This window comes from Nelumbo nucifera, chromosome 4 (genome assembly GCF_055504915.1).
Source record: "Nelumbo nucifera cultivar China Antique chromosome 4, China Antique-T2T, whole genome shotgun sequence".
In the NCBI taxonomy this organism is placed as follows: domain Eukaryota; kingdom Viridiplantae; phylum Streptophyta; class Magnoliopsida; order Proteales; family Nelumbonaceae; genus Nelumbo; species Nelumbo nucifera.
Window position 1 is genome coordinate 57,245,929 of NC_142652.1, and position 125,986 is coordinate 57,371,914.

The window sequence follows — 125,986 nt, forward strand, 5'->3', positions numbered from 1 at the left end:
ATTTCTTGCACCAAACCACAACATTATTCATGATGTTTCTCCCTTTGACAAAAGCGCCATGCTCAAGAGATATCAGACTAGGCAATATGCCAAAAAGTCTACCTGTGATTACTTTTGCAAAAATGTTTGCATTTTGGAATTAAAGTAATGAAGGAAGAGGTGTAGCGAATCGATAGATTGCCTTCATTTATAAAATACTTCACCACTTCCACAATATCCTTCCCCACAATCACCAACAAGAGAGATAAAGAAATGACTAGTACAACCATCCGGGCAATAGGCACTATCTTTATCTATAGACAAAACTGCTTCCTTTACTTCTTCAGTTGTAGGGTCAACCTCTAACATAGCATTTTGTTCTACTGTTACTAGGCTAGGAATTACATTTAGAAGGGAATCAATAGATAACCCTTCCTCTATCAAGATGAAAGCAAAGTAATCCACATCTTTCTACTTCAATTGTACTGGACTTGTAACCCAATTTCTTGTGCCATCTTTTAAATTTTCAATTTGGTTTTTGCTTCTATTCAATTTAATTTCAGTGTAAAAAAAACTTCAAATTATACTAACCACCTCACACGATATTTTTGTCCCCATAATGTGTAAATCCCTATAGTGGCTGAATTTGAAATCGGCCTCCTATTGAAGATGGCGCAATAGTATGTGTAAATCCCAATAATGCAATTTCAATAAAACTCGAACTCCAAACTTCTTGGATCGATGCAATTGTGTGAATCTTGATGTGGCTGATGTTTTTCTCCAAAAATTCAGATAGGAACTAAAGAGAAGCAACCCCTATAGTGGCTGGTTCAAACTAGGGTTTTGGGGTGTAATGGAAGAGAAAAAGAGTGCAAGTGAGTGGGGAGAAATTGGACGACTTGCCCCCTCCCTCTCATCCCTTATATAAAGAACTCTCTTAATCCCATTAGGAGTTGATACAAATCATATTTGGATCAAGACTTATCCTTAACTAGATAATCATTATTTTCTTAATAAAATGGGTGATCCCCATTTTTTATCCAGGTCACATTAAAACAACTTAATTGTCATGTGATCACTTAATTAATCTTATTAGTTAGGGGCCTAAGGCCCATTTTCTTTAATGGTTCACGTCTCAAGGCATTTCATGGATACTTTAGGCCTAAATATTATATGGTTTGGGACCCACAAATGCCTCACATAAGTCCACAAGGGTTCAACCCCACCCTTGGAAAAGGGCAGACTGAATTCACCCAATCAGCTTGGGCCCAACATTTAAACATAAATTTTCCTAGGATTTAGCCACCCTTTGAAGATCTAAGGATAATAAACTTATGTAATATGAAGCCCATCAAGTAATCAACCTTGTAATGGTCTCTGGCCCTTAACATCTCAGTTCATAATCATCGAAACATTACTCATAGGGAAGGATTGTGGCATTAAAACCTTTTGCAAATATTTTTAATAAAATAATAATATAACATATAAATACATTTTGCAAACTAGATTTCAAATAGAATTGAAATCCACAACATGTAGTTTAAGTTTCCATCAGCGACTGTAAACCATAATATTCACTCCATTTAACAAAGGGGTCGATTCTATCTCTATGATCACCTACTTAAGTAATTTTTTTAAACTGCTCTATCATACCTAGTTATTTGACCCTTAATGGATCTTACCGGTTGGCATATCAAATGTTATTTAGTCCAAGACCTATTATAGTATCATAGTTAAGTCTAGGACTCAATGTAACTTTCTAATTTTGCCCATCTGTCTCCAAAGTCTAGGACATAACTATAAATTAGTCTATGTTCAATGTTTCCTCCAAACACCCATTGACTATGTTTGGGGTCTAACCCTAGCAATTGATACTAGTTGCTCCACCAATTTAGCAACACATCAATGTCCAATTAAAGGAATGACTCACAGAAACATATCAATTTGAGCATAAAACAATAATGTACTTATGTTATTTATTCATAGATATTTATGTACATCAATTTTATTGGACCTAAGGCATACACTATCTACCAACTCACAAGTTGGTAAATTTTCTAATTTTGTGGTTTGTTCTATGTTTATGTGGCCAAGTCGGTATTGCCACAAGCATGTGGGATTAATGGTTTCTCATGTTCTTTTCATAAGGATGTCTTCTAGAGTAGTCTCAATCACAATTGTTTCTAGAGAAGGGTTGAGTACAGAGAGACCATTCTCTCTCAAGTTCTCCATAGGCAAGGAACTTGTTATTCAATTTAATTACAATCTTATTACTAAATAAAATGAAATAACCATCCTTACATAACTTAGAAACTAAAATCAAATTTCTCCTAAGTTGTAAAACATAAAGACAATCCTTAAGGATAATAATCCCTTCTTTAAAAACTAAATCTATAGATCCTATGGCAACAATTGCAACAATTGCAACAATTGCATATGTACCCATGTAAAGCATGATCTCATCATTACTCAGCCTTTTAACCCTTGTAAAGTATTACATGTGTGAATAAAAGCCCTAGGGGCAATACAGTAGGAGGTAGAAGTGACCAACATGTTAGTCTCTATGACTTGAGTTTCGAAATTACCCACTTTTTTCTTCTTAAATGATTCCAGATACTCATGATCTTCTTTTAAATCCTGATCTAATTATAAAAGTAACACTCATCTGATGACTTGTGATTGTTTTACTTCTTTGGCTTGCCTACCCTCTTCTGAGGCCTCTTCTTTCCCTTACGTTTCTTCTTGCCAGATTTGCCTCCTTCAACAAGCATGGCTATTAGCTCGTTCTTTCTAATTAGTTCCCTGGCGCACTGCAGCATAATATTGAGCTCTTGCAAGCTAGCTTTTAGCTTGTTCATGTTATAGTTGAGGGCAAATTGATTGAAAGATGTGAATAGAGAGTTCAGGATGGCATCAACTTTTGTTTCATTATCTAACTTGGAGTGAAGAGCCTCCAGTTCATTTATGAACCCTTTTATCTTCATGACATGGTCATGAACCAACTAGTTCCTACTAATCCTAGTGGTCATCAACTATATAATGACATTTTGATAAGAAAAATGATTTTACTCCTCGTACATGGCCTTAAGACTATTGAATTGAAGATTTCTTTGCAAGATGTTATATTATCAAGTTGTCTCTGTATAGCATTATATAATAAGGCGATGATGTAATAGTGGGCAAGGAAATTTTTCTCTTCCCATTCCTGATATTCCTTGCTTTTTACTTTAAAAGCTCTTACACCATGAGGTTCCAATGCTTTTTGGTTGGCAATTTTATTCAGTTTATTGGACATGAGCATTAGATCAAGGTTGTGTATCCAGTCTCCATAGTTGGGTCCTTTCAGCTTATTATCATCTAATAATTTAGTGAATGGAATGTGGTGTTTACATTTCTAATAAATAGAATGAATGAGTAGTGAAAGATGATTATCCAATGATCATTTTATACAAAAAATTACATCCATTAGAGTGGTGAAAAATCAATTTTTTGTGCAAACCCTAACACTGAAATCTCATAAGAGAAAATTCTATATTTTCTTTTTTTGGATCAAAAGGGTTTTAGATCATGAAAGATCCAATCTTCTAGAACAAGATTATCTGCATTACCCAATTTTGAAGTCTATAAAAACAGAATTCAATGTGGTGTTTACACCCAAGCCAATTCCTCCTCAAATCACTACAATAAGTTGAAAATGGTGCAACATTGATTTTGCAATCTTAGATTCTTTCTCCAAAAGTTACAACAGCAAAGGTCTAAACTTTCTTACTATTTTGGGAAATATTTTAACCCAAAACAAACCTAAAAGAATGTTGGAAATAGTAGATAAAAGGGCTGGTCAAATGAGGTTCAAAACACTAGTTAAAACTTCTCACAAAGGTAGGGCAGAATTCAGAAAGTAATGAGAGAATAGGATGCATCCAACATGTTCCAATCTATTTATAGACTTGGGAGGGCTACATGAGTCCTCTCCTAATCTAATTACAAGTCCTAACTCATTTAGGATAATATTAGAAAGAGTCTAATGCTCCGAAATCAACCATTAGATTGAAATCCATCAAATTAGTCTAACTAGTTAAATCCTAGTCTTTAGTAAGACTTCTCTAGTACATATTTTGATTAGGACTCTAATGTGAGAGTTACAATTATCCATTAACACTCTAACAGTTCTAGAAAATTTTTTATCCAATTAAGAAATTATAGCTTATATGGTGTGGGACCCACAACTCTATGGGAGAGCCAATATGTTACATGCATTTTGCAAGTTAATGGGGCCAACCACTTAAATTTGTATTAGCCTCAGGCTAATTCGATCCATACTAAAATGGACATAAGTAATCAGGGTCATAAAGTGTTTAAACATTTAACTAGAGACCTTACCATCCTAAAGGCCCAAGTCCATTGGTTCAACCCATTATATGATAATCAAGTCAATGCAACTCAATTAATCACTTGCATTTAATATCTTTGCTAAAAATATTTGACACCACATTAAGGGAAGGGCTTTTCCTTATGACATGGTGGCCAACATCCAACACCACTTGGATCCTTCATTGAGGATTCAACTAATCCTACTATCAATAGATTCAAGAGTCCAAAGAGGAAGTTGTAAAAAGTATTGTTTATGTCTTGAAATGCCATCCTTAAACGCCCCAATATACCCAGATATTTGACCCTGGAAGGATTTCACTTGTTGGTATATCAAAGACAGGCAAGTTCCAATAATCAATCCAATATCAATGTTAAGTCTAGGATTTAAGAGAAAAACCAAGTTGTACCACCTATTATAAAGTCCAAGAACATGTTGGGTTTGGTCTAATTCAATATTTCTTATAAACACTTACCTTCACACCTTAGATCACAACCAGAGTAGCTAAGGCCCCCTGTTTCACAAACTTGGGCAATGTGAGAATGACATACCTTATTAGGATAGATTTCCTCAAGTGTATCCACTGGTTGTGAATATTTAAGCCCATAATAAATTAATCATGTGGTCTCATACACAATACTAATATAAACCAAGGGTAATTTAGTAGAACAATCCAAATGACACATGAAATGAATGTTCCTTTATTCATAATAAATTATGTACAATATATTAATTGGATTTGCACACTATCTAACAAGTAGTTAGCCCATGACCTTTATTGTTTTATGTTTTTAACAATAGAATGGATTTTTATCTACGTTCTATTTCCATTTGTACATTTTTAAGACTTCCCTCAACCTCAGGGATAGAGGCATTGTACATCATAGACATTGTTTCAGTTGAATAACCCTATCACTTCTTGTAAAGGATCACAAATCCATTTATGTCTCATGAATTCCTCTTTTGGCCTCTATTAGACAAGGTTCATATACATTTAGGTTAAACCTTTCTAATTGGTAAGTGTTGACTAGTTATGTGAGGAACCCTAAGGTACTGTGAGAAAGTCTTCCATTTTATGATAAGTCCTCCTACTAGTTTATGATGCCCCTATCACCACAAGAAACAACCCAATTGATTATCTCAGTGAAACAGGTAGCCCAATTTTATGGTGCATCATTGCCCATCGTTTCGGTCTGTTTTCATGCCAATGAGGGAGGACCTATAGAGATATCATTCTATGATAATCCCTATCATTAAAAACTTATATTATTTATGAGAGTACAATATTAATAGTCCCTAGGTCAATTTAAGCCATATCAAAGTGGCTCCTACTAAAATTCATAAAGTCAAGTTTTAATGGGTCCAAATGGGCTAGGCTTTCTATGGAGTTCCCCTCTTTGGAGAGGAAACAAGAGAAGGGCCCATAATGTGGAAGATCAATCAGTGATATACGAGACATCTTGACATTGATGTTCATTCAGCCATGATGGACATAGAGAGCCACATAAAGTCATGACATGGGTCAATGACTTATGGCCCATGTATGAATCACATTCACATAGCACATATCAGCACATGTACTTGATAAAAAACAACTTAAAACTTGTAAAGCCAAAGCTCATTTAGATTAACATATTATTAGCCCATTATAGAACCTATTTATCCAATAAAATTTGACTTGGTATATGAGCCCAACTGCAAAAAGCAATTTGGCCCATGTAGCAATCAATGTTGAAATGGGCTTCTCTTGCTTTAATCTAACTCAACTAGATTTTGCAAGCATGGGCCGAATTGGTCTATGTAATAACCCATCAAACCCTTGGCCTAGGTCTGAAAATGATCACTTAATCAATGATCTAAGGGGCTGTTAACAGTCCCAAGAGAATCCCAAGTTTGGCACATAATGGTTGGACCAAAACTAGGGCAAATCAGCCTAGGGTTTGGTGTCCAAAACATTATCCAATTTCAAGAATATATGATCGGAATGTATTTGGCTATTATTCACAATCAATTTGAAGATACAATCAATGGTCAAAATTAAAAAAAAAAAAAGAACACTAGGGTTAGGAGTGTGATGGTCTAAATCCAATGTGGACAAAACAACAAAAAATACATAGGCTACTCCTATGCTTATCAAACTTGTCTCTCTCCATGCATCGCCATCTCTACTTGTTTATCCAATGTAAACTAACTAAAAAAACCCTAATTTTCTAGTGCTTACATAAAAAAACCTAATACAATCCATCTAACAAAAATAAAAAGATTAATTACAAATTATATGAACACAAAATCGCATGGTGTGCATCAATTTTGCACCCAAAAAAGAATTTCATTTCCATCACACTCCAACCCATAATTTCAAGATTCAACAACAGGATCATTCCAAATAATAGTATGAAACGTAAAGGTTATATTTCAGATCATTGGCCCAACTAAGAACCAAATTCTCAGTTCACATGCTAATTAGGTCAAATTGGCTAGACTAATTTATACCGATTTTATCTTTGTTTCAAATTTGATTAATTTCAGTCCAAAAATTGAACCTAGTGCTCTTATACAACTACTGGTTAGGTTATAAATCAAATATAACATGGTTGAACCAGATTAGGTGGCTGGCCAAATTATAAAAAAAAAAAAAAAAAAATTACCTAACCTAGGAACCAATTTTTCAGTAATTTAAAATTTGAATTTTCAAATGAAACTTGCACTAAACTGGACCAGATTTCAAACCCAAATTAAATGCTGGCCATACCTGATACAGAGTCCAAAAAAGCACTCCCAGAGTGGTAGTTCATGCCTAATATTAGACCTAGGTCGGCCTCCTGCTGAAGATGGTGTAGTAGTATGTGTAAAGTTGATTCAAAAAATGCAAGTTCAGCATAACTTGAACTCCAACCTCCTTGGATCGATGCATATGTGTGGACCTTGATGTGAGTGATGATTTTCTCCAAAAACTTAGCTAGGAACTAAAGAGAATCTGCCTCTATAGTGGCAGGATCGAACTAGGGTTTTAGGGTGCAAGAGAAGAGAAAGAGTGCAAGAGAGTGGGGAGAAATTAGATGATTTGCCCCTCACTCTCATCCCTTATATAAAGCACTCTCCTAATCCTATTAGGAGCTTATTCAAATCATATTTGGAACATGACTTATCCTTAATTATATAAGCATTATCTTCTTAAAAGAATGGGTGTTCCATACCCATTTTCAATCCAAGTCACATAACATGTGATCACTTAGCTAATCTTTTTAGTTATTGGGCCTAAGGCCCATTTCCTTTAATGGTTCACATTCCAAAGCATTTCATGGAAACTTTAGGCCTAAATATTGTATGGAATGAGACCGACAAAGGTCACACAATTATGTACAAGGATTCGGCCCCACCCCTAAAAAGGGGTAGACCAAATTCATGTTAAATAGTGTACGCCCTTAGCTCCAATCAGAATTATGTACATTATGACATTTAATGAATAAAGTACATATTTGATTCGTGTTACTATGGAGTGTTTCTGTGTAATACCCTTAAACTGGACACATATGAGACTCGTGTTAGTTTAGAATCTTCACAGTCGTTGGATAGATCTGGGGAGATTTATCCTACCAAGGTTGACACTGATCTGCCGCCAAGTTGGTTGGGGTGGCTTGTCTCAGCTGCCAGGGTGAGACCTGAGGTACATGCAGTGTGGGTTTTCATGAAACCCTGAAGCGGACCAGAATTCCAGTATTGCCCTAGACCTTGGAGATAGATGGGCAAAACCGGAATGTTACACCTGACCCCTAGACTCGATTATGATATTGCACTATGTGTCAGATTGGGCTGTCTTTGATATGCCAATCAGTGAGATCCTTAGAGGGGGTCAAAACCTGGGTATGTTGGGACAGTCCGAGAATTCATCTGAGTGGGTGATCATAGTGACAGGATCAACCCCTTTTTCGAACAAAGTGAATGATCAAGGATGCACTCTCTTTAATGGAAACCTAAACTGCCAGCAGTTGATTTCAATCGTTGAAATTTCTTTTGCAAAATATATTTATATAGAGATATACATATATATATATATTATGGTTTCAAAATATTTGCAAAATGTTTTAATTCTCAGGATCCATGTGAGTAGAGAGTGCAACACTGTACCTTGCAGCCCAGGGAGAGGACCTCTCTTGTCGGGCAGTGTTTGATCATTATGGGCTGAGAGGTTAAGTGTAAGACCATTGAGGGTAATACCTGATGGGCTAATCTTGTATCTGCCCACAGTCCTTAGGTTTTTATAAGGTGGCTTGACCCAGGGAATGTTGGGCCCATTTAGTGTAAATGTTGGGCCCATTAAGAGCCCATGATGATGGACTCAGGGGTTCACTGTCTCCTACAGTGAATTCGGCCAGGCCTTGTAGCAGAGGTTGGGCTATACCCATGTGGCTGATGTGTAGATCAATGTTTGGGTCCCACGCCATACAAGGATATCCAATTGGGAAGCAGTTTGGAGGGTAAGTGAGCAGATGGACTTAATGGGCCTAAAGCCCAATTCGAAGTAGCTTAATGAGATAAATTAAAAAGGGGCTATTCTAGGATTTAGATCAACAGATAGAATAAGGGATTATCCCTATCCACTCATAGAGTCCAGACCCAAATAAAGATTTGGATCAGGAAACTCCTTATTAGATTAGGATGGTTGATCTTTATCTGCAGGTAAGATAAGGGATTATCCGTATCTCTTAAAGAGAGTCCAGATTCAAATACAAGATTTGGAATAGGAAACTCCTAATGGGATTAGGAGAATCTCTCTTTAAGGATATAAATAAGAGAGCAGGGCGAACCCTCAGGAGACAATAAAAACCAATATGACTGCTGAATTCAGAGAGAGACAACACAATTAGACTATACTGTCTCCTTCTCTCCTGCTCTTGCCACCATACCAGTTCGATCTCCACCTGTGGGAGCAATCAAGAAGTGTTCTTGGTATTACCTTTTGGCAGAAAAGGTAATCAGAAGTTGCGCTCACTAGCCCTCCATCAGATTCTTGCTGAAGAATCAGATTCTTGTTGAAGAGCCATCCTGCTGATTCTGCTTCATCCTGCATTGTGTCATCTTTGGTGGAAGCAGTCTTTGGATCTTTCTTTGGGCGTGAACACCTTCATTGGAGGTTATTGTTACTTCGTATCAGGTATATCCCTCCACTCTCTTTTGGTTTTAGATCTGGTCTGGTTTGGGTTCAAGATTGATCATTGAAAATGCAGTTTTCTAAAATAAGGAATGTGATTCCCACATGGGAGAGAGAAATTTTTGAAATTTCGCCCAACCTTTCTACAAGGTTCGACCATCCATATGATGGATCTCTCATCATATGGACAATGTATGAGGAACAGAATCGTTCTACTCGTCAGAAGGTCTTGAAATAGTTCATGACCACGCAGATATCCAAGAAGCAGCAAGTTCATGACCATTGTCTTAAGATGATGGGATACATCAATGAACTTGAGGCTCTTGGATCCGGGCTTGATCATGTCACCAAGGTTGATGCCATCCTAAATTCTTTGCCTCCTTCCTTCAATCAGTTCATCATGAACTACAACATGAATAAGCTAAATGTTAGCATCTAGGAACTCAGCAATATGTTGCAGAGGGCCGAAGAACTGATAAAAAAGGATGAGCCCATTTCCATGCTTGTTGAAGCTGGCAAATCGGGCAAGAATAAGAGGAAGGCAAAGAAAAAGCCTCAAAAGAAAGCTACGAAGTCCAACAAGCAGAAGAAGGATAAGGCATCGGATGGTTGTCACTTCTACAAATAGGCCGACCACTAGAAGAGGAACTGTCCTCAATTTCTGGATACTAAGAAGAAAGGTAATTTCGAATCTTTTATCATAGAGACCAATTTGTTGGTAACTTCTGCTTCCTGGTGTATTGACTCCGGGGCTTTAACTCATGCGTGTAACTCATTGTAGGGGTTCAGGACAAGCAGAAGACTGAGTGACGGAGAGGTGACTCTTTACTTGGGGACTTCTGCAAGTGTTGCAGCTACAGATATAGGAATTGTAGAGTTAATTTTCAAAGAATGAATTATTGTACTGAAAAATTGTCTTTATGTACCCACTTTGAGAATAAATTTGATTTTTGTTTCAAAACTGTGTGCGGATAAATATTCTGTTCTCTTTAATAATATGATTACTATCAAAAGAAATAACAAATTCCTCACATATGGAGAATTTGAGAATGGTCTCTATGTTCTTCATCCTTCTCTGGAAACAAATATCACCAAAACTATGTCGGATGATATCCCCAAGAAAAGAACTAGTGATACATTCAATCCCACGTGCCTGTGGCATTACCGACTTGGTCATATCAAGAAAGATCGTATCACAAGGTTGGTAAAGGATGGTCCTTTAGATTTTCTAACCTTGCCTTCAGGGTAAGATGACAAAACGACCATTTAACGGTAAGCCTGAAAGATGTACAAGCACGCTTGACCTTATACATACTGATGTATGTGGTCCCATGAGTGTTATGACACGTAACCAACATGTTTATTTCATAACATTTACCGATGATTATTCACAGTATGGTTACATGTACCTAATGAGACACAAGTCTGAATCCTTTGAAAATTTCAGAGAGTTCAGACAAGAGGTCGAGAAGCAGTTAGTGAAAGAAATTAAGACCCTTTGATTGGATTGAGGTGGTGAGTATCTCTCTGACGAATTTAGGGACTACTTAAAGGACAATGGGATAGTATCACAACTAGCTCCTCCTGCTACACCACAGCTGTTGGTGTGTCTGAGAGGAGGAACCGGACTTTATTAGATATGGTCCAATCACTTCTCGTACAGTCAGAGTTACCCACATCATTTTGGGTTACGCATTAGAGACTGCAATATACGTGCTGAACCGGGTTCCAACCAAATCAGTCCCAAAAACTCCCTATGAGCTTTGGACCGGTAAGAAACCAAGTGTGAGACACTTGAAGATTTGGGGTTGCCCAGCACATGTTAAAAGAACGAGTGCGGACAAATTGGAATCCAAGACCAGTCGTTGCCTATTCATAGGCTACCCCAAAGGCTCTATGGGTTACTTATTCTATGACCCAAGAGAACAGAAGGTGTTCTATAGTCAAAATGCCCATTTCTTAGAAGATGATTACATCCTAAACAATCGTCGTCAAGAAGTTGTTCTTGATGAGAAGAGCTCAGGGGTAGTGGGAGATGTCCCACAAGCTCCAGTTAATGACCAACCTAAAAGATCTACCCGGGTTTCCAGGCCTCTAGTTCATTTCGGCTATGACCAAGAAAGTTACTTGGTGGAAGCTACGACCAGTGAGGAGGATCCCGTGACTTATACGGAAGCTATGTTGGACATAGATTCCTTGAAGTGAGTAGATGCCACGAGATCTGAGATGGACTCAATGGAAACCAATGGAATCTGGACTCTAGTAGATCCACCCCTTGGGGTAAAAGCAATTGGTTGCAAATGGATCTATAAGAGGAAGAAGGGCCCCGATGGTAAGGCTCAGACCTACAAGGCTCGTCTTGTGGCGAAAGGATACACTCATAAAGAAGGAATCGATTATGAGGAAACCTTTTCGCCGATGGCCATGCTTAAATCCATTAGGATCCTGCTAGCTGTAGTAACATATCATGGTTACGAGATTTGGAATAAGACTAGCCACCTTAGATAATTTTGAGATATCTTCTAACATCAAGTCAATACAATAGGTTGCACATGATGTCCAATATATGTGTTTTTTTATTTCCTTTTAACATTTTCCCACCTACTTTGTAAGCACTTCCATTGTCAATTATGATTTGGACAACATTTTCATGACCAATTTCATCAATAATTGAATTTATCAGTTTATATAAATATTGTGCTTTATGGCGCTCACTTGATGCATCAATAGATTTGTGAAATACTGTTTGTCCATTGCAATACATCATAAAATTTATGATGGACAATCTGGTTGGCCCTGTCCAACCATCACACATGATGGTAAGCCTATAAGTGTCAGCCTTCTTATAGAATGCCTTGAAATGGTATTGTAACTCAACCACTTCTTCATCTAAAAACTTTCCCATCACCTCATAAGCTGTAGGCCCCTTTAAACATTTTCCTACATTGGTCATTTCATCTATCATAACTTGATAATCTGGGGAGGTTGTTACATTTGTAGGAATGTGATTGTATAATAAAAACTTTGCAATTGCTCTTTTCATATTATGTCTAAAGCTTTTCTCATAACACTCCTTAAGTTTTTCTGTGTAGCATCCCTGTCTCTGTATAAATATCTATCCATCTCTTCAATATTAGGAGTGTCCCTACTTGAAGATTTTTTAAAGGGATTTAGCTTTGAAAATGCTCCATTCATACTTGGTGTATGAAATAATTTACTTTTACTCCTTGACAATGACGTTTGTGATGAACCACCACCCCCTTGATACTCTGAATCTACAAATACAGACCTACTTCTCTGAAATCGTTGTACTTACTCATCTTCCCACCATGTAGCTCGTGATGCATGTCTTCCCATGTTATGTGTTCTTTGCTCTGCATCATCATCATCATCATCATCATCATCATCATCATCATCATCATCAACGTTAAAATATTGAGGCCTTGATTCTATGTCCTCCTTTCCTTCATCATCATCATCTCTAGGCCCCAATGTTCTTCTAATCATTTTTTTCTCCTTTTCTTGTTGCTTTCTCAACATTTCTTGTTCTTTGAAGTGTTTCTGCATCGCCTTAGAAATTTCTTGTAGGTATTTAGGGAAATTAACAACATTAGGATATCATCTAGCTAAGTGATGTTTCAAACGGGTCACACCACCACCTTTCATAACTTGCCCACAAAATTTGCATTTTGCATGGAGTCGATTCCCATCAACCCTAGTGCCATATTTCCAACCAATATCTTCTTCTTCCTTTTTTATGAGTGCCATGTCGAAGGGTTAAATGGTCAAATTCTAAATCCCAACTCCCAAGTAGCAGTGTGTCACAGTCTCACAGATTCACAGTGTTACACTATCATAATGCATATGCACAAAAATTAATTAGAATTTAGAAGCAATAATTAATCATAAATCTAAGTATTTAACAAGTATTTAAATAAATTATATAATTGAAAAATAACAATCATTAATTATCAAATAACCAATTATCCATCATATATATGTATTTAATCACAAATATCCACCATGAATCACATAAACATTCAATTATTATATAAATTATCCAGTTTTAAATATTAATGTGTTAATAAACAAATGTTATCTAATCTAATTAAACAACTAACAACTATTGAATCAAATAATTATGTAAAATTTCCAATTATTTAATCAAACACTTTTCTATATCTTATTATCTTTTAAATAATTATTTTATCTTTATTATAATAATTATTTTGCATGTTTTATTCTAATTTCTAAAAATTAAACAAATATTTTTTTCTAAATGGCTTCATGGACATCTATTATTTTTATTCTTAAATTAATAATTATTTTGCATGTTTCATTCTAAAAACTAAATAATTATTTATTTTTATTCAAATAATTATTTTGCACATTTTATTCTAAAAATTAAATTAAAATTTGAAAAAATTAAATATATAATAGAAAAATTGAATGGATTTATGGACATAATAGATCAAGTAATTATTTTTCATGTTTCATTCTAAAACCTAAGTAATTATTTATTTTTTCAAATAATTATTTTTCATTTTTTATTCTAAAAATTAAATTAAAATTTGAAAAATTAAATATATAACAGAAAAATCGAATGGATTTATGGACATAATAGATCAAGTAATTATTTTGCATGTTTCATTCTAAAAACTGAGTAATTATTTATTTTTTTTCAAATAATTATTTTACATATTTTATTCTAAAAGTTAAATTAAAATATGAAAAATTGTATATGTAATAGAAAAATTGAATGGATTTATGCACATAATACATCAAATAATTATTTTTCATGTTTCATTCTAAAAACTAAATAATTATTTATTTTTATTCAAATAATTATTTTGCACATTTTATTCTAAAACTAAATTAAAATTTAAAAAATTAAATATATAACAGAAAATTTTAATGGATTTATGAACATAATCACATAATAGATCATCCATATATTTACTGTAATCTATAAATATTTATTATTAAAATTTAGATCATAGCAAAAAATTAGATAAATAAATAAATATTTATAATCTAAAAATAAAAAATAAAAAAAACAAACTAAATATCTCACATGATAGATCAATCTTATGGAATTATATATCATGTTAGATCAATCTTAGATCTACAACATACTCAAGTCTCAACATATAGGGTTAGATACTTAGATCACATAAAATTGAAGAAATTATATATTTATTTTTTATTCCGAAAATTAGAATAAAATTAAAAAAAAAATCAATTATTTAGAAAAAATTCAATTGATCTGTGGACATGGTAGATCATCCATAGATCTACAACATAGTCCATTTCTAGAGGTATATCACAAGAAAAAACTAAAATTTTTATTTTTTTCGGATTTTTTACTATTTTGGAATTTCTTGAAATGTTGACAAAGATCTACATATAGCATCAAAATACATGTGATTTTTTGCACAAAAATAGTAGATCAACACAAATACGTTTTCAAGCATCCAAGTTAAAAAAAAAAAAAAACACAAAAAGATTGGCTGAAACAGCAAAAAAAAAAAGATAAAACATACCTATTTTTGCAGTTTTTTTAACAACCTTGAAAAAGTTGTTGGATCTTGCAAACTTGTAGATTTTTTGGTGGATTTAGTAGATCTGAGTCTCTAACAATGGTATGAGCGTTTCTGGAGAGTTTGGGGAAGAAAGACGGCTTCTAAAATAGGTTTAGAAGCCCTCGTTCGAAGGAGTTTTTATTCGCTATTCGCGCACAGTAAAGTCATAGCGTATCGCCCGATACGGTGCCGAAATGGGCCGATACTGGCTGATACGGCCACGATACGACAAATAGATATGACACATATAATTTGGTACTATGTAACGTGCCGCATCTCTACCGGAACGATATGTATCGGCCGGTATGGGCCGATACATGACGAAATTTTGAACCTTGATAGTTAGTAATATATTTTTTAAGATTTATTTGAAATTTTACCATATTTATGCATATCTTGATTTTTTGTCTGTATACATATGTATCCAAAGCGTATCCCGATGTCTCTTAAAATTATTTCCAATACACCTTGTGTTTCCGATACTTTGAACCTCGATTAAAACTGATTTATTGAGTTGTGCTTGATTATAAAAAAGTTAGGATGGCTGCCCACTCAACAATTTCGAAAAAAAATGTATTAAAGACCGACGACGGGAAAAATGTGGATAAGGTGAAAATAGAGAGCTGGGCTAGTTAAACAATGGAATAAGATATTAGAAAGAGATAAGGAGGTTTGACTCCCAACAAAGAGAAAAATCAAGGGGAAGCTTGGTTGGTTGGAGTCTGGTTCAATGGAGAGAGAGAGAGAGAGAGAAATGGATATTCTAGGCCAAAATGTCACAACTAGCTTTCATTCAAGCAAGGTTCAAAGTATAAGAAACGCAAGGTGTATCGGAAAGACAATTTTAGGAGACATATCGGGATACGCTTTGGATATGTATGGATGCAGACGAAAAATCAAGATATGCATACATATGGTAAAAAATTCAAATAAATCTTAAAAAATATGACTAACTATATTTACAAATTTTATATGATTGTAAATAAATTATTTAAATGTAAAAAACCGTAATTTAATGATTTATATAAAGTGTGACATATCGTAACTGTTGAAAAAATGATGAAATAACTAAAATGTAAAAAAAGAAAAACTAAAATGTAAATGCCAATTTTCAAAAACCAATTTAATTAATCTTAATATTTATTAGTATATAAATTATAAATTTTAATAATTAATTCTAACATTTATTAATAAAAACTTGTCACTCATTAAGAAAAGTGAAAATTTACTTAAAAATTAAAAATACATATAATCATATCAAACAAATGTATGGTTCATTAGCAAACTTGTGGTTGTTAAAACTTAAAATCAAGTGACCAAGGTTCGAATCTTGTTATAGAAAAAATTTGAAGTTTTTACACTAAAAAAACGAAATTAATGATAAGGGATCATTAATTAAAGGAATTAATGAAAAAATTTGAATTAGACGCTAAAATTCAAATTTAAATTTAAATTTGCCTTGAAGTAATTGACTAATTAATGAAAGAAAAATTAGACTTAAATAAATGACATTAAGGAGAGACTTGGTATTAAATATGGATTAATGAATAATGATAGAGATTTGAACTGTATCAGGCCCGTATCGACCGATATAGGTCCAAAACAGGCTGATATAGTCTCGTATCAGCCGATACATACGATAAAAAACAAAACAAATAATTTACATACATTCCGCATATCAAATTCTTGTCGGAACGATACGTATCAGCCAATACGTACCATACGTTGCGATATTCTGAACCTTGCATTCAATGACGGGGTTTCTTATGATAAGATTCCAACAACTGGCTCTTTCAATGGAGATTTTCCGCCCAACTCTAATTCCTTATTTACAGCTATATGCCATTACAAGTTTTTCTCTTGTACTGAGAGCGGATATTCTAGGCCAAAATGTCGTTAATAATAAAATGCAGTAACCGACGTCAACATTTAAACGACAAAAAAATTAAGAGATATCTTAGCCCAATAACATAAACTGCAATTATACTATAAATATAAAAAGCCATCATGGAGGCTCCAACGTGCGAAGTGGTGATCAAACGTAGTTCCTTCTCCCCTCCAATCTAATCCCAACAGTGGTACAACCACAGGCCAAAAAGTGCAAAGTTTACAAAGTGCAATCACCTGCCCATAAATCATAAATTTACATTACTATTGGGTCTAAAATTTCATGTAACAGATAATTAGGACAAACACCCGTTTTAATCAAAAACTCAGTTTAGAAGACAACAAAATACTATAATGATACATTCTAAAGATAATAATTTACAAATCTCGTTGTCAAAAAGAAAAGAAAGATACTTTCATTGACGCCAAACACTCAAATTACTTAAGAAATATCCAAGACCCAATTGACATCTAGGTGTTGTTTAATAGTGCCGAATGGACCACTGGAACTTGATATTTGTGTCTTTCATAGCTTTGAGGTTGTTTGGTAGCAACTTCTAACGGACCCTCTTGAATCCACAAACACCTCATAAAATTTTGGCTGCTCTGCTACCTCTTAAAACAAACAGACATAATGGACAATTTTAAACCCCACAATGTACCTTTTTAACTTTTGATATCCTCATTTTAACTTTGTTCATAAAGCATAAATTTATCTTTTATCTTCTCTGTTGATCCTAAGTGTTTTGATGATTACTAGTAATTCAGAATATTAATGTTGTAAAAAGATACATACACGGCTTTCTCAGTTATCTAAAAAGAATTGATAACAAACTCGTTGAGATCATGATGATCTGAGACACAGAGGAGTAGCTTTATCTAGTGATGGACTAAACTCTCTCCAAATAAGAAGCTATCTACCAAGAAAACGTCAAGCACTAGAATTTTCGGCTTGTTTCATTTCTTTTATTGTAATCATTTGCAAGATGCACTACAATGGACTTAATTGAGACCTACCTTGGCATTACTAAAACCTTAGGAGCCAATGGTTTAGATTTAAAAGGTGACTAGGATCTCCCCAAATTTTACACTTAGCTTAATTTCCAAAATTCTAAGTGTTGATGCCGAAGAAATTGACTCCTAAACCATAGGAGTTGTCCACTTAAAGCTTCAAAGGTTGGACATAGTGGCCAACAACATATAATGAAGTAATCAACTACCTTTGACAATCGAATCTAATGTCACACTAGTCCAACTTATAATTGACTAATGAAAATGTAGTATTCAACTATGTATTGTTAGACAGTGTATATAACCTTAACTCCAATCAGATTGATGTACTTGATGACATTTATTGTAAATGAATAAAAGTACATAATTGATTCATGTGTTTTTTGTATGTTTCTGTGTAATACCCTTAAACTGGACACCTATGAGACTCATGTTACTTCAGAATCTTCACAGCCGTTGGATAGATTTGGGGAGATTTATCCTGTCAAGGCTAACACTGATGTGCCGCCAAGTTGGTTGGGGTGGCTTATCTCAACTGTCAATGTGAGACCTAAGGTGCATGTAGTGTGGGTTTTCTTGAAACCCTGAACCGAATCAAAATTCCAGTATTGCCCTGGACCTTGGAGATAGATGGGCAAAACTGGAATGTTACACCCGACTCCTAGACTCGATTATGAAATTGTACTAGGTGTCGGATTGGGCTATCTTTGATGTGCCGATCAGTGAGATCCTTAGAGGGGGTCAAAATCTGGGTATGTTGGGACAGTCCGAGAATTCATTTGAGTGGGTGATCATAGTGATAGGAGCAGCCCCTTTGTCGGACAAAGTGAATTGTCGGAGATGCACTTTCTCTGATGGAAACCTAAACTGCCGGTAATTGATTTTAATCGTTGAAATTTGTTTTTGCAAAATATATTTATACAGAGATATACATACATACATACATATATATATATATATATATATATATATATATATTTCAAAATGTTTGCAAAAGGTTTTAATTCCCGGGATTCATGTGAGTAGAGAGTGTAGCACTGTTCCTTGCAGCCGAGGGAAAGGTCCTCTCTTGTCCGGTAGTGTTTGATCATTATGGGCTGTGAGGTTAAATGTAAGACCATCGAGGGTAATACCTGATGGACTAATCTTGCATCTGCCCACAATCCTTGGATTTCCATAAGGTGGTTAGACCCAAGGACCATTTAGTGTAAATATTGGGCCCATTAAGAGCCCATAGTGATGTACTCAGGGGTTCATTGTCTCGTACAGTGAATTAGGCCAGGCCTTGTAACAAACGCTGGGCTGAACCCATGTGGCTGATGTGTAGATCAATGTTTGGGTCCCACGCCATACAAAGAGAGCCAACTGGGCAACAGGTTAAGAGGTTAAGTGAGCACATAAACTTAATGGGCCTAAAGCCCAATTCGAACTAGGCTTAAGTTAGTTAATTAAAAGGAGGCAAGATAGGATTTATAATCTGATTAGGATTAGCTGAAAGATAAGATAAGTCTTATCCATTCAAGAGTCTAGATCCAAATATCAGATTTGGATTAAGGAACTCTCTCCTAATTAGATTAGGAGGCTGATCCTGATAAGGCTATAAATAAAGGGGGCGAATTCCTCAGTTACACAACACAGCAATCTGCAGAGTTCTTCCTTGTTCTTGCCACCCCTATCCAGTTCGATCTCCACTTGTGGGAGTGATCAAGAATTGTTCTTGATATTGCTTCTTGGTAGAAGAAGCAATCTGAAGTCATGCTCACTAGCCCTCTATTCCATTCTTGCTGAAGAATTCGGTTCTTGCTGAAGAGCCATCCTGCTAATCCTGCTTCACTACACACAGTATCATCTTCAGTGGAAGCGAGTTTTGGTTTTCTCCTTAGACATGAACACCTTCATTGGGAGTTACTGCTACTTTGTATCAGGTATATCCCCCTCATTTTTGTTTTAGATCTGGTCCGGTTTTGGTTCAAAATTGATCCTTGAAAATGCAGTTTTCTAAATTGGGAATAGGATTCCCGGATGGGAGTAAAGAAATTTTTGAAATTTCACCTAACCTTTCTGTAGGGTTCGGCCATCCATATGATGGATCTCCCATCCCTTCAGTCTAACAATCGAGAACAAGATACATCGAATAGTAATCAACAAGTGAAAAAAGATTCTCTCCTACAAGTAGTAGTGAACTACTTGAAATACCTACTTCTGACAAGATTGAAAGGGTTGACTACTTCACAAAGAAGAATTTTGACCATTTAAAAATTCTTCGGCTCTTTCCACTTTTGGTAAGCCTTCAAAAATATTGGAAACAAGCTTTAAACATTTCTAAGAATAATGGAATCCCTTCCAAGTGGCTCTATAACAATCTGATCTCTCTAAGCTCAATTCTTGCTTTATATATATGAATTTAAACTGAAAATCTCAAATAAGTGCATTGAACTAAATTGTGAAAAGCGAAAAAAAGAGCAAAAGCAAGATAACAACTTTGTTTAAGGAGATTTTGAGCAAAAAGAGAACAATTGAAAATCCAAAAATCATTAATCTCTTTAGTGCATAGCCCATACTTATTATAATTGATCAACTAGTGGTTTCTAACTAATAGTTGGTGAATGCTCAATGATTGAACACTATAAAAGTTGGGATAGCACCTGTAAATCTATCCGGTTTAAGGTCTTGTTGACACCTAGGAAGCCAAACTGTTGTAAAGATCTTGTTGGCACCTAGGAAGTTTATGTTGAACAAACAATTACATTAGTATGTAGGCTGAACCAACTAGGGTTTATTGGCCGAATTTCAATTTTTTTCAATCTGAAACCAAAGAATCGGATTCCCTAAATTTGGAGAATCAAATTCTCCTAAGATCGATCTAGCCATGGATCGACAGAGCCATATTTGATTTCAAAATAATTTGTTGTACAAAATACGGAGACCACAGAGTGCAGCTCTTAGAATGGTGGTTCACATCCAAAATTCAAGCTCAAATCGTCCTCCCAACTAAAGATGGCGTAGTTGATGTGAGGTTGCTCTCGCAACAAGTTTTAGTCAATTTCCCTTTCCAACTTGCTTGGATATTTGTAGCTGTTAACCACTTAATTTTTTGATGTTTTGCTAAAGAAAACAGTACAAAAAATAAACAGAAAGCACGCTTCTTATGACTAGGTCGAACTAGGGTTTTGGGTAGCAAGAGAGTAGAAAGAAAGGTGCAAGATCTCTACCTCTTACTCTCATATATAGTCCCAATTCTAATGTAATTATGACTATCCAAATCTGATTTGGATAGGACTCTAATTACATTAGATATTAAGGAGATCCATACCCATATTCGACACATTACACATGGCAACTTAAGTTGTCATGTGACTAACTAACTAACTAGCTAATGGGTTAAGGTCCATTACTTAAGTGGTTTAATAACATAACTGTTGCCAAGGTTTTATTTCAACACATATAGGTGCAGCCCATACGAGAATACACATGGGCTGAATTCACTGAGTAAATCTAATAAATCCCTGAGCCAATTGAATTGGGCTCAATATGGGCCCAACACTTAAGTTTAAGTGATCCTTGGTTTCAACCCACCCTATATGAAACCCAAGGATAATGGATTAACATAAGATAAAGCCCATCAAGTTTCAACACTTTAATGGTCTTTTGCTCTTAAACTCTTAACCCAAAATGATCAAACATTGCTCACAATAAAGGACCTCTTCCTTGACTACTAAATACAATGTGACACCCTCTATTCAGATGGATGCTTAGATTAAAACCTTTTGCAAACCCTTTTCATAAAATAACATATTATAAATATAAATACATTTTACAAAAAAAAATCAGAAACAATTGAAATCTACTGTCAATAGTTTTAGGTTTCCATTAGAGAGAATGTTCACCCTGATATTCTTTCGATCTAACAAAGGGGTTAATCCTCCCACAATGATCACCCACTTTGATAGTATTCTGAGCTGCTCCAACATTCCCAGGTATTTGATCCCAAGACAATCTCACTAATTCGTATAACAAAACAAACTGGTCGAAAACATAGTACACTATCATTATCAAATACGGGGTCAAGTGCAACTTTTCAATTTTTGTCCATCTATCTCCAAGGTCAAGGGCATAACTAGAAATTAATTCATGTTCAATGTTTCTTACAAACACCCACTGATTGTACTCAAGGTTTAACCCCAAAACTAAAGCAAGTTGCTCCACCATTTTGATAGTACATCAATGTTAGATTTGTTAGGATAAAGCAATGTTTTAAAACGCAGAGACGTGATGCAAGGTGTTCCACTATCTAGAGGCGTGAGGTGTAATTCAAAACGTAATAGGCATAAGCCTCCTTAAGAGGAGGGGGTTTAGGAGGAAGGAGGAAGGAGGAAACGGAGGAAGGGGGATCTCATTTTTTTTTTATTTTTAATAAAAATCATTTATACTAAGAAGAATAAAGATGCATTGCACTAGTTGAAAGGGGGACGAGGGGTCTGGGGGGCTTAGCCAAAGGGGTCGACGGCTAACCACTTTCTTTCCCCTTATCTTTTCTTCCCTTCACTTTTTTTCTTTTCCTTTCCTTTCCTTTTTTCCTTTTTACTTTTTTCTCTTTTCTTTCAATCTTTTTATTTGAGGTGTGCATGAGGCATACGCCTCTAGCACGCCTCATGAAAAAAGCGCATGAGGTGTACGCCTATTGCACCTGAGTCGTACGCCTTAGAGGTGTCAACACATCTAACATACGCCTCAGGGCATTTTGGGAGCGTCGCACCTCTAGGCATACGCCTCCCATGCCTTTTAAAACATTGGGATAAACTCCTCAAGTTTTTCCAATGGCTAAGAACATTCTAAACCAACATAAGCCTCAGAAGTGTTAGTGCCTCTAACATACGCCTCAGGGCGTTTTGGGAGCGAAAACACTGGGATAAACTCCCCAAGTGTTTTCCAATGGTTAAGAACATTCCAAACCAACATAAACCTTATAAGTGTCCAGTTTGAGGGGTAATTAAGGTTTAAAATGTTAGTATCGATGCAAATACTAGTTGTCTAAATATAAGAAATATGTCAAAAATGTTAGAAATGTCGTATAAAAATATTGTAAAAATTATAGACATGGTGGAAACATTGTAAAATATGCAAAAGTATAGGATGATATAGTATGAAATGATAAAGGAAATATAAGTAAACCCTTTTAGATTATTATCTCATTCCAAATCATCAAATAAAGCAAAGAAACTAAGGTTATAGACAATACAATACATTCTTAAGTTGCCCGGTAAACCTTAAGATTTAGAGCTTCATGATAGAATGAGTTAAAAGCAAAACTTAAACTCATAGAAAATGTAAATGGTTGTAATAGATCAACCAAATAATCCATTACACAAAAAAAAACTAATATTTAACTTTATGTTTGAAATGAATATTGAGCAAGCGCAAAGTGGTAATCATGAAAGTTAGGCGGGCAATAACATTGTTACTCTACATATCTACAATGTTGTAACCAACTTATGTTTTAATATCATCTCTTGTACTCTACATGGTCCTAGTAGTTTTCACCGGGAATATGCTAATTATGACTATCCAAATCTGATTTGGTTAGGGCTCTAATTACTTTAGATATTAAGAAGATCCATACCCATATTGAACCCATTGCACCTGACAAAGTTGTCACATGACTAGTCAAACTAGCTAATGGGCTAAGGCTTGTTACTTAAGTCGCTCAATAACATAACTGTTGCAAGGCTTATTGGGCTTGAATAATGTATGGTGTGGGACCCATAATGGTCATATATCAGTCCATATAGGTTTCACCCATGCCAAAATACACATGAGTCGAATTCACTGAATAAACCCAGTGAACCCCTAGGCCAATCAAGTTGAGCTCAATCTGGGTCCAACACTTAAGTCTAAATGATCATTGGTTTCAACCACCCAATAAAACCCAAGGATAATGGATTAATATAAGATAAAACCCATCAAGTTTCAGCCCTTTAATGGTCTTTTGCTTTTAAACTCTCAACCCAAAATGATCAAACACTGTTCATAAGGAAGGACATCTTTTTCTTTTTTATTAGTACCAAAATCATAATTTATACCTTAAAGAAAGAGGAGCATACAAATCATTGGCAGCCTTAGTAACCTCCCAGAAAATACAGTAACAATTTTAATATTTTAATCTTACAACTGAGCTCAAAAACATTGTGCCCTATTTATCCCTTATTTTGCTAGTTGGTCAGCTAAACCATTTGCTGACCTCGGAGTCCATTGAATTATCAATTGCATGTCCCTTGAGAACATCCTGAATTTTTTTATTTCATTTCTGAAAAACCAAAGAGTCTTCTCATTCTATTTCGGCCAGCTTATTGCTATTTTGGAGTCACCTTCAACTACTAGCTTTCTCACCCCCATCTCCATAGCGTTTTGCATCCCATAGAACACTACATTCAGTTCTGTTGTTAGAGAATCACACAATCTAGTGGGGCATGAGTACATACCCACAATCACTCCATTTTCACTTCTTAAAAACCTTCCAATTCCAGACGAACCAGGATTCCCAAAGTTGCATCCATCAAAGTTTAATTTCAGGAAGCCCAACTCCAAGGGGTCCCAAAACTTTAGTGCCTTCTTGCCTGAACTTGAGGGTGCAATTGTTCTCCAATTCCTTATTATGTCATCAAAGGAGAAGGCTGAAAACAACTCCAGTGTCTTAACCTGGAAAGCCACTTTTTCCATAACTCAATTAAGGCTTCCTTGTTCCTTTCCTTTTCCTCAAAGATACGTTTATTTCTTTCCTCCCATAAAGTCTAGATCACTGCTACCCTTTTACACCTCCACATTAGTCTTCCCCTTCTTTTTGGCTAGCTAAAGTTAGAGAGATCAAACAACATGTCCAATCTGTCTGGAGTGTTCCACCTGCACCCAAAGAGAAAAACCAATCCCATATACCACAAGCAAACGAGAAGGAAATGAAAATGTGATGAGAAGATTCACACAAATACCAATTTGGGAAAGGCACCATCTAGGTCTCTTTCTCTGTAGTATGTTGCAAGTGTTAATTGCACCATGGAAGACCTCCCAACAAAAATCACTCACTTTGGGGGGAATCGGGTGACACCAAATCTCTTTGAATGGAAATGGCACAACTGATTGAGGAGGCAAGGACAACTTGAAGAAGAAGCACAGCTGAAAACCCCAAAAGAATGTAGAGTCCAAATTCTAGCATACTGTTTGTTTAGGTCAAGGAAAACCCCTTGATGAATGTGTAGTAGGTTTGAAACAAGGTCCAGTTCTAAGTCCCTCGCATTTCTGCAAAAGCCTAGGTTCCACCGAAACCCATTAACTGAAGGAGAAGGGAGCAAAAACTCAGAAATCAATTTGCACTTAAGAGAAGATAGGGCAAACAAAGAAGGAAATGAATCCTTCAAAGGGACTTCACCCACCCAAAGGTCTTCCCAGAAATTCATTTTGTTACCTGAATTAATATTAAGTTTGACATGATTGAGGAAAATTGGGAGACACTTCTAAATCGCTTTCCAAGGTGAAGAGCAAGAAGCCCTGCTAGAGGGTCCAGCGTTCCATCCATTCTCTGAGAGACCATGAATACTAGCAACCACTTTATGTCGTAACCTATTTGTTTCTAGGGGTGAGCATGGGTCGGTTCAGTTCAGTTTCAGGGCAGAACCTGGAACCTACCCTATAAGGGTTGGTTCCAGGTTTTTGGAACCAGAACCTACCCTGTGAAGGTCAATTCTGGCCTTGGTGGTTTCAGGGTCAGTTCCAAGGTCTACCCATGGAACCTATTCTTTCTTTACTCACCACCCCCCTTCAAAATGAAAAAAAAAAATAGAAGCATATTCTTTAAAACTTGATTTTCAATAAATATAATATATAGTTTGAGACATTATTTTTATTGAGTAAATTAATATGTAGATTACGGTTCAAAACTTATAATTTAAATTTAAATTATAAGTTTGGTTCTAAGGAAGGTTACACCAAGGTCAATTCCACCAAGGCCAACCAAGATCAATAATTCATTGGGTTGGTTCAACTAGGGGTGGTCATTAGCCGAGCTTCTCACAAGCTATTTGAGCTCGACTCGGTTTAAACCAAGCTTCAAGCCAAGCTCAAGCCTAATGAAGCTTGGCTCGTGAAGCTCACGAGCCTAGAAAATAATATATATAATACTTTTTTATGTATAATAGTAAATAATTTTTATACTTCTTAATAGCCAAGTATTCGGCTCGGCTCGAATCCACCCCTACTTGGAACCTACCTGAGTGGGGGCCAGTTCCAAGAATTTGGAACCAGACCCTACCTTGTAACAAATTGAGTAGGGTTGGTTCAAGGTCAGTTCGAGGTCGGTTCCATTCGGTTCCGAGTAGAACCTACAATTTGCTCACCCCCATTCGTTTCCCTCGGGAATCTCCACAACCACTTTCCTAAAAGAGCCTTACTCTTTTCTTTCAGCTTTTCTAAGCCCAATCCTCCACATTCCTTCCTTCTGCAAACTATTTCCCATATGATCAAATGGTCCTTTGCCTCACCTAGTTCCCACAAGAAACTACACATAATTTTCTCTAACTTTTTAACAATTGCTTGAGGCATACTAAACACCAATAGGTAGTAGACCAGAAGGTTAGCTAAGGTAGATTTGATCAAGGCTATCCTACTGCCCAATGATATGTATTTTCTCTTCCAAGTCGCAACTTCTTCTCAAATCTCTCCACTACCAGGTTTCCAAAAAGTCAAAGATCTAGGGTTTGCACCTAAAGGGAGTCCTAAATATTTTATAGGGCAATCACTTGACAAACACCTTAGTTCCCTTTCCCACACCTCAATCTCTTCCCACCCCATATTAACCCCAGCCACTACACTTTTATTAAGATTAATCTTTAAAGTTGTCAACTTCTCAAACAAGCTCACTAGCATTGTCAAATTCCTAGCCTCTTCTCAAACAAACTCACCACCACCTTATCTCTTCACACTCTCCACCCTCTTAATAGGCCCACTTCATCCGCTTTTGTAATAAATCTAACACCTCCACTACAATAGTGAATAGAAAAGGTGATAGTTGGTCCCCTTGTCCCACACCTCTCAAAGCACCAAAAAAGTCTTTGACCACCCTATTTACCAAGACTGAAAAGTGGCAAGATTTGAGGCATCCTCTGATCCACTTGCACCATCTAGCACCAAAGCTACATTTACTCAAAGCTTCAATCAAGAAACCTCGATCCACAAGATCGAAAGCTTTCTCTAGATCCAGTTTGCAAACAATACCTTTCTTCTCAGATTTCTTTCCTCTACACATTCATTTGCAATGAGCAATTGATCTCAATTTATGAGATAATTGATGGGAGGACCCAATGATTTAAAAGGCGTGCCTAAGGCACACCTAGGCACACAGGCAAGGTGCATTTTAGGGAACCCCCTATTTGCTAATATTGTTCATTCATTCGTCCTAATAAAATAACTTCTTAAAAGGCCATTAAAATTATAAAATCATTATTTTTATGTGAAAATTAAGAATTTAAGACCCTAACATGGACTTGTTCGGGCTTGCCTCGAGGGACGTGATACAAAGGTGACTCGTAGAATCAAGAATGCAATATGTTTTACATCACATTAACTACTTGAAGTAATGCAATTGAGGATAAAAAGAGTGTGAGTTTCACATGCTTGAAAATGCTTTATATGTTGATATTATTTTTAAATTTTCATTTGAATATGCTTTACATGTTATGTTTATGTATTTTAATTTTAGATAATAGGTTTTTTAAAAAAATTATTTTAAAATTTAAGTTCATATTTTTATTAATACTATAATATTTTTATCTTTTTTTTTGCATTTTTTGCACTTTTTGTATTTTTTGACATTTTTTAGCCTTTTTTGTATTTTTGTGCCTTGCTTCAAAAAGGTGTGCCTCGCCTTGCACCTTGCACCTCAAGCGCAAATTGACCCTTGCGCTTTTAAAACACTAGGAGGACCTTTTTTAGGCGGATGGAAAGAACCTTGGTTATGACAGGCTCCAAATTTCTTAGGGATCAAAGCAATAAAAGTAGCATTAACACCCCTTGTTGATGATCCCTCTACTCAATGTGCTTTCTAATGATAGTCATGTCATACCCTCTAAGGTCCACCTCCTCAACATTGACCTTCTATAGATTGATTTAAAATGATCCACAACACTTTTGCAATATCATCTTGTTGTGTGATGGATCCACCTTCCCATTCCAGCATGGAGATAAAATTTTTCCTTCTGCTTCCATGACATCTCTCTCATAAATGTAGCTTCGAATTCTTTTTTCAAATTTACCATCTCCTCTTTCTCTCCCATGCCCATTTGTCCTTCCTCTTCTTTTCTATCAATTTCTTCAATCCAGTTGATCAATCTAGATTCTCTCTTTGATCCTCCCAAACTGATTGGAATTTCATTCCTTAATTTTTTTTTCTTTCAAATTCTTAATCTTTCTATGAATCCTAGCCCCTTCTCATCTAGCCTCGGAGGTGTCTTCCCACCAGTTTCTAATCTTTTGCACAAAGCCTGGAACTGTAAGCCACATAGTTTCAAATAGAAAGGGCTTTGGCCCACCCCCATTACCTCGATCAAGACAAATTGGCAAGTGATCTAATGTGAATCTAGGTAATATATCCTACCTCCTGATAAATTGCCCCGATGCTTCTCCCAATCTTGTGACACTAAGGTTGTGTTTTGTTTGAAGGAAAAAGTAGGAAAAGGAAGGGAAAGGTAGGGAAACCTTTACAAACCTTGTATAGGTTTCCCTACCTCTTCCTTCAAACCAAACATAGCCTAAGAATCTATCTAATTTAGATAGAATGGGACTTTCCTAACAATTGGTCCATGTGAATCTATTCTGTCCTGTCATAACTTCCTTCAATTCCAAGGCTTCTATAAGGCAGTTATCCTCATGCTGGTGGTCACCCTTTGTCGTGGGTTATTTGATTCATTTATGTCTAATCACATTGAAAATTTGAAACCACCTCCTACACACCACAGTCCTTCCCACATTCATTCCTTTCCTTGTAAGAACTCAACCCATAAACATTTGTTATAACCGAAGTAAAATTATCACTCACATTTCTTGGCTTGACTAACATCTAGAATCTACCTATTAGCTCATCTAAGCACTGCACTAACTCCTCACTCCAAAGTGTAATTATCCCCCCAAAAGCTCACCATGATAGAGCCTAAGCCCACCCAATAACCCTGCCTCCCCAAATACTCCTCATCCATCTCCTATCAAATTCCTACACTTTTGACTCTTGCAACAATACCACCTCCAGCTTTTCTCTTCCAATCACTTAATTATCCTTCTTTTATTCGCATTACCCAATCCCCTAATATCAGTATTTTAAAAACGCAAGGCACAAAAAAGGCATAGGGGTCAATTTGCGCTTGAGGCACAAGGTAAAAGGCGAGGCACGCGCCTTTTTAAGCAAGGCACAAATTTTAAAAATGTTAAAAAAAAAATTATTAAACATAATATTAATAAAAATATAAACTTAAATTTTAAAATAAATGTTTTAAAAAACCTATTATCTAAAATTAAAATACATAAACATAACATGTAAATCATGTTCAAATGAGAATTTAAAAATAAAATCAAACATATAAAACATTTTCAAGCATATAAAACCCACAATCTCTTTTCTTTTTCTCTATTACATTATTTCACGTAGATAATGTGACATATTACATTCCTGATTCTACGAGCCGCCTTTGTGCCACGCCCCTCAAGGCAAGCCCAAACAAGTCCATGTTAGGGTCTTAAATCTTAGTTCTCACACAAAAAAAAATAATGATTTTATGGTTTTAATAGCTTTTTAAGAAGATATTTTATTAGGATAAACGAATGAACAACATTACCATATTAATAAAAAGCAATTAAAACTAATAAAATATCTGCAATAACACCCCTATGGTAATGTTGTTCATTCATTCTAATAAAATATCTTCTTAAAAAGCAATTAAAACTATAAAATCATTAATTTTTGTGTGAGAACTAAGAATTTAAGACCCTAACATGGACTTGTTTGGGCTTGCCTTGAGGGGTGTGGCATGGGGGTCCGAGGGCTCCACCCCAAGCCCAGCCGCTAGACTCAAAAAAAGCAAAAAAGTGTCAAATTTTCAAAAGGCGTGCACTTGAGCTGAGGCACAAGACACACCAGGCATGCACCTTTTGAAAGGGCTACGCCTAAGACCTGGGCGAGGTGCCTACCCTAAAATGCACCTCGCATGTGCGCCTAGGTGCGCTTGAAGCGTGCCTTTTAAACCACTATCTAATAGTCCAGCTCAAAACCTTCACCTTCACCCTAAATCACTAGACGCCCTCTATATTGTCCTTCCTATTAACTACCTTTCCTCCTTTCACTCTTCTCTCCCATCTCCATGCCCTTCCCTTTGTTGCCTTTGAGTTTTCTCACCTCACTCCTCTTCCTTTTTCCTCTTATTTTACTAGATTCAGAAACCTCAACACTCACTTGCTACTTTAACCGACCTTATTTTGTTTCCTCTCCTTTTTCTACAACTTTCCCTTCCATGGTCTCTCCTTCCTTCCACACCTTTTCCCCCGGTCCCTCTAACTCTCCCTCACCTTTACTCCCAACTCCTCTTTCAATGGCATTCTCTTCAATCAAAGGCTCATTCAAAGGCTGGTGGGATTTTGTGACATCTACAAAGGCAATAGAGTAACCATTAGTAACCAAATCAGAATTCACAGTAGTACAATGAAGAACTAGGTTTATAATAGGAGGGCTCAAAGGAAAATCCTTGTCAACATCCCTAGACCCCACAATAGTAGATGTTTTGAGTTGGGCTTCTACTAGTGCAGTATAGAGAAATTGAATTGGTGATGGAGCCTTGGTACTTCTGTGTTCATCCTCGAGTTACTCTCCCCATTCGACATGCTCAGACCCTATATTTGTCGCTAGGTCCGGTCGATTTCTCCCGTTTCTGAGTTCATGTTATCCTCTTGACTAAACCTGAACACCTCAGTGTTTACTATTCAACTGGTTGTGCCTGCCTCAATCGTCTAAACAAAGGTTAAAAAATTGTTCCAGAAGAAAGTTCTCCATCTCCAACAATGCATTGTACTCCTATTCATTCACATTTCCAATGTTGTTGGAAGGGGTCAAAACTCAAATAATCTTCTTCTGAACTACTTTAATCCATATCATTGTCATCTTTCCACCCCTTTTTCTTCCTAGAAAACCTTGGGTTTGGATGCTCTATCAAAGTGGTAAGTTTGGAGATCCACCTTAGTTCGACCCCTTTCTTGTCTTTGGCCAAAGCTTTTGAGGTTGGAGACGAAGATAGACAAGAACTGTGGTTTGTCATCAACTCACCCCACAAGAACCTTGGCTGAGACTGCCCCCAGTTTGTCCTACCAGTTCGCTCTACCCAACTGGTTGAATCTAGGGACAACCTATCCACATCTTCTTAAGTGGGCCCCGCACACCCAATGACTCCTCCCAGCTTTACAGCTATAGCTTCCCTATATGAGTAAAACCCCACCTTAAACGAGGCATTATTTGAAAAAAATCCTCTTTCTAGGATGTTGCCCGCTTTATCCTTTGGTGTCAACTCACCCTTCATTGCCACACTCTCCACTTGTTTGCTTACATGTCCACACTCCCATTTCCTTTCTCCCTCACATGTCACCAGTAGTCAAACAAGACTACAATGTATTTTAAATATTTGATGAGAAAATTAAAACAATGATAGAAGAGAAGGAGATAAGAGAAGAGAAGAAGAGGAGGAGGATTCAAAGATTGGTTTTAGAAAAGAAGTGAGAAAGCTAGCTATTGCCACCCCTCTACTAGTATTTATATTCATATCCAAATAAATGCAAAAGGGCTAAATTACCCTATTGCTTACATGGCAAAAAAGAATAAAACAAATCAGTAATATAAGTCTAAAATCACTACTAACAAACTGAAACAACTAACATAAGTACTAACTGTGTACGGACACAGTGGGATCCACATCACTGTTCTCTAAACTCCCCCTCAAGTTGGGAATAGATATTTGTCATTCCCAACTTGCATAGGTCTGCCTCTAACTTCTTCCTTGGAGCAGACTTCTTGAGATGAAACCCTCTCTCTAACAAAATATCGGTCTACTTCAATAAGCTTAGTTCTGTCCACTTGAATAATGGAGATCGAGGTGCTGGCCAAATGGCTCAAGCTAATATTCCCAAATATTCTCAAGATCCTTTGCAAGGAATCGGTGGTCCAATGACTAGGGCAAGGACAAAGAGGATGAAAGAGGCTTTACAAGGCTTAATCATGGAAGTGCATGACAAAGAGACTGTTCTAGAAGTTTCCAAAACTTCACCAGGGATAATCACCTATCTTTATGTGCAAGACGATGTGCAAGGCTTAGATCTTGAAGAACAAAGTTTGGAATCCATGACATAAGACCAAGGCGCATGGACATGATAAGAAAAGGCCCAATTCGCATGCTAAGATGTATTGATGGGCTTGTTTTTGTCTTGTTGGGCTTGTTTTTATCTTGTTTTGTTTACTTTGACTTTTCTATGCTTAGTTGTCATTAATTATAGTCTTTTAGAAGGATTCCTATTTCAAGGCAGATTTGTTTTCCTAAATTAAAGGGATCCTCATTAGTTAGGAGTTTCTTTATAAGATAATGATGTTTACATGCCTATATAAAGGCTACAACTATGTAAAACGAAAATCATCAATAATATAGAGGTATTTTCAGCAAGTTTAGCTTTGCCTTCTTGTGTTCTTGGTAGAATACAATATCTTGACTTATCAAGGGAGTGATCAACCTTTGTGGCATCTTCAAGATTGGATTCTTTAAGGACTTAGTTTCCTTATGGTTCTAATCTGATCAACTATAACTTGTTTTCTAGCTTCTGGGTGCACATAACAACTTGATTCAAGAGTTCCTAGAGCTGGTCGTCTAGTGGGTTCTTATCATTCTTCCTTGGAACAGACTTCTTGAGATGAAACACTCTCTCTAACAAAATATCGGTCTACTTCAATATGCTTAGTTCTGTCATGCTGTACCGGATTATGGGTTATATTAATAGCAGCCCGATTATCACAGTACAGCATTAAGGGCTTCTCATAAGCGACACCCAAGTCTTCAAATAGTGATTTCAACTATAGGATTTCAGCCACACCATTTTCCATGGACCTATATTCAGCTTCAGCACTGGAACGAGAAACAACACTTTGTTTCTTACTCCTCCAAGAGACAATGTTACCTCCTACAAAAGCACAATATTCAGAGGTAGACCTTCTATCATCAACAATCCTAGCCCAATCAGCATCTGTGTAACCTCTATTTTCATGTGATCATTATTCTTGAATAGTATTCCTCTACATAGGCACCTCTTCAAATATGCTAATATCCTCTCAACTACAAGTAGGTGAGTGGTTCTAGGAGTGTGCATATACTGACTGACAACACTAACTGCATAATTGATGTCTGGTCGTGCGAGACAAAGATAGAAGAGTTTTCCAACCAAACATTGGAACATAGCTTTATCTTCAAGAGGCTCTCCACCCACTGCATTGATCTTGTGATTCTGTTCAATAGGTGTGTTTGCAGGCTTAACACCCAACTTTCCAGTTTCTTCCAACAAGTCAAAAACATACTTTCTTTGAGAAATAAAAATCCCATGCTTAGACCTAACTATTTCAATACCCAAGAAGTATCATAGCTCTCCCAGATCTTTAAACTCAAACTCTTGATGAAGGAGTTGTTTAAGAGACTCAATCTCACTATTATCATTCCCTGTCACTACGATACCATCCAAGGAAGAATCCACTCTCTTAATGAACAATGTATGATCTGATTGGGCCTGCACATAACTGAATTTTCCAAGGGCTTGTCCAAATCTATCAAACCAAGCTATGGGGGACTGTTTCAGTCCATACAAGGCCTTATTCAACCGGCAAACCTTCTATCCTATTTCTACATCATAAAATCTAGGAGGCAACTGCATGTAGACTTCTTCCTGCAAGTCTCCATTGAGAAAAGCATTTTTTAACATCCATTTGGAACAAGGGCCAAGAGTAACTAGTTGTAAGCGATAATAAAACTCTAATCATCTTTGCTACTGGAGCAAAGGTCTCCAAGTAGTCTATACCATAAGTCTGAGTAAATCCCTTTGCAACTAACCGGGCCTTATACCTTTCAATGGAACCATCAGTATTATGTTTCACAATAAACACCCATCTACATCCAACTGGTTTCTTCACTTTAAGCTGGTCAACTAGCTCCCAAGTATTATTGCTCAGAAGAGCATCCATTTCAACTTTCATTGCATCTTTCTACTCAGGAACTGACAAGGCTTCCTACACTGCTCTAGGGATAGGAATCTCAACAATGGATGCAAGAAAGGACCTGTAAGAAGGGGACAGGTGATCATAGGACAAGAACTGAGAAATGCAGTGAGCCGTGGATGTGGTGCAACGCCTTTTGCCTTTACGGACTGCAATTGGAAGGTCAAGGTCATCCAATGGAGGTAAGGGCTCAACAGTGGAAGGTATCTTAGTGGAAATTGTATCTGATAAAGGGATTGGGGTACCAGGATCAGTGGAATCTGGATCTGATAAAGGGACTGGGGTACCTAGATCAGTGGAATCTGGATCTGATAAAGGAACTGGGGCTGGCCTGGACTGCTAATGACCAAAATCAACCTGCTTCCACTGTCTATGATAAACTCTCAAATCCCGGCACCTCTGACAACCCTCCCCATTACATCCTTCTTCACTCAATGCGATCCCAACCTCACTACTCTCCCCTGAGGAGAAACCTTAGGAAAATAAGTGACATCCATAGAAACAAAATCTCCTCCTAGAAGTAGGTTCATAGCAGCAATATCCCTTTCGAGTTTGTGCGTAACCAAGGAAAATACATTTTGAGGCCTTAGAATCAAATATGGAACGATGAGGGCCAAGAATCTGAACAAAGAAAATACAACCAAAGGTTTTAAGGGGAACAGTAAATAACTCTTTACTAGATATAAAAGGGTAAAGGGAGATTTCATGTCAAGAACCCGTGAAAGAATCTGATTAATGAGATATACTGCTATAAAATAGCATCCCCCCAGAAACGTATAGACACATTGGAGTTAAACATAATGCTTCTAGCCACCTCCAATATGTGCCTATTCTTTCTCTCGGCAACTCCATTCTGCTGTGGTGTATAAGGGCAAGTACTCTGATGGATAATCCCATGGTCAAGAAGATAAGAGGCTAAAGGTTTTGCAAAATATTCTTTCACATTATCGGATCTAAAAATTTTGATTTTGACCCCAAACTTGGTTAAAATCATCAGATGAAAGATCCGAGTCAATGTTGGAACCTCATCTCGAGAACGCATATGGTAAACCGAAGAAAAACGGGTATAATCATCAACAAACAACAAGAAATATTTGTATCCCTCATAGCAATGGTATGGTAAGGTCCCCAGACATCGGTATGCACAATTTCAAAAGGAATACTGCTTCTTTTATTACTCAATGAATAGGTTATTCTACAATGTTTTGCAAGCTCACAACTCTCACACTTTAAACTGGACATCTGAACAAACTCAAACAAACTGGGAAACAAACTCTTCAAAGCCCGAAAAGTTAAATGACCTAAACGATTAAGCCAAAGCATAACCTGACTAACAGATTGAGAAACAAAAGACTTCCTATCTTCACTATCTTCCCAATTTGAGCTCCATCCAAGCAAATAAATTCCATTCGTCTCACGGCCAGTCCCAATCACCTTCCTTGTCTCCAAATCCTGAAAAATACATCAATCAGGGAAAAAGGTCGCTGAACAATTTTGGTTTTTGTAATGCTACTAACTGAAAACAAGCTAGTACTAAGTTTAGGAATATGCAAAACTGAAGATAAGGAAATGGCATTAGACAACTTGATGTCTACCTTGCCAGAAATAGGAACAAGGGAGCCATCGGCAATGGACACTTTGTCTCTGCCGGAGGCTAAATGATAGGTAGTAAACAGTGAAGGTAAGCCTGTCGTATGGTCAGATGCTCCTGAACCTACTACCTAGTAATGTTCTATATTACCTGAAGCTGGAGCATGGTATGCTGAGGCCCGATTACCTGAATGAGCAAAGGTTGAGGTTGGAGGAATTGATGGTGGCTAATGAGCTGAATTACTAACTTCATTTTTTAGTTGAGTCAAAGCAGCTCGGACTGCAACTAGGGTATCTAGAGGAGTGCCTCTTGTGCCTGACGAGGTTGTACTATCAGTGTTGACAGCCATATTAGCATTCCCTTTCTTATTTCTGAGTTTTGTTGGAACTAGATGAGGGTGCAGCTTCCAACAAGTGTCCTTAGTATGTTTAGGTTTCTTGCAGTGTTCACATACTAGGTCCTTCTTACCTTCCTTCTTCACATCCTTCTCCTTATCCTCCCCCCCTAGATTTAGGTCTAACTGTTGCCAAGGCTGATTCAAAGGGTTGTTGCTGCAACATAACCTTTCTCCTAGTTTCTTCACTGTGCACTAGGGAATAGGCTTGTGATAAAGTCACACTATCTCTTGCCAACAATTGTTGTCTCACAATGTCATATTCAGAATTCAGGCCAGCTAGGAACTCAAACTCTATTAGTTTCAACCTACTTTCTGTACGTCTGTGCATCTTTCTAACTCTCCCACTCAATTGTTTCAAGATGGTCAATTTCTTGCCACAAGGATTTCAAGGTTGAAAAGTAAACGAAGACCTGCTTCTCTCCTTGCCTCAGATTTTTAACCTTACATTTCAGCTCATAAGACCTAGCAACATTAAGGGCTGAGACTAGGTTTCCTTCATAACATCCCATATTTCCTTAGCTGTTTTGGCCCACAAGTAGTTTCGGCTTATGTATGGCTGCATAGAGTTGCACAGCCATGTCATCACCAAAAAATTCTCCTTAACCCACTTAGCATAAGTAGGGTCCTCCTTGGTTGGTTCCTTCACATACCCTAGCAAGAGGTTCAGTTTTCCTCTACCCCAAATAGCCATCATGGCTGATTGGGCCCATTCTAAGTAGTTTGATCCATCAAACTTAACAGTTGTAATTTGAAAGGTGTTCTCAGTCATATTACCTGAACCACCAGTCCCAAAAACACCTTCCCTTTGGTTCTTGAACTCCATTCCAGGTTAGGAGTTGATTAAGAAAAGGCTTTAAACCACTGTAATAAGAAAAAAAACGGTACCCCAAGACTGATAACAGCCGACCTAGGACAATGATTTAGGTTCTGCAGTTACCCAGAAACAAATAACAGCTCTTCTGGACCTTCCAAAGAGCAAGAAGGAACCAACTACTGTCCTGGAATTAATATCAGACCTGGATCATAGTTTTCAAGACGCCAAGGCGAGGCTAAGCAACTGGGGGGCGCCTAGTCGCCTAGTCACCTAGGCGGGTGCCTAGTCACCTAGGCGGGCGCCTAAGCGATGGATTTTTTATGTTAAAAACATAGATCCTAGGGTAGTTCCCTAGGTACCATAACCATATTTCTTTAATAATTATTCATGATTTTCATAAGAAAAGTATAAATTTCATATTAAAGTATAGAAAATCAACATATTCATGAGAAGAAAAGGAAGAAGGAAAATAAAATTCAAAAAATATAGGGGCTGAACCCTTATTTTTGCTATAGAAAAAGAAGAAAATAAAAAGTATTGGTAGTAGTAGTAGTAGTAGTAGTAGAAGAAGAAGAAGAAAAAGAAGAAGAAGAAGAAGAAGAAGAAGTAGAAGAAGAATATATGGAAGACGAAAATGTGCTTATTAGATAAAATTTTTAGTTCTTCCTTACTTATTGGTTCAGGTTTTTAAGTCTTTGAGGGTTCAATACAGCATTTAGCAATGTTTGTGTTGATTAAACACTAATAAATAAGAAAATAATAAAAAGAAATTAGTATATAAACACACAAAATGATTATTTTAGTTTAAAAATGTCTATTTTATAATTATAATCTCAAAAAAGAATGAATAGAAAAGTATTTTATAGTAGGAAGTAGAAAATTGTTAGGCGATTAGGCGAGGCGAGCCTCAAAGGGTGCCTTGTCGCCTGGGCGTCGCCTTGACAACTATGACCTGTATTTTAGGTTTTTCTCTCAAAAAAACCCTAAAAACAGGTGAAAAAGAAGAAATTTTTTCCTAGCCGCACCTCTTTGAATGAACAAGGACCTTTAGAATATCAATCACAGAGAAAAAAACTTACTTTATGAAGAACAGTATGCCAATCTATCTCTTACTGCTGCCGGCCTCAAGAAAAGAAGGAACTTGCCCAGAAAACTGATTGCTTTTATGAAGAGCAGAATGCCAACTTGTCTCTTACTGCTGCCAGCCTCAAGAAAAGAAGAAACTTGCCCAGAAAACTGATTGCTACCTTCGGCCTTCAAACTTGATCAATCAACTGCTGTCGACACCTTGAATCTTGATCAAAGAACCAAGAAAAAACTGATCGACACCTCCAATCTTGATCAAAGAATTGATCTTGATCACTCAATTCCTGTCTGATTCTTCCTGATTACAAGGAGCACTCTCCAATCCTTGGACAGTTGCTAAAGCCTTCTTGTAACCTCCAAGAATCAGCCGAAGGAAAGATCTCTCTAAACTTCCAGCCCTAAATAATTCTCATGTGGTCAGCTGAATTAAATCCACATGAGAAACCCTAGATCAAATGCTCTGATACCAAGTAGTCAAACAAGACTACAATGTATTTTAAATATTTGATGAGAAAAGTCAAACAAAGATAGAAGAGGAGGAGAGAAGAGAAGAGAAGAGGAGGAGGAGGATTCAAAGATTGGTTTCAGAAAAGTGAGAAAGCTAGCTATTGTCGCCCCTCTACTAGTATTTATATTCATATCCAAATAAATGCAAAGGGCTAAATTACCCTTATTGCTTACATGGCAAAAAAGAATAAAACAAATCAGTAATATAAGTCTGAAATCACTACTAACTAACAAACTGAAACAACTACTATAAGTACTAACTGTGTACGAACACAGTGGGGTCCACATCACTGTTCTCTACATCACCCACTCCGCCACGTCTTCATCTTCTTCAACCTTTGAGCTTCCGCACCAAAGCGCCGCTTACACTTCTACCCAAACTTTGCACAAGAAGCCTTCAACAAAATTTTCAAGGGAACATGGCACTACTTCAGGTTTGACACCAGTTATTCTTAATCAAACTGCTCTCAGGTCCAGCTTCTTGAAGGAGACAAGTACACCTCCCATGGCAACCACTACCTTTTCGAGAATTGGTTTCTACCACAGGTTGAAAGCCAATCCTATCAATTTCAATTAGAAGAAGTCGTCATCAAGAGTCTTCGAGTTGTGAGAGGGACACCAGTATTCGATCATTATCGACCCCTCTTTTGTTTCTACAGTCGTGAACTCCACCTCCTCGTTTCCCAAATCTAGCACTGTCTTCGTTTCATCAAACAAGGTGAGAATGGTTGTCCTTTTCAGACCAAGCTTCTTCGATACCTCCTCCAGAACCATCTTCCAGTCCTTCACTACATTCTTTGTTGATAATATTAGTTTTTGTTCCCAATCCCCTCTCTCCCCATCTACCAAGAGTTTTGGTATAGATGCAAAGAGTGCAACCAACACCATAGTTTTCAAGGCGTCTAGGCGATTCTGGGCGACACTGGGGCGCCTAGTCGCCTAGGCGATAAAAATTTTATAATATAAAAAATCAGACTTTTGGCTAGTTTCCAAGTTTTATATACCATTCAGCATGTATGTTAATTGAAAAAATAGCAATTCTCTTTATTAAGAACATTAAATTTCCTCTAAAAATGTGGCAAATCATCACATCTAAAAGATAAAAATCTTTTACTTATATTAATTTCATTATTTTCAAAAATAATACTACTATAATAAGTATTTAATAGAGAAAATTCATATTAGTTAGCAGCTAAAGATGGTTATCAACTTTATAAGATAAATATTCAAGATAGAAAGTAAAATAGAAAAAAAACAAGGAAGGAGTTTCTGTTTTATTTAATTAGAGAGAGAGAATAGAAAAAATAACTTTATTATTCTATTCTTTCTTTCCTCTTTCTTTTCTTTCTTTCTTTCTTTTTATCTTCTCAAAACCCTTTGATCTTTTAAATTTCAATAGTAAAACATTAAAACAAAGTATAATTGATATATATATAGCATATAATAAAACATTAATAAGATACAGCAATATAAATGATATTATAAAAGGCGCCAGCCTTGTCATTTTTGTCGCCTAGGCGGGCGCCTAAGTGACGCCTTGAGAACTATGACTAACACAGCTTCAGTTTTTCTTTCTCTTGTTCAATCCCAATTTCTCTAGGATCTTTCCCCGCTCTTTCAAACCCTCTTTCCTTTTCGTTGTTGTTTCCTCCACAATAGGCTTCTTTGTTTGTTCCTGCGCTGCCTTAGTCCAGTTTCTTGCCACAACTTGGTGTATCTCATTTGCTACTTTTATCCAGCATCCCAGACTCTTGTCCTCAGGTATGACAATCATGTTTTTCTTTTCCTTTTTCAAGTCTTTCTTCTAATTTCAAAAACCAACCTTTTAAGTTTCTCTTTCGTTCTACAACATACTCTTTCCTTAAGGTTCTGAGTATCTTTCCACCCCGTAGTCCAACTTACATTGGTTACGCCATCAAGAAAACTTTGAAACCAAAAGAGAACTTTGTACCAAAAAGAGCATCCCTCTTTTTCCTTCTCTAATCTTCACTATGAACTCATTCTGATGAAATATCTCTTCCATTAAAAACTCTTTGCTCTCCACCTTGGTGGATCTTCTCCAACTCCTTGCAAGTACGAAGCCCTCGCACCCCATCTCCTCCGCTCCCCCGATGCCTCTTACCTCTGTGTTATTCAATTCCTGACTGCTAAATTTAGTGTCACACCCTCTATTATCACAAGATTAAAACCTTTTGCAAAGCCTTTTTCATAAAATAACATATTATAAATATAAATACATTTTGCAAAGAAATTTTTAGAAATAGATGAAATCCACTGCCGATAGTTTAGGTTTCCATCAAAGAGAGAGTTAACCTTGATATTCTTTGTCTGACAAAAAGGTTAATCCTCTCACAATGATCACCTACTCATTTAGTATCCTGAACTACTCCAACATACCTAGGTATTTTGATCCCAAGAGGATCTCACTAATTTGCATGTCAAAAACAACCCAACCCAAAACTTAGTACAATATATCAAATACAAGGCCAAGTGCAATTTTCTAGTTTTTGTCTATCTCCAAGGTCAAATGCATAACTGAAATTTGGTTCATGTTTAGCGTTTCTTATAAACACCCACTAACTATATTTAGGGTTTAACCCCAACACTGAGACAAGTTGCTCCACCATTTCAATAGTACATCAGTGTTAGACTTGTTAGGATAAACTCCCCAAGTTTATCCAATGATTGAGAACATTCTAAACCAACATTAAACAATAATGAATTGATTTTATTAATTCAATCTTAGTAGACATAAGTCTAATTGGAGCTAAGGGCATGCATTGTCTAACAATTCAACTACAATAAAAAGCTTCGCTAGCACCTAGAAAGTCCCAACTGATTTAGTGGTAAGCTTAGGTTGGCCAAACTTCTATAAATCTTATGTTCTTTTGATTCTTTGAAACAGTTCTTTAAACTTGTCAATATTCATTCTACATATTGCTATCTTTATCACACAGCGTTTCATATTATTGCTCTATATTATTTCTGTTTTGGCAAGGCAATAGTTGAGGTAACCTTTTAGAACCCAATTCACCCCCCCCCCCCTCCCCCTTGGGTTAGGCTACCTGGACAACATTTTCCTACCTATAGCAACGCGAACTAGGGTTTCCTCTCTAAAATGGTCTTCTATCCAACATCTATACCATTACTTCTTGACAAAGGTGTGTCTTCCTTCAATTTTTGTTATTATTGTTTTCATTTTATAATTTTTTTCATTATGGATGAATCAAAATTGTTTGAAAGTATTTTGTTGCTCTTGTTCATGTGATTTGGGTTGTTTACATTTGCCACAAAAAATAATGGTTATCATGACATTGGTATCATGAACTTACATGTATGAAATAAGAAACTAAACATGTTTTTATTGTCATTTTCTATGATTATATTGTTGTGGTTTCTGTTGTGTAAATGAAAAAATAATATGTTTTTATTGATTTTTATAAATATGTTTTTATTGTTTCCTATTAAAATTAAAGTTAGACAAAAACATATTGTTTCACATACAATTTACGAAATACAAATGCAACTTATGAATTATGGACTATTTCATTTATCAAAAAAGTATATAATTTATGAAATACAGATTATATCATTTATTCATTAATATAAGCATTTTAATCATTTTCACCATTTTCCTAATTTTGATTAAATATAATAATTCTAACATTTTGTCTTCATTTTCATTAATAATAACAGCATTTTAATCATTTTTAATACTTTGCCATTTTAATATTTTTTAATAATTTTAAATTTTTTATTATTTTATTAAAATATTACATTATTTAAATAACTACTTTTATTATTGTTATTGTTATTATAATGATTTGAGGGTAAATTTGTAAAATACAAAATTTTAGATAGAGGATGGACTCATGTATTGTCACGGTAATAGAAAAGACTAATCACAACCATTCACATAGCAATAAAAGAAACAATAGCTTGCCCATTAAGTTTGGATTGACAGTTCAAAATTCTCACCATAACAAAGGGGAATTCACTCAAGGCAATACATACGTCTATGGGACTCCCCACAATTCTGGGGGCTAGTTTTTACTTAAAATTCTTTGAAATTCTAAGGGCTAATTTCCTTTTTCAAAAAATCCTCGGAATTCTGGAGGCTAATTTCTTTCTTAAAATACCTCAGAAATTCTAAGAGCTAATTCCTTTCTTAAAATTCTTCGGAATTCTAGAGGCTAATTTCTTTCTTAAAATTCCTCAAAATTTTAGGGCTATTTTCTTTTTTTAATTTCTTTCATAAAAATTCCTCAAAATTTTGAAGGATAATTTTTTTCTTAAAATTCTTCATAATTTTGGGGACTAATGTGTTTATATCAAAGTAACAAGACCAAATCCAATTTATTGCTCAATAACAAACAATCCCTTTATTGAGCAAGGGGCTAATGTAAGACAATGGGCTCATATATTGTCATGGTAATACCAAGAGACAGCTACGACCATTTCTTCCCTATAAGATAATCATGGTTCCTCAACAAAATACATGGGAAGACAACCATTGTATAAAAACATGAGCACAAAAACATGTAAATAAAAAAGAAAAGATGTCATACAATTGTGCAAAATCTGCAAATATGCTCTGCATGCAACACGTGATAAGACCATAGAGGAAGTAGTAGTTGTGGTCCCAAACTAACTGGTCCCCACTCTACAATCCAAACCGTTTCCCCATCAAATAAACATGGGCATCTAAGAAAATAACAATTTTAGGAAAATTTTGGAATCTCTTATTCCATGCACATACAAACCCTTCTCTCCTTCAATAAATAGGGATACTTCTAATGGGAAGGGGGATTATCCTTTCACACCAAGTTTCCCAAAATGAACTCTAATGCATGGTTCCGCTATATATTTTTTAACGAGTATGATAGGTATACCTATATTATTATTTTGGTTGACGAAAAAAATGAATGAAAATTAAATCTGTAACCAAACATGTCCAAAATTTATTCTCTTTCTTGCCACAAAAAGAATTCATTTTTTGTAAAAGAAAAAAGTGTTTGTTCGTAGCAGCACTTTGTCATTCTACTCATTTCACCTATTTTTGTCCATTCTAGAACTTTATTATTGGAACAAATGAGAAAGAATGAGAGTTTAACCAAACATGGCCCTAGCCTCCATACTATTTTCTTCTCTATTTTTCTCCCCTTTTTTCTCCTTGCTTATATATATCACATCTTGCTACATATGTAATCAATTTCAAAAACCAGAGGGGAATCTATACTTGTTAAGAACACTAGGAGTAACTTGTATTAAACTGGAAGAGATGCATGTGAAGGTAAAGATAACAAAAGTTGGATATAGTAATTTAAAATTTTGCTTTGTGATTGGGTGATTGTTCTGGATTCGCCATCATATTTCTTTCTTTTACCTGTTTCGTATACTTAGTGATACCAACCCAACCAGGCCTGATTCATCCCCAATACTTGAATTCCTAAAGGTTTGAATTGGGTTGACCATAAATTCAACCCAACCTACCTTTTATGCATCTCTGGACCAGATTTATAGCTGTATGCAGCTCTAAACCCCCAAAGCATGATAGACCAAACCACATCGTCTGAATACCGAAACATGCTTTCATTTTCCATAGTTCAGTAACCTCCTTATTTTAAAGCGTCTAGAGAAAATTAATTTGGGTGGCACTTCTAAATGGGATATGATCGAATCTCATTAAGACAATATCCCAAAAAAGCTTGTCAATGCAACATGAAACACAAGGCAAGTAGACTACACTAAAATTCATAGTAAAAAAATAGCAGACAAACATATTTACCTTTGACGGGAAGAACTTCGAGTTGTCCTCCTCATATCAGTGGCACATGAGGTAGTTTGAGAAAGGCCTGCTCCAACAGTATCTGTCTCTTCTCTTTTGCAGCTTCTTAGCCTCTTTTGCATTGAAGGTCCTGAAGAAGATGGTTCACTTTGAGTTAGTCCAATCTCCTCATGAACCTCCTCCACTCCATCCACATTAGACACCAGATTCTTCCATGCAGCACCACATCCTGGACAAACTCTTTCAGCCTGTAGATTATTGAAATTGCAAATTTAAGCAGTTTACAACACAAGCTAATGGCTTAAAAATAAGACAACAGGTATGCATAAGACGGATACCCTTTTCTGAGAGAATTTCTTCCTTATACAGTATCTATGAATTCGAATGGTACAGCTTCCATTTTGGCACAACTCAGCCTGAAGACATAACATATAGATGTAAAACTTGTCTATATATAATGGACAAGATAATAATCATTGGCTGGCATGACTGGCAAATCTCTTAGAAAGCATAAGAACAAGTTATTGGCCATGTTCACTCTTGCAAGATAAAGTAAAGAAAAGAAATGAAAGAAAACTACCATCAACTACAATTACACCTTTTTTATAAGGAAAAGCAAAATTTATTAAAGAAAACGAAGAGCATGATACAGCCACCATCAGTGCTAAGATAGCACCAACCACAAGGAACACCATAAAACAAACATCAACCAAACAGATAAAATACAAAACACAAGAAAACACCTCAAGAGATAATCTAATTTTCAGAAAAGCTACACTCAAATATTTCTGCAGGAACACTTATTCCTCAGAAACAAAACAATCTTCCACCCCTCCTTCCTCATTCTAAATTTCTCCCCCATTGAGAAATTCTTAAGATACTCTTCCTTCCTCCTCTTTTCAAACTCCTCAAAATCCCTTCTAGCAAAAGCTTCACCTCCCAAGAAGAACAAACCCAATGATTTTCCAACAAAAATATCAAATTTTGGACCTTTGTTTTTGGCTCCCCTTCTTTTGAAATGGTAAAAGAACTACTGACCTAGACGATTGAACCATTAAATCATTTGACCCAGGAAGAAGTTCGTGGGTCATTTAAAATTAAATAAAACAATAAAACAATAAAAGAAATAAAAACAGTAAAAAAAGGCATTTTTATAACCTACTCCCATTCAATGATTTCCCTAGGGGTTTACTCTCAACAGCAACCCAGTACTATGGTGGAGGTGACCATCATCTCCCTCACACCGGCAAACATCATTTGCAGCAATGATCCAAGGCTGTACCAAAAGCAATCATCAATTTCCTCTATCTCTTGCATTGATGACCATCAACGCCCTCACACTGGCGACCAACAAAGAATTTTTTTTTTTTTTGAGAAGGTAAAGTAAAAAGATTTATTGATGATGGAAAATTACAGTACAACAGCAACCTGGTGAGAAAACACCAGGAGAACTACTACATTACAAACCCCAAATGGTGGGATTCCAGGAGCTGAAAGACATTCTGATTTTTAAATTCTGAAATTACAGATAGCCAAGAAGCAAGCCTATTAACCGCCACCTTGAGCAGATCTTCAGGAGCTCTACTTCTGTTGCAGAAGACACGACTGTTCCTTTCAGGCCAGATCGTGACCAGGACAGCTGCAGGAATTGTTTTCCAGGCCAACATCCCTTTCTTTCTCAGATGAGGAAGCTTCCAACCACACAGCAACGCCACGCCTTTACAGATCAAGGCATAACCCAGCTGATGTCTGCTGATTTGATGAAATGCTCCCATAACTTAGCAGAAAGAGGGCAATGAATACATAGATAGTCACTAGTTTCAAGAACCAGTCCACAAATGCTACAGTACAGGTCAGGGATCTGAACCTCACGCTTGCACAAATTGGATCTAGACACATTTATCAAGGGCCAGGTAGAGACCCAGATCTGCTTGCTAGAGAACCCCATATTAGCTCCTTGACTCAGCTTCTCAGCCATAGATTGACTGTGAACACCCATCACCACTCCATTTCCACTTCCACTCATCATCCACTTCAACAGAAACTTGCTGATTCTGCAATAGTTTTAGTAGCTCCAACAGTTGCTCCAGTTCCCAATCATAGAGATTCCTTCTAAAGAGGGGGCACCAAACCACATTTCCCTCCTCCCATTCAAAGGAGTCAAATACTGATGCATCAGGGGATAGGCACAAAGAGGTTAGGAAAGACCTACCTTATATTCCAAACCTTCTGAAAAGGAGGGGAATTTTCTCATAATAGCTTTCCACAAGGAACAGCCCCATGTATGAAAAGGGTCCAAAGACCTCCAGTTACCCCAATCCACACCATATTTAGCAACAATCAGAGACCTCCACCATGCATCTCTTTCAGAGCCGAACCTCCAAATCCACTTACAGTTGTGTTTATTGGCTTCATGGCTTATTGGGCAACAAATCACCAAGTGCTTGATTTTGTTTTCTTCATGGCTTATTAGACAGTTGTGTTTGACTTGGACTTAGTTTGCTTTTGCTTTGGACTATCTGTTTTTTTATAGTAGGTTTATAGGTATTTAGTCCCTTGATACATACTTGTTTTTGGATAGGAGATTGGTAGCTTTGGACTTAGTTTGAACTTTCGGATAAAATGATGTTGCTTTGATGGAAATGTTTTGTTCTTCAACTTTTTGGATTATCTTTTCTTGTTATGGTACTTGTTAAACTTTGAAAATGTTGTTGTTTTGATAGATGTATTTGCAATACTTGTTGTCTTCACTATACATGGGTTCTTCTGCAGATTCAAAAGGTGATTCCAATTCTTCCTCATCTAATGAGGAAGTAATCGCAATGGCCGTATTCCCTATGTTGTTAGAAACATATGGGTTTGGCAGTGCTCTGACCAAATAACCATGTAAAATATCTACACTTAGGGGTCATACTTATATGTGGAATGAAATTTTAAATGACCTTGAGAATCCAGATAGATGCTATGAAAGTTTTAGGATGGAACTCCAAGTTCACAAAAACTTTGCCAACCTCCTTAGAATACATGGACTGTTAAAGAACATACGTAATACAACAGTTGAAGCTTGCGTTCTTCCTAATGGCAATTGGTCAAAATGAGAGGAACCATATAATGGTTGGACGTTTCCAACACTCCACTTGGACTATAAACATCCATTTCAAAAGAGTTGTGGAGGCAATTTGTAAGTTGGGGAAGGAACTCATAACTCCATCATCATTCACTAAATTAAAGTTGATAAGAGTTGAGAGGAAACGAACAGGCCCTAAGACTCCAATATTTATCTTTTTTTTCTTTTTTCTGATCAGTAACACAGAAAATTCGTTAATTAGAAATTCAAGTACAACAAGAAGTTGTGGCGCACAAGCATTCCACTTTGTCCACTAAATCAAAGCCCCAATCAAACCCAAACAAATCCCTTTAATTACAACACAGCCCAAGAGGTAACCCGACAGAAACATCCTCCTAGCTATAATATAGCCCAAAACATAGATTGTCTTTCAACTCCTTGCTTAGCTAGACTATCAGCCATAGTGTTAGCTGATCTTCTAATCCACCTTATTTGAATCATCATGTCTTTAGAAGCCTGTTTGAAGCACCTGAACTCATTACTGCCAAATTATTCCCTCCCCTTTCTTCAGTCACTTTACCACAGCTTTTGAGTCCCCTTCAACAATCAATCTACCAATCCCCATTTCTTTGGCTTTTTCAACACCAAACACTGCCACCTTCATTTCTGTGCTCACTACATCACCTTGCTAAATAGGACCAGAGAACATGGCTATCATATTTTCATTCTCTCCCCTTATTACCACACCAATGCCCGATGGCCCCGGATTTCCAAAACAGCTGCCATCAAAATTTAGTTTCTTCCACCCAGCATCCGAAGGGGACCATGATGCAATCACAATAGATTTCCTAGATGCAGTGCTTGCAATTGTTCCCCAAGACATGAAAAAGTCTTCTATCTTAAAATCATCAAATAAATTTAGTGTTTTCACCCAATGTGCCACCCTTAGAGTTATCACTTCAATTACAGCTTCTTTACTTCTTTCTTTGTTATCAAAGATCCTCAAATTTTTTTCTTCCCAAACATAGTTGTCAAGGCGACGCCTAGGCGGTTTGCCTAGGCAACAAGGTGCCCTTGGAGGCTCGCCTCGCCTTATCGCCAAGTAGTTTTCTATAGCGTGTTATAAAAAACTTTTATATTCTTTCTTGACAGTAAATCCGATTGAAGATTACGGCATAAGAGGAGAGAGGAGAAGAGAAGAGAAGAGAAGAAGGAAGAAAGGAGAAGGATTAGAGGCAATGGAACAGTGCTGGCGGCGCCAGCTTCATTATAATATATAGGGCAAAAAAATAAGAAGGGAAATGACCCTTGTGCCCCTACTAAGTAAAGTTACAATAACAGATTAAAATAAAGGCTTTAATCAACCAAACAGACCCTAACAAAATAAAATCAATTATTTCAACACTCCCCCTCAAGTTGGAGCATAGATGTCAATCATGCCCAACTTGTCACACAAATCATTATGCCGCACATGATGAAGACCTTTGGTGAAGATGTCTGCAAGTTGTTCTTCTGAGCTGACATATGGGGTGCACACTTCTCCATTTACAAGTTTCTCTCTAATAAAATGCTTGTCCATTTCAATGTGTTTCGTCCTATCGTGGAGGACTGGATTAGCTGCAATGTTGATAGCAGCCTTATTGTCGCAATAGAATGACATAGGGTTGCTAACTGTAAAACCCAATTCTCCTAACATATTTCTTATCCACATGATTTCAACAACTCCATGAGACATAGCTCTGTATTCTGCTTCAGCACTAGATCTAGCCACCACACTTTGCTTCTTACTTCTCCATGTGACTAGGTTTCCCCCTACAAAGGCACAATATCCACTGGTAGACTTCCAGTCATCAACTGCCCCTGCCCAATCAGCATCAGTATATACTTCAACCTTTAAATGTCCATGTTTTTGGAACAGCAAACCAGCTCCAAGAAACTTCTTGAGGTATCTGAGGATCCTCTCTGCAGCTTCAAAGTGAGTTGTCCTAGGGTTGTGCATGAACTGACTAAAGACACCCACTGCATAAGCAATATCAGGCCTGGTCATAGACAAATACAAGAGTCTCCCTACAAGTCTCTGAAACTTCTCCACATCTTTCAAGAACTCTCCCTAACTATCACCCAGTCGATAGTTGGGTTCAATTGGTGAGTCAATTGGTCTCGTCCCTAGTTTGCATGTATCTTCTAGTAGATCTAGTACATATTTCCGTAGGGAAATAAAGATGCCCATGTGAGAGCGAGCAACTTCAATTCCAAGGAAATAACGCAAGGGGCCTAGATCTTTCACCTCAAATTGAGTGGCTAAGAACTTTTTTAGTCTTTGTATTTCAACCTCCCAATCTCCTGTGATCACTATGTCGTCCACATACACAATTAGAGTTGCAATTTTCCCTTCACCTTTCTTCACAAATAGTGTGTGAATTGACTGGCATTGTTTGAACCCCATCTATTGAACTGCTAAGTGGAACTTACTAAACCAGGCCCAAGGAGATTGTTTCAACCCATATAAAGATTTTTTTAACTTGCACACTTTCTATTCATTGCCTTTGGCACAAAAACCTGGAGGTTGGGTCATGTACACTTCCTCTACTAAGTCACCATTCAAGAAAGCATTTTTGATGTCCAATTGGTGAAGTTCCCAGTCAAGATTTGTCACCAGTGAAAGGAGAATTCTGATAGATTTAATCTTAGCTACTGGGGCAAAAGTCTCTGCATAGTCCACTCCATACACTTGCGTAAAACCTTTTGCCACCAGTCTGGCCTTGTACCTTTCAACAGTTCCATCAGCTTTATGTTTCACTGTGAACACCCACTTGCACCCTACTGCTTTCTTACCTTCAGGAAGATCCACCAACTCCCAAGTGCCATTTTTGTGTAATGCACCGATCTCTTCCTTCATTGCATCTGTCCATTCAGGTTTGGATAAAGCTTCTGCCACATTCTCAGGAATGGGGATATTGTCAACAGAGGAGAGGAATGCACGTTATGAAGATGAAATATGATCATAGGACACAAAGTGAGAGATAGGATGATTACTGGTACAAGATCTAACACTCTTTCTCTTAGCAATAGGAACATCAAGATCATTAATGACAGGGGAATCAACATTAAGAGGAGCAGGCATATCAATAGGAGCAAGTGTACCTGGCTGATGGGAAGAATCAACCTCCGGTGAAGCCGATGATGTTGGTGGCATAGTGTCAGGTTCCACGGCTCTTGAACTTTGTTGGCTTTTATGGCGGCGAAGAAAAACACGGAATGGAGGGTCAAGTAGAGGAGGTAGTTGAGTCTGAACCTGTTTCTCCTCAACCCTACTCTCCCCCTGAGGAGAAACCAAGAAGAAAGGTTGATTCTCAAAGAAGGATACGTCGATTGAGACATAGTACTTATGAGTGGCGGGATCATAGCAACGATACCCCTTTTGAGATAGAGGGTAGCCAAGGAAGACACAAGGAATAGTACGAGGATCAAGTTTACCCCGAGTAGGTGACAAGTTATGAACAAAGCAACGACACCCAAAAACATGCATTGGAATGGGGAAGAGCGAAGATGTAGGAAACAAAAGCTGATGTGGGGTCTTATACTCTAGTAACCGAAATGGCATACGGTTGATGATGTACGTAGCACACAGAACAGCATCCACCCAAAAGCGTTTCGAAACATTCATATGGATTAACAAGCCACGAGCCACTTCAAGAAGATGGCGGTTTTTTCTTTCAGCAACATCGTTTTGTTGGGGTGTCCTAGCACAAGAGCTTCGTTGAAGTGATCGACTCGAAGCAAAGAATTCCATGAGATCACTATGGAAGTATTCCGACTGGAAAATGTGGATTTCAGTTTGGAACTGAGTGAACACCATGCGTTGAAAGTCTTTCACAATTTTAGGCACTTCATCTCTAGATCGCATAGGTTAAACCCAGGTGTATCTAGAGTAATCATCGATCAAGGTAATGAAGTACTTATATCCAGCCTTAGTAAGTAGAGTAATAGAGCCCCAAACATCAAAATAAACAATATGAAATGGAAATTCAGATCTTTTATTTCTCAAAGGAAAAGAGCTTCTACAATGTTTACTCAATTGACATGTCTGACACTGCAACTGATTCACTGACAAAGACTCAAACAACTTTGGAAACATAACTTTTAACGACTCAAAAGAAAAATGACCAAGACGACTGTGCCATAAATAGGCTTGACTCTCACTAGACGAACTCAATGACTTTGTAGCCACAAGACCATCTTTATTCTGCAACACGTAGAGACCATCCACCATGCTTCCTCTACCAATCATCTTCCTCGAGGCCAAATCCTGAAATGCACATGAAGACGGATAAAAAGCAACTGAACAGTTCAAGGAGTGAGTAATACTACTAATGGAAAGCAAATTTATAGGTAATTTAGGAACATGTAGTACATTAGAAAGGGTAAGGCCGAGTGGGAGAGATATTGTTCCTTGGCCAGCTATGATGGAGAAAGAACCATCAGCTAGTCTCACCTTATCTCTCCAGAGAGAAGATTGTATGCCTAAAATAAATTTGACTTACCGGTCATGTGGTTTGAGGCTCCGGAATCAATTACCCAAGGGGAATCAGAGGTATGAGATGACACATGGAAGGCAGTGGCAATGTTACCTGATGCAGACGCAAAAGAGGTAGGAGTAGGACTAGAATCCATCTGGCAAAGAGTCCTACCATATAACTCCAAATGGTCACGGAAGGCAGTGGCAATGTACACTCAGGTGCAAGAGGCGTACGCCTCCTACGCTTTTTTATGAGGCGTGCTAGAGGCATACGCCTCATGCACATCTGATATAAAAAGACAGAAAACAAAAAAGAAAACAAAAAGGAAAGGAAAGGAAAGGAAAAGAAAGGGAAGGGAAAGAAAAAGAAAGAGAAGAGAAAAAGAGAAAAAGAAAGAAAAGGAAAGGAAAGGGAAGGGAATAAAAGATAAGGGGAAAGAAAGTGGTTTTCCCTCAGCCCCTTCGGTAGATGGGGCATCTTTATTCTTCTTAATATAAAAGTTTTTTTTAAAAAATAAAGAAAAATGAGACCCCCCACCCTCCTCTTCATCCTCCTCCTAACCCCCCTCCTCTTAAGGAGGCTTATGCCTCCTTGTGTTCGGGAGGCTTACGCCTCTTGCGTTCTGAACTACACCTCACGCCTCTAGGTACTGGAATGCCTCACGTCATGCCTCCGCGTTTTAAAACATTGTGTAGCACAAGGATATAAGCAGGAGTATGGCATTGACTATGAAGAGACTTTTGCTCTAGTAGCCAAGATTACTACAGTCCGTGTTCTTTTAGCCCTCTCTGCTGCTCACTCTTGGACGATCTTTCAACTGGATGTGAAAAATGCCTTTTTACATGGGAGTCTAAAGGAAACAATATATATGAAACCTCCTCCAGGGTACTATAGTGTCCCTCCCTCGTCTGTCGGCTAAAAAAGTCCCTCTATGGGCTCAAGCAAGCCTCTCGAGCTTGGTTTGAAAAGTTCAGAGATGTTGTCGTGCAAGCCGGATATAGCCAAAGTGCATTGGACCACTCTCTCTTAGTTCGAAAAAGACCCCAGGGCCTTACCATTCTCTTACTATGTGTGGATGACATATTGTTGACTGGAGATGATAATAGAAGGAATCCAGGACCTCAAGTCTCTTCTCCATAGTTCCTTTCACATGAAAGATTTCAGCCCTTTTAACTATTTCTTGGGACTTAGTACAATGGAGCTCCCAAGCTTATTTTGTCTACCAACACAAGTATGCCTCTGATCTTGTTAAGTTGGCCAACCTCCCTGATAATAAACAAGTTGATACTCCCTTGGAGTTGAATGTCAAATCATCCAAATCAGAAGGCTCCCTGCTTCCTGATGCTTCCCACTATTGGCAAATTGTAGGGCCTCTCATCTATCTGACCATGACTTGTACTGACATCTCACATGCAGTTCAAGTTGTTAGTCAGTTTGTCTCTGCACCTCGTCAACCTCATTTGACTGTGGTGCATCGAATCATCTACTATATTCAAGGCTCTTTATCACAGGGTTTTTTCTTCTCTTCATCTTCTTCTCTCCAACTGAAGGCCTATGCTGAAGCAGATTAGGTCGGATGCCCCGACACACGACGCTCCACTACAGGGTGGTGTGTCTTCATGGGTGACTCTCTAATATCATGGAAGTGCAAGAAACAACAAACTGTTTCCATGTCCTCTACGGAAGAAAAGTACAGGGCAATGTCATCTTTTTGTAGTGAAGTTGTTTGGCTTCAATCTTTATTTCAGGAGTTGGGACATTCCTCTCCTACACCCATTCCTCTGTATGCAGATAACAGTAGTGCTATTAAGATTGCCTCTAATCCTGTCTTTCATGAAAGGACAAAGCATATTGAGGTGGACTGCCACTTTATCCGCGACCTGTTTCTTGCAAACTCTATCTCTCTCCCTCATGTTGCCTCTGATATGCAAGTTGTTGACACTTCACAAAGGCCATGACGAGATCCTAACACTTATTTCTAGTAAGTAAACTAAAGCTCATGCCTCTGCATCAGTTTGAGGGGGAGTGTGAAGAAACTCCCTGATGTACCATTTTATTGTAGTCCTTATTGCATTGTTTCTCTTATTTATTATTATTTTCAATTCAGCCCTACAAGGGCCTATTTATAAATTCTCTAAATTGTGCTTGCCTATAAGGGCCTCTATGTAATTTCTTTAATTTCACTAGCTATATAAAGGACCCTTGGGGTAGGGTCGAATCATCCATTCTTCATCCCCAGAATTTTGTATTCTGCTCTGGGTCTGTTGACAAATAGTCTTTTGTAATCCAACACATAGAGTATAAATACAAAGTGGGTCGGCTAGGTGAAGTGACTTTTAGGAATAATCTAGGACTAATCGGTCTATTCACAATTGGCATAACAACAATTGGAAGTTTGATGGGTATTACATAGAATTAAAAAGTTTACATTAAACACTTCAATGTGAAACAGGACATAATGCCTAGTCAGCATTGCTGTTTAGACTAGTGTTTTAAAAGGTGCACCTGAGGCGTGCCTAGGCGCAGAGGCAAGGCGCATTCCAAGCTATGCGCCCCACCCTGGTTAAGGCACATGCACTTCAGGAAGGAGCTCGCCTCTGCACCTAGTCGTGCACCTCAAGCCAAGCGCCAGGCGGCCCAAGTGAGTGCCTTAGGGATGTTTTCAAATTTTTTTATTACTTTTGTATTATTAGTTTATAGATAATTGTTCTCATATATAAAAGGTCTTTTTCTTTTATTTTTTTACATCTATTGCATACCGTATAGTAAAAATAATAGAAAAATAGTGGGAATCCATCAAAAACTTCCTAAATAAGTAAGAACAGTTGTCTTCGAACTCCAAGTCCAAGGCTCCAACATCTGCAAACCCTTCTTCCAGCACTGATTTGGAATATAAAACAAGGGCTCCGCCCATTCTTCTTCTTCCCTTCTTTTTTTCTTTCTTTATTAGATTCTTTTTTTATTTCATCTAGTTTGGAATGTGAAACAGGGTCTCCGCCCCTTCTTCTTCTCTTCCCTGTTCGTTTCTTTTTTCCCTCACTGGTTTGCACCAAAAACAAGGGCTCTGCCCTTCTTCTTCCCTGTTCTTTACTTTTTTTTTTCTTTTTCCCTCACTGGTTTGCACCAAAAAGAAGGGCTCTACCCCTTCTTCTTCCTCCCTGCTTTATTTCTTTTTCTTTTTTTTTCTTTCCATTGTTTTCCACCTTAAAATAGGGGCGGATTTTCCATTCTTCATCAGTTTTACCCTAAAAACAAGGGTTCTACCCCTATCTTCTTCATCAGTTTTACACCAAAGACAAGGGCTATTCATTAGTGTTTTCTTTATTTTTTTCCACTGATTTTATCATTTTACAAGTTATTTATTTCTTTATTTTATTGATTTATTTTAGTTTTCTCCAATTTTTATACTAAAACATTGATTTTTTCTTAGACTCATAATAGGTTTAGTTGTGATCTTGACGTGTTGTGGATTCACATCACATTCAATTCAAGTAAATACACTTATTTTCTATAGTTCTATTGTATCTATGTGTAGTTTTTATTTTATATATTTTTCAATACAAATATACTTGTAACTTAATAGCTAATTTAATTTTTTTCATGGATTTAAGGTTAAGGTGTTTCTGTAATTCCATATAAAAAAGGGCTGATGTGGGTGCTAGTCAAGAAGAAAGCCAAGAAACTTAAGGAAATAGAAGGGATCCAGCTTGGAAATATTGTCACTTGCAAGATCCCAAGAACACCAATGCAGCAACATGCAATTTTTGTGGAAAAATTACTAATGGAGGATTTATAGAGCCAAGGAATACTTCATTAGTGGTATGAGGAATACAAAACCTTGTACTAAATGTCCTAAAGATGTTAGGGAAGAGATATTGGCTTATATGAACAAAAAAAATCTATGAAAGAAAGCATGAGTGGGGAAGATGAGGGCACTCGCATTTTAGATTTTGATGACTAGAACATGGTTAAAGATGAAGATGATTTGGAATACGATGTCCACATACTTGGAGTTAGTGGCCAAGGGAGATCTGATGTGAAGCATCATAATACTCTATTGATAGTGGTAGTGTAAATGCAGCTTCTTATACTAGGCCTTTGGGGTCTATGTCTAAGGAATCCAATTCTAAACCCAGTAGGCCACCACCCATAAAACGACAAAGGGCCCCATAGATAGATTTATTTATGTACCTAGCCAAGAACAAGTTATGGAAATGAAAAGGGAGCGAAAAAGATTGAAGCAAACAACCATTAGTGATGCATACAACAAAGAGGCAAGAGAACAAGTTTCTATGCACACTGCTAGATGGTTCTATCAAGTAGGTATTCCTTTGAATACCATTCGTTTAAAAAGTTGAGGCAATGGTGGAGGCAATTGGACAATATGGGCTGGGATAATAAAGTCCCAAGTTATTATGAGATGTGGGTTCTTTTGAAAAAGGAAGTGGAACATACAAAGACATTATTGCAACACCACAAGGAGGCTTTGGAAAAATCGGGTTGTTCTTTAATGTTTGATGGTGAGCGGACAAAAAAATAAGACCCTCAAACTTTCTGGTCCATAGTCGTGTTGGGACCATGTTTATAGAAAGTATTGATGCTTCAAATGTGGTGAAAACAGTTGAAAGGTTGTTTTTATTACTTGACAAGATGGTGGAGAGAATAGGGGCAAAGAATGTTCTTCAAACTATGTTTTAGCAAGTAAACTTTTTTGCTTTTATAATTTCTTTATTGTTGTTTGTTACTATTTTTTATAGCTTAAAAGTATGTTTTAAGCCTTTAACTTTTCAATTTACACATGTTTGATTATTTTATTGTGCTATTACCTTTTAGGGAAATTTTTTTATGGCAAAACACCCTCATTTAATTTGGACCTCGTGTGCTATACTGTTTAGATTTTGTCATTCCCAACTTGCATAGGTTTGCCTCTAACTTCTTCCTTGGAATAGCCTTGGTGAGAAGATCTGCGAGCTGCATGCTGGAGGTGATATACAGAAGACACACTTTTTGAGATGAAACCCTTTCTCTAACAAAATGTCAGTCTACTTCAATATGCTTAGTTCTGTCATGTTGTACCGGATTATGGGTTATATTAATAGCATCCTGATTATCACAATACAACATTAAGGGCTTCTCATAAGCAATACCCAAGTCCTCAAATAGTGATTTCAACCATAGGATTTCAGCCACATCATTTGCCATGGACCTATATTCAACTTTAGCATTGGAACGAGAAACAAAACTTTGTTTCTTACTCCTCCAGGAGACAAGGTTACTTCCTACAAAAGCACAATATCCAGAGGTAGACCTTCTATCATCAACACTCCCAGCCCAATCAGCATCTTTGTAAACCTCTATCTTCATGTGATCATTATTCTTGAATAGTATACCTCTACCAGGGCACCTCTTCAAATATGCTAATATCCTCTCAACTGCAAGTAGGTGAGTAGTTCTAGGAGACTACATATACTGACTAACAACACTAACTGCATAACTGATGTCCGGTCGTGTGAGACAAAGAGGAGTTTTCCAACTAACCGTTGGAACATAGCTTTATCTTCAAGTGGCTCTCCACCCTCTGCATTGATCTTGTGATTCTATTCAATAGGTGTGTATGCAAGCTTAACACCCAACTTTCTAGTTTCTTCCAACAGATCTAGAACATACTTTCTTTGAGAAACAAAAATCCCATGTTTAAATCTAGCTACCTCAATACCCAAGAAGTATCGTAGCTCTCCCAGATCTTTCACCTCAAACAATTGATGGAATTGTTTAAGAGACTCAATCTCACTGTTATCATTCTCTGTCACTACAATATCATCCACATATACAGCAAACAAGGTCAAGGAAGAGTCCACTCTCTTAATGAACAATGTATGGTCTGATTGGGCCTATACATAGCCGAATTTTTCAAGGGTTTGTCTAAATCTATCAAACCAAGCTCTGAGAGACTATTTTAGTCCATACAAGGCTTTATTCAACCGAAAAACCTTCTATCCTATGCTAATCTGGTCACTCCAACTGCCTTAGTAAGTGTACCTAAACTTATTGTTCCCACTCTACGCCACTCCTCTAGAAATCCTCAACCACCCAACCGTTATGGTTTTTCACCAGACCATAGCTCTTTTTCCGCAGTTTTATTTACCACAGACATTCCCAAACCTTACCAGCAGGCTATAGCAGAACCACACTGGAAAGATGCCATGGATTCTGAGATTCGAACCCTTCTTGAGAATGACACTTAGGACTTGATCAAAGCTCCACTTAAAGCATCTCTCATAGGAAGTAGATGGGTCTACTCTATAAAACTAAAATTTGATGGAAGCCTAGACAGGTACAAATGTAGGCTGGTTGCACAAGGCTACAAATAGAAATATGGGATAGATTATGAGGAAACTTTTGCTCCTGTAGCTAAGATGACCACTGTACGACTTCTGATGGTTGTATCTGCAGCCAAACAGTGGACAATCCATCATATGGATGTCAAGAATGCTTTTCTCCGTGGGGAATTGAAAGAGACAATCTATACGAAGACTCTTGGATACTGTATAGACCCGCAGTTTGTTTGTCGTCTGAAGAAGTCACTTTATGGCCTGAAGCAAGCTCCTAGGCCTGGTTTGAGAAGTTAGATCCGCCATCACTGATGCTAGCTTTATTCAGAGTTCTTCTGATTATTCTTTATTCATCTTAAGGCGGAAGCAGGGAGTAATGATATTACTCTATGTCGATCACATTCTCATTACAAGAGATGATACAGAAGGAATTGCTAAGCTACAACAATTACTCAGTGAGTCCTTTAAGATGAAGGACTTGGGGCCTTTGACATACTTCTTGGGACTTGAAGTGAGCAAAAACTCTAGGGGCTACTTTGTTAACCAACAAAAGTATGTGGCCGATCTCGTCAAACTAGCAAATCTTAGTAACTCTAAAATTGTGGATACCCCACTAGAACTGAACTTGAAACTCAGCAAAGATGATGGTTCTCTCCTTGAAGATCCTACCCTTTTTTTATAGAAAACGGTAACTTTCATTAGATAAAACCATAAGAAACAACTATCACCTTCCAAAGTAAAAGGTGACCCCTAAATAACAAAAATCTTACAACACTGTGCAAAACAAAAACTCCTGATTCACCCCTTGTTCTGCTAGGTTGTCAGCTAAAGCAATTGTTAACCTCCTGGACCAATACACTTTTGCACCCAACTCCCTTGTGAGGCTCAATAATTCCCTTGAAGATCCTACCCTTTATCGTCAATTAGTGGGTAGTTTGATATATCTCACCATGACTCGGCTAGATATATCTTATGTAGTTCAGATAGTGAGCAAGTTTGTGTCTTTCCCAAGACAACCTCATTTATATGCAATTCTCGGATCATTAGATACGCGCGAGGCACCCTGTCACATGGGATATTCTTCTCTTCCTCATCCTCTATTAGCCTTATAGCTTATGCAAATGCTGATTGGGCTGGATGCCCTAACACCCGACGGTCTACTACTGGCTGGTGTGTATTCTTAAGCAACTCTCTTATCTCGTGGAAGTGCAAGAAACAAGCTACTGTGTCCAAATCTTTTATTGAAGCTGAATACAAGGCTATGTCTTCCGTGTGTAGTAAGATCATATGGCTTCGGGCTCGTCTATTTGAAATACTTCATGAACCACCATCATTTGTTCCTCTCTATGCAAACAATGTTAGTGCAATTAAAATTACTTCCAACCCCGTCTTCCATGAGCGCACCAAACACATAGAAGTTGATTGCTACTTCATCTGCGATCTCCTTCTTGAGGGTACCATATCTCTTCCTCATGTCTCCTTCGGGCTCCAACTAGCAGACTTGTTGACTAAAGCAATGACTTGGGCTTGGCATCTATTTCTCATGGACAAACTGATGCTTATTCCTAGGCATCAGTTTGAGGGGGAGTGTAGAGACTGTGAGAAGATCTAGTCGCAGGGCTATCTTTGTACTTTTACTTTTATTTGTTGTATAACTATCCTTTGTACACTCCTTTTGTACACTAAGGGAAGATTTTGTTAGATAGTGTATGCCCTTAGCTCCAATCGGATTGATGTACATTATGACATTTATTGTAAATGAATAAAGTACATATTTGATTCATGTTATAGTGGTGTGTTTCTATGTAATACCCTTAAACTGGACACAATGAGACTCGTGTTAGTTTAGAATGTTCACATCCAGTGGGTCGATCTGGGGAGATCTATCCTGATAAGGCTGACACTGATGTGCCGCCAAGTTGGTTGGGGTGGCCTGTCTCAGCCGCCAAAGTGAGACCCGAGGTACATGTAGTGTAGGATTAACTTGAAGCCTTGAACTGGACCAGAATTCCAGTGTTGCCTTGGACCTTGGTGATAAGTGGGCAAAACTGGAATGTTACACCTAACCCCTAAACTCGATTATGATACTACACTAGGTATCGGATTGGGCTGTCTTTTATATGCCAATCAATGAGATCCTTAGCGGGGGTCAAAACCTGGGTATGTTGGGACAGTCCGAGAATTCATCTGAGTGGGTGATCATAGTGACAGGATCAGCCCCTTTGTCAGACAAAGGTAATGATCAGGGATGCACTCTCTCTGATGGAAACCAAAACTGTCGGCAGTTGATGGAAACCAAACCAAAACTTACGGTTTCTAAACGTTTGCAAAAGGTTCTAATTCTCGAGATCCATGTAAGTAGAGAGTGCAACACTGTTCCTTGCAACCGAGGGAGAAGTCCTCTCTTGTCGGGCAATGTTTGATCATTATGGGCTGAGAGGTTAAGTGTAAGACCATTGAGGGTAATACCTGATGGGCTAATCTTGCATCTGCCTACAGTCCCTGGGTTTTTATAAGGTAGGTTGGCCCAGGGACCACTTAGTGTAAGTGTTGGGCCCATTAGGAGTCCATGTGATAGGCTTCAGGGGGTTCACTGTCTTTTCGGTGAATTCGGCTAGGCCTTGTAACAGAGGCTAGGCTGAACCCATGTGGCTGATGTGTAGATCAATGTTTGGGTCCCACGCCATACAAAGAAGCCCAACTGGGCAATAGTTTGGAAGCATTCTGAGCACTTAGACTTATTGGGCCTAAAGCCCATTTCGAACTGGCCTAATTTGATTAGTTAAATAAGGGGGCGGATCTGGGATTAAATCAGCAGATAGGATAGGGTCTTATCCCTATCCACTCAGAGTCTAGATTCAAATAAGGATTTGAATCTGGAAACCTCCTGATAAGATTAGGAGAGAGCTGATCTAATCTGTAGATAAGATAAGGACTTATCCTTATCTCTTAAAGAGAACTCCTTATCCAAATACAGATTTGGATTAGGAAACTCCTAATGAGATTAGGAGCTCTCTTTAAGGCTATAAAAGGAGAGGGGGCGAACCATTCAGTTCATCCCAAGCATCCAAAATCTCAGAGATCATATCTCAATTTACACAGAGAGAAGACAGCACCAGTGTGACAGCGCCATCTTCTCCCTGCATTCTCCTCCAGTTGCCGCCATACTGCCGGTTCGATCTCCATTGTAGGAGCGATCAAGAAGAGTCTTGATATCAGTGTTTGGAGAAAGGTTGATCAGAAGTCGTGCTCACTGCCTCCATCGAATTCTTGCTAAAGAATTCGGTTCGTTGGACGGACCCTGCTGATTTTGCTCCACCATTCGCTGTGTCATCTTCAGCGGGAGCAGTCTTTGGAGTCTTTCTTTGGGCGTGAACACCTTCGCTGGGAGATACTGCATCTTCGTATCAGGTATATCCCCCTCCTACTGAATTTGTTCTGATCTGGTTCGGTTCTTGGTTCAAGATTGATCCTTGAAAAGCAATTTTCTAAAACAGGGAATGTGATTCCCAGACGGGAGAGAGAAAATTTTTGAAATTTCGCCCTACCTTCCTGTAGGGTTCGGCCATCCATATGATGGATCTCTCATCCTTTCAGATTTGTCCTTCTATCTTTTTAATATAAATATATCTTTTAGGGTGTCGACTAATACAGGGTGTCACACCCACCAATCTGTTATGTTCTCTTCTCTCTGACTTTTCGATCTGACTATGACAAACATCTTTTATATTTGAATAATATGATCATTTGAATCATTGATAATTTGAATTCGATACTATGTTCTTTTAATTATTTAATTGTTTAGAACTTAGATTTTAGAATAGAAATTAGAAATTTAGATTGTGTTGTCATACTCATATCTTAAGATTCTTAACTCTTAAATGCAAGAACTAAGCCTCTAACCAATTGCACTAATAATCTAAATTATCTAATAAGCCTAATAAAAGCCTTATGACTTTTATCTTTTTTGACAAAGATAGATATATTGCTTTTGTATTTTTCTGAATTTTTTAATTTTTTTATATATTTTTTCTTTGCTTTTTTTTTGTATTTTTTGAAAAAATTTGTGCGCCTCAAGCTCATTTGGAGTTTTACGCTTTTTATGCGCTGCTCGCTTTTAAAACACTGATTTGGACTATAAACACCAAGTGTTAACTATAGAGAACACTGATGTTGGCCCCACGGCTGTGGTCCCCATTGTGTTCGTATGACAGCACATGTAATTTTTGTTAGTTATGTCAGTGTTAGTTGGTAGTTATTTTAGGCAGCTTGTTATTTCAGTTTATTATTGTTTTATTTGCCATGTAAGCATTAAGGGCAATTCTGCCCTTTCCTACAATTAGTGAACAATAACATATAAATATTGAGAGAGTGGCGACGGCAGATTCATTCGATCTGTCCCTCCTTTTCAAAACCCTTGTGTACTTCTGCTTTCTTCTTCTTCTCCCTCTTTCCTTCTACTTTTCTCAATCTGAAATCCTTTGGAATCCAAGACTGACTGTAGTCTTGATCGACTACTTGGTATCAGAGCCTATCTAGGGTTTCTCATGTGTGTCTAGTCCAGCCGACCACATGAGAACTGTCTAGGGCTGGAAGCTTACAAAGGACTGTTCGTTGGCAGATTCTTGGAGTTACTAGAAAGGTTTAGCAGTTGTCCGAAGGCGTGTAGAGGCTTGGAGAGTGTTTTGGTAATCAGGAAGAATCAGAGAAGGTTAGGGTTCAGGCCACGACTGAAGGTAGCGATCAGAGTTTTCTGGGTAAGTTTTTATTTTTCCCTTGAGATTGTTGTCAGTCAAGATAGGTTGGACCTATCTGGGAGGAACAGCCGAACTCTCCTTTATTTTCTCAGAGGCGATCATTTTTTTTTAGGGTTTGTCATTAACCCTACAGCCAGACTTGACTGTGAATCCTTTGGAAGGTGCGGCTGAGCACTGTTTATGTTCTCACAAAGGTTTTCCTAACCCTACGATTAAAACCCTAATTCTGCTTCAGCATTACAGGTTGTTTTCTAAGTGGTTTCTAGACCTGTTTCTACTTCCGAGCCTGTTTTGGGGGTGAGAACTGTTATCGGACTGATTATATTCTGACTGTCGATTGGTTTCAGATCAGATCTGAACTGATTTCATACAGATTTCTGGCTGTGATCAGTTATTTAAGTGTTGTTTTCTATTGCAGTAGCCCTAATAGTTCTTAATTACTGATTCTTAACCAAGAATGGAGTTCAAAAATCAGGGGGAAGGTGTTTTTGGGAACAGCAGTTCTGGTAATATGTCTGAGACTGCGTTTCAGATTACAACTGTGAGATTTGACGGATCCAATTACTTGGAATGGGCCCAATCGGCCATGATGGCTATTGGGGGAAGGGGAAAACTTAGCTACCTATTGGGAGATGTGAAAGAACCTTCAAAGGAGGACCCAATGTATACCAAGTGGGTTCAAGACAACTACTTGGTTATGACATGGCTGTGCAACTCTATGCAGCCACATATCAGCCGAAATTACTTGTGGACAAAGACAGCCAAGGAGATATGGGATGTCATGAAAGAGACCTACTCCCAACCCCTTAATGTTGCTAGAGCCTATGAACTGAAGTGTGAGGTAAATAACCTCAAACAAGGAGAGAAACCAGTTTCTGTTTATTTCTCTACCTTGAAATCTCTGTGGCATGAAATTGACCATCTGGAGACTCTTGAGTGGAAAAGTCCAAAAGATGCACAGACCCATAGAAAGCAAGTCGAGACCAATAGGGTGTTCGAATTTCTGGCTGACCTGAATTCTGATTATGACATTGTGAGACAGCAGATACTGACAAGAGACAGTGTGACCTTATCTCAAGCCTACTCCCTGGTGCATAGTGAAGAGACTAGAAGAAAGGTTATGATGCAGCATCAGCCCTTCCCCCCAGCCCTAGCAGCAGTTAAACCTAAGTCTGGGGGTGATACAGAAAGGGACATGAAGAAGGAAGATAAGCGGGATCTAGTATGTGAACATTGTAAGAAACCCCAGCATACGAAAGATACATGTTGGAAGTTGCACCCTCATTTAGTCCCAGCAAAACTAAGGAATAAAAGGGGTAATGCTCATATGGCTGTGAATACCGATTTTGCATCCTCATCGGGCACAAAAGGCACGCCCCTAGATAACTTAGCTGTTGTTCGGGCTGCCCTAATATAGTTGGAAAAGGAGGTTGGGAATTCAGCTCAGTCATCTCAGTCACCATTAGCCCCTGCCACATCAGCATTTGCTCATTCAGGTACTCGGGCCTCAGCTTACCATGCTTCAGCTCCAGGTAACACTGAACATTGTTGGGTAATAGACTCAGGTGCATCTGACCATATGACTAGCTTGCCATCACTGTTCAATACTTATCACTTATCTTCTGGTAGGGATAAAGTATCCATTGCTTATGGCTCCCTTGTTCCCATTTCTGGCAAGGGTGACATCAAGTTATCTGATACTATCTCCTTATCCTCAGTCTTGCATATTCATAAACTTGATACTAATTTGCTTTCAGTCAGTAGTATTACAAACCATCATAACTGTTCAGTAACCTTTTTCCCTGACCGATGTGTTTTTCAGGACGTGGAGACAAGGAAGGTGATTGGGACTGGCCGTGAAACGAATGGGATCTATCTACTTGGAGAGAGTTCTCATTGGAAAGAACCTGTGGATAAGAAGTTCTTTTGTCTCTCAATCTGTGAGTCTGTGAATCTGGCATAATCAGTTAGGTCATTTATCTTTTCGGTCTTTGAAGAGTCTGTTTCCTACTTTATTTGAGTCTGTTGAGATGTCAAATTTGAGATGTGAGAGTTGTGAGCTTGCCAAACATTGTAGAACATCTTATTCCTTGAGTAATAAAAGTAGTAATTTTTTTGATATTGTGCACACCGATGTTTGGGGCCCGTATCACATCCCTTCTATGGGGGGGTACAGATATTTTCTATTGTTTGTTGATGACTATACCCATTTTTCTTGGGTCTACCTTATGCGTCTCGAGATGAGGTTCCCGCTCTGACCCAAAACTTTCATCAGATGATTTTAACCCAATTTGGGGTCAAAATCAAAATCCTCAGATCTGATAATGCAAAAGAATAATTTGCCAAGCCACTGGCCTCTTATCTACTCGATCATGGGGTTATTCACCAGAGCACTTGTCCTCATACACCACAGCAGAATGGGGTTGCCGAGAGGAAGAATAGGCACATTTTGGAGGTAGCTAAAAGCATTATGTTTACCTCCAATGTGCTTATCTGTTTCTGGGGTAATGCTATCCTCACGGCAGTGTATCTCATTAATCGGGTTCCCTCATGGGTTCTTGACATGAAGCCTCCGTTTACCCTTCTATATCCAGACGAGGAGTTGTTTATTGTTCCTCTTAAAACCTTTGGTTGCACCTGCTTTGTTCAGATTCTTGGACCTCATCATTCCAAATTTGACCCTAAGGCCTCCAAATGCATTTTTCTCGGTTATGCACAATCTCAAAAGGGTTATTCATGCTATGATCCTGTTTCGGGGAGGAGATTTGTTCGATGGATGTCACCTTCTTTGAGGAGGTACCCTATTATCCTAGGGCTTCTCCTCAGGGGGAGAGTAGAGAGAATTTGGGTCTTTTTCCTCAGGGGGAGCACAGTGAGAGTGGGGTTAACTCATCTGAGGTTCCTTTACCCATTCCATTGAGTGATGAGGACTGTAATGGTGAGGGTTGTCAGAGGGATCAGGAGTTGAAAGTCTATCACAGGCAATGGAGGCAGGTTGATTTCGGTCATCAGCCGTCCAGGCCAGCCCCAGTTCCTTCTGCAGATCCAGATCCAGGTACTACAGTCCCCTTATCAGATCCAGGTACTACAGTCCCCTTCCTTCGGATGACCTTGACCTCCCTATTGTGGTCCGTAAAGGGAAACGGCATTGCACCACATCCACAGTTCACTGCATTTCCCAGTTTCTATCCTATGATCGTCTGTCTCCTTCTTACAAGTCCTTTCTTACTTCCATTGCTGATATTCCTATCCCCAAAACAGTGCAAGAAGCTTTGTCAGTTCCTGAGTGGAAAGATGCAATGAAAGTTGAAATAGATGCCCTTTTGAAAAATAATACTTGGGAGCTAGTTGACCTACCCAAAGGAAAGAAACCGGTTGGATGTAGATGGGTATTTACTGTGAAACATAATGTTGATGGCTCCATTGAAAGGTACAAAGCCCGGTTGGTTGCAAAAGGATTTACTTAGACTTATGGTATAGACTACTTGGAGACTTTTGCCCCAATAGCCAAGATGACCACTATTTGAGTTCTATTAGCCCTTGCAGCAAGTTACTCTTGGCCCTTGTTCCAGATGGACGTTAAAAATGCCTTTCTGAATGGAGACTTACAGGAAAAAGTCTACATGCAGTTGCCCCCTGGATTTTATGATGCAGAGACAGGTAAGAAGGTTTGCCGACTGAATAAGGCATTGTATGGACTAAAGCAGTCCCCTAGAGCTTGGTTTGATTGATTCAGACTAGCCCTTGGAAAATTCGGATATGTACAGGCCCAGTCAGATCATACATTGTTCGTTAAAAGAGTGAACTCTTCCTTGACCTTGCTTGCTGTATATGTGGATGATATTGTAGTGATAGGGAATAATAATAGTGAGATTGAGTCCCTCAAACAGCTCCTTCATCAAGAGTTTGAGGTGAAAGATCTTGGTGCACTACAATATTTTTTGGGTATTGAGGTTGCTAGATCTAAACAGGGGATTTTTATTTCTCAAAGGAAGTATGTTCTAGATCTGTTGGTGGAAACTGGAAAGTTAGGTGTCAAGCCTGCAGATACACCCATTGAACAGAATCACAAGATCAGTGCAGAGGGTGGAGAGCCTCTTGAAGACAAAGCTATGTTCCAACAGTTGGTTGGAAAGCTCCTATATCTCTGTCTCACACGGCCAGCCATCAGTTATGCAGTCAGTGTTGTCAACCAGTACATGCATTCCCCTAGAACTACTCATCTTCTTGCAGTTGAGAGAATATTAGCATACTTGAAGAGATGTCCAGGTAGAGGTATATTGTTCAAGAATAATAATCACATGAAAGTAGAGGTCTATACAGATGCTGATTGGACTGGGAGTGCTGATGACAGGAGGTCTACCTCTGGATATTGTGCCCTTGTAGGAGGTAACCTTGTCTCTTAGAGGAGTAAGAAACAAAGTGTTGTTTCTCGCTCTAGTGCCGAAGCTGAATACAGATCAATGGCTAATGGAGTGGCTGAAATCACTACTTGAAGAGTTGGGTATTGATTATGAGAAGCCCTTGATGTTGTATTGCGATAATCAAGCGGCTATTAATATAGCTCACAATCCGGTGCAACATGATAGAACTAAACATATCGAAGTTGATCGACATTTTGTCAGAGAAAGGGTCTCATCACAAGAAGTGTGTCTCCCGTATATCACCTCCAACATGCAACTCGCAGATCTTCTCACCAAAGTTGTTCCAAGGAAGAAGTTAGAGGCAGACCTATGCAAGTTGGGAATGACAAATATCTATTTCCAACTTGAGGGGGAGTGTAGAGAACACTGATGTGGGCCCCACGGCTGTGGTCCCCACTATGTTCGTATGACAGCACATGTAATCTTTGTTAGTTATGTTAGTGTTAGTTGGTAGTTATTTTAGGCAGCTTGTTATTTCAGTTTATTATTGTTTTATTTGCCATGTAAGCATTAAGGGCAATTCTGCCCTTTCCTACAATTAGTGAACATAACATATAAATATTGAGAGAGTGGCGGCAGCAGATTCATTCGATTTGTCCCTCCTTTTCAAAACCCTTGTGTACTTCTGCTTTCTTCTTCTTCTTCTCCCTCTTTCCTTCTACTTTTCTCAATCTGAAATCCTTTGGAATCCAAGACTGACTGTAGTCTTGATCGACTACTTTAACCAAACTGGTTTCTCTTCTAGCCATCGAAACTTGCACCACCCACACTACTCAAAACGTTTCAGCCTGAAATGGCAATGGTACCAAACACAACCTTAGTAAGAAGAACCAAATTCTTAATGGTCAAATTTCCAATGCCTAGACTTCATCCATCACCCTACACACACTCTAGTCAACCTCAAAGATGAATTATTTTTGTCTCTCTTGATTCCCATAGAAAATCTCTCATCGTCTCATAATCTTCTCCTATCTCTTCACAAAATTCCTAGGGATCTTAAAAATAGAGGTATAGTAGAGCCTATAGACAGAGATTAACTAGGGCAGATCTATTTAGTGTTATCCCACCTCCTGAACAGATGTAGTTCATTTTCTATGGTGCAAGTTTTTTGGTGAATCTCTCAAATAATAGGGTTTACAAGCACTTGGGTTGGCTCCAAGAGGCAAACCTAGGTATTTCATTGGTCAAGAGATAATAAAACATCCTACAATTGCTATGAAAGAAAACAATTCATCTTCAACATATTCAATCCAAACAACTCTTCTCTAGGATAACTTCAAGGTTGACCATTTTTTCAAACATTTTTATCATTATATTTATTTTTCCCATTCTCCTTAAATAATAGAGCTTGGATCTATTTCCTTTGTTTTATTAGTTCTTAAACAGTCCTAAATTCTATGAAGCCCCTTTTGTTGGAACCATTTAAGTTAAATCTCCAACTTGACCAAGTTGACAAAGGTTCTTCTTAGCCACTATAATTAGTTTGGAAACAAGCACATACAGAGAATGAGAGAAAAGAGAGCAGACCTTTACTCCAGCCTCATTGCAAATGTCACATGAAGGAATGTCATTATTGCGGAACCAGAACCTAAGATCAAGGAAGGATCTTATACCAAGCCCGATAATACCATCTGGGGTAGAGCAAAGCCACTGGTCTCGCACAAGCTCATCAATTGTTTTCTCCTTTTGAGACATTGAGAAGTTCTTAAGTGCAGGAGGGATGTGGGGTAGACCACCCTGTGATTGTGACCCAGTCTGAACCTGAAAACAAAGCAAGAGAATTATAAACACCAAAAGATCCAAAGAATTCCATGAAAGAATAAAGAAATGAATCATATATGCTGATTGGATTTATAATTAACAAGAAGAATCCACTACTCTTAGAAATATTTTTAAAAGACAATAGTCAGCATAAGACATGCCATCACTTTTTCATTTAAATAATGGAAAGCAAGATGCTTGACTCTACATAAACACACACAAAGGCCTGGCTCTTGCAATTTTTTCTTTAATGTTTGGATATTACCAACTTAATTGCATAGTTCCAATGCATTTTGCCATTTTCTTTCTTTAAATTTAAACAATATAACCATCTACAGTTTCGTGAATTTGTTCTTACACAGTTTGATACAAGAATCAAAATATTCAAATCCGATAATGCAAAGAATACTTTGAGAAAAACCTGACCTCTTATCTCATCGATTTTGGGGTCATTCACTAGAGTTCTTGTGTTCGTATTCCAAAACAAAATGGAGTAGCTGAGAGGAAGAACGGTCACATAATTGAAGTTGCAAGAAGCATTTTATTTGCCTCACATGTTCCTACAAGATTCTAGGGGGGATGTTGTTTTCACTGCAACCTACCTAATCAACCATGTGGCATCCAGATAAAATATTTTCTTAAAAAACAACTTAAATTATAAATTCATTATTTTTTTGTGAGAATTAAGAATTTAACACCTAACATGGACTTGTTTGGGCTTGCCTCGAGGGGCGTGGCACAAAGGTGGCTCGTAGAAACAGGAATGTAATATGTTTTACATTACATTAGCTACTTGAAGTAATGCAATTGAGTGGAAAAAGAGATTAGAGGTTTTACATGCTTGAAAATGTTTTATATGTTTGATTTTATTTTTAAATTCTCTTTTGAATATGCTTTACATCTTATGTTTATGTATTTTAATTTTAGATAATAGGTGTTTCTAAAACATTTATTTTAAATTTTAAGTTTATATTTTTATTAATATTATGTTTAATATTTTTTTGTTTTTTTGGCATTTTTTTGAATTTTTTGACATTTTTTATTTTTTAGCTTTTTTTTTGTATTTTTGCGCCTTACTTCAAAAAGGCGCGCACCTCGCCTTGCGCCTTGCGCTTTTAAAACACTGACTAAGCATGGTCATATGAAACTGGAGGCTTATACAGATGATGATTGGGCAGGCAACATTGATGATAGGTGGTCAACTTCGGAAGCCAAGCTACAACATAACACTGGCAAGCTGGGCATGATTGACATCTATGCTCAGCTTGAGGGGGAGTGTAGAGACTAGAAAGGATGGGCTGAATGGCCCATAGGTTGTTCTTATTTCTATATGTTTCTATTCTTTTTGTTAATGGGCCCTTATGTTTCTTGTTTAATTAAGTTAATCGCCCAATTAAGGGCCTACTTGCAATTATATAATATTTGTAATTATTTTTAATGAAAAGATTAGGGAAGGGAGAGATGTTCGAACTGCTCTTCTCCTAAACCCTATTACAGTCGATCTCTTCTTCTTCTCTCTTTGTAGCTTATATTTACCTTACTTTCACACTTTTTAAATCAGTGCTCTCATTCTTTTGGACTATTTTTCTTCTCTGGTGTTGATCAATTAACTGCGATTTGTAGAAAGTAATGAATAGTGAAAAATCAATGTGCTATGTTATGCATTTGTAACCTTGCGATGGAAGACAAACAGTTACAAGAATTATACAGTAAATTTAAGTTTGCGAAGATGACAGTAAAATTACAACAATATTTAAAAGTACATAAGTTGTTGCGCATACTCAAAACGAGGAGATAAATATTTCATTGACAATAAAATACGAAGTACATTGCCATTCATAATACATCTTTACCCACTGGCCATTAATGGTTTCATCCTCTTCATTGGTTTCAAGGTTCCAAAGTACATAATAGCCGGATGAATGTGCTTTCTTGATTGTATAGGAGACAGCCTAGTTTGGAAAAAATCTCTTCACAAACTTGCTTTGTCTAACATGTAGCGTCGTTTTTAGTACTTTATTGCCTTTTGAAAATTTGTGTCTTCACCATCTTGCTGAAATTTGAGGCCATGATTTGTTTGCATTTCACTTGGTGTTGTAGGCTTTTTTCTCAAATTTCATCTAGGGCTTCAAGTTTGTTAAATAGCATCTAATCCATCTCCTTTATGCTAAAGGTTTTCTCCATCACGTAAGCCGCTCTCACTAATAATGTCTGTATTTCAGCGAGCAACACTACTTCTTGTCCATATACCAAGGAGTACGGGGTAGTTTTTTTTTTCCTTTCCTGATAAAGGTTCTGTAGGCCTATAATGTGCTAGAAAGTTTTTTCGCCCAGTCTCTTTGGTGTTCAGCCACTGTTTACTTAGCATCTTCAGTAAGGTTTTGTTTGTGACTTCATCAGTTTCTTTATTTTCCAACTCATAGGCATTTTTTCTTCTTGCACAGGTCTTGTACAATACTTCCTATCATCTTTATCTTGCAAATATCCCTCTCAACATCATCCCACTTTTCCTCATCTGAATTGTTACTATTGTTACCATTCCCCTGAAATCAAATATCCTCCCCCCCCCCCCTCGCCAAGATCATCAACAAATAAAGATTAAGACAAGACTCTTAATTTTCGTACACCAAAGATGTTATGGTAAGTAACCCAGTGCGTTAAAAGCACAAGGCGCAAAAAAAAGCGCAAGGGCCAATTTACGCCTGAGGCACAAGGCACAAGGCGAGGCATGCGCCTTTTTAAGAAAGGCACAAAATTACAAAAAAAAGGCTAAAAAATCAAAAAAAAAGTCAGAAAATTCAAAAAAATGCCAAAAAATCAAAAAAATATTAAACATAATGTTAATAAAAAATATAAACTTAAATTTAAAAAAAAATGTTTTAAAAAACCTATTATCTAAAATTAAAATACATAAACATAACATGTAAAGTGTATTCAATTGAAAATTTAAAAATAAAAGCAAACATATAAAGCATTTTCAAGCATGTAAAACCCACAATCTCTTTTTCTCCTTAATTGCATTGCTTCAAGTAGCTAATGTGATGTAAAACATATTGCATTCTTGATTCTATGAGATGCCTTTGTACCACGCCCCTCGAGGCAAGTCCGAAAAAGTCTATGTTAGGGTCTGAAATTCTTATTTCTCACATAAAAAATAATGATTTTATAACTTTCATTGCCTTTTAAGAAGATATTTTATTGCAATGAATGAATGGACAACATTAGCAAATAGGGGGTTCTCGGAGCTTCAATGAGCGAGTGAACCCCCTATTTGCTAATGTTGTCCATTCATTCATTGCAATAAAATATCTTCTTAAAAGGCAATGAAAGTTATAAAATCATTATTTTTTATGTGAGAAATAAGAATTTCAGACCCTAACATAGAGCGCCTAGGACCTGGGCGAGGTGCATACCCCAAAATGCGCCTCACCTGTGTGCCTAGGCGCGCCTAAGGCACGCCTTTTAAATCACTGAAGTAACCCTTCTACAACCTAGCTCCACCCCACTCTTCCAATAATAAACTTCATTCTATCTACTCCCTACTCATCAAACTCAACATTACTAATTAACAAGTTTCTGTCACTTTCCACTTCCACCCATACATCATAACCAATCTTCCCTTTTATCCACTGCATATTGCCTCTAACCTACTTATGGCCTCAAATGTTTCATGCATTCACATCTGTCAAAACCCCCATCAATATGCTCCAGTGTTCAATTAACAAAACATCCAAACAAATGCCATTTATGACTATTGATACAGATCTATTAACCACTAAATTGGAAGCACCACTTGAAACCTCAAATTCTTTGACACCATCCCTAAGCTAAGATGCTTATATACAACATCACAGTCTTCATCTCTAAGGCTGTGATTGGTTTGACAGAAAATAAGAGAGAAAACGAAAGTTGAGGGAAAGTTCTTTAGGCATTTTACAGATTTTCTTAAGAACTTTCCCTCAACTTTTATTTTCTTCCCCTTCATCACACCATGAGTGAAACTCCTTGCTACTCCAGCATCATCAATGATATTTTCAGCAACAGAATGAACCTTCTCCAGGTCACTGATACTAGTCTGTATGGCAGACACTGATGAAGGAGAGACTCCATAAACCTTTCCAATGTCCTCCCCACATTGTCCCCCCAGAGCCACTTTGTTTTTTCAATATATGAACCCTTACCATGGAGACCCCCTCTCAGTGTCCTTCAATTAGCACCACTGTACCACCTTACTCATTGCAAAATCCTCCACCACCCCTACTCACTACCAAGATCACATGCATATTTTTTTAGCCCCAAACTTTAAAATTGCATGCTCATTAAAACCTCTTAGTACTGGTTGCACCTCACTCTATCCTCAACATTTTTCAAATGAAACCCTAGCTGTCTTGAAATTCCCCCGAGCTCCCACATGTCATGAACCCGACCTCGTGATGCCCAACCTCTCTCTGAAAAAAGACCCCACCATACCTCCTAGCAACCTTTAACTTATCCATAAATAAAAACTTGTCCCGCAATGGATTTAAATACCCCTACCAAGGAATCTTCCCTCATCTTCAACCTCTCAATCAAATCTTAATGCCTTTCCAATTTCATCTATGAATGAGGATGGAAGACTGCATGTCTGTGTAAGAGGAGAGAGAGAAAGAGAGAGAGAGAGGATCCCAAAAGTACTCTCAAGTCCAAAAATAGCCCTGTTATAGTCAGGTCCCGTGTCATGTACTTCTATGTCATTATAAGATCCGAATACACCTGACTCAATCTAAAAAAACCAGGGAGATCCCCACAGGTTAGACAAATTGGTTAAGATTCTGCCACCACTAGAGATTTTTTAAGTTACATCAATCACAACAGGGTATATAACTCCAAAGCTAAAATTGCCAAACCTGATTCTCCAAACGGAGATTAAGAGCTGCAAGATTTGATATGGTACCCTGACCAGTTTCCTCGTGCACGATTGCCTCAACCTGAAATAAAGTTTTCATATGATAAAATTAAATCAACCACAATACCACATACAGTAGCATATGCAATGATGGTCAAGATAAGAAGCCTAGTTTCACATTTCATGTTGCAATGCTCCTCTGTGTCTTAAAAACATAACATGATAAAAATAAAGAAATGAACTATGAGAGCATTTTCAGTGCTTCCACAACATGCAGTTTCATTTCCGCTGCTTGTTTCCAGGCCCCATGGTGTCTAATCAAAATAATACCAAACAAAGCATCACCATGGTTTAATTTAATGACAACTCTGCTTATGATCCCCTGCTCCAAAGATTTTCAAGCCAGCTGAATTCCCACCCACTCTTTTATTTCATTTTGTGCAACTAAGCTAGACAGCAACTTCTTTGAAATTGGATAATCCACTATATTGTATGCGAAGACATGATACTATCATTTCCTTCACAATCTTAGTAGCAATGCTGACCCAGAAAAGGGTTAAAGGTGGGGACAAGTTTTGCTATCTACCGATCAAAATTAAAAGTTTTGCTATTTCAAATCTCAGTACTTCTCTTTTTGGTTTCACAAAAGCAGGAAAAAATGTTTGGCCAATTTATTAACCAAAACTGCTGAAAGAGAGTGTAACGTTTGAAAAATCCATGTGTATCAAGACTTACAATAGCCTTATAGAATGCAATCTGAGGAACTGAATATTTTGTCCCGAGCTTGGACTGTTCATCAGCTACGTTATTGACCACGCCATAATAAACCATTCCATCATATTGGTTACGGCAGCCCCGTAACTCAAACTGCACATAAGCAAGCTCCTTATTTATTCTAAGTAAATAATCATTCAATATCTGCCGATGGCTACCTGCAACAAATTTGATACACAAAAGCAAAAACTCCATATGAATTATTGAACCACATTCGAAACCCAAAAATCTAGAAAACGTTTTTTTTTTTATTTTTAAGGGTAAATATATGTCAAACAAAACCAAGGGTATATATTCTACTGAGAATTTTGAAAAGCAATCAAGTTTAAACAGAAGAACAGACGACTATTTAAAAAAGAGAGTTAAAGTAACAGAAAAAGAGAGAAAAGTTGAGGATGAATAAGAAACTGCATTAACGTCGTTCCCAATTTCAGAATTTTCAGAAAGCACTTAGGAGAAAACTGAAATAAAGTAATATAAGACCTGGGCTTTTCCCGGTGAGGCTCCTAAAGATGGAATGGAATTCCTCCTCCTTCAGAGGACCCCGTGACAGTAGAGCTTGTATGAGAGTGTGGTGCTTCCAGTTCAACTCCGGCATGTCAACTGCTTCACAAATGAACCCTTGTAATCTTCAAGAAAACAATGAAAAAATATTAAAACCAACATAAACCTTAAACTTGCATAATCGATGCGTTGTGGAGTATTAACAGATAAGGAAGCACTAACCAAAGCACAGATTCAGTTCGGAGTAGAAAAACCCTGCAACAGAGAAGGGAGAGGATTGGCTTCACCAAATTCCCGCCAAGAAAAACGAAAAGCACCGGAAGAGGACTGATCCGAACTAAGCGAAGTGCCCATTTGGGAGGGCTTTACGGCAATGTCACAATGTCAGTGCCTTTGAGAATTGGGTGAGAAAAGTCCACTTCGGATCCAGTGCGTTGGTATTAACACGTCACCGGATGCTGAGTTGGTATAAACTTGCTACGGCTAAACAACAACGGAACTAATTTATAAGTACGGAAGATGTTTCTATGCATAGTAGATATACCTGTGAGGTCGGTGTAAGGTGCCTGTGTGAGGAGCAGATTCGATCCGCACTGTGCTGACCTATTGCACTCCAGTTGTTTTAGGAGCACAGTTGCGCTGTGGTGCATCAAAGCTCACTTTTTGTGTGTTCTCTTTCATTTAGATTTTTTTTATTTTTATCTTTGGGTTCCCATCTGCATTGTAAGAGATTGCTCTTCTAACTCTAAGGAGACGTAAATGATTGATCAAATGGTTCTTTGCAAAAGTAAATAACTGATCAGAGAATCTATGCCATGTCAGCACGTCTCCAATCACACTCAAGAGATGTTTGGAATTCCAAAGCATCTTGTGCATAAGATTTTGGTTTCAAATGTTAGTATTCCAAACGTCCACCGGTCTCTCCCTCTTTCTTACTTTCTCCAACATTGCAGACATGAGCTAAGATATATAGTTGCAGTTTGTAGTTGCAGAGTTAATTTCAGAGATAGTTTCACACATCTTCTATAGTTCTATGTTTTGTTGGTTTTGAATTGCATATTTCGAAGTTTTTCAAATCTGTTTTTTTCTTTTATTTATCAGTTGTTTTCAGTTTTATTTTAGGTTTGTTGCAGATTTCAAAGTTAACAGTTATTGACCGTTAACTACCTTTTAACAGTTACAATGTTTGAAATTGTGATTGTTCAATGAGCCTTTTCTGAACCAACATTTTCATATGCTCCATGACTCTTTAGAAATTATTTAAGGAGTATGAATCAAACAAATGAACACAAGCTTTTCAAAAATCACTCTTGTCTCTCTCAGCTCAATATGCTATTATCTCACATAAGATTACTTCAGAGACTCTTCAACTTTACTGGTTGTAGATTCTCGCCCAAGGCTCTATTATATCCTGGGAATGGATTTGCCTATAACCCAATAGCAATCTCAGTAAAAATGAGTAGGGACAAATAACATTCTAAAAACAATTCCTTTAGACATGCCTCAGAGCTTCTCCTCCAAGTTTCCGTGACCCCATTTTTCCAACATTTATAAATTGCAAATTTTTTAGGAGCGACTGCAAGCAATGTAGACTAGACTACCAAGGGGAAAAACATAGAGTGTATGCCCAACGATTTCCTTTCTTCCGGACTACCGAGGGTAAAAACATAGAGTGTATGCCCAATGATTTCTTATTCTTCTTCTTCTTCTTCCCTCCGATTCTCCCACCTGGGCTTTTCCATTCTCGTGTTGCATCTAGTCCTCAAGCTCATCCATGCATGGCCTTGTAGCCTTATGAACCAACATCAGAGATTCATTGCCAACTGGCCAATGCTCCTCACCAAAACATGAAAAATGTCAAAGACAAATTTATAGTGCCTACCTACCAATCAAAGGAAAATAACAAAAATTCAAACTTGCATACTACAGTTGGAGAGTGTGTTCCATGAAACCCTAGACCTCTCAATGTCCCCCCTCTGCTCCATCTTATTCTTTCTAGTTCTAGCTGTGTGATTTTCGGGTCTCTCGTTTTATTTTTAAATTTTTAAATTTATTACTTTAATTCCATTTAAATATTTTTTGTTATTTAAGGTTTTTAAAATATTATTTAGTTCTTAAATTGAATAATTTGTAAAATTATAATTTATATTGTTATTACATAATTTCATTATGAATTTTAGAAAAATATAAAATTATTAATAACATAGATATTATTAAATCTATTATAATTATTTTTTGTAGTTTTAATATTTTTTAAGTTATTACATAATTTCATTATAACATTTAAATAATTCTTAATTTTTTAATTCAAACTATCTTTGGATAGATATAGGTGAAAAGTAGGGAAGAGGATAAATAGGAATTATAGATAATTTAAGTGAGAAACTCTCTACTAAACTGTAGATAATTTAGGAGATAAATTGGAATTAGAGATAATTTATGAGAAATTGGATGATAGTGGTGCCACTTGGCTAGGCTAGACACTAGAGAAACAATATCTCTTTCTTGTCTTGAGAACTCTCTTGCCACGTGGCTTATTTAGATGCCTAGGTAGGGTGAAAGGAATCAAGGGAGAGACTCAATGAGAGAGCAGGGATGGGGTATGGGAGAAAGGAGAGAGTGTTTAAGGAGAAAGGAGAGAAGGGGAATGGAAACCATCTCTCTCTCTCTACTATCTATCTATCTATCATGTTGGCTTTTCACTCTACATATTTGCAGTTGTACTCACTCCAAAATTGACCCTAAATGAGAGCATTTGCTCTTTCATCTATAGTGGAAGATTTTAAATAGAAAGTACTTATTAAGTTCCAACTCTGCTATAATGAAATTTATACTAAACATTCACATGAGGAATGGATTATTTTTGGGTCATCCCCCTTATTGGAGTTTAAAACCATTTTAGCGGTTAGTCATCTTCAAATTTATAGTGTGTATAACAAATAACATGTGTATTGTTTGTATATGTATCTTAAATTAATCATTAACGGACCTTGCACATAGGGCTCATCCAGAATTTCTCTTTCAATCACTAATTCAATTAGCTTTCTTGCCAAAATAAAAGAACAAAAAATAAAAAACAAAAGAAACGACTATATAGTAACCTCAAGTCTTTTTGCAATTTCCACAAGCTTAATAAGGTATTTCTTCTTCAGCACAAGTAAAGTTGGTAACTTATCTTTAAGATTCACTGTTCGAGTGTATTGTAGAGTATTACCTACAAACTAAGACATAACTCAATGAATAATTTTACATGATGAACTTGGTTCCATCATGTGATGTGTGAGTCTTAGGAAACAACTTGAGCTGATTTAGCATCACCACCCATCATTTGAAGGAAATGGAGGTGATCATACCACTAAGAGTTGCTTTCAAAATCATTTTTGCTCGATAGTAACACCAAACCCAAGGCACTGGCTAAACCAGTGTAGGTAAGACTCGGATGAGAGAGGGAAGAGATTAGGTACCCCTTCCCCAGGTCCAATAAGTGGGGGCCACATGATAGTCCCAAGGCAATCACATACATAACTGCAAAATTCTTAATCTTAACAAAAAAAAAAGTCCAAGGTACTTGCAAGAAGCAAGCAAGAACAATCACCATAAGAAACTTCCCCCTTTTTGTCATTTTTATTATTTATTTAGCCTATCATATTTTTATTATTTACTTTTATCTTTTTTTGTCTGTTTTATCTCATTGATTTTTTAAAACATTGTTATTATTATATTATTTTACTTCTTATTCACCCTTATTTATGTATATATTTTTATATTATTATTTATTTGTTATTTTTATTATTTTTTTTATATTTTATAGATGTGTATTTTATTACTTATTTTGTTTCTTTACTTTTTTATCATCATTTTTTATTTCATTCATTTTTTGTTCTTACATTTATTTGCTTATTTATTCATTTATTTATCTATTTATTTATATTTGTATTATCATTTTTATATTTTTATTTTATTGTTTCAACACTTCCTAAGAACACCAGGAACGACATTGAATAACAGTTAACGGTATCCTAAAAACAAAGCAAATATCAAAAAACAAATTTATATTAAATAGCTCAATCATCAAAAATTAAACAAAACATACCAATAATCCCTGAGTAAACTTTGGTTTACCAAATTGAATCCTCACGAATCAAAGTTTTTGATGTGGCCTAGAACTAGGGATCTTTTGCAATCGAGAACTTGTTCCAAAGAATCAAGATTTGAAAATATAAAGGTTGAAGATCAAATGAGACTTGGTGTTATAGAGTAGTTACGGGAACAGAGAGGTTAAGAATTTCTAGGCAGCAATGACTGATAGAGAGTTTTTGTCAATTCATTGAAGATGGAAAGCAAAACCAGACATTTGTTGACAGTCTAGATCTTGCTGTAGAGATGAAGAATAGGGAAAGTGGGAATAAGAGAGAGAGAGTGAGTGAGTGAGTGAGAGAATGATAATGAGAGAAAGACAAAGAGGGGGAGGAGAAAAAGGTGGCAGAGAGTGGGATAGGTGGTAGTTGAGACTCAGATCTATTGCTGCAATGACAACTTGCAATGATGGAGAAGGTGGAGGATAAGGAATAGAGAGGAGTGTGTAGGGGGGAGAGAGAGAGAGAGAGAGAATGAGAATGAGAACAAGAACAAGAGAACGACAAAGAGGGGGAAGAGGAAAAGGTGGTAGAGAATGGGATAGGCGGTAGTTGAGACTTAGATCTTCTACTGCAACAACTTGCAACGATGGAGAAGGTGGAGGATAAGGAAGAGAGAGGAGGGTGTAGGAGGGGAGAGAAAGAGAGAGAGAGAGAGAAAAGACAAATAGGGGGAAGAGAAAAGGGTGGTAGAGGGTGAGATAGGTGGTAGTTGAGACTTAAATATACTGTTGCAACAACTTGCAACAATGATGAGGTGTGGAGGATAAGGATGAGAGAGGAGGGTGTAGGGGGATGTGTGTGTGTGTGTGTGTGAGAGAGAGAGAGAGAAGGAAGAAAATTGTTGTGTTATAGTAGTAGAAATTGGAATGGTCTGATCGGGTGTTTAGGGATGAATTTGGGGGGTTCAGGAGGAGGACCAATAAAAAATTGGATGCTAACAGCTGCCCTTCTTTGTTGTGAGGTAGCAGGCTATGGAACAAAAAAGACTAAAAAAAGCATACGAAGATTTTTTTGAAAGGGTAAGCTAGGAAGATGGTCGAGGTGAGGAAGGATGATTCCCATGTAGCATCACCCCATCTTGAAGGTTGTTTGATTTTAGTAATAATGGCCTTTCCAACAAGTATGGATGATCTTTTGGAGTGAGGCTAGTTATACACCTCGAGGTGAGAAAACTTGAAATTTAAATCAATAATGTGCCATGTGGCGATGAAAGCAATAATAAGATCTCGATTAAAAACTGTAATGTTCCAACATTGCGAAAAATTTAAGTGCTATGCAATAACAAACACAGGTGATTTGTGATGTGCCAACATGGCAGGAAAATTTGGTATTGTAGAGCAAAGAATGTAGGTGATTTGTGATGTGTTGATGTAGCAAAAAATTCATGTGCTATAGAGCGAAGAAATCAGGTTATTTGTGATGTGCTAGCATGGTAAAAAACTCATGTGCTATGCAGTGATGAAAATATTGATTAATTATGTGCTATTGCAGCAATAAAACTACTATGGAGCTAGGAATATTGATTTGTGATATGTAAAAGTGAGAAAACAATTCATGTGCTATGAGCAATTTATACATGTAATTGGTGATGTGCTAGTGAGCCAAAAAAATCTATATGTTGTGGAGTGGAGAAATTAATGATTTATGATATGCCCATGGTTTTAAAAGGCATTAGAGGTGAGGTGTGAGGCATATGCATCAAGGCAAGGCGGTTGAAATTTTCCTAGCCTTGGTAGCCTCTACAAGAAACTGTAGGGTGGTAGCCTCAAATTTTGTGAGGCGTACACCTTTTGCCTTGATATGTAAAAAAAGTTAAGTAGTAGCCTCAAACTGTTTGAACATTCTAGTCATGAATTTTGTTTTATAATATGGTAGAAATGGTAAAAACTTTTAAGAACTTTGGTGACTTAGGTGTTATCACCCAATTTTTTCTCAGTCTACCGCTTAAACCTCCAATTTACCCAAACACCCGATCAGACCCATCAAATCTCTCTGAAACACCCAAAAATATAAATTTTCAGCCCCAAAGCCCCTAAATCCACCATTAAATCCATTCGATGTCCTCGATCAACCCCCATTTACACCTTAATCTATAGATCAGACACCACCATTAAACTCCAAACAACCCAAAATACTTACCCATAAAAGTTTAGCTCAAAATTCCTCAATGTACCCCTTCATTAAGTGAAGATTTCATTCCGATGCCTCTCATTGACCTAAACACTCGGAACCCATTTTCCTTTGATCTTAACACAACCAAACCAATCAAACCACACCATTAAACTATAGATACATCAAAACACTTGCCCATAAAGTTTTAACCCTAGATTCAGCCGTTTTCCCTTCCATCAAACTAAGATTCTATTCCAGATCATCCCATTTACCCAAATTCTTATGATGTTGACCCCCTAGACCTATTAGGCATTACCACAAGATCTCAGACACCTTCAAATACCCACCTGTAAAATTTCAGCCCCAAACACCTTTGTTTACCCCTCCATTACACCTAGATTCTGTTTTGAGACTCTAGATTGATCGGATTCCAAATCTTTTCGATCTGGGCCCAGTTGGCCTAAACTAACCTTATCAATCACCTCAAACTGTCCAAAAACCTACCATATGAAATTTCACCCAAAACTGCCTTTATTTGCCCCTTCATCGCACCAAGATTCTATTTCGAAACAACAAATTGACTGAACCAGTGCTTTTCTAGATTTGCCCGATTTGGGCCTAGTTGGCCTAATCCGACCCCACCAATCAACCCAAAACATCCAAAAACCTAACTTGTTTGGGATTACCATGTGAACCCCACCTACTGGACCGGGGAGAGGGGTGCCTAACCCCTTCCCTATCCTATCTAAGTTTTACTTGGACGAGTGTAGCCAATACCTCGGGTTTTGAAGTCACTATTAAAATAAAGCGGTTTTAAAAATTACTTTCGGAGGTGCCATCACCTCCATTTTCATAACTGATGGGTGGCGACTCTAAATCCAGCCCAAGTGAGATGTTTTCTTGATACTCACAGACTAACGACTCCATTAGGGAGTTCTTGGACCATAGGTGGGGCCCATTTGGCTTTATTGCTATTTTGTATATATTGCATGCTTATATTTGTTAGAAAAATAACAGTTATCTCTTTATGTTTGTTTGATAGTTCTTCATTGCTCCATTTTTATTATTTCATTATTTACTTATGTACACTTTGTACATCATTCCGCATTAGATCTAGGATCCTATCATCCTATAGGAGAGGGCTGGAAGCTTAAGCCACGAGATCTAAGTACCTATTGGCAGAGCTGATGGTTTTCAACGAGCGACCAACTTGAGAAGCCCATTTGTCCTGTGAGTGGAGGTTTGAAGGCTAGCAACCTTGTTGGAGTTGTTTGAGTCTAGGTGTCAACCCTCCCCTCATGCATCACACTCCAAGTGTCAGCCTAGTCATTTAGGATGTCAGCTACCCACATTACTTTGCTTGCATACCCCTTGTGGGGCCCACATCAAAATAATAATATAAATTAAAAAAATATAAAAATATAAAAACATAACAAAAAAATAGATAAATTATCAAGAGTCCAATAAAACAAAAATAGAAATAGAATAATAGGATAATATATATATAGATAGATAAAAAACTAAAAAAATATAGTAAAATAAAAAATTAAAAAAATCATAAAAAAAAGAAAAAAATTCAGAAAAGAGGGGTAGGAAGGTTAGGAACAAGTACACATACAAGAAAATAAAAAATAAAAATAAATAAATAAATATTCCAAAAAATTGAAAAAGAGGAAAATAGAAAAATATAAAAGGGAAAAATGAAAAAAAGTAAAAAAGAAAGGAAAAATAATAAAATATATAAAATAATCAAATTTCCCAAAATTTTAAATCAAATAAAAAGTCAAAAATACAAAAAAAAATCCAAAAAAATCAGAAGAGTGAAAAATTTGAAGATGAAGTTTTTATATAAACAAGAAAATAAGAAAAAAGTAATAAGATATAAACATATAAAAATGTAAAGAAAAATGGATAAAAAGTAAAAATAATATTAAGATAACAAATTTCTAAAAAAAATAAAGCAAAAAATTTATAATATAACAATTGAAAATAAAATTACAAATATATGAAAAATAAAAATAATAAAATAAGAAATAAAAAAATCAACAAAAAGAAAAAGAAAAGGAAAAAAGGAATAGAAATGAAAAAAAGTAATAATAATAATAGTAATAATAGTAATAATAATAATAATAATAATAATAATAATAATAATAATAATAATAATAATAATAATAATAATAATAATAATAATAATAATAATAATAATATAATAATAATAATAATAATAATAATAATAATAATAATAATAATAATAATAATAATAATAATAATAATAATAATAATAATAAATCTAAAAATGTGAGGAAAACAAAAGGTGAAAAGGTAAAAATATAATAACAAAAAAAAAAATAAAAAGTCCAAAAATAAAGTGTCAAGAAATAATAAACAAATCCAAATAAATAATATATATATATATAACAATGATAAATTATTAGAAATATGTGAAAAATCAAAATAATAAAATAATAAAATTTGAAATTAAAAAAAAAAATCAGCAAAAGGATAACATTAAAAAGAGAAAAATAGAAAAGAAAAAGAAAAATAGGAAAAGAAGAGAAAAGAAAAGTAAACAAAAGGAAAGAAAAATAAAACATAAATTTCGTAAAACAATCAAAATTTCCTAAAAATTAAAAATAAAATAAAAAGTCAAAAGTATTGATAAAATAAAAAATATAAAAGGTAAACAAAAAAGCAAAAAAGATATAACAATTGAAAAAAACATATACAAATAAATGAAAAATAAAAATAAAAATTAATAAAATAAGGAGATCAAATAAATGGAAATACAAACAAAAAAATGGATTTTTGGACTGCACTCCATCTCAGAACTCTGATTTGAACTACAAACCTACAACAATTCAAATTTATAAACAGCTCCACCTATAACACCCATACTTGCCCGTGAATTGGCAACAATTCCGAGCTGGCACCTACCCTAAACTATCGGGTGAAGCTACGATTTCTATGGTGAGCTGAACGGTAAAAATCCCAATAAAAGGAAAGGAAAAGATAAAAAAGAGATTGAGTTTAAATCATTCCCTTATTAAGCTGCTATAGTAGCTTAGAGAAAGGGGTGCCTAACACCTTCCCTCTCCCAATCCTTCCGGATTTAGAATCTCTCAATTAACTGCCTTTCTTGGTGGAGAATAGAGTCACTATCAAGAAAATAAAGTCAAATTTCAAAGTTGAAAATGATGGTCCATTTCCTCTGAAAATTGGGTGGTCACTCCGTCTTTTTGAGCCATCCATGAGCTTCTTGGAGCTCATAGCTGGTGACGTACTAGGGAGGTGATTAGGACCTTTACTAGGTGTTGTCTGGGCTCATTGTGCCTAATTGTTGCATGTTGTTAAGGCTTAAAAGTTTAAAAGTTATTGGAATGTGATTTAAAATTGCATATTTGAGAATCTTAGCGCGATAAACCTTCCTAGCTCAGTTCGAAATTGCATTTCAGTGATGCTTAGTGTGGTAAACCTCCCCAATGATTCAAAATCATGTCTTAATGCTACTTAATGCAGCTAACATTCCTAGAAGTTCAAACTTGCACCTTCTTGAAGCTTCATCGCAACCTAGGACATCAAAATTACACATTCTTTCAACTCCATCGTAACTCAGAACATCAAACTTATGCCTTTTTGAAGACCCATTGCAACCCAAAACATCAAAATCACTCATTCTTTTAGCTCCATCGCAACTCAGAACATCAAAATTACACATTCTTTTAACTCCATTAAAACCTAGAACATAAAAAGCATACATTCTTTCAACTCCATCATAACCTAGAACATTAAAATCGTACATCATTTCAGTTTCATTGCACTTTAGTTAGCCAAATCGCACCACCATTGCGCCTCAGAATTGAAGGGATGAGAGATCCATCATATGGATGGCCGAACCCTGCAAGTAGGCTAGGCGAAATTTCAAAATATTTCTCTCTCCCATGTGGGAATCACATTCCCTATTTTAGAAAACTGCATTTTCAAGGATCAATCTTGAACACAAACCGAACCAGATCTGAAACCAAAAGGTAGGAGAGGGATATACCTGATATGGAGTAATAGTAACCCCCAACGAAGGTGTTCACGCCCAAGGAGAATACCAAAGACTGCTCCCACTAAAGATGACACAACGTAGGGTGGAGCAGAATCAGCAGGATGGTTCTTCAACAAGAACCGAATTCTTCAGCAAGAACTCGACGGAGGGCAGGTGAGCATGACTTCTGATTATCTTTTCTCCCAAAAGATAATATCAATAACTCTTCTTGATCTTTCCTACAGGTGGAGATCGAACTAGCAGAGGCGGCAAGAGTAGAAAGGGTAGAAATCTGAAGTGGTCGAACTGCAAGTTTCTTTCTTGTGATCTGCGAATCAGAAGATCTCTCTTCTTTTCTGTGTACTTTTGGTTCGCCCCTTGTTGCTCTATTTATAGCCTTTAAAGAGAGGTTCTCCTAATCCCATTAGGAGTTTCCTAATCCAAATCTTGTATTTGGATCGAGACTCTCTTTAAGAGATAAGGATAATCCCTTATCTTATCTATAGATAAAGATCAACCCTCCTACCTCCTAATCTAATTAAGAGTTTCCTGATCCAAATCTTTATTTGGATATGGACTCTCTAAGTGGATAGGGATAATCCCTTATCCTATCTACTGATCTGAATCTCAAAATCGCCCTCTTTTAATTAATCACATTAAGCTAGTTCGATTTGGGCTTTAGGCCCATTAAGTCTATGTGCTCACTTATCCTCCAAACTGCTGCCCAGTTGGATATCCTTGTATTGCGTGGGACCCAAACATTGATCTACACATCATCCACTTGGGTTCAACCCAGCCTTTGTTACAAGGCCTGGCCAAATTCACTGTAGGAGACAGTGAACCCGTGAGCCCATCACCATGGGCTCTTAATGGGCCCAACATTTACACTAAATGGTCCCTGGGTCAAGCCACCTTATAAAAACCCAAGGACTGTGGGCAGATGCAAGATTAGCCCATCAGGTATTACCCTCAATGGTTTTACACTTAACCTATCAACCCATAATGATCAAACACTGCCCAACAAAAGAGGACCTCTCCCTCGGCTGCAAGGTATAGTGCTTGTTATGGGCCCGGGCGTAGGATCTTGTCATGGGGCGGTTTGTTGGGAAAACTCCTTGCCTTCCCTTTGCAAGTTGACCCTATGGTGGCGGACTGAGGGGTGATTTGTTCAAGAGATCACCTAACTCTCATTGTTCTCTTATTGACTGAAAATTCGATACCTTTATTGAATAAATCAGCTCCTTAAATAGGAGATTATAGGAGGGTTTCCTTCTTGTATTCGGCTAAGGTAGTCCCTCTCTTATCGCAACTTAAACTTCTACCGAAACTCAAACTCTTACTTCTAAAGGAAACACAAAAATAGGGGATAAGGGAAAGGTACAGCTGGCATGTGGGCCCCGCTCTACGTTGGCGCGCGCGACCCAGCTTGCTACTGCCGTGTGGTGCGTGCTTCTGCCGAGTGCTGCTGTCGTGCGGTGCATGCTGCTGCCGGGCGGCTGGCAGACTGTACCATGGCGCGCTGCCGAGCGGTGCGTGCCGCCTGTGCCGCGGCACGCTGCAGGGCGATGCGTGCCGCTAGGCGCGCTGCTGCCTGTGGTTGTGACGCAACGTGTTGCCGGGAGTTGTGTCCATAACATTACACCCCTCCTGGGCAACGAGCTTGTCCTCAAGCTTGAGGTCGGGGTAGGCGTTGTGCAGGTCGGTCCATGGAATCCAAATGGCCTCCGCTGATGGTAGTCCGTCCTAGTCTACTAGAACCTCGAAGGAGGCGTGACCGAATGAGAGCTCTAGGTTGGAGGATGGGTCTGCCGTCCTTGAGAGGGGGTAGAGGAGGCACTTGCGTTGGGGGAGTCCCTGTAAAAGGCTTTAGTAGGGACACATGAAAGACATCGTGGATTTTGCTGTGCTCGGGTAGTTCTAGTTGATAGGCAACCTTCCCGATCTGTTGAAGAACCTTGAAGGGCCCGTAAAACCTTGGGGTCAGCTTTTGGGGGCCCCGTCGCCTGAGGGAGAGCTGTTGGTAGGGCTGGAGCTTTAGCCAAATGAACTGTCCTGGCTGGAAGGTGACCTCGCAGCGGTGCTGATCGTAGGCTATCTTCATACGTGCCTATGCCTGCTACAACCGTAAGGAGACTTCAGCCAATAGGGCATCGCGGTCTTGGAGGCTACGGTCTACTTCTTCCAACCGTGTTGAACCCGGTTCGTAGGAGAGAAGACGAGGAGGGTCTCGCCCATACACCACGCGGAAGGGAGTCATGCCGAGGGACGAGTGGTAGGATGTGTTGTAGTAGTATTCGGCCCAAGGAAGGCAGTCCACCCAGCGTCGTGATTGGTCCCCCACGAAGCAATGAAGGTACATTTCTATGGTGCGATTGACAACCTCCGTTTGCCCGTCCGTTTGTGGATGATAGGCGGAGGAAAAGGCTAGGGTCGTGCCCTGTAATCTGAACAGCTCCTTCCAGAAGGTGCTGGTGAAGACTGCATCCTTGTCACTGACGATGGTCTCGGGCAGCCCATGTAGGCGGAAGATGTGTGTGAAAAAGGCGTGGGCCACAGAAACTGCACTGTAGGGGTGGGACAATGGAATGAAATGAGCATATTTTGAGAAGCGGTCCACCACTACGAATAAGATGGATTTCCCTCCAACTTTAGGCAAGCCTTCAATGAAGTCCATAGAGATATCGGCCCAGATCTGCGTTGGGAGTGAAAGGGGCTGCAGGAGTCCTGCTGGGTGTAAGTTCTCCCACTTTTGTTGCTAACATACGGAGCAGTTTTGGATGAAATCCCTGACCGAGCCTCGCATACCATGCTAATGAAAGTCTGCACGAATGCGGTGTAACGTCTTTTGCACCCCTTCATGGGTGGTGTTGTGGATGCTGGCGAGGATAGTTGGAATCAAGGGACAATCTGTTGGGAGATATACCCTTCCTTTGTACAGTGCAAGTCCCTTGTGGATGGTCCAGTTTGGTTTGGTTGTGCTCGACTGTAACTCTTGCATTAGGTCTCTCCACGTTGGTGATTGGGGCAACACGCTCCTTAGGTCCTCCAGTAGGGTCACGTGGGGCTTGGAGACCGCGTAGAGGTGCGCCGTGTCCTCTTCCTGCCTGGACAGCGCATCAGCGGCCCAGTTGGAGGCTCCCGCCTTGTGGTCTATGTGGAAGTCAAATCCTAGCAGTTTGCTTGCCCAGTGCTGTTGGGGTGGAGTACTAAGCAGCTGCTCTAGAAGGTATTTGAGGCTGCAGTGATCTGTCTTGACAATGAAGGGTCTACCCCACAAATACGGCCTCCAGTGCTGGACGGCCTTGGCCAGTCCGATCAATTCGCGCTCGTAGGCCAGTAGCTTGAGGTGCCGATCTGCTAGTTTGCGGCTAAAGTAGGCTATGGGATGCCCTTTCTGTTGCAGTACTGCTCCGATGCCTATGCCAGACGCATCACATTCTACCGTAAATTCTTGCTCAAAGTTTGGTAGTTGCAGCACGGGGGTAGTGGAGAGTGCGTCCCTTAGGTTTGTGAAGGCGGTGTTAGCTGCTTCATCCCATTGAAATGCATTCTTCTTCAACATCTTGGTTAATGGGGCTGCCAGGAGTCCATAGTCCCTTACAAACTTGTAGTAGTATCCCGTGAGCCCCAAGAACCCGTGGAGAGCCCTGATGGTTTGCAGCTTGGGCCACTCCCAGATGGCTTGAATCTTGGAATTATCTACCGAGACTCCTTCCCTGCTGACTATATGGCCTAGGTAACAGACCTGCGGCTCTCCAAAGGAGCACTTGGTTCGTTTTAGGAAGAGCTTGTGCTGTCGTAGCAGCTCCAGAACTGTCCTTAGGTGACAAACGTGCTCCACTCACAAAGTACTGTAAATCAAGATATCGTCGAAAAATACTAGGACGAACCTGCGGAGGTGGGGCCGAAATACCTCGTTCATCAGGGCCTGGAATGTAGATGGAGCATTGGTGAGACCAAAAGGCATGACCAGGAATTCAAAGTGGCTGTGATGTGTTCGGAAGGCTGTTTTCTCCACGTCTTTAGGGGCCATTCGGACCTGGAAGTAACCTGACCTGAGGTCCAGCTTAGAAAAGTACTGAGACCCGTGGAGCTCATCTAGCAATTCGTCTACCACCGGGATCGGGAACTTGTCCTTGACGGTTCTACTGTTGAGCTCCCTATAGTCCACACAAAATCTCCAGGTGCCGTCTTGCTTTGGCACCAACAAGACTGGTGAAGAGAATGGAGAACGGTTGGGGTATATGATTCCCTGTTCCAGCATCTCTGCACACTGCCTCTCTATCTCGTCCTTCTGTAGGTGCGGGTAGCAGTACGGCCTCACGACGACGGGTCCTGCCCCTGGTATTAATGGGATCTGATGGTCACACGACCGGCCAGGTGGAAGGCCCTTAGGCTCTAAGAACACGTCTGAAAAGTCAGCAAGAAGCCTCTCCATCTCTGCGGTGTGCAAGGCGTCACCATGGAGAGTATGCACCTGTGGTTTCCTTTCTCTCATCTTGGTCCCTTTCCAGGTGATCGCTTCCCATGTAAGTCAAATGTCATGGTCAAGGCGCTGAAATCCCATAGGATGGGGCCGAGGGTGATGAGCCACTTAATCCCCAACACTATGTCGAACTCGTCTAAGGTCAGTACAAATAGATCTGTGAGGAATGGTTCAGAATCCATCTGGATTTAGACGCTTCGGCAGATCCCTGAACTGTGAATTCTCTCCCCGTTTGCTACAACCACCTGGAGCCGCAGCCTGTCTTCCATTGGTAGCTTCAGTCGGAGCGCAGTCTGCTCCCTGAGTCAACCAGAATCCGTACCTATTTTCCTGCCACCTGGGCCTGCAGCTGCATGGTTTGGGAGTTTTGGACTCCAGCGATGGCATGGAGGGAGATCTCGGGTTCTTGTGCCGCCTGTTCCTCTTCTTCCTCCTCCAGCTCATCTACTAGGAGGCAAAATAACCGCTTGCAACGGTGGCCGGCTGAGTACAACTCGTCATAGTTGAAGCATTGGCCCTTGGCTCGGCACTTTGCCATCTTGGCCCTGGATAAGCGTTTGATGGGAGGTGCTGTCGTGCTGCTACCCATGCTAGTTGCAGCTTGGGTGGTGTTGCTGGTGAAAGGGCGTTGTTCCCTGTTGGCGGCCATTGAAGGCCCTCCTATGGTAGATCTTGGGTTCGCCCAAGTCGTTGTGGGATGTCCCATGCTGGACGACCCTCGGCTGATCTGCAGCTTGTGCTCGAACGCTCGGGCTAGATTCATTGCTGTGACCAAGTTGGGTGGGCTCTGCATCTCCACATCAACCCTCAGAGGTTCTGATAGGCCGGATGTGAACATATCCACCTACTGGTCTGGCCGAACCGAAGAGGCTCTGGCGAGAAGGGTCTGAAACTGCCGCTGATACTCCGCGACGGTCCCGGTCTGCTTGAGGTTAATGAGCTCCCCCAAGGGGTTGCTCGTTAATGGGGGCCCGAACCGGAGGAGGCAATACGAATTGAATTGGCCCCAACTAAGGCCTGGTTCCTCTTGCTCCACTCGGTAGAACCAGAGCTGTGCTTCATTAGTCAAGTGGAATGCTGCCAGGCTGACCGTGTCCTTCTCTTCCGTGCGCTGATTGCGGAAGAATTGCTCACAGCGGTACAGCCATCCAAGTGGGTCACCGTTGCTGCTGTATGAGGGGAACTCCAGACGACTGTATTTGGGTATGATTGCTGCTGTTGGTGTGTCACTCTGTCGCTCACCGGAGCCCTCTGCCCGATCTGGGCGGCGGCTGTGATGACTGCCCCTTCAGGGCTCCCTTCTCTGGTGGAGAAGTATAACTCCAATAGACGCCGAAGTTCCCTAACGACCTCTTTAACTTCCCTTACCTCCGCGTGATTTTCCACGAGACGGTGTTCCAGCTCGTGAACCCTGGTCGATAGCTGCTCCATGTCGCCCATGACGCTCGGCTTTGATACCAAAATGTTATGGGCCCGGGCGTAGGATCTCGTCACGGGGCGGTTTGCTGGGAAAACTCCTTGCCTTCCCCTTGCCTTCCCTTTGCGAGTTGACCCTATGGTGGCGGACTAAGGGGTGATTTGTTCAAGAGATCACCTAACTCTCCTTGTTCTCTTCTTGACTGAAAATTCGATACCTTTATTGAATAAATCAGCTCCCTAAATAGGAGATTACAGGAGGGTTTCCTTCTTGTATTCGACTAAGGTAGTCCCTCTCTTATCGCAACTTAAACTTCTATCGAAACTCAAACTCCTACTTCTAAAGGAAACACAAAAATAGGGGATAAGGGAAAGGTACAGCTGGCATGTGGGCCCTGCTCTATGTTGGCACGCGCGACCCACCTTGCTGCTGCTGTGAGGTGCGTGCTGCTGCCGTGTGGTGCGTGCTGCTGCCGTGTGGTGCGTGCTGCTGCCGAGTGCTGCTGCCGCGTGGTGCATGTTGCTGCCGGGTGGCTGGTAGACTGTACCGCGGCACGCTGCCGGGCGGTGCGTGCCGCTAGGCGCGCTGCTGCCTGTGGTTGCGACGCAACATGTTGCCGGGAGTCGTGTCCATAACAGTGCTACACTCTCTACTCACATGGATCTCGAGAATTAAAACCTTTTGCAAACATTTTGAAACCATAATATATATGTATATGTCTATATAAATATATTTTGCAAAACAAATTTCAATGGTTAAAATCGACTGCTGGTAGTTTTGGTTTCCATCAGAGATAGTGCATCCCTGATCATTCACTTTGTCCGACAAAGGGGTTGATCTTATCACTATGATCACCCACTCAGATGAATTCTCAGACTATCCCAACATACCTAGGTTTTGACCCCCTCTAAGGATCTCACTGATTGGCATATCAAAGACAACCCAATCTGACACCTAGTGCCGTATCCTAATCGAGTCTAGGGGTCAGGTGTAACATTCCAATTTTGCCCACCTATCTCCAAGGTCTAGGGCAATACTGGAATTCTGGTCCAGTTCAGGGTTTCAAGAAAACCTACACTTCATGTACCTTAGGTCTCACCCTAGCAGTTGAGACAAGCCACCCCAACCAACTTGGCGGCACATCAATGTCAGCCTTGGCAGGATAAATGTCCCTAGATTTATCCAATGGCTGTGAAGATTCTAAACTAACACGAGTCTCATAAGTGTCCAATCTAGTATAAGCCGGAGTCCCATGCTTTTCCACGTGTTTCTCATACACTTTTTGTGTCAGTGCCTTAGTCAATGGGTCAGCTACATTTTCCGCTGATGCTACCTTCTGAATTAGGACGTCCCATCTTCCAACTATTTCCCGCAGTACATGGTACTTTCTCTCGATGTGCTTCAACTTCGAGTGGGCTCATGGCTTCTTAGCCTGAGCAATAGCTCCAGTGTTGTCACACAACAATGGTATGGGTGATGTGCTGGATGGAACTACTCCCAATTCGTGAATGAACTTCTTCATCCATATGGCTTCTTTGGTAGCTTCATTTACGACAATGTAGACTTTCTATCATTTGGATCTGACTGGAAATCGACATCAGTATACCCCTGGACCTAAAGTGAACTACCATCAAATACCAGACAAAACTCTTTTATTTTTTGAAGGTACTTTAGTATGTTTTTCACAACAGTCCAATGCTCCTGTCCTGGGTTTGACTGGAATCTGCTTACCACACTCATTGCCTAAGAGATATTAGGGCGAGTGCACAACATGGCATACATGATGCTTCCTACGGCTGAGGCATAGGAAATGTCCTTCATGCCCTCAATCTCCTCGGGAGTCTTGGGAGACATGCCCTTGGAGATAGTGACTCCATGCTTGAAAGGAACATTTTTCTTTCTTGGAATTTTCCATTCTGTATCTCTTGACTATCTTGTCAATGTAAGCATATTGAAATAATCCTATTATCCTATTATCCATACTGTATCTCCAAGATCTTTCATGGAGAATTGCTGTGAAAGCCATACTTTCACCGTAGTCAACATTCCTACATCATTCCCAATGAGTAAAATGTTATCTACATACAGAACCAGGAACGTAACCTTATCCCCACTGGATTTTCTGTAAACACAGGGTCATCCGGATTTTTCTCAAAGTCAAACTTTTTTACGGTAGAGTCAAATCGGATGTTCTAATTCCTAGAAATTTGCTTAAGTCCATATATGGATCGATTTAATTTACATACCATGTGTTCCTGACCCGCAACTATAAAACCTTGCGGTTGCTGCATATAGATATCTTCACTAAGATCTCCATTCAGGAATGCAGTTTTGACATCCATTTGCCATATCTCGTAATCATGGTATGCTGCTACAACTAACAGGATCCTAATGGATTTAAGCTTGGTCACTGGAGAAATGTTTTCCTCATAATCGATTCATTCTTTCTGAGTGTACCCTTTTGCCACAAGATGAGCCTTGTAGGTCTCAACCTTACCATCGGGGCCCTTCTTCCTCTTATAGATCCATTTGCAACCAATTGCTTTTACCCCAGGGGGTGGATATACCAGAGTCCAAACTCTATTGGTTTCCATTGAGTCCATCTCAGCTCTCATGGCATCTACTCACTTCAAGGAATCTATGTCCAACATAGCTTCCGTATAAGTCACGGGATCCTCCTCACTGGTCGTGGCTTCCACCAAGTAACTATCCTGGTCATAGCTAAAAAAAACTAAAGGCTTGGAAACCCGGGTAGATCTTCTAGGGGTCATTACCTAGAGCTTGTGCGACATCTCCCACTACCCCTGAGCTCTCCTCATCAAAAACAACTTCTTGATGATGTTGGTTCAGGATGTAATCATCTTCCAAGAAATGGACATTTCGATAACAGAACACTTTCTGTTATCCTGGGTCATAGAATAAGTAACACACAGAGCCTTTGGGGTAGTTTATGAATAGGCAACGGCTGGTCTTGGATTCTAATTTGTCCGCACTCATTCTTTTAACATGTGCCGGACAACTCCAAATCTTCAAGTGTCTCACATTTGGTTTCTTACTGGTCCAAAGCTCATAGGGAGTCTTCAGAACTGATTTGGTTGGAACCCGGTTCAGCACGTATATCGCAGTCTCTAATGCGTAACCTTAAAATGATGTGAGTAACTTTGAGTGTACGAGAAGTGATCGGACCATATCCAATAAAGTCCGGTTCCTCATCTTTGACACACCGTTTAACTTTGGTGTAGCAGGAGGAGCTAGCTGTGATACTATCTCATTGACCTTTAAGTAGTCTCTGAATTCATCAGAGAGATAATCGCTATCTCGATCTGATCGAAGGGTCTTAATTTCTCTCCCTAACTGCTTCTCGACCTCTTGTCTGTACTCTCTAATCTTTTCAAAGGATTCAGACGTGTCTCATTAGGTACACGTAACCATACTATGAGTAATCATTGGTAAAAGTTATAAAATAAACGTGCTGGTTACGTGTCTTAACAGTTATGAGACCACCTACATAAGTATGTATAAGGTCAAGCGTGCCTGTACATCTTTCAGGCTTACCGTTAAATGGCCGTTTCGTCATCTTACCCTAAAGGCAAGGTTCACAGGTTAAAAGATCTTCTACAAATAGAAAATCCAAAGGACCATCCTTTCCCAACCTTGTGATACGATCTATGTTAATGTGGCTAAGTCGGTAATGCCATAGGCATGCGGGATTGATTGTATCACGGGTTCTTTTCTTGGGGATATCATCCGACGTAATTTCGGTTATGTTAGTTTCCAGAGAAGGATGAAGAACATAGAAACCATTCTCAAGTTCTCCGTATGCTAGGAATTTGTTATTTTTTTAATAGTAATCATATTACTAAAGAGAACAGAATATCCACCCGCACACAGTTTTGAAACAGAAATCAGATTTCTTTCAAATTAGGTACATAAAGACAATCTTTAAGTACAATAATTCATTCTCTAAAAATTAATTCTACAGATCCTATGGCTGTAGTTGCAACACTTGCAGAATTCCCCAAGTAAAGATTCACCTCTCCGTCACTCAGTCTACTGTTTGTCTTGAACCCCTGCAGTGCACGCTTGAGTCGAAGCCCCAGAGTCAATACACCAAGAAGCAGAAGTTACCAACTAATTGGTTTCTATGACAAAGGATTCGAAATTACCTTGTTTCTTGGATTCCAAGTACTGAGGGCAGTTCCTCTTCCAGTGGACTTAGTTGCTTTCTTCTTGGATTCGAAATTACCTAGTTGCAGAAGTGACAAGCATCTGATGCTTTGTCTTTCCTCTGCCTTTTGGACTTAGTTGCTTTCTTCTGAGGCTTTTTCTTTGCCTTCCTCTTCTACTTGCCCGATTTACCAGCTTCAACAAGCATGGCAATGGGCTCATCCTTTTTAATCAGTTCATCGGCCCTCTGCAACATATTGCTGAGTTCCTAGATGCTAACATTTAGCTTATTCATATTATAGTTCATGACGAACTAATTGAAGGAAGGAGGCAAAGAATTTAGGATGGCATCCACCTTAGTGACATGGTCAAGCCCGGATCCAAGAGCCTCAAGTTCATTGATGTATCCCATCATCTTAAGACAATGGTCATGAACTTGCTGATTCTTGGACATCTGCACGGTCATGAACTGTTTCAAGACCTTCTGTCAAATAGAACGATTCTGCTCTTCATACATCATCCTTAGACTGTCCAGGATATCCTTGGACAATTCAATCTGATCGAATTGTCGCTGTCTCGGATTGTCTAAGGATGCTATGATGTAGCAGTGGGCAAGGGATTTTTCTCTTCTCATTCCTAGTAGTCCCTCCTACGGGCCTTAGAAGCCCTATCACCCGGACGTTCCGGAGTAGGGTTTTTAGCTACTTTGTCGAACTTTTCAAATGTCAGGACCAGCATAAGGTTTCGGTACCAGTCAGCGTAGTTTGGCCCTTTAAGTTTGTTGTCATCCAACAATTTTGCGAATTGTCCGTTTGCCATTTCTGATAAAAAGCAAATATTAGTCCACAACCTTATTTGATTCATGTTATCTATATATATATGACTTTTATTCTATGTTCCATTCCCATTTGTTCATCTCTGAGATTTTCCTCCCATCTCAGTGACGGAGACTACGAATTATGCCTCTGGAAATGTGGGAAATCACATAGAGTGCATGGAGCCAACTGTTTCAGTTGCATAACCCCACCACCTTTCTATGAAGGATCATATCCACTCATCTTATGAGCTTTCCCTTTTGCCTCTGTCAGACAAGGTTCATTGCCATTTTTGGTTAAACCTTTATGTCTAGTGAGTGTTTACCCATCATGTTCGTGAACACCAAGGTACCGTGAGAGAGTCTTCCATTTTAGGATAGGCCCCTCCCACATCGGTCTATGACGCCCCTATCATCTTATGAAACATTCCCACAGATCCAGTAGCAAATGGATAGCCCAATTTTATGGTGTGTTTCCTCATGCTAATGATGGAAGAACTTTAGAGAGTTCATCATATGAATCTCCCTATCACATGCACTCATATTTCTACGGAGGGAACGAAAAATACGCCCTAGTTTAATTTAGGTCAAACCAAAGTGGCTGCCATTGAATTTAATAAAGCCAGATTTAGGTGGGCCTTAAACGGCTAGGGTTCCGTACGGTTCCTCTCGGGGAGGTTTGGGGCCCACCACAAAGGGAGATCATCCAATGATCTTAAGGACACCATGGCAATGATGTGCATTCAGCCATGGTGTGCGTAAGAGCCACTATCGTATCAGCATGGGCCAAGTACTTATGGCCCATGAACGTTCCACATCACACATCCATACATCACAAGCATGAAACATAATTGATCCAATCAATTAATATCTATAAAACCCATAATTAAAGCCCATGATTATCCATAACATTACTGATTAATATTATCTAGGTATATGGGCTGAATTGCAAAGAGCAGTTCAACCCATATAGCTTTTATGCAGTTAATGGGCTAAAACAGTTTTAACATATTAAAACTGGGTTTTACAGGTGTGGGCTGAATTGTATTTTGCAATTAACCATCATATCCTGGACCAAAGAGTGAAAAATTAGGGCTGAGAACAGCCCCCATCGAACCACAGATTCGGTCCAACTAGTTTGGTCCAATTTGGTTCAAATGGGTCTAGGGTTTGATCTTTAATTCGAGATTTAATTCAAGAACATGATCTGAAATTAAATTAGTGATAAAAGACATTCAAGAATCAGTAGAGGGGCTGTTCGTAGATCTGCTACCCTACAAAATAGAGGTTAGTTCGTAGTTTTCAGTTTCTCAAACTGCAAATCGCAGATAGCCAAACCCTAATCTGCAAAACTCCTTCCTTTTGTGCGATCTGCTTCGAATTTGAATGAAATAAAATAAAAAACCCTAATTTTCTATTAATATTACATCAAAAATAATTCCTATACATTCTGTCTAAAATTAAAAAAAAATTATAAACAAGAATGAATAGAACAACAGGTGCGCAATTTTCTTGCGCCAATCAAGACTTTGATATCCACCGTACGAACAACCCATAAATCAAGATAAATATAAAGAACAAATCTAAATATAAATCAGATTTAAAAAGATTTAATTTTAGATCAATCGCCCTTAAATCTGGGAACCGATTTCTCAGTTTATCAACAATCTGCACAAATCGGGTAGAACGCCTTCTGCCCATTTGCGTAGTTTCAGATCTGGCCAATTTCGGTTCAAGATTTGAACCTGGATCTGATACCACTAAAGGGATAAGAGATCCATCATATGGATGGCCGGACCTTGTAGGTAGGTTGGGCGAAATTTCAAAAAATTTCTCTTTCTCCCATGTGGGAATCACATTCCCTATTTTAGAAAACTGCATTTTCAAGGATCAATCTTGAACCTAAACCGAACCAGATCTGAAACCAAATTTCTCTCTCATGTTATTCAAATTAGAATCCCATCTTACCTATTAGAGGAAAGATAGTAGGTGTGTGCCCTTGGACTCTGGTCCTTAAAGGCTTCACCAAAACCCTTAAAAGTGGCCACCAATAAAAGAAGCTCATTTGTCCATGGGTGGAGGTTTAAAGGATAACAACCTTGTTGTAACCTTTGAGTCTAGAACTCACTTAACAACTTCATGCATTGCACCTAAAATACCAATGCGTAGAAGCCTTAGGTGGATGTAGGATAGATGAACCTTAATGTAACTAGGACTAGGATCTAAATAGTCTCAAATCTTTTTAATCCATAAAAAAGAGAAAGAAATTTGGTCTTCCATTAAAAGTTAACAAAGGCTACACCCAAGTTCCAAGTACCAAATTTTAATATTAATCTACATCAAAGCTAGGTTTTCTAAGTAAGTCTAAAAAAAAATAAAATCCTGAATCAAAGTCAAACAATAATAATATAAGATAAAAAGGACTTCCAATCAAATTAAAAATCCAAATTAAGTATACAATGTTCATCTAAAATCAAAATCCAAGAAAAAATAATAAAAATAAAATAAATTCTAGGAATCAAGACCAAAACCAAACCTGCAACTTTCAAAAGCATTTGCTTCATGCGACTCCCAACTCTCGTTTCGTGTAACCTACCAAAAGTATTATTACTTTATCTTTAGGCATAATCTTAAAATAAAAAAATGTAGAAAAAAAGATAGAGAATCAATCACTTGGCATAATATAAAAATCTCAATTGAAATGCAAAAATCTTTCACCCCGTGTAATCTATCTTTAAGCAAATCAATCAATAGCTTTCCCACTTGTACATAATCATAAATGTAAAAATCTTTCACTTCATGCACAAAATTCTTTTGCTCCGACTTTAAATTTTATCTCATTGCATGGTAGTATGTGCAGAAGTGCAAAAAGATTGATAACTTGTGACCAGACCACCCTATCCTTAAACCACTCTCATGAAGTCCAAACCATTGCTAGGGGGCATCAGACTTACTTCAACATCCTGACACTTTGCACCACATAGTTTTCATCATTTGGTTTGTCGAAGTTTTGACATACAAGTTGCTCCCATTTGAAGCTCTTATTACATATTAAAACGACGACATGTGCTATAGCAATTATAGGACCTCTGTTAAGTTTCTAAAATATTTTCAGCATCAAACATAAAAAATCAATAATCAATAATCAAAATCCATATTAACTTAATAAATTTTCACCAAATATTGAAATCAAATAACCAATTCAAGCTTCAATGTCAACTACATATCAAAAATCAAAACCCATAAAAACTTAATAAGCTTTCTAAACTTTAACATCAACTATCAAAAATCAAAATACCTATAAAGTGAATAATCTTTCATTAAATATCAAAATCAAAATCTAAAAGATTTCATCAAATAACAAATTTGAACTTCATAACATCAACAAGTTTTATCAAATAATAAATTTCTAAACTCTATAAAATCTTTCAAATTGACACTAATGCAAGCATTAATCAAAAACAAAAATAAAATATCTAGCTATTTCTGGGATGGCACCACTGTGTTCCTCACATGTTTGTTTGGCAGTTGCATCTTCCTTCAAAAACATAGGGTCGCACTACACCTTCCAAGCAAAGGCAATGCACTACATCAACTTCGCCCTTAATTGAAATTACAATAGAAGAATTTCCTCCTCCAGCCTCTTGTTTGCCACAAAAATCTTAGTGTGCTTCTCTTTCTTTGTTGTTCGACATTTTGCTACCTCCAACAAAGTGGGACAGTTGTTAGCACCCCATTTTTGCTTTGTCCCTTCACCCTACCTCTTTGTACCCTCCTTTTAGATCCCAAAATTGGGAAACACAATCAGATCAAATTGAGACTTTCTAAAAACTGGAATTTCCTCTTTTGACACAATCCACGAGAGAAATAAGAACCTTGAGATTAACGTTAACATCCAACTAGACATGTCCCCTAGATTTAAGAAATTATAACTTAGTTATATGTTAGTTTTTATGACTAAACTCCAAAGATCCACTATTTATCATGTCAACTTCCTTTCTAACTTCCCTGATCTATGTAGTATTCAAACTCCAATTCTCCAAAATTATATCCAACACATCCATCGCCTTAAGATAATTAGGATACAATCAACTAGAAAATCCCACCACAAATCTATGACAATCAACCTTGAAAATACTAATATTTCATTTCAATGACCTTGAATGACTAGAGCTTGAAGACCAAGATCAACCATTTCTTTCTCAAATCAAACCATCCACTTGACTCCTTACCTTAATGCGTGTCCATATGTTAAATCTCCACTCAAAATTCCCTTATTTAGTCATCTATTCAACAAAGATTACAATTTGACGTTTACACCTAAAAAACACAAAAAGTAATATCCCAATACCAAAATCCTTAAAATAAACCAGCTTAGATTATGTTCAATAAATCCCAAAATTCCCTTGTTAGACCTTCCATCGAGCTTAGATTATGTTTAATAAATCTTATTGATTAAGAGCATACTAGCCGTCGATCTCCATCATCCAAGATTTATTTAATTGACCAGACCTCACCACTATGTTTAAAGAACCAAAAGATCCAACACGTCAAATTTCACGACCTAATTCACCCATTTGACCGTTAAATTAAAAAGATACCATTTTGATGCGTTAGATTAAATTGCCACACCAACTGTCCCAACCAAGAACTCGAAGAGGGTGGGGGATGACGTCATGCCCATTCTTGACCTGACCAAACACATGGAATAATGAAATTAAGCCTAATAAACTTAAAAAGCTCAAAACCCAAAAATACCTCCATTTAAAACCAAGAAAAGACAAAATAATATTTGTAAGTGGATTAAATTTACATTTTCTACCACAAATAGCCCTAAATACGAGAATACAATGGTAGGCACGCCCCAATCTCCCATTGGATGCACAAAACTCATAAAAACCAATCCCCCAAATTAAGGATAATCTTTCACCAAATAAGAAAGCTTGATTGGGCACCATTTTCTTTGAAAACTCTTTACCCATTTGTGTAAAAAAAAAAAAAACTATATTGAAGTCCAGGATTTCTGATTGAGCAAATTTTAGACATCTTCTTTTCCTTATCTCCACAAATAATACAAAAATCAAGCTCTAAGGGGGACCTTTTTTGGGGGATTTGAAGAGAGGAGAAATAGAGGAGAAACCTCAAAAGCATTTCTAACTAACGTAGAACTCCATTTTCAACTCAACCTTTGAAAAACTCCAAATTCATCCTACTAAGTTTCAAAGATGAAATTTGCACGAAATATCCAAACATTCAACAATTTTAAACCTCTATTGAGGTCGCCTAATCACTCTTTAATTTGTTTAATTTGACTATTAGAATATCATTAGCAAGGTTACATACGAGAGGTAAGTCTCTCATCCCTTCTTTCCGCTTGAGTTTGTAATTTCTAAGTTGCATGAAGTTCTAAGACCTTAGATAACCATTGTTCTCAACTTCTTCTAGATTGAGAAAAAGAGGCAGAAAGGCAAGGGTCTTAACCTAAGGCACAATAACATAACAACAAAATTGGTCTCGTGAGAGGTAGGAAGCATGTTTCTCCAAATTTCAGAAACTTCAGCAACCATTTCTATTGGAAATTAAGCATAAACCTTTCTCGTATAAGGATGGTACAACAACTTGGAAAGAGGGGTGTCCAACATCGTCCCTCCCCCAATCCTTGGGATCCAAAATCTCTTGGTTGTATGCCTTTTCTTGTAGAGGACAAAGTCGTTATCAAGATAATAAAGTTGATTTTCAAACATGAAAATGAGGACCCATTTCCTCTGAATAATGGGTGGTGATTCCATCTTTTTGAGTCGGCCATGAGCTTTTTGGAGATTACAGTTTTGTCACCTTAACGACCTCCCAACTTTTTCCCATATTGGTCAAGAAAGGATACTTTTATTTGTTATATTAGAAACTTCCTACGGATCCAAAGAATTTCAACCAGAAGGCTTATTGTGCCTACCATCAAGGATAAGGACATGACACTAATAAATGTTGGCAATTGAAGTATGTTATCAAACACTTCATTAATGATAGCCAGCGCAACCCTGAGCTCGAGCTTGTGGACATACTGCTAGCTAAAGCACCTTTGCATTGGACTTTGTTTTGTTTGTCTTAGCACTTTTAAAACTCGTTGTATTCATATGATTACTTAATAAAAGTTGGCTTTTTTATGTCTTTATTAATTAATCTATGTTTGTGTCCCAATGCTTACTCCCAATAAAACAACAAATTCATTTAGGTCTCGTTTGTCCTTCTAATATATCTAGATTCAATGAACGAAACTGACCTTAACTAAAGACTTGATATAAGTCCCATGGACGTGCTCTTGAGGAAAGATGGTTTGATTAGAAATTCAAAGAATAAAATATTTGAAGAAAGGGACAACCCAGGTGGCTTAGGCACTAAAGATACAAGGCGAAATCTACTTGAAATAGCTCCTTCTAAGCCAGCATAGAATAAAGGCACCCTTACAATACCTGTGCCAATTGTTGATTGATCAAAGAAAGGACTGGAGGCCATTTTCGGCCAATCATTTCCCCTTAGTTCCTCATCATTTATTCAGACGATAGTCAGCCCATTTGAGCCTTTCGTCAAAACTTTCCTTTGACAAAACCCACAAGTTTCCATGGATGAATAAATTAAAGAGAAAGAAAAAAAAATAAAAAGAGAAGAAAGTCACAAAAAAGAGAGTAAAGAAAGAAGTAGCGAGAAACTAAGGGCAAGCTCACTAAAAAACCCCAACATTTGTAAAAGTAATAATCCCCCCTTGAGTGGTCAATTGGGGATAAGCTTAACATGTATTTCATTTCATGAGTTATGCATGCAATCAAGAGATGAAGGGAGGACATTTATTAGTCATTTACTCACTTTAACCCCCATTATTTAATCCACTAGGCCACCCTTTGAGCCTTTATGTCAATCAGTTGTCTTTAATTGAACCCTTTTTCGAAGAAACAAATGTCAAATGTTCAAATTGCCTTACACTAAAACAAAAAATGAAGTCAAAAGGAGAAAACTAGGGAAAAAAGTGCGATTTTGAACGCAAAAAAAAAAGGAAAACAATTTCAGATGTTAATAGATGAATAGGCATGACACTGCTAAATGAGGGCAAGATATATGATTTTTTAGGGATGTTTTGGAAAGTTCATTTGTTGGTAGAAAAAATTCTCAAATGTTAATATATGAATAAGCGTTGCAATCCTAAATGAGGGACAATTTTGTCTTTTTAAGTGGAGAATTATGGATGTATGATTTGTTAGGGAATTTGATTTGAAATTTCTCATTTTATTCGAATTAGCATATAATGTGCTTGATTTGGCGTTTAGAAATCAGTTTAAGTCATTGTAGATGTGGCACTTTTAAAATAAGTCATTGTTTATTCAAACAAGCACTCCCAAACTTGGCCCTATATTAATTAACCATGTTAAAGAAAAATTAGTGTAACAAAGAATAATTGTTTTTTATTGATGATAAAAATAAGGGCCATTTACTTAGACACCCCTATAGTTTCAACTATTTACTAAAATCTAACTCTATTTTGCATATTACTAAAACACCCCTTATAATTTGCATATGTTTTACTTAATTGACCCTCCATCAAGAACTATTTGTATTTCCATTTGGGAATGGTCGCATGACCTAGGCATGCCGAAAATATGAAGGGGCATTGATTCAAGTTTTTGATTCCAAAACTAAATCTAGTAATTCTATTATGAACCTTTTAGAAAATAAATAAATCCTCGCCTCACTTATAGGACCTTATTGGAGAAAAAGACCACCAAACGCCCGATTTGAAAAACTGGGTGCCAAATGCAAATAATTGCTTATTCAAACAAGCACTCTCAAACTTGGCCCTATATTAATTAACCATGTTAAAGAAAAATTAGTGTAACGAAGAATAATTGTTTTTTATTGATGATAAAAATAAGGGCCATTTACTTAGACACCCCTATAGTTTCAACTATTTACTAAAACCTAACTCTATTTTGCATATTACTAAAACTCCCCTTATAATTTGCATATGTTTTACTTAATTGACCCTCCATCAAGAATTATTTGTATTTCCATTTGGGAATGGTCGCATGACCTAGGCATGCCGAAAATATGAAGGGGCATTGATTCAAGTTTTTGATTCCAAAACTAAATCTAGTAATTCTATTATGAACCTTTTAGAAAACAAATAAATCCTCGCCTCACTTTATAACTTTGTTTGGAGAAGGGGTAGATTACATGTGATATAAAAACTTATAAGGGTATTTTTAGAATAAAAAACCTTGGTTCCATGCCCTTTCACATTTTCCAATTGCTTTAAGAGGTCAAGTGGCCATTCCCAAATATAAATACAAAAGGTTACTAACAGAGGGTTAAATAAGTAAAGTAATTGCAAACTATAGGGGGTGTTGTACAAAAATACAAACTAGAGGGAAGGTTTTAGTAAATACATAAACTACAAGGGGAGTCTAAGTAAATGACCCTAAGAATAAAATACAAATTTAAAACCAACAAAAAATGGAGTTGTTTTATGTTTAGTGGTGAATCAATAATTCAACCTTTTGGGGTCAAAATGGGTCAACCCTTGATGTCATAGTTAAATAATAAAAAAAATTAAAAGAGATGAAAACACATAAAAGTATAAACAAATACAAAAATGTAGGAAACATGTGGCACATCTCTAATATCATATATTCATCATAACAGACAAAAATAAGTATAACAAATGAGAATAACTTTATGGTGGAAATGGAAGACTTCCCGTGGCAAGAAAGTGGAGAAGGATCCCTGAAATGGAGACTAAGGTCTTGTTGCTGGAGGAAATGTATGTTTAGGAGTTTATAATGAAAATTAGAAAAGGAAGAAGAGGTATTGTCCTACTACATGGTGAAGCATTGTTTTGGTTCCAAAGCTTTCTTGATGGAGTAGTTAATGTTAGCTGGTGCTCGGAATGGAAAAGCAACTTCAGCCATTCAAAGAAATAATACACACCAAAAAGGAAAAGAAACTTAGAAAATTGGTTTCTTACCCTCAAAGAGAGATTTGAAAAAGAAAAAAAGCAAACAATGGTGATCTCAGAAGGAAGGAAGTTGGAAGGCTGGGTTCAAGAGGCAAATGAGTTACATAAGATAGTAGCTAAAATTTGGAGCACAAGTGTGAGCGTCGGAAAACGGATCACTTGGGCCGAATTGGAGTTGCCATCCATCAATTATGTAAAATGGAGGTGATGGGACCTCCGAGAATGGTTTTCAAAAATGTTTTTTATTTTAATAGTGACTCCAAATCCCGAGGCATTGACTAACCAGTTTGGGTAAGACTCGGATGGGAGAGGGAAGGGGTTAGGCACCCCTCTCCCGAGTCCAAGAGGTGGGGCCTACATGGTATTCCAAACAAGCACAATCACGAATGCATAATTTTTTAGACAAACTAGCAATAAAGGAAACAAACAACAATAACATACCAAGCCAAAAGAAAAACCTCCCTAATTTATTTATGTATTTTTATTTATTATTATTATTATTATTATTATTATTATATTTTCTTTTGTTATTCTCTTATGGAACACTATTTGATTTTATTCATTTTGTTTTATATTTTTTGAATTCTTTATACTTTTTATTATTTTTTACTTTTACTTCATTTTTTGTTATCTATTACCATTTCTTGTGATGACCTATTCTCCCCTTTATTCATGATTTTCATTAAATTTACTTTTTTATATTTTTATTTCTTTTATTTTTCATTTTTTAACTTCCCTTTTTTGTGATTATATTAATTTACCCTTCCTGGCCTATCATCCTTCTCATTGTGAATCTGAAATGTGTAGTTATATTCTTCTTTTCACCTAGCATATATTTGCTTACATTTTGTCTGCTACAGACAAATAGAACGAGCTAATTCAAACTACTTAATTCAATAACAAGAAGCAACTACTTAATTCTCAAAAAAGAACTAAAACTAAGGAAATGTAATATAAACTAACAAGCAATTAACAAAGGAAAGTGAGAACCTGATACTGGACAGGAACACGATTGACAAAACAAATAACAGATCAACGAAAAGAACTAGGCAGTAGACTAGCTACAATAATCACCGGGGAAGAAAATTGATCAAACCAAGAATGATCAATTCCATAATAGCGCATGAATTCAGGTTAAAATTACATGAGAATTTAAAACTTCTGAGAACAAAAGGCTTTTTTGGATTGGTGACGAAGGTTTCATCAAGACTGGTTTGGACAGAAACTTCATCACCAGTTCTGTTTACTACTTTTGATCGGATTCCGGCTATCCACGACAAAACACAGGAGATGCGATATGAGGAAATCAATCAAATATATATACGTATAAAAGCGAGAGGAAGGACAACAAACAAAAACCAGAGAAACGACAACATAATACTTGGCCGGGATTTTGGCCTATGCTCAACCGACGGAACAAGGAGACCACTCATTGAAGAAAGACACTAAGAGAGAAATTCAATGGCAAAATAGTTGGTGTTAATACGGTGATGCAATCTTGACGGGTGAATCAACAAGACGGGTAAAATCGGTGAATCGGATGACCCCTGTGGTTAACCAGATGACGATTGATGGCGCGGATCCTCCTACTACTAGGGGGTTGACCTTAACGCTGGAATATCAACCTCCCTGACCCCTGATCATTATCAGCAGCTTAGGAAATCACCATTGCTGCCCTGCCCTATGTTCATTCGTCGAAGATCAGAGTGACACCGATGAGCTTCAGAAGCCAGGAATGATAAAAGAAATGGGGACATGGATAGGAGGAAACAAAAGAAAAAAAAAGGGAAATAATGTTGAAGATGAGTTAAGGAAAGGGAGAAGAAAAAGAGAGAGGAGGAGATCGAGATCCCCTTTTTGCCGCCACTGGTTTACTCTGTCGAGAAGGGGAGGTGAATAGGTGAGAAGGAGGAGAGAGTGAAGGAGATCTGACTAGAGGTGGAGTGAAAAAGCGATCAAGCCAGAGGTGGAGGGGATGCCACCGCCACAATGGTTTTGTTCGAATAGGGAAGAAAATGAATAATGTATTTTCAGATTTCAAAATTTAGAAGAGGAATGAATAGTAGATTATCAAGGGGTAGCTGCTGCTCCTCTGGTTTTCGTTCGAAGGAGGGAGGATATGAATAGTAGATTATCTTGAATGAGAAATTTAGGTTGGATTTTATATGTAGGATTAAGGGCATTTTGGTAAATCTAGGGAAATCTAGGGCATTTTGGTAATTTTGAAAAAACTGGGTCAAAACGGGTCTAGGGTTCAGACCTAGCTTTTTGTTCAATGATGTGGGTTTTCGGTCAATGATCAATGGGTTGATATGGGTTTTGGGCTCAAAGAGGGGTTTTGCATGTACAGGCTAATGTGATTAGTCGAAATAGAATGTTTTTGGATGAAGGGATAAATTGGGGTATTTTTGGTAAAATTTGGCATGGTGGGATTTTTGGATGTTCTAGATTGATTGTTAGGGCTGGATTGGGCCAAATAGGCCCATATTAGGCATGTAGATACCCCTTTTTTGCGCTCTTCAGTCTTTCTGCAACACTTTGAGCTTATGCTTCAACTAACCCCATGGTCGACTTGGAGCTACTTTTTGGAATTTTACAAAATTTGGGGCCTCAAGGATCCAAAACATACATAGGTAGAGCCCAAAAAACCAAACCCAATGACACTAATATCACCCAAATCCGATATTGTTTACCTCTTCATCTTTAGACCCAAAGCCGGAACTGATTCCGATCGTCCGATCGAAGTCATTTTGACCCAAAATCACATTTCACACCAAATCAGAAATCCAAAACCATAGGAACGTAGAACCCAAAAAACCAAACCCAATGACACCAATGTCACCCAAATCCGACACTGTTTACCCCTTCATCTTTAGACCTAAAGCCGGAACTGATTTCGATCATCTGATCGGAGTTATTTTGACCCAAAACCACATTTCACACCAAATCAGAAATCCAAAGCTATAGGTATGTAGAGCCTGAAAACCCAAATCCAACGACACCAAGATCACCCAAATCCGACACCGTTTACCCCTTCATCCTGAGACCCGAAGCCGAAATCGATTCCGATCGTCCGATCGAAGTCATTTTAAACCTAATCCTCACTTCACATCAAATCCAAAATCCGACCTCATAGGTAAATAGAGCCCAAAAATCCAAATCCAATGAAACCAACATCACCCGAATCTGACACCGCTTATCCCCCTTTCTCAAGACTCAAAACCAGAACTGATTCCGATCGTCTGATCAGGATCATCTCTAATTCTAAATCCTAACCCCCATAAAATCTGAAATCCAACCTTATATATGGATAGAGCTCAAAATTCCGAATCCAATGGTACCAAGATTGTCCAATTCCGACACTGTTAGCCCCTCCATCTTGAGACCCGAAGCTAGACTCGATCTGAGCCCTTCGTTTAGAATCATCTTCACAATAACTTCGAACCTAGGGCATTCCACGATCCAAATCTCCCCTCATCCTCTAGAAACATCTTAATAATATAAGATTTGACCAGTTAGCCTCCAATCAATCAAGCCAATTACCTAAACTTGGAATGTCCAAGTTAGGTAAATTGGTGAAATCTTTCACTCTTTGTCTTGATTGATTGAGAGAATCTCTCACAAAGCTGTCTTGACAACCCATTCTCTCAATCAATCTCCCTCCAAAATCAGTTTAAGCATCAGCCATTGATCTCCCTTATCTTCCATCTCAGCCCTCCTCTCTCATCTCAAAAAATTTATAAATACCACCCCTTTCTCATATCCTAGACACACAATCTAACCTACACAAGCTAGCTTAGGGAGAGAGCTGAACTCCCACGGTCATTACCCATGTCCCAAAACCTCCCCACTCACTTTCCATCGTCCCTAGAGTCCCCCATATCATTTTGAAGCCAAAGTGCATCCTCGGGTCGTGCCTCAATTCAAGAAAAGAAGCATGAAGCATTCTTGAAGCGAAGATCTTATTGCAGAAAAGTTACAGCCATCCAGCATGTTTCCCAATGCTTGGGCTACAATTCAAACCCAAGAGCAGCCAATGAATGATCAAGAGCACATACTAGAAAAATCTCCAAATAGAAATCATTGAAAATGTCTACACTGTCAATTTGTCATAGAGAATGCATCGGTGGAGAGAAATACCATTTCGGCTAGTTAAGTTCTTGAAAAAGATAAGCCCGTTAGCACCCCCATCAGCATAATTTCTATTCATCCTTTTTTCTTCTCTTTGTAAGTATCGAGTACGAGTAGGATTAGTCAGCAACCTATCCGAAGATGGATTTTGTTGTTAAGGTTTCAAGTTTCTTCTTTCGATTAGCTTATTAGTTCAATCATCATTCATCTTAAGATTGGCTAGCTTGTGTTAGATTTTATGTTTAACGTATATTCTCTTCATTCATTGAGTTTTCTTTTCTTTGTTTTGTATTTCATTGGTATGTTTATTTATTTGTTTACCTTTTTTACACTTAAGTGGCACCATACCTAATTAGATAATTTGCATGCATCATGTTTAAACTTATTTAGCTCCGTTGCTCTCCCTCTCTACCTTTTTCTATTAGTATTTGGACAATGCTCTCATCTAGTGTAGTGGCAGTTTGTTTTGTTCTTTTCTTTAGTTCAGTTTTGTTAAATTACATGATCGTAGTCTGATGTCCACGATATGACCATGTTACTAGTTTCACATTTAGCCATTTCACATGTTTTCTTACCATTCTTTTCTAGTCATCTGATTTGCATTAGCTATTCAACTCTTTTTTCTTATTCATTTGTTATTATAGTCTTTGTGACCTATCATTTCTTTAGTTTGTTCATTAATATAGTCCTTTTATCTCTCACTCATCTTCTTAATTGGTTTTTTCTTTTGGCATGTTAGGGTAGATTAGATCATTTGCATATTTTGAGTTTAGCTGAATGGTTTTTTTTAAGATCTAATTTAATTTATCCCATTCATTTAATTATTCATCTATCTTAGCATGACTCCTTAATTGTTAGTGATGTATGCACAAGGTACACATAAATTATGATGTTTATGCATGGTTTTGATGCTGATTTATATGAATTCTTACCCCAAATTAGCTTGATTTCAGGAAATTATCAAAGGAAATAAGTCTAGGGTGAAAAAGAGCATAAAACCATGCTAAAAGAGGCCAAATTGGAGGTACTTCAGCCCAGCTGGGAGAAAGGCCCAATCAAGAGGTCAAAGGAGAGCTATTCGACACTTGAATGCCCATGCAACACTCTTTGGGAGAGCCCAAAGAGAGAGCCCAACCGAAACTCTCCAAGAGAGCCCATTCGGCCCAACAAAGAGGGAGGCCCATTCATAGCTCAAGAGTAGCCAAAGTGCATCCCAAGGAGCCTAAGGGCAGCAAACTCTCTAGAAGTTTCAAGAGAGGGCTGAGGAGAAAACTATATAAGGAGAGGAGAAGGAGGGAAAACTTCTTCTTGGCTGGTTCAAACTCTTTGTGTGCAACTTCCTTGGGTGAAAACTGATTGGGTTCGAATCTTGGAGGGAGAAGAGAGAGAGACGTGCAAGAGAGAAGAAAGGAGAAGATTCAAGAAACCTCAAGAGGAGAAGAAGCCATTGGAGGAGATCAATCTAGGTTGTCTTCTTCCTTGAATTCTGTGCCAATGGTAAATGAAATCAGCTAGGGTTTTATGTTATTTTCTCCATTAATTCATCTTTCTTGCTGTAATTGAAGCATGATTTTTGTAATTTCAGATTTGTAATTAGTTTTCTAGGGTCATTCGAATGGATTAGATGCAATCTTGATGTTTCTTGATTAGGATTTTAATTGTAGAACAGCTGACCGAATTGATCTTGATTCCTGTAATGTCTGAATTGCTTGAGAAAGAATTTAGGCAATCTTAATTCTATTTAGCCGAACTGTTCTTCTTTTTTGGAGTTTCTAGATTGTTTGAGAAAGAGTCTAGAAATTCGGATCTGCTAATCAAGAACCGAATTGAGTACAGGGTTAGAGATAACTTGTAGAATTCGGTTGGTGTTTATTCAATTTGAAATGATGCCCTAGAAATCTTGATCTTAATGCATGCATGGGGATTAGATTCTTGATAGAGATATAAGAATCATCACTCATGCATAGAATGAATATGTGCTTGAGAGAGGCTGTTCATTGCCTTGAGGTTTCACCAAACCAAGGCTGAATCCCAATCCAATCGGATGACCTAGAGAACTAATTGCTGAACCAATTCTCTGCATACTTAGCTTGTCTTCTCAACTTGCATGTAAGGTGTTTGATCCATTGTGTTAGAGATAGTTTGCTACTTAGGAATTCAGTTTTAGGTTAGATATACAATTCAGTTTATTAGATAATAGAAGACTGATATATTAGTAGTAGTTGCTGCATAAGTCCTTGTGGGAAACGATACTCTATTCATCACTCTATTACTTGAGCGGCTAGTGCACTTGCTAGTGTAGCAAATACGCATAAGTTAGTTTACTTTTTTTTATTTGTGCAATTCCAATAATTTCAATAGCCAAAAAATTAAATTTCCTTGGAAAATTGGTGAAGTAGAGGCCAGTTTAACCGAGCATGTGTGGGGTGCCTAACACCTTCCCGCATTGTACCTTAGTCCCCAGACCCAAAGAATCTCATCCCCATTGAGTAACGAGTCACCAAGAAAACAAAATATTTTTCTTGAAAAATCTCGGGTTTTCCTAAATTCCCAATTCCAAAAATTTAGGTGGCGACTCCAAACTCCATACCCAAATCCGTCCCCCCCGGGTCAGGAAGCCACAGATGGTGACTCCACTAGGGATTTTGTAGGAGGACCAAACTCAAAAAACCGAGTTCAAAGGATATTTAATTAATTTTGGGCCTGCACACATGAAGCACACACTTCACACATATTGCATTGCATCTTATCCTTCTGACTCGACTATAGGCGGCCCCTGGCATGACTGCTTAAGGACAACTGTCCTAGAAAGAGGAGGACCCTTCTGTCTACCTCTGGCTTATCCAACCACCGCTTGAGTAAGGTTGGTGGATTTTTATAAACGAGGTTAGGCCTCAAGAATGTACCCATGACTTGTCTTGAGGTATATGGGCAGCCCAATCCGATTGAGGTTCCCCTACACCCCTTAGGAGCCTATAGAAACAAACTCAAGTCCTGGGATGTAGAGCCCTAGAAACTACCCATAGGAGTCCCAACTAGGCATTTTAGCACATTGGTACGTATCTGCATTTGCCTTTTACTTGCAGTTAGTTCTTGTTGTCTAGCATCTTTCTTTTTGTTGCATTTGTATTCTTGTTTTTGTCATTGCTTAAGCAAGTAGGTAGAAGCAGTTGCGGGCCCACTCAGGTACAATTCTTCCTTTTCATTCAAATAAAAGCCTGCACAACCCAAGACCATGGTTACAACCCAAGGTCAACCTAACCCAAGTATGGACTTCTCACAATACCTAAGGGTTATTGAACAGATGTACTGGAACCATATGGAAAAATTGCAAACTCAAATAGATCTGTTCAAGAATGAAGTCAAACAGCTCCGGCCCAATGATCAGGCCCAGCCCAACCAAGGGCAAAGCAGTCAGGCCCAACCATGTTGGGCCACATCTATGCCAATCCAACCCAACCAAGGGCTATACAATCAAGCCCACACTTCATGGTCCCCATGCTTTCCAATTCAGCCTAACCAAGGGCAAATCACTCAATCCCAACCATCATGAACCTCATCCATTCCAATTCAGCCAAACCAAGGCCAAATCACTCAAGCCCAACCATCATGGGCCACATCTATGCTAGTCCAGTTCAACCAAGGGCAGTACAGATAGAGCCAACCATTGTGGGCCACATCTATGCTAGTTCAGCCCAAGCAGGGGCAAAATACACAAGCTCAACCGTCATGGACCCCAGCTCAGCCCAACCAAGGGCAATACAATCAAGCTCAACTTTCTCAAGCCCCATCCATGCTAATTCAGCCCATTCAAGGCCATCCCAAGCAAGCCCAGCCATCACAAGCCACAATTCCAATGCAACCCATCCAAGGGTATTCTTGTCCAACCCATCCCTCACCAATGCCAGTCCAGTCAAGCCAAGCCTGGTTCAATCAAGCCTAAGTCCCAATACAAGGGGCAACAATAGCCCAACCAATCGAGACCCAAACACCCTGGTCCTCTACTCCAACACATCCATTAACCCAAAATTCCATGCAAGGGGCAACCTTCTTTCTCGTGACCCCAATTGACCCAGGGTTGGACCAACGGTTAGACCACATAGAGAAAAGGCTAAGCAAGTGCAAGGCAACAACCTTGACTTAGCAGACCTTGACTTGACTACTGGACATAGGCTACCTCCAGGATTTAAGTGGCCTAACATGGGCAAATATGATGGGACAGGATGCCCAAGGGCCCACATTAGATTGTATCAACAAATACTAAGGCCCATGGGCTTAACTGATGAGCTTCTAGTCCAATCATTTTTAAGGATCCTAACTAGACATGCTGCAACTTGGTTAATGAACACCGACCCTAGCCTAGTGAAGACTTGGCCAAGTCTAGTTGACGCATTTGTCAACCACTTCTCGTATAATACAGGCATCCTATTGTCAAGGTGTAACTTAGAATTGGTTAAGCAAGGACTAGAAGTAGCATTCACAAACTTCATAGCTAGGTGGAGGGCCCAGGCATCCCAAGTCCTTAAGAGGCCTAGTGGAAGACTCTCTAATAGCCGGTAATGCATTCACCGTCGTGGTATCACTAGCAATTGACATCTCATCTAATAATGAGTAGATTACAAATGTCGAGTCATTAGAAATCGAGGTGGACCAACTAGGGAGTCAGCTTCGAACTCAAGTAGCAACCTATAGTGCATCACCTCCTAACAACCAACCTCAATAAGTAATTTGTGAGAATAAGCTGATCCAAGCTCTAGAAGACCAACATCAAATTGATCCTCAAGGCCCAACAAAAATGCAACAAGCCCTACCAAGTCATCAGGTCAGCACTATGCAACAAAAGAGTCAACCATTTGATCCCACCAAGTGAAAGGGATGAGAGATCCATCGTATGGACACCTGAATCTTGCGGAATAGAATGGGCGAATTTCAAAAATTTCTCTCCATCCTATTGGGAATCATATTCCCTATTTTAGAAAAATCATATTTTTCAAGGATCAATCTTGAACCAAGAACCGAACAAGATCTGAACAAAAGCAGTAGGAGAGGGATATACCTGATACGGAGAAATAGTATCTCCCAATGGAGGTGTTCACACCCAAGGAAGGAACCAAAGACTGCTCCCACTGAAGATGGCGCAGTGTAGGATGGAGCAGAATCAACAACATTCTTCAAAAGAACCAGATCCTTCACAAGAATCAGTTGGACGACATGTAAGCACTACTTCCAATCAGTCCTTTCACAAAGAACTGATATCAAGATCCAATCTTGATCACTCCCACTGAGAATAGGAAATCGAACTGGCAGATATGGCGGCAGCAGGAAGGAGGCGGCAAGAAAGAATTTTCGCAGAGGTGCTGAATTCTTTCTTCAGTGATTTCAGATCTGAAGAGAATGTGAATATGAATCTCTCTAAAGGATGTCGCCCCTCCTCCTTTTATAAGCTTAAAGGGATCCGATCCTAATCCCATTAGGAGTTGCTGATCCAAATCATATTTGGATCAGAATTCCCTTTAAGTGATAAGGGTAAACCCTTATCTTATCTGCAGATTAGATCAGCCCTTTCCTAATCTCATTAGGAGATTTCTAAATCTGCTAATCTAATCTCAGAATTCGCCCCTCATTTAACTGATCAAATCAGCCCAGTTTGAAATGGGCTTTAGGCCCAATAAGGATATGTGCTCACTTAGCTTTCCAAACTGCTGCCCAGTTGGGCTTCCTTGTATGGCGTGGGACCCAAACATTGATCTACACATCAGCCACATGGGTTCAGCCCAGCCTTTGTTACAAGGCCTGGCCGAATACACTGTTATGGCCAGTGCACCCCCTAAAACCCATCACATGGGCTTTATGGGCCCAACACTTACCCTAAGTGGTCCTTGAGCCAATCCACCTTGTCACACCCAGGGACTATGGGCAGATGCAAGATTAGCCCATCAGGTATTACCCTCAATGGTCTTACACTTAACCTCTCAGCCCATAATGATCAAACACTGCCCGACAAGAGAGGACCTCTCACTCGGCTGCAAGGAACAGTGCTGCACTCTCTGCTCACATGGATCCTGGGAATTAAAACCTTTTGCAAACGTTTAGGAACTATAATATATATGTATATCAGTATATAAATATATTTTGCAAAACAAAATTTCAACAATTGAAATCGACTGTCGGAAGTCTTGGTTTCCATCAGAGAGAGTGCATTCCCGATCATTACCTTTGTCCGACAAAGGGGCGGATCCTGTCACTATGATCACCCACTCAGATGAATTCTCGGACTGTCCCAACATACCCAGGTTTTGACCCCCGCTAAGGATCTTACTGATTGGCATATCAAAGACAGCCCAATCCGACACCTAGTGCAGTATCATAATCGAGTCTAGGGGTTAGGTGTAAGTTTTCAGTTTTGCCCATCAATCTCCAAGGTCCAGGGCAATACTGGAAATCTAGTCCAGTTCAAAGATTCAATTAATCCTACACTGCATGTGCCTTGGGTCTCACCCTGGCGGTTGAGACAGGCCACCCTAACATTTGGCAGCACACCAATGTCAGCCTTGGCAGGATAAATCTCCCCAAACTTATCCGACGACTGTGAACATTCTAATCTAACACGAGTCTCATAAGTGTCTAGTTTAAGGGTATTACACAGAAACACACCACAAGAACATGAATCAAATATGTACTTTATTCATTTACAATAAATTCATAAAGTACATCATTCTGATTGGAGCTAAGGGCATACAACTGTCTAACACCTAGTACATCAAGCCCATCCAATAAATGGAAGTTGTATCAAAGGCTAAAGAAGACAAGGCTTTTGATCTAGCCCAACTCATCAAGCCGATTCAAATCATAAATGTCGGGTCATTAGAAATCGAGGTGGACCAAATAGAGAGTGAGCTTCGAACTCAAGCAGCGATGTATAGTGCATCACCTCCAAATAGTAAACCTCGACAAGCAATCTGTGAGGATAAGTCAACCCCAGCCCTAGAAGACGAGCATCAAGTCAATCCTCAAGGCCTAGCAAAGGGGCATCAAGCCCTACCAAGTCATTAGGTCAGCACCATGCAACAAAAGAGTCAACCATTTGATCCCACCAAGTACATTAGGCTTATCTAGTCTATGAAGGTGTTATCAATAGCCAAGGAAGATAAGGCTTTTGATCCAACAAAACTCATCAAACCGATTCAAAGGTCAGGAGAAGAACCCCCTAAAATGGTAACACAATTATCACTGTGTTGCAGCAGAAAACTGAAGAAGATCAACTGTTCGATCCAACTCAATTTATCAAGCCTATAAAGCAGATAGACATCGACGAACCAGTTCAAAAAGAAAATAATGTGCGATCTGACCAACTAGACTTAGAACAAAGTTCTATTGCCTCAACTCAAGTGATTCCCACAAACTGATGGCAGGAAAATCTTAGTACGGGTCTAGACCAAGGCAAAGTTCTGCCCTAGAATCTCAATAGGCCACCTCTGAATTTGGTATAGGAGATCAACATGGTACGAAGCAAGACATAGACATATGACATGGTACATGGAAATTGGAGCAAGACTCAAATCGGGTCGACCAGGACCCCATCACTTTATCAGAAGATTGGCATGATGCAAGGAAGGAAAAGCTAGAGCCAAAGCAAGCTGATCTAGAGCCCATCTCAAACACAGACACAGAAGACTGGCATGACACAGGTCAGGTAAATCAAGAGCCTCAACAGAACAATCTAGAGCCTAGCCTCGTCATAGAAATAAAAGATTGGCAGAGCAAAAGACAAGGCAAGAGAAGTCAAAATTGGGTTGACCAAAACCCCACCATTGGCACAGAATTAGAAGATAGGAAATACCTAGAGCGGGTCAACCATGACCCTAATTAGCCTAACTTGTGGGTAGAGTCTAGAGATGCAACATGGAAGCCATCATGCAGAATGGGCTAGCCATGACCTGGATCTATCTAATCTTAAGCCCATCTATGACTCAAATGCAGAAGAAATGACCCTGGATCTCCTACAAGAAATTAAGCAAATCAAGCTTCTCTCAGGCTGCACTGATTCAGATCTTGTCATTAACCCAGACCTCAAGGTAGAACTCTTGGATCACCAACAAGGTATGCCTCTCAAACCTCCTGACCCACCATGGATGACACCCAAGTCCATCTTTGATCAAGGCTTGAGTCTTAGGCCTCACGACTCCCTACAACTACCTGAGCAAGGTTGCCTGCTTCCCGACCCAACTTCGGGTAATCAAAACATTGATGCACCATGGGATAGTCTTAGGCCCACATTTGACTTCGGCCCTAGTCTAGGGCTTCATAATTTATCGCAACAACCTGATCCACTGAATCCACCATGGGTTGGACTTAAGCCCACATTTGTCCTTGGCTCAATCAAAGGGCCTCACAATTTTTCAGAACAACTTGACCCACCATGGGCTAACCTTCAACCCATCTCAGGCATAGGCCCAAATCTAGGGCCGCATAGCTTCCAGGATGAAAACACTACCAGTCAAAGAAAACATCATAATCTAACTAGATTAGTGTCGCCTAATACATCAGCACTCTCAATCAAGCAAAATAAAAAGTCATGCATGATCCCCTTTTTCTGGTGGTTGTTTCTCATCTTCACTTTCATCCCTTTATGTGGCCTAGTCAACAACTTTCATATTCAAATTGTTTTTGCAATTCTTCACTGCTTTTCCCCATCCCCTATGCACTTAATTCAACCAGGATCTCTCATTAGATATAATGAGTCAACTATTCCTCCAAGTACATTCATCTTCAACCTTAGAGATTCATTTATGGATTTAAAGTGCACGAATTTCCTCAAGCATCCCTCTTTGGGGTTCTTTATCTTAATCTTTGATCCAGGTGGTTACCATCTTTCAAAAGGAGATAGCTTTTCTTAGCATCGTTTTTCAAAAAGAAAACAAAAAAAATCAAATATTTTCTTAAAAACAAAAAAAAAATAAAAAAGTTTCATAATACAAAAAAATCAAAAAAATTCCAAAGTCCAAAAAAATAAAAAAAAAATCTCAAAAACCAAAAAAATCAAAAACTTCAAAAATCCAAAAGAGTTTTCATTCATCTATTTCCAAAAAAAGAAGTTGGGATTTTATTGTCTTTAGAAACAAGGTTTAAGCAAAGGAATTCATTGGCACTGAAGCACATTGAGAAGGATTTGACCTATTGACTTGGAAAGCTAAACTGCATACTCAAGATCAAATGGGTCCAAGAAATGTTGAAGTCTACGGCTACCTACCAAGGAAAGTTGGCCAAGTGTTGGAATCATAGCAAGAACAAAAACACAACATCATTGATCATCGTCAACACACTCATCATCAGCACACTCATCAACACTTGGGATATCATCAATCATCAGTCCTAGTCCACAACATGGCAAATCACTAGCATGACAAGGCACCATGATCCGCATCATGCCAGGACATATGATCAAAACGACAGATCAACATCATGAGATCCTCAACGTGATAAGTCAGCCTATCAACTCTCACTGCAACTCCTCAACATGACATATCAAGATAGTCATATCCAACAAGTGCCAAGCGTGTCATCAATTCAGGTATGAATGGACTTCCTAAGCTCAAAGTGCCTAGAAAAAATGAAAAAAAAAAGAAAAAAAGAGCAAAAACAAGCAAAAAAAAAATGGAAGATGTCCTTTCCATCCCTTCCCAACTCTTTTGAGACTAGGGGCAGAGTAGCTGATTAAGGTTCACCAAAAGAGAGGCCACCTTTGTCCAATTGTCACCCCACTAAGCCACCTATGTTCAGACATTCACCACTTGTGGCCCATGAACGGACCTAAGCCCTTCCTTCTTGAATCATGAAATCTGACCTCTAAACCCTTTTTTATAGTGGATAGCTCACCTTCTCAATCTCTTTAAGCAGCATGGAAAAACGGAAAAAAATTCAAGTGAGACAAGAATTCTTTGAGTTAACCTCCTATGTCTTAGGCAAGGGACAATGAAAGCCCTGTGGGATCCACAAAAGAGGAGGCCATCTTTTGCCCAACACTTACCCTGAGCCACCCATGATCACATCATAATCCCTTGCAAGCCACTTTGGACCTAGCCTTTCCTTTCGAAAACCTCAACCTTTGTTTTTAAAAAAAGGGAAAACCCCAAAAATATTCAAAAAAATATTTTCCTTTTTACCCTTTTACCTCCCCTAGGGTCCTTTTGAGGAATACTCACCCACCTCCATCCAAACTTGGGGCAACATGGTCATGAGAACAAAAGTTTAGATTTGACAAAAATTCCATGTAGAAAGCAAAAAAAAAAAAAAAATCTACGAAAGAGAAGAGAAACCTCAGGACAAGTTAAATCAAAGATGCAATATATCATGTCCCCAACTATCTAGTCACTTAAGTGAGGTGTTACGGTGCACTCATAACCCCTCAATAGGCCCTAGGTGCCACTTTCAGTTTGAGCCTTTTATCCCTTCCTTTCATCACCCAAGCCCTGAGCCACATTTTGTCCTAAGGAAAAGTCCTCCTTGGTCCCCTGGGCAATGAAAGCCTCGAGTCAAAGGAGATAGGTGGTACAACTCGGAGACACTCCCTTGCTCAAAGAAAAAAAATTACCCTACAACTCTTAGCAAGAAGGTGATCATTGAACACTTAAACCCTATTGTCCTTTTCACCAGCCTACAAACCATTAAAGAAACCTTATATCCTCCATATTTTAGCCTTTTTATCCCTCCCTTTCCTAACCTAAATGCAAAACCACATTATGTCCCAAACAAAGTACTCTTTGAATCTGAAGAAGCTGCCAAGCACCTATTATCATAATCAACTTCCCCAGAACTACGCTGGCTTGACCCCACATTGGGTACGTAGGCAGTCTAGACCCTTGTTCTAGATGCAACCATTCCAAAGGAAGGACATCTCCCTAGCCCGCTGAGTTGAAAACCCAAAAGGGCAACTTAGGCAAAAGATAGGGCATAAAAAAAATAAGGAGCAAAAAAAGGAAAGAAAAATAAGCCTACTAGATGAAAACCTAAAAGGGAATCTAGGAAAAAGACAAGGCACAAAAAAAATTAATAAATGGCATGAGTAATGAAGTCCATATTCCTTCAAGGTGAGCTTACAAAGAATATATGACACAAGCTAAACATAGATAAAGATGAAGGAAATTGAAGCCAATGGCATGAATTATGTTGGGCTTTGCTACATGATCCAAAATTGAGGAAATCATGAATGATTAGTCTAATGACAAGGCCTAGACCTAGGCAGATCTGAGTGACATGTATATCTTGAGGAAATGCATTAGCTTCTAAACTAGTGGTTCAGATAAATTCTTTATGTGCAACATACCAATAACAATTCAATAACTCAAACAGAGTTTCTAAGGCAAGAAGGTCCCAACAAAAAAAAAGTGTTTCCACCAAGCCATGCATTCACATTTATCAAAACAAAAAAGTGTTCTTAGCATCTCATATAGCCCATCACCACCATTTACTCCATCATACATCTCCAAGGCATATCAACTACAATCAACAACATCAACCATTGAGCGTCAACACAAGTAAGCATCATGTATGCAATCATCAACTCAAGCTTCTTCTCACTTGCATTATCTCGTCTTCACATCAGCATCAACAGTACCACAATCATTTCATTGCATCCATTACGGGAGCCCTGAGTCCCATATGCCCCTAATCTTCATATTAGGTGACTGACCCAACTCCCAACATCAATGCATATTTTGAACAAGACAGTCATTCCATTGCAATTCTACACAAAAATGGGTTGTCTCCTCAAGCTTTGTTGTTCGGATTATCATCCTCCAACAAAGAGGAGAAATATGTAGACACCCCATTTTTTCGCTCTTTAGTCTTTCTACAACACTTTGAGCTTCAAGAATGCTTCAGCTAACCCCGTGGTCGACTTAGGGGTATTTTTGGAATTTTACAAAAGTTGGGGCCTTAAGGATCCAAAATCATAGGTACGTAGAGCCCAAAAAACCAAACCCAATGACACCAATATCACCCAAATCCGACACTGTTTACCCTTTCATCTTTAGACCCAAAGCCGAAACTGATTCCGATCGTCTAATTGGAGTCATTTTGACCCAAAATCACAATTCACACCAAATCAGAAATCCAAAATCATAGGTATATAGATCCCAAAAATCCAAACCCAATGACATCAATATCACCCAAATCTGACACTGTTTACCCCTTTCATCTTTAGACCTAAAGCCGGAACTGATTCCGATTGCCTGATCGGAGTCATTTTGACCCAAAACCACATTTCACACCAAATCAGAAATCCAAAGCTATAAGTACATAGAGCCTAAAAATCCAAATCCAATGACACCAAGATCACCCAAATCCGACACCGTTTACCCCTTCATCCTGAGACCTGAAGCCAAAACTAATTCCGATCGTCCGATCGGAGTCATTTTAAACCTAATCCTCATTTCACATCAAATCCAAAATCCAAGACCATAGGTACGTAGAGCCCAAAATCTAGACTCGATCTGGGCCCTCCGTTTAGAATCATCTTCACAATAACTTCGAACCTAGGGCATTCCATGACCCAAATCTCCCCTCATCCTCTAGAAACATCTTAAAAATCTAAGATTTGACCAGCTATAGCCTCCAATCAATCAAGCCAATCACCTAAACTTGGAATGTACAAGTTAGGTAAATTGGTGAAATCTTTCACTCTTCGTCTTGATTGATTGAGAGAATATCTCACAAAGTTGTCTTGATAGCTCATTCTCTCAATCAACCTCCCTCCAAAAACCCTTCAAACATCAGCCATTGATCTCTCTTATCTTCCATCTCAGCCCTCCATTACCCTCTCAAAACATCTATAAAAACCACCCCTTTCTCACATCCTAGACACACAATCTAATCTACACAAGCTAGCTTAGGGAGAGAGCTGAACTCTCACGGCCATTACCCACGTCCCAAAACCTCCCCACTCACTGCATCGTCCCAAGAGTCCCCCATATCATTTTGAAGCATTCTTGAAGCGAAGATCTTATTGCAGAAAAGTTACAGTCATCTAGCATGTTTCCCAATGCTTGGGCTACAATTCATACCCAAGAGCTGCCAATGAATGATCAAGAGCACCTACTACGAAATTCTCCAAGTTGAAATCATTGAAAATGTCTGCACTGTCAATTTGTCATAGAGATTGCATCAGTGGAGAGAAAGACCGTTCCGACTAGTTAAGTTCTTGAAAAAGATATGCCCGTTAGCACCCCATGAGCATAATTTCTATTCATCCTTTTCTCTTCTCTTTGTAAGTATCGAGTTGGATTAGTTAGCAATCTATCGTGGATGCTGAGAACCCCATTGTTCGTGCTATGCGGTTGATTTTATGGCCTATTGTGGTTGCCAAATTTGATCGCATTGGGGGGACACAAGTCATAGCCTATCAGCCCGATCGTCTTCTCCACTAGTTTGGATATGATTGTATGGGCTCACAATTTTTGTGGTCAGGAGGAGAGGATGTTTTTTGGCAGCGCCATCACGCATTAGCGTTTCCTAGTATTGATCCATTTCCCTCTAGTTGGCTTCAAGCGTATGGAGGTTTGTAGTTCCATTTTCCTTGGCAACTTATATGATCTTCTTGGCTGGTTGCAAATGTTTATGGTTACTGAGCCTTGCCCATGACATGTGATGGCTCCTTTGCTAGGTCATGCAATTGAACAAGGTAGGGAATCCCTTTTTGTGGTTTGTGGTCCCTAGGTTATGTTAGTATACCAAGTAATTGTGGAAAGGCATGTCCTCCAAGCGTTGACTGTAAGGGTAAGCAGCCCGCGGTTGAGGAGAGGGAGGGCAATTGGCATGTTGTAAAGAAGAAATGTTGGGAAGCGAGGGTTGCTCGTACTTATTGGCCATCGGTAGTGGGGTGCGCCAGTGGTTTGATTGTAGTGTCGGATGAGAATGTTCCCTATTATGAGGTATGGGATGTTGCTGTCGAAGGTGTTGCAGGGGTCCGCTCTGGGATATTGCTTAGAATGATGCCGATCCCTCGCTAGAAATGGGGTAGAGAGCTGATGTGGAGTCTGTGCTGAAGGGATGAGAGATCCATCATATGGATGGCTGAACCCTGCAGGAAGGTTGGGCAAAATTTCAAAAATTTCTCTCTCTCTCCCACGTGGGAATCACATTACCTATTTTTGAAAATTGCATTTTCAAAGATCAATCTTAAATCTAAACTAGACCAGATCTGATACCAAAAAGGGAGTGAAGGGTTATACCTGATACGAAGTAACAATAACATCGAATGAAAGTGTTCACGCCCAAGGAAAGATCCAAAGACTACTTCCACCGAAGATGACACAGTGCAGGATGAAGCCGAATCAACAGGATGGCTTTTCAGCAAGAACCTGATTCTTCAGCAAGAATCTGATGGAGGGCTAGTGAGCATGACTTCTGATTACCTTTTCAGCCAAAAGGTAATATCAAGAACACTTCTTGATCGCTCCCATAGGTGAAGATCGAATTGGTATGGCGGCAAGAACAGGAGAGAAGGAGACAATGCAGTCTAACTGTGTTGTCTTTCTCTGAATTCAGCAGTCAAATTAGTTTCTATTGTGTACTGAGTGTTAACCCTACTCTCTTATTTATAGCCTTAAAGAGAGGTTCTCCTAATTCCATTAGGAGTTTCCTAATCCAAATCTTGTATTTGGATCTGAACTCTCTTTAAGAGATAATGATAATCCCTTATCTTATCTGTAGATAAAGATCAGCCCTCCTAATCTAATTAGGAGTTTCCTGATCCAAATCTTTGCATATGTTGTAGCAATATTAGGAACTATTGGCCACTGTTAATTTGATTTTTTGCTCTGCATACGTTGCTGATTTTTAATTATGCAACTTAGAATTCAGATTTGAATGCAGTAGCTTTCATTACTGATGAAGTTGGTCTTCTTTTCTATTGCTGAATTGCTTCATCTTTGGTTTCTATTTTAGTTTTGGTAGTTTAGTTGATTGCTGGTTTTGCTTATCTCAAAAGAAAAAAAAAATAGATAAAAGTTGAATTGCTGAATTATTTCATCTCATAGGCGGCTGGTGCAGTTCAGATCTGATTACCTTAGCTGTGATTTTTGAAATCGGAAATCAGATCTGAACTCATTTTAGTTGCTATAGTTTCATTAGTGTAGCTGCTTTTTTTTGTCTGCATATTTTATGAAAACAATGTGGTTCAGATCTGATTACCTTACCTATCACTTCTGCAATCAGATTTGAACACATACCAAAATCAGATCTGTCATAACTTGTTTTCAATTCTGATTTAATAAGATATGCTAAATCTCTGAATTAAAGTAGGTTTCATATCTGTATTTGTGATGTAGTTCAGATCTGTATTACTGATCTGTTTAGTGGCTATACTAGTCATGGTAGCAAGATTCAGATCTATAAACACTAACTCTTACTGCTGAAATCACATACCATATCTGAGCACACTGAATGTCTTTTTACTGCTGATTGATTTTGGTTTTGTACAGATCTGTATACAGCATGCTTCATTGCTGATATCAGTGGTTTGTCTTGCTGATTTGCTCAGTTTTTAATATGGCCACTTTAACTGGTGTTTGGCGATAAACAACTCATAAAAACAGTGGGGTCAGATATGATATTTAGTAGCCTTTCAATATGGAGCTCAGACCTGAACACAGTCACCTGAACACAACTGTTCTACTCTCAATAGCTACTGATTTCAGATCTGTATATTGACCTTCAGTAGTATAGTTTCAGCAGTTCAGATCTGTGTAATTAATTTTCATTGCTTAAATCAAGAAGATTGCATACTACCCAAGGTATATACAGATTGGAACTTGAAGAGCAGCCTAAAGTTCTTGATTTCAGTCTTGTTTTAGATCTGTCTGCAATAGATTTCAGATCTACGGATTGCTATTGAGCTTGGAATTTTGTATTCTCAGATAGCATTCAGTATTTTCCTTGTAAATTACAGCTAGATTAGGATTACTGATTGGTTAAATTATTTACATTTTTGAATTGTGTATATTAGTCTTTTTATTGCTTTGACTTCTACAGTTTATGACAAGCAAACATGAACTTGAGGAAATCCTTTACGATACGGAGATTGAAAGAACTCTCTGTATCCGCCTAAGAGCTGCTAGACAAGTCAGAACTGAAATTGAAGAGATGGCTGAACCCAGAACTATGATGGACTATGCCAAACCAAC

General features: G+C 38.3%; 1 protein-coding gene across 3 annotated transcripts; it reads right to left on the reverse strand.

Moving 5' to 3' along the window:
• Window positions 1-16,605: 16,605 nt before the first annotated feature.
• EMB1379 (embryo defective 1379) lies at window positions 16,606-80,214 on the reverse strand. 3 transcript variants are annotated; one of them, XM_010248670.3, is made up of 9 exons: window positions 79,602-80,214; window positions 75,731-75,991; window positions 75,488-75,633; window positions 74,966-75,162; window positions 74,232-74,312; window positions 69,112-69,345; window positions 44,823-44,900; window positions 44,485-44,732; window positions 16,606-17,206 (listed from the first exon to the last, which is right to left on the reverse strand). In XM_010248670.3, the coding sequence occupies exons 3-9, from the start codon at window positions 75,600-75,602 to the stop codon at window positions 17,203-17,205; spliced, it is 957 nt and encodes a 318-aa protein (XP_010246972.2). In that variant the 5' UTR covers window positions 75,603-75,633; window positions 75,731-75,991; window positions 79,602-80,214; the 3' UTR covers window positions 16,606-17,202. The 3 variants fall into 3 exon arrangements, with proteins under 3 accessions (XP_010246972.2, XP_010246973.2, XP_088760203.1); XM_010248671.3 differs by lacking the exon at window positions 79,602-80,214 and having other exon boundaries at window positions 75,488-75,607; XM_088904077.1 differs by lacking the exons at window positions 16,606-17,206; window positions 79,602-80,214 and having other exon boundaries at window positions 44,481-44,732; window positions 75,731-75,992.
• Window positions 80,215-125,986: the final 45,772 nt, after the last annotated feature.

Bases quoted from the DNA above. Each gene is read 5' to 3' on its own strand.
- EMB1379 (XM_010248670.3), bottom strand. From the start codon at position 75,602: ATGCCGGAGTTGAACTGGAAGCACCACACTCTCATACAAGCTCTACTG. The intron at 75,163-75,487 runs GTCTTATATTAC...AATTTGTTGCAG, and splicing joins CCTCACCGGGAAAAGCCCAG to GTAGCCATCGGCAGATATTG. The intron at 44,733-44,822 runs GTATCCGTCTTA...AATAATCTACAG, and splicing joins AGAAATTCTCTCAGAAAAGG to GCTGAAAGAGTTTGTCCAGG.